This window comes from Populus nigra, chromosome 11, assembly GCF_951802175.1.
Source record: "Populus nigra chromosome 11, ddPopNigr1.1, whole genome shotgun sequence".
Lineage (NCBI taxonomy): Eukaryota > Viridiplantae > Streptophyta > Magnoliopsida > Malpighiales > Salicaceae > Populus > Populus nigra.
The window spans coordinates 14,855,332-14,997,801 of record NC_084862.1 but is presented as its reverse complement, the minus strand read 5'-3'; the positions used below and the strand labels follow the sequence as shown (position 1 = coordinate 14,997,801).

Genomic DNA, 142,470 nt, shown 5'->3' with positions numbered 1-142,470 from the left:
CTTTTCTATTTTAAATCTCGTTTTTAAAAAATTTAATTTTTTTTGGTTAAAATTTAATATATTTTATATATTTTAAATTATTTTAATGTGCTGATATAAAAATAATTTTTTAAAAATAAAAAAATATTATTAACATGCATTTCAGCATGAAAAATTATTTGAAAAGCAACCGCAACCATACTACTAAATATTCTTTTAATGGTAGATAAAATTCATTTCAAAATTATCATATAAATTTATTTTATATCTATTTTTCTTCAAATCAATTATGTTTCTATGTGTTCTTCTTTAATGATACGATACTAATCTAATTAAAAAAAAACTTAAAAGAGCTTGGTGCTTCATTTTGGATGCACACACAAAAAATTATGGATTAAACGTTGTATATTACCATTTTTTTTAAAAGAAATCAATAACTAACTATTTTAGGGTAATTTGATCTTTTTATAAGGTTCATTGATTATTACCATATTGATTAGAAAGAACTTGATCTTTTAATATTTTTAAAGTACAATAAAATAATTAAATTACCCTTTAAAACAAATTTTATTTAACTAACAACTAGGAGATTTTTCAAATTTTCACTTTTCACAATACAATAAAATGATCAAATTACTTTTAAAAGCAAAAACTCTTGAATTGGTGTCCAAGAGGGTTTTTTTTTGTATTTTTATCATGGTCCTTTTAGTTATAAAAAATTTGATTGAGGTGCAATTTGATATTTTAATATATATAAAATATTAATTAAAAACCAAAAGTGGTTGCATGTGCCACCAAGTGTGAGATGCCAACACTCTTCAAGCGACGCGTAAGGCATCTCTAGGCAGCCAAACACCCCTTTTTGCGACAACATTGGAAGAGTCTTGATATACTCTTTCCTATGGTCAGGTGCATATACACAACGACAAAGCTGTTGAGTTTTGATGAAATGTTTTTCTTGTCTTCTATATTTTCTGTCTCACCACCTCACATTCTGCTCATTCTCTCGACATTTAAAGGATTGAGAATTTTGCTTCATGATTTTTTTATATTTGTCTTTTGCGAGGTAATCTTGCTCTCAAAACTTGGATTATGAATTTCAAAATATATTTAAGGTCTTTTTTTAATTTTATTTTTTTTTCAATTTCATCCTTCAACATTAAGTTATTGGACTTTAAACTTAGTGATTTTTTTTTCTTTTCACTGGAGTTATCCAAATCTCATATCCTGAGTCACGGGTTAATCGAGTTAACCTGGGTTGACTCAAGTTTTTTTTTGTTTTTTTAATTGATTTTTTAAAATTTTTTATCTTTCATCATTTAGTTTGCTTGAGAGTTGACCTCCATTTTTTTATTTAATTTCTTTTGTTGGGCCATGAATTTAGCATGGAAAATTGAGTCAGATTTATTTTCTTCTTGTTTTTAAATTTGATTTTTTTTAGCTTATCCTTTAATGTTTGATTTACTAGTAATTGAGCTTTAGATTTTTTTATTTTCCTTTATATAAAGTTATCCAATATTATTCCATTCTTATTTAATTTTTATTTTATTATTAAATAATATCAATAAAATATTTTAAAAATATTTAGAGGGCATCTTATCATAATATTCATAAGTGTTTATTTTCTTTCATTAGTCATTGTTTTTTTTTTAATTGGTGTTGGCTTCTTCACTCATATTAAACTTATTAAACAAATTCGTATCACTGATTTAAGTCCTATATTTTTCTTGCTCCTTTAAAAATCAATCATTAATTGGGCATTTTTTTTAAGTTAGAAAAAAATTTAACCTAACTTATGGCGTGGCGCCGGCCACCTATGTAATGCTAAGGGAGATAATTTGATATGAACTAGATGGATACCAACCCATCTTGGCCTGAGTGGATAATTATTTTTTAGATAATTACTTTATTTTGATTAATAATAATTAAGTAGGGTATCAATATTATCAAACCCGACTCGAAACTCACTTAAACCTAACTCGAAATATATATTTATATTATATAATGATATTTATATTATATCATCTAGATTTTTTTTATATAATTTGATATATAGATATTTTAATATTAACATAAAGCACGAGCACATGCACCTACACAAATATATATAAACTATTTTTTTATTAAATACTAAACAATAGGCAAATAATAAATACTTAAAATCTGATAGATAATTTATAAATATTTAAATTTCTTAGTCAATATGTAATAGATAAATTTTTTTTAATTGAAATCTAATATATCAATTGTAATATATATAAAAGAGTTGACAAACTCTCTTGGATTGCACTACAATGGGTATTCTAGGATTAAATATTTATAAAATAGTTATTATTTTCCTATTATTTATTATTTTAAAAAATAAAATAGTTAATAGTTAATATATATATATATATATATATATATATATTCATGTGAGTTGAAAAATATAAATATTAAAATTTTAATAAAAAATACAACTTATGAACTACAAGACAAATTGCATAGAGTTTGTCAATGACGGCAAACGCGTTGAAAGCCACCAGTAGAACACGCTTCGCAACTAATGAAATTAATGAAGTATGACGTGTGTCACTATTTGATTCCTCAATTTCATAGGCAAATCAAAACAGCACAAAACTTAACGCGACCTAAACAAAGTTTATGGAAAAATTATTTTTTTATTTTTTTATATTTTTTAAATGCTGATATTAAATTTTTTTAAAAATTAATTAAAATATTATTTTAATATATTAAAAAAAACTTAAAAAATAACTATCACTACCATACTAAACACTATCTTAATATCCAACATTCATCGTGTAACAGCTCGGCCCAATATGTATATTGTCTGTTTTGGGCTTTACCATCCTAACAGTTTTGTTTCTGGTGACGCGAGCTCACTTCTAAACCTGATGCCCCAAAACATGTATAATATGTTAGCAACCAGCACTACTAATAAAACTAGCTATTAAACACTCACGCTGATGTGGGATATTGCAATCCATCTCCTTTAAGGAGTCCGATGACCTTGTCGGCATAATTGGACAGCTAGTGAGGTCGACTCTGATACCAAATGTAACAGCTCAACCCAATATGCTGTATGTTGTCCACTTTGGGCCTTACCGCCATCACGGTTTTGTTCCTGGTGACGCGAGTCCTCTTCTGAGCCTAACGCCTCAAAACACGTACAATATGTTGGCAACTAAAACTACTAATAAGATCAGTTACCAAATCCTCATCCGCCTATAAGATATTACACATCGTATCATTAATATTTATTAATATTATTAAATTTAGCTTTACAATAACTCTATTCAAAACTCTAATTGACATAGATTGGTTTAATTAAATCAAAATAATATCATAAAAATAGAAATAGATTGAAAGTAAGTCAAAGTTAACTTCAGGTTAATTCTTTTTTAAATTTGATCTTGTCTAGTAGACAAATTGATTGACTTTTAAATTAAATAAAATATAATGATAATTTCATAAATAATTTTTTTTTATTAAACTCAGAGTGATGATATAAAATGATATAAATGTTATAAATCTATGAACGTTAAGGAATAGAGGGAAATTAAAAAAAACAACCTAAATTATAGGAATGTCTGGTTGATTTTTTATTTTTTTAATAAATCTATCAGAGTACGAAAAAGATATTACTCCAATTGCGATAACTCAAGCCTCTCTCACTGTATAAGTGTCCTTCACATAAACTTTTATGGTCATTAATTTTGTACTTTGTACCATATATCTTTCTTTCACTCAACCCCATAGCTTTCATGTTACAATGACATCATCATTTTCATCTGGGTCTTCGTCTTCGTCTTCATCTTCAAAACCATGGATTTATGATGTATTTTTGAGTTTTAGAGGCGAAGACACAAGCAAAAATTTCACCGATCATCTCTACTTTGCTTTAAAAGATGCTGGAATCAACACATTTAGAGACGACAATGAGCTTCGAAGTGGTGAAGCGATCCAAAAGTCTAGAATTTCAGTCATTCTTTTCTCAAGAAATTATGCAAATTCTAGATGGTGTCTTGAGGGATTAGTGAAGATCATGGAGTGTTGGAGAAGTTGTAGGCAACTTGTTTTTCCTATATTCTATGATGTTGATCCATCTGATGTAAGGAAACAAACTGGAAGTTTTGCAGAGGCCTTTGCTGGACATGAAGAAAGGTTTGTGCTCCAGACAGACAAGGGCAAGGTGGCGACATGGAGGATGGCTTTGACTGAAGCTGCAAATTTGTCTGGATGGGATTTGAGGAATGTTGCGGATGGGTAAGCACTTGACTTAATTATTTAAATTTATAGTAATTTTTGTTTTTTTTTCAATGATATGATGTAAGTGATAAAATTCTCAAATTCAAACCTTTTCTTTATAATAATAATAATAATAATAAGTTTTGAACCATTTAAATTATTGAAATTACTGAAATTTTCACTATTTTGTTTGTATAATTATGCTTGACTTATTCACAATTTTGTTGACAATTATTTGCAGGCATGAAGCAAAATTTATAAAGAAAATTGTTGGGGAGATTTCCAGGGAACTGAGCAGCACATACTTGTTCATAGCCTTCTATCCAGTCGGGATAAACTCTCGTGTGCAACAATTGAACTTTTTATTAAATGCTGGATCAAACGAGGTCTGCATTGTAGGAATATGTGGAATGGGAGGCATAGGGAAAACAACCATTGCCAAGGCCATGTATTATGAGTTGTTTCATAGTTTTGATGGGAAATGTTTTCTTGCCAATGTTCGAGAAATTTCACAGCAGCAAAATGGTCATGTCAAACTGCAAGAACAACTTCTTTTTGATATCCTGAAGACAGACAAGATTAAGATTGGCAATGTTGACAGAGGAATGAATATGATAAAGGAAAGACTTCACAGTAGAAAAGTCCTTCTCATACTGGATGATGTAGATAAATTAGATCAGTTACAAGCGATAGCGGGGAGTCGAGATTGGTTTGGTTCAGGAAGCAAAATCATTGTAACAACAAGAGATAAGCATGTTCTAACAGTTCTTGGAGCTGATCGAGTATACATGGCTAGAGAAATGAATGACATCGAAGCTTTGGAGCTCTTTAGTTGGCATGCCTTCCGAACAAGCCATCCCGTCGAAGATTATAAGGTGTTGTCAGAACAAATTGTTGACTACTGTGGAAGATTGCCACTAGCACTTGAAGTAATAGGCTCTTTTCTATTTGGTAGAAGTATAGTTGAATGGAAAAGTGCATTGGAAAAACTGAGAAGAATTCCTGATGATCAAATTCAGAAAAAGCTCCAAATAAGTTTTGATGGCCTGAATGATGACACACAGAAAGATTTATTCCTCGATATATCATGTTTCTTTGTTGGGATGGACAAGGAATATGTGTTACCAATATTAAATGGTTGTGATTTTTTTGCAGACATCGGACTTGGTGTCCTCACTCAGAGGTGCCTTGTATCTGTTAATGAAAAGAACAAGCTAATAATGCATGATTTGCTTCGAGATATGGGGAGAGAAATTGTTCGTGCGCAATCACCGAACAATCCGGGAAGGCGGAGTAGATTATGGATTCGTGAAGAAGTTGCTGACGTTTTGAGAAGAAACATGGTGAGTGATTCCAACTTATCATCATATAAATTCATGTTTTGAAAAAATATCTGATCCTTTCCTCTTGACGTGGTTTATTGACAGGGAACTGAAGCAACCCAAGGGATGGCCATAAACTTGCTGAAAGGGAATGACATGAAAGTGGATTTAAATGTGTTTTGCAATCTGCAAAACCTAAGGCTGCTCCAGCTCAATCATGTAAAGCTTGCTGGAGGCTGTGAATATCTTTTGAGAAAATTAACCTGGCTCTGCTGGCATGGATTTCCACTCTCGTTCATACCTGATGGCCTCTATGGGGAAAACCTTGTTGCTATAGATATGCGACACAGCAACCTAAGACAGGTTAAGAATTCTAAGGTATGCTAAAACTATCAAATATTTATCTAAACTTTAGTATGCTATCAAACAATAACAATTTCTTTCTAACTCCTGAATCTTGCTTCTTTTCCTCAGTTCCTTTTGAAGTTGAAGTTTCTTAATCTCAGTCATTCTCATTACCTATCTCGGACTCCCGACTTTTCCAGACTTCCACATCTGGAGAGGTTAAAACTCAAAGACTGCAGAAGTTTGGTTGAAGTTCATCATTCTATTGGATACCTTGATAGACTTGTTTTGGTAAATTTAAAAGATTGCAAGCAACTTAGGAGGCTCCCGAGTAGCTTCTGGAAGTCGAAGTCTATCGAGATTCTTTACCTCTCAGGCTGCTCAAAATTTGATGAATTGCCCGAGGACTTGGGAGATTTGGAATCCTTGACAATTCTCAATGCAGAAGACACTGCCATAAGACAAGTACCAAGTACCATAGTCAGATTGAAGAACCTCAAAGATTTATCACTTTGTGGCTGTAAAGGTTCAACTTCTGCAACATTTCCTTCACGTTTGAGGTCATGGTTTCTTCCAAGAAAAATTCTCAATCCAACCAACCTGTTGCCACCCTTTCATGTCACATCATTGTCGCTCAGGGATTGCAATTTATCTGATGATGCGCTTCCTAGAGATCTTGGGAGCTTACCCACACTAACCAATCTGGAATTGGACCGTAACAGTTTTCAAAGTCTACAAAGATCTTTAATTTTAATTTATCTTTAAAATTAACACGTCCTGGTGTTTTCTTGATGCAAAACATGAGGCCAGGGAGGTCAGTCCATCAAACAGAAACTCAATAAGACAAAAGTACCTTTGACCTTAACACTTCAGTCTCCATCAAGGCAACCCATCCCAGTCATCAATAATCAAAGAAGAAACAAAAACAAAACCCAATAAAACATTCACTATGAACAGTAAGAAATTGAAACCTTGAAAGAAGCAAAATAAAGAGAGAGAAAAAGAATACTCCTTCACCATCATCGTAAAATATTCACAAAGTGGTGGAGTAGTACTTTAGTCTATTGCCTCCTCCTTCTTCTTCTACCTCTACAAAATATAAAAAAGACACATTCAAAAACAAAGAAAAACAAGGAAAGAAAAAACTAATCCTTTCTTGATATTTAAGAAGCAATTAGTCCCCACAAACCAAAAGCTATGATCCACTTTATTTTTTGAAATACAGAGCGCTCCAATAATTTGTCAAAATTACGTGAGAAAAAAAGTATTTTCAATGAATTTAGTTATTTTATTATAGCTGTTATTTTTATTTAATTTTTTTGTGTTAAAAACAATGAAAATTTATATAAATAAAATACAAAATTAAATAAAATATATACAAAAAAATAAAAAAAATATAGTTGGGGTTAAAATAGAACTACTAATTTAGCATTACAAGCAAAAATAAAGTTTGGAAATTTTTATATCATAAATAAGGATTTGATTGAAGTGAAATTAAAGAAAAAAAACTTAATCAGACCTTAATTTGGCTAAGATTAGAAAAATTAAAGATCAAAGGCTAAAAAATATTCAATTATATAAAAGGATTCAAAACCAAAAAAATATGCATTTTTTTTTAAAAAAATTATGCCTGGTCAAATATCAAATTACCCCTCATTTGACATGATAATAATATAAAAACTACTGTAAAAATATCAAAGGTGAAAAAAATTCAATTATACAAAAAAATTCATAACAAAAAAAATATGTATTTTTTTTATAAAAAATTTATATCTAGCCAACTATCAAATTACTTCTCATTTGACATGATATATAATTATGTAAAAACTACTGTAAAAATACAAAATTGGCTCTTGACTCTAGCTTTATTTTTTTATTTATTTAAGGATTATTTTGATTGTTTCTATATATAATTAAAATAAAAAATTTATTTGTTTCCAATCAATTTGGCAACATTGTGAATTTTTATTTTATTTTTTTATATTTGATTAAATACTAAATTAGCTCTTATTTGACATGATAATTATATAAAAACCATTACAAAAATATAAAATGGACCATTGACTCTAATTTTATTTTTTTATAACATAATTAAAATAAAAAAATTTACTTGTTTCCAATCAATTTAGTAATCAGCACTGTAAAAAAAAAATTTCAATTCCCCAGTAACGTATTTAAATTTTTTGATTGAGTGATAAAAATATTAAAATAGTATTTTCACTCACATGACTGAAATGTTTTTCAAAAGGATTTGGATTGTGTTATATATATCTCTCTGCAAGTTGCCATCTTTGTGGCCGACATTGACAAAGAATATATCTTGTTTATTAACAAGATAACTCAAGAGGTTTTTTTTCAAACAATAGAAAAAAAAAAAAAAAAAGCATATTTGAGCGATGCCCTCCCAAGCTGCACGCGGCACATGCACCTCCCTTGAAAAAAATAATAAAAATTTTTTATTTATTTTTACGTTTCAAAAGTATTTTTAAAAAAATTAAATTTTTTTATTTTTTCTTTACTTCAAATTAATAATTTTTTATGTTTTCAGTTTTTTTTATGCGATGATATCAAAAATCATTTTTAAAAAATAAAAAAAATTATTTTGATACATTTCCAAGTAAAAAGTACTTTAAAAAGCAACTGCAACCACACTTCCAAACACAATTGGTACCAAATATTTTTTACATGTTTTTTATTACACATAAACCTCAACTATAATTTTTACCAAACACGTATTTAAATCCAATTAATCACACTTTTTTAAAACTTACTTTTTTAAAACCACAACTACAAAAATTACCTCAGAAACAAACACATTCACAGTCAACTCCTTCACAGGTAAAATATAAATAAGTTAACCTGAGGTAGTTTAATTGGTTAGATTTTGAATTTGTTTTCTAATAATCACGAGTTTAAGTCTTCTCAGAGCCATTGAAGGTTTACATAGTCGTTAACTTCAGGACCTATGAGAATAATCGAGGTATATGCAAACTGACTTGGACACGCTAATCTAAAAAAGAAGAAGAAATAAGTTACAAGTAAAATAATTTTTCATCCCTCATTTTTTAACATGATTGTAACTTAGTCCCTTAGTAAGTTCATCCCTGACTTTGGTTAAACATCAACTAATTATAACCGCAGTTTCATTTTAGTACTGAATAAAACTAATTAGATCTGCTTAATTTTATTAGGACTTTTTAATCATTACAATTGTAAATTCAATATTTACCAGTACTATGCTCTAAAAAAAATTACATTTGCTTAATTTCATTTGGGAAATTTTAAGCATTATAATGTTTTTGTTTATAATTTCAGTATTTAATACCAGGTTGTTTATAATAAATTTATTTTTTAAAATTTAATTAAGGTTTTTTTATGGTGAGGATTAATTTCCTGCGCATCTTACATTTACGCGGAGTTATATTTTTATAGTTCTTAAATTTAACTCATGAATTGACTTGAATTAATTTAATTTTTTATTTTATAAAAAATAAAAAAAACATATTTTTTTTAAAGAAAAATCAACATATTTTAACTAGATTTTTTAAAAGTGAATACTTTAGTTTATGTTATGCTATCTGCAAATGATGCCCACACGCACACCACAACAAATAGTGTGCAAATAAAATATACACTCCCAAGTCCCAACAATCCGGCTTTCTTCATGGCCATTTTTTTTTTAAGAGAGGTACACGCGACGCATGCGCCGCGCCTCGTTACATGCAGATGACTTTTGGGTTTTTTAAAAAGTTGGTGTAGTTTTATGAATGTTATAGTTTTTAAAAATATTTTTTTATTTTTAAAAATTTATTTAAAAATGATCTAAGATGTAAAAATTTTAATTTAAAATAAAAAAAATATTTTTTAAAAACACACTTTTAAAATATAAAAATAAACCAGTATTCATGATTAAATTTGATCAAGTAATTAATGCAAAAGAAGGGACGAACTGCTCAATAAAATAATTACTCGAATAATTAATTGATTTAGGGGATCACCATGGTACCTTAACGGTAGCTTCAACCAATCGAATAATGTTGCTCCCTAATTATTATATAAGTAATAATTAGAAAGATAGCCTTTAAAGTGGTAAGAGTTAGCGTATCAGTAAGTAAATTGCATGGTAAGTTGTCATTAGTTACAATTTATGTGAGAAAAATAAAGATTTCATGTATGCATTTTTTGTTATTTTGGTTAAATAATTCTTATGTTCTTTAAATGTGTTCATTTAAAACTTGTATTTTCTAGTTTTCCCAAATAAATTAATAACTAATTTTGATCATGTCTTGATGTTAAATTAAGTTAAAATATTTTTTTAAAAAGAAACATAAGAAAAACTCTATCTAATTCCTACACCAAGATTTGGTAAAACTTATCAATCACTTATTTTATTTTAACTTTGAATTTTTTAATTTGAATAAAAAATAACATATAAGATAATATTTTAATATTTATAAAAATAAAATTAATTTTTGGGATGAAAACAATTAAGAAAAGAAAGGATAAATTAAAAAGAATTGAGATAGGTTGCCCTAGGCCTAGGTAGCGGAACACCTCGTTTAGTGAGTTAGCTCATAAGTATGTATTTGGACCATGGAAGCTTGACCCAAGCACTTACAAAAAACAAAAAAAAAGAGGGTAGATGAGGACAATGCATCGCTCATTCTTTTTAATATATATATATTTTTAATTATTATTCTATCTATTGAAGATATAATTACACGCTTTCACATGCATAAATCTTGCTTCCTGCATTAATATTCTCTGGAAAAAAAAAAAGAGACAACTCGTATATATACGCAACTTTTCATTGGTCATCGCAGTACGAGGGAGAATTAATCCTTCCATAACTTTTGCTATCAACAAGCACAGTGGGCATCACAGTACGAAAAAGACCCTTTTCTTATCGCGATAGCTAGGTCTTTGGCTGTCTCCCTCGGTAATTAAAGTGTCCCTCGCATTAATTTTTGGAGTCATTAATTTTGTACCATTTCTCGTTCTTTCTCTCGCCACCATAGCTTTCATGTTACAATGACATCTGCGTCTTCATCTTCATATTCATCCTCAAAACCGTGGATTTATGACGTGTTTTTGAGTTTTAGAGGCGAGGACACGCGCAAAAATTTCACCGATCATCTCTACTTTGCCTTCAAAGATGCTGGAATCAACACATTTAGAGACGACAATGAGCTCCGAAGGGGTGAAGATATTTCGACGGAGCTATTACATGCGATCCAAAAGTCTAGGATTTCAGTCATTGTGTTCTCAAAAAATTATGCAAATTCAAGATGGTGTCTTGAGGAACTAGTGAAGATCATGGAGTGTAGGAGAAGCTGTAGGCAACTTGTTTTTCCTATATTCTATGATGTTGATCCATCTGATGTAAGGAAACAAACTGGAAGTTTTGCAGAGGCCTTTGCTGGACATGAAGAAAGGTTTGTGCTCCAGACAGACAAGGGCAAGGTGGCGACATGGAGGATGGCTTTGACTGAAGCTGCAAATTTGTCTGGATGGGATTTGAGGAATGTTGCGGATGGGTAAGCACTCATAAAATCAACCATCCTTGCTAATTTAATGGACTTTATAATTTGAATTAATAGTAATTCTTATGTTATCAATGATATGATCCAAGTGATAAAATTCTCGAATTTGAACCATTTAAATTGTTTTTTTTTTCTACTATCCGAAATCGTATGATAAAGCTATTAAGGATGAAGATGTTATTATTAAAAAAACTAAAATAAAGTATAATTTTGGTAGAAGAACTAACAACTTGTATGTAAAAAAATGCTAGAAATTTTAAAAACAATTTCAATTAAACAAAAAAATTGCAAATGGCAATGGTACCAAAGGAGTCCTTAACGGGCGAGTCTCAGGCGGAAACACGAAACCTTCTGCTTGGGAAATTTCAAAACAGAGAGATTGTGATCTGTGATCTTTCACTTAATTAATTAATAACTTGAGATGGGAAGAAAATAATTAATAAACAGTTTTCTTTTGTAGAAATCACAAAATTATAAGAAGTGTGTTGTCTATTAACCATTTGATGATACTACCATCCCGTAGCGGCTAAGAGTTAATTAATAAAAAAAAATTGTTTTCGTAGAAATCACATTATCCTAAGAAGTATGTTGACCATTAACTATTAACCATTTCTTTAAAATAGTTTTGTTTGGTCCCTCGTATTTTTATGTTAATATATAATTGGTTTTTTAGTTGATAGAAATTCAATTTTGATATTAAATTTTATTTTTTTAATCTTTTTCTTATGAGAGGAGAAAGGCTAGTCGAATTTTAATGTATAGAGAAAATCATTATTGACATTGATTTTGATCACAAAAGCCTTATTTTTCTTGTGACCCTCCCGTCGCAAAATTTTAAAAACAACAATTAACTCATTATCTATTTAGTTTTTAAAGAAAAGAGATGGATAACAGGTTGTTCATTCCTTTAAAAATTAAATAAAAACAAGCTCACGTTTGAGGGTTGGGCACTTTTTTTTAAATGGCCCAGGCATGTTGGTCTACCATGCTCACGTTTGAGGGTCGTTCCATTTAGGCCTTTTTTTTTAAAAAAAAATAATTTATATTAGGTAAAAAATAAATTTAATAAAAAAAATTATGAAATCTAGTTGAGATCATGACTTGTGTCATAGGCTTGACAAGTTAATCTTAAAAATTCAAGTTGATATAATATTTTATTGTCTGAATAATTTAGAAAAAAAATTATTCAGATTGAATTTAAAAAAAATCATTTTGTTTATTTTGAATTTGTCTTTGTGATGTATTTTTTTGTGAGATTTATTTGTTAAAATTTGATTTTTACATTATTCTCATAGCGTGGTTAGGCCATGAAATTCGAGTCGATTAAATATGTTGTCTTCTCAATTTTTTTTTAAATAAACGATTCGAAGAATTATTTTTAAGCATTTTGTTGTTTTTAATTGGTTTTCATGATATATTTTGTTTTGATTTTTATATGATTAATTATTTTTTATTTGGTTTTTGTTAGATTTATTGGTTTCAATTTATTTTTTATTCAATTTTTTATCATCTTGATTTTTTTTTTAAAATTCAAACCACATTATTAGGTATGAGCTACTTGTTGTCGAATAGCTACTAAAGAGTTTCTAAAACATCATTGATAGGCTCCATCTTGCATCTTGCCCGATCCAATCACTTTCTTTGTTTTGAAGTCCTGATAAATACAAAATCCCGGAAAGAACACAACGAAATTTGAATCTATGGTAAAAGATTACATATAAAATAATTAAGTGCAGTGGTTATTAGGGATTTTTTCGATATGCAGCATTTGTCAATGTATAAATCACTTCATTGGCTTGTGAGGAGTGATCGATCTTGAAAATCTAAACTGCACTTTTCAATTTTGAAACCGAGCAATTTGGACCATCAATTGGAGAATGTTGGGATCATTTTTTGGAATCTTGGACCAAGATTCATGTGATGCAAATCCAAGTTGATCTTCTCACATGATTCACAGACAACATCAATGATGATGTAGAGGTATTATCTCATGTTTTTACTCATAACCTCATAGTGGGTTTTGTTATAAGAACGTGCCTTTTGAAAAGAGAGCTGGTATCTAGAGCTTTTTAGTTGTTAGGGACTAAACTACTAGTCGATATGGTGTATGGATATCATCACTATCCAATTTATTTTGAAAAAGATTTCAATAAATAAATAATTTTAATAATTTAGGTAACGATATATACTGAGAAGAAGAACATTATCAGTAGATAATCCAGGGTTGAGGAACTAAATGGTGATCTAAGGAATATGAGATGTTTTGCTTGGGGCTGGATTTTCTTCAGGAAAACTACAAATTATAAAATATTTTGGATTATGCTTTACATAATACATTCTAATTGGCTGTTTCATGCTTAAAGTCTCACTATTTTGTTGACAATTATTTGCAGGCATGAAGCAAAATTTATAAAGAAAATTGTTGGGGAGATTTTGAGAGAACTGAGTAGCACATACTTATTCGTAGCCTTCTATCCAGTGGGGATAAATCCTCGTGTGCAACAATTGAACTTTTTGTTAAATGCTGGATCAAGCGAGGTCTGCATTGTAGGAATATATGGAATGGGAGGCATAGGGAAAACAACCATTGCCAAGGCCATGTATAATGAGTTGTTTCATAGTTTTGATGGGAAATGTTTTCTTGCCAATGTTCGAGAAATTTCACAGCAGCCAAATGGTCATGTCAAACTGCAAGAACAACTTCTTTTTGATATCCTGAAGACAGACAAGATTAAGATTGGCAATGTTGACAGAGGAATGAATATGATAAAGGAAAGACTTCACAGTAGAAAAGTTCTTCTCATACTCGATGATATAGATAAATTAGATCAGTTACAAGCGATAGCGGGGAGTCGAGATTGGTTTGGTTCAGGAAGCAGAATCATTGTAACAACAAGAGATAAGCATGTTCTAACAGTTCTTGGAGCTGATCGAGTATACATGGCCAGAGAAATGAATGACATTGAAGCTTTGGAGCTCTTTAGCTGGCATGCCTTTCGAACAAGCCATCCCGTCGAAGATTATAAGGAGTTGTCAGAACAAATTGTTGACTACTGTGGAAGATTGCCACTAGCACTTGAAGTAATAGGCTCTTTTCTATTTGGTAGAAGTATAGTTGAATGGAAAAGTGCATTGGAAAAACTGAGAAGAATTCCTGATGATCAAATTCAGAAAAAGCTCCAAATAAGTTTTGATGGCCTGAATGATGACACACAGAAAGATATATTCCTCGATATATCCTGTTACTTTATTGGGATGTACAAGGAATATGTGTTACCAATATTAAATGGTTGTGATTTTTTCGCAGACATTGGACTTGGTGTCCTCACTCAGAGGTGCCTTGTATCTGTTAATGAAAAGAACAAGCTAATAATGCATGATTTGCTTCGAGATATGGGGAGAGAAATTGTTCGTGCGCACTCACCGAACAATCCAGGAAGGCGGAGTAGATTATGGATTCCTGAAGAAGTTGGTGACATACTGAGAAGAAACATGGTGAATGCATTCAAACTTATCATCGTATAAATTCATGTTTTGAAAAATATCTGATCCTTTCCTCTTGAGGTGGTTTATTGACAGGGAACTGAAGCAATCCAAGGGATGGCCATAAACTTGCTGAAAGTGAATGACATGAAAGTGGATGTAAATGTGTTTTGCAATCTGCAAAACCTAAGGCTGCTCCAGCTCAATCATGTAAAGCTTGGTGGAGGCTGTGAATATCTTTTGAGAAAATTAACCTGGCTCTGCTGGCATGGATTTCCACTCTCGTTCATACCTGATGGCCTCTATGGGGAAAACCTTGTTGCTATAGATATGCGACACAGCAACCTAAGACAGGTTAAGAATTCTAAGGTATGCTAAGACTATCAAATATTTATCTAAGCTTTAGTATGCTATCAAACATTAACAATTTCTTTCTAACTCCTGAATCTTGCTTCTTTTCCTCAGTTCCTTTGGAAGTTGAAGTTTCTTAATCTCAGTCATTCTCATTACCTATATCGGACTCCCGACTTTTCCAGACTTCCACATCTGGAGAAGTTAAAACTCAAAGACTGCAGAAGTTTGGTTGAAGTTCATAATTCTATTGGATACCTTGATAGACTTGTTTTGGTAAATTTCAAAGATTGCAAGCAACTTAGGAGGCTCCCGAGTAGCTTCTGGAAGTTGAAGTCTATCGAGATTCTTTACCTCTCAGGCTGCTCAAAATTTGATGAATTGCCCGAGGACTTGGGAGATTTGGAATCCTTGACAATTCTCCATGCAGATGACACTGCCATAAGACAGGTACCAAGTACCATTGTCAGATTGAAGAACCTCCAAGATTTATCACTTTGTGGTTGTAAAGGTTCAACTTCCGCAACATTGCCTTCACGTTTGATGTCATGGTTTCTGCCAAGAAAAATTCCCAATCCAACCAACCTGTTGCCACCTTCCTTTCATGGCTTAGACAGACTCACATCATTATCGCTCAGGGGTTGCAATTTATCTGATGATGCGCTTCCAAAAGATCTTGGGAGCTTACCCTCACTATCTAATCTGGAATTGGATCGTAACAGTTTTCAAAGTCTACCAGCTGGCTTGAGTAGTCTTTTGAGGCTTACAAGTCTAAGATTGGACGATAACACCAGGCTACAAACAATTCCAGCTTTACCTAGAAATTTGGATACCTTGCGCGCTTCGAACTGCACATCATTGGAAAGATTACCAGACATATCAGTAGCTTCACGTATGCGTTTGCTGTATATTGCTAATTGCCCCAAACTGATTGAGGCTCCAGGATTGGATAAATCAAGGTCCATTTCACACATTGACATGGAAGGGTGCTACGATATCTCAAATACTTTAAGAAATAGCATGCACATGGTATTCTTTCTCTGTCTCTCTTTACTTGTTAAACATATTATACTATGTTGTTGTTAAATATACAAAATAAAAATGGTACTCTTTGTGCAGGGATGTTTTTCTGGTTTGGTACTTCCTGGAAATGAGATTCCTGCCTTGTTCAACTATAAGAATGAGGGTGCTTCAATATCGTTTAAACTACCTGAATTCGACGGCAGGAACTTGAATGGCATGAACGTGTGCATTGTTTGCTCATCTCATTTAGAGAAAGAAGAAACTAAACAAATTAGAATCAAATTGACTAATTATACTAAGGGTTTTACCAAGAAGTTTCGTGCTGTAGCAGTTAACTTGGTAAAATCCTGCGAAGATCACCTTTGGCAAGGCCATATATCAAACAATTTTTTCAAACTTGGTAGTGAAGATGAAGTGGAGCTTATTGTAGACTGTATGAACACAATGACTGTGAAGAAGACTGGAGTATACCTAGTATATGAGCAAGATCAGGCAAGGCTTAAAGCTAAGAGAGGTCTTGATAGTGATGATGAGGCAGGATCAAGCTGTGATAACCTACTTCTAGCAAAAAGATTGAGAATGGAGACTAGTCCGCAGAACATTGAGGAAAACATGGATGTGGCATAGCTTCAGCCTTCAGGTTTTGGCGTTTCAATGTTGTCTCTGTTGAAGCTTTAGTTCAAGATGATATTTTATACATTAAGCCTGTGTAATAAAGGGTTTTTGGGACGCAGGAGATTCTAGAAGTGTTGAGCTACCAAATATGGAGGTGAAGGTGTTGAACTACTTTTAACGGGTACATAGGAAACAGGAGTCCAAGTGTTGAGCTACCAAAATTTATATTTTGGTAAAATTTTCAACCCTATTTTGAACATCCAGTGTTTAATTTAAAATTTTATCTTCAATTATGAGACTGATATAACATCTAGGTTTTTCTCTCAAGTCGTTTAATTCACTTCCTTCATATTTTCTCCTTCCAATCTAATTTTTTTTAGTTCAGGCTGCCAACTTTTATAATATTTTTGTTATTTTTGTCACGTCTATGGAACTTGGTAGTAGTAAAAGAGCTGTTTTTTCCGTACATGATGCTCCTCTTTGCGACCATAAACATTGAAGAATTTCTTGGTGATCTCTGATATTCTTTGCGTTGTATGCATGGTGGTCTATAGGAGGAGATAAATAGTGTTCGCACTCTTTATCTGTTTTGAGTAGTGAATCTTCTATCAAGTTTGGCTCACAGCGAAAAAAGAAAAAAGAAATGCTACATATTCAAAGAAAAGAAGTTTTGCATCAAATACTTTTTTTTGAAAATATTAATTTATCAACACACATCATATATCTGCATGTATTCTACTGATTTTTTTTTATTTTTATTACAAAAAAAATACAATTTATAATTTTTTTAAATTTATTTTTTCAAACTACAGCAATGAAAACTACCGTAATATCAAACACATATTGATATGATGATCTGATTATGCCATGTGTCAATCAGTAGTCTAAGGGTGTGTTTATTTTTATAGTTTAACTCTTTTATATTTGTGGTTCAACTTGATTTTTAAACCACTTTTGGCTAAAAAAATATTAAATTAATATTTTTTATGTGTTTTTAATGATTTTGATATAATAATATAAAAAATAAAAAACATTATTATTTTTTTTTATGTATTTTTAATTAAAAAATATTTTTATAAAAGTATTTTGCATCGCATTAGCAAACACATAGGAAAGTGAGAGTGATTTTTATAAATTAAAAATTAAAAAAAATCTTATGGTGATTTTACAAAATTTTGAGGACTGGAATTTTATAATGAACCCAAAATCATGAAACTCGTAATATAAGACTATCTTATGTTTCTCTCTTCGCACAAAGCATTAAAATCTCCAAATTAATCAAATAAATCATCAAAATGTCAATGTACTGTCATTTATCCACATAGAAAACCTAAAGTAGTGGTATAAATTATAAATTTTTTATTCACAATTAACAGGAAATTGGGATGTTAACTGACTTACAAAGAGTAAATTTTTTTTCAAGTTTGGTACTAACAATACATCATTAAGTGGCATGATTTGATTTTTCTGTTGGATGGAGGAATCTCCAATACCATGTATTGATATAGAAGAATCGTCACCAATAAGAACAAATTCTGAACCATAATGATTGCAAATATTTTTTAACATAACTGGATTACCTGTCATGTGGTTGGAAGCTCCTACATCAGAGATCCATTCCGTTTCAGTGACAGTATTGTCCAAGGTGAGAGCAGCCAAAGCTTGTGGAAGGTCTCCGTGTTGATTTGATCGTTTAGGCACCCACCAATATATCTTTGCAATATGACTTGCTACACCACAGTACTGATAGGTTTCTTCTAGGTATAGCTCACGTTCTGCAGGAGTCATGCGATGCTCTCCAGATGGGGGAGGTCGTTTCTGTTTTGGATTTAAAGTGGGTATGACAATGTAAGTATGAGTTTTCTCTTTAGGTTGTTGTGCATGGAATCCTCTCCCAGTAGATATAAAGCTTTGTCTGCTGACATGGTTTCTTGAAAAATGATGTTGAGGGCGCTGGTGTATTTGCTCATAGAATGCCAGCTGAGGAGTGAATGAATTATTTGTCTGATTGGTGAACCAGTTTCTTCTTTGGTCTAGGCTCTGCAATTGAGAGACCAACTCCGGGTAAGAAGGTCTTGGTGGTTTCAGCATTGTAGTAGTGAATGTTTCATATTGAGGGTCGAGACTTGTGCGGAGGCAAAAGATTTTTTCTTTGTTTGAAATTGGTTTCCCAATAGCTATAAGGTCATCGCATAGTCCTTTGAAGATTCGAATGTGTTCTTCAATGGTTCTGTCATCTTCTTTGCGAAAATAGGTGACTTGTTGTCTAAGGATGAATTTTCGTTCTTGGGAGCCTTCTGCATATTCATTTTTTAGAGCACTCCAGACATTAAAGGTTGTATCTAGGCCTACTGCAAGGCCTAATGTCTGTTCTGAAAGAGTACCAATCAACCAGCCATGAAGAAGTCGATTTGCCTTTCTCCAGACAATGTATTCTTCTATTAGTCTTGGTGAAGAATCTGTGGTGGTAGTAGAATCTGGAACAATATATTTGTTTGGGATTGAGTCTTCATTGATGAGATGATCAACCAAGTCTTGACTTTCTGCAACAGCTAAGCTTGTTCTCTCCATAATGGATAATTTGTGGGGATGAGCTTGAGGATAATGAAATTACCAATATTGAGTGACAGAGTTGACATGTTATGTGGTTCTGCTAAGATGTATATTCACACAGGCTCTGATACCAAGCGAAAATTTAGAAGAAAAAAAGATGTTTCAATGAAAGAAAGGTTTTCTCTGTTTCTTTGAATTTTAACATGAATATAGAACTTACTATTCTATACGAGCTGCTGGTTTTTTTTATAACATTACAAGTTGCTTAATTTGGATACATTGACTTGGCTAATCCTTAGCTGATCTGTTTCCATAACAATTCAACGTCTCTTTCTGTTTCTGATTTCTGTCATAAACTTCATTGCTGCTGCTGTTGATTTATTTCCATAATAAACCAACATCTCTTTCTTATCTGTCTAATTTGTTTACAAGTTGCTGTTTGTGTTTTGTTACAATGAGAGTTGGTTTATTTTCATGTTGCTAGTGATTCTAATCAGCCAACATCTCTTTCTTATCTGTCTAATTTGTTTCCATGTTGCTGGCTTACTGCTGATTCGTTTCGCTGGCTTATAGCTGCAGTTGAATTGTTTCCATGAGCATCTGTCTTATTACCATTAACACATAGGAGATGAAAAATAGCTTCTGTCAACCCAACCGTAGGCTTCAATCCAGTCCAGCAGGAGCTTTTTCTCTGCACCATAGCAACAGCAGGAGACTTGTTTCAGCAGTTTCCATCAGCAGCATCCGGTTGGCAGAGAACTTGAGTCTCTTTCTTTTGATAGCAGCAGCACCTAGAGTCTTTCTTTTCCATTGAAGCAGCGACAGCAGGTGCTCCTCAGCCACACCTTTCCTCAGCTGCAGTGGCAGAACCGGCAGCAACCTTCTCTTCCCAGCAGCGGCAGTACTGGTTTCAACAACACAGTACCAGTCACCACCGAGAAGATCTTCCTCCAGCAAGCAGCTCTGCACCAGCCGTGAACGGCAGCAAGCTGCAAGCTCCAACATGCAAACCTCTCTCCCCACCGTGCTCCTCCGGCCAGTGTCCATCAGCTCCGCAGTCGTGAGAAGCTCTTCTCCACCGGAGTCAGCTTCCTCTCTTCTCCCTGGGACTGCTGCTCTAATTCAACAGCGCCAGGTGAGTGTCTTCCCCACTTTGCAAATTCTGTTCCTTTGATCTAGTGCGAAGGTAATTAATTATAATTACCTTCACACTGTACATTCACACTGTACATAGCATGCAATAATTGACGCATGTATGCAGTTTTGATCGTTTTGACGAGGCCAAGCCAGGTCTAGCCTAGTATAAAAAAAAGAAAAAGTGGGCTGGGTCTGGGTCTCAGCCAAACCAGCCCAAATCACCTGTAGATGAGGGTATGTAAAACATATCGTGTGTCTTTAATTTTCATGTATTTTATTCTCTTTTTATTTTGATATTTAATTAAACAGTCTTTTTTTTATATTAGAAAATTTCAGAAATATTTGAATATTTTCATTAATTTATTTATGAGCCCCGCATTTTGTTTTAGTTTTTTTCTTAGTGTATTGTTTTTTTTTGTTGCATGCTTAATCTACAAACCTTTACAGGTTAAACGCAAACTTGATATACAATGCATCATTTTTTTTTCTTGTCTAAAAGAGCAAAAAAAAAAAAGAGAAAGAGAGAGAGAGAGAGAGAGAGGCATAGAAAAATTGTTTCTTCTTCAGTTAAAAATCTAAATTTTTTGAATTTATTCACTGGTACCAGAGTCAGAAATATCACACCTTTTAGGTTTGTGCAATATTTACCAATACGAGTAGGAAATATTCGTAGGTAAATGTTTATTGACGCCAGATTCAGGAACATTATAAGAAAAAAAGGAGAACAAATTCTTAGCAATTTTAGACAAAACCAATAATGCAGTCTGTCTAAGGTATGACATTTAAGGGGTGATAATATCTTTCCTTTCATGTAACACGTAACCAGTTCCGTACCATAGAATCTTTGTTGACCAGTTAGGGTTTCTACTAACTATAATACTAGGTGACAACTCCTTGAACTAGACTTTTCCCCAAAGAAAAAGATGCCAAATATCTGTTTCTTTTTCATTAAAAAATTTAATTGGTCATCGCGATATCCGTGTGTGACAGGTATATTCGGTTAACCCTCAAGTTCTTGGCGAATACTGCACTCCACTAAATTGTTTGGCTACCAATGAGGGTAAGTAGTTAATATAACCAGCTAAGTCAATTAATGAAACCTATGCTTTATCACCACAACTCATGAGATAAGTCGAGTTGTTTACCCAAGAAGCTTTCCATCTGAAATTACTCTGAGGGAGTGCTTGATATTTCTTTACCCATACCTTTGCATCCATGTCGTTCCATTCTTCATTTAGTACCTAACCCCAAGAGGCCTCATGTTAAACCACTAGAAATTATTAAAGACTTGTTTTGACGTTTCCAAGTGGCTAACTATCCATTTGAATAATAGAGGAACATAACACCGCATTGTCCCTTTTCCGTGCAACCTACAATGGCTGAGAGATAGGACAGTTTCAGTTAAGATAGCTGAAGTGAGGTTATTATTTGTCTGTTCGTACTCAATAAAGGTGTTAGTAGCTTCAATGCTGATAATCCCAATAGTTTTTGAAGGAAACATAACTAGCCCAAAAATAACAAAAGCAATTATCCAATACCTTTCTTCGCCCAACTTTTCTTCTTCTTTATCTATTTTCAGTTTATTCTCAATCATCTTCCACTTAAACCTTCCATTAGACGTATTATACTGATCAACTTGGTCTAGATGCAATAGTTTTGCAACCGTTGTAGTTGTACTATCAAATCTTTGCCTGAGGGTCATTTGGGAAACTCAAGATCTAGGCATACTCTTCAAAGGTAGGGGTCATATCAACATCCTCAAAGTTGAAACATCTAGAGCTCGGATCCTAGAAGTGTATCAAAACTTTAACTGTTGAAATCTAAACGAGAATCCCTATTAAATAAGTAATTCTCCCATACTTTTTCTCAAACAGATTCTCATCTATGTACCCCAGAATTGACGCCAACTTCTTTATGTTGTCTATGGAGTAGTGTACTTTAGTTATGTGCGGTAATTTCTTAACCTTGATTTTTGGCAATCCCCTTCAACTAATTGTATAATCTCAAATCTTTCCCCGTATTCCGAAAAGGTCATGGTTTTAGCTAAAGTCCAAGGTAGATCTTTCTTCGTGAGGAAGTCTCTACCTTATCTATAATATCCCTCATCGGAAGCGAGTGTCCAAAGCTAGGGCTTTATGAGTAATGCTGGTCGTTGACCTGTTGTACGCGTTTTGGGGCGTCGGGCTTAGAAGTGAGTTCACGTCACCAAGAACAAAACCATGAGGGTAAAAGGCCTAAAGTGGACACTATACGACAGGTTGGGCTGAGCTATTACATTTGGTGTTAGAGCCAAGGATGACTCATCTTAAGGTGGAGGGATTGTGATATCCCACATCGCAAGCGAGCATCTAGAGCCAGGGCTTTATAAGTATGTTGGTCGCTGACCTGTTGTACGTGTTTTGAGAAGTCAGGCTCAAAAGTGGGCCCGCGTCACCAAGAACAAAACTGTGAGGGCAGGTTGGGCCAGGCTATTACATTATCAGACTACATCCTAATTATTTTAAAGCCCAAAATTTAGCCCACTTTGTTCACCATTTGTGATCTTCTTTAGTGTTATTGGATTTATCTTGTCAAGATCTTTCCAATAGTACCTATGATGTTATTATCATAGTTTTGATGTGATTTCAACAATGAATTGACTATGAACAATAAAGAATTACAAACTTGAAAGGAGCAAAATATAAAAAAAAACACGTTTAGAAAGAAGGAAAGAAAACACTAATGCTTGGTTGATATTAAGTCCAAATCAAAAATCAAATCTCCAAGAATCAAGTCCTAAAACTCATTTTAGACTGCATTAATTTTAGATTCTCCTTAAAAACTTTAAAAGGATGAAGAATAAGCTTATGTTCCGCAAAAACCAATACCAACACAGAGAGAACAGAGAGAACCAGAAAAGACATTATCAGCCCTCAACCTTCATTCAATATCATAACTACCTTTCCTTACACCACCACCAATCCTTCACCAAAATCAAACTGAAACCTCAAGCCATAAACCATCCCTTCTCCAACCCTTGATTCAATAGCCTTCACTGAAACAACCAGGCTTAACTCGAGATCACTATCACACCCTAATATCGTGACAACCCGTTAAAAATTATCACTCGATTGAAAAAAATAGATATCTGACATCTTGTTCTTTGGGGAAAAAAGGTCTTGTTCAAGGAGTCACCATTTAATATGATGGTCACTAGGAACCTTAACTGATCAATAGAGATTCTATGGTACGAGACTGGTTACATGAAAGGAAAGATATTATCACCCCTTAAGCATTCTATCTAAGGCATACTGCATTGCTGGTTTTGTCTAAAATCACTAAGTGTTTGTGCTTTCCCTTTTTTTTTTAAATTTCCTACCATATTCCTGACTTTGGTGTTAGTGAATAATCACTTAAGAATATTTCCAACTATGACGTTGGTAAATAGTGCACAACCCAAAATATACGGTATTCCTTACTTTGGTGCCAATGAATAAACCCGTAAAATTTAAATTTTAAGAAAAAAAAACTATTTTCACTTTTTTTGGGCTGAATCTAGCAGCCAAACCCAGTTACTAGCCCAACCCAGTAATCGGCTCCCCAGATGTTGCATGCATGCGTGAATAATTCACGCGTGCATGCAACAATGTCAAGGCAATTAAGTTTAAAGGGATGAAAAGGGGGTTCACCTGGTGCAAGGGCTGGCGAGAAGAGTTTGTGCTGGAGGTGTTGCTGTTGCCGGTTGAAAGCTGGTGCTCGGCTGGAGAGGGGAACTTAACCAATGCAACCCGCAGCTGAGAAGTTGATTCTACAGTTGTCTATGGCTGGAGAAGAAGGTGTCGTTTTTTCTGCTGGAAGGAAGATCTTCCACCACTGTTACTGTGTTGCTGAAGACAACACTACTGCTGCTGGGAAGGGAAGATTACTGCTGATTTCGGCTAGGATGATGAAGACTCCACTGCTGCCGTGACTGGAAGTGACCAAGCCCTACTGCTGCTACTGAGGGGGGTTGCTGTCTTGAGCTCAGACTTTGGAGAATGAGAGCTGCTGACAGGGTGGTTTGGTCCCTTTTTTTTCGCTGGTGGTGGTCGGTGAAGGGTCTTGTGGCCGATGGCAGTGGTCCCAGGCCAGAAAGAAGGGAAAGAGGGACGGTAGGGATACCAAGCTTCTTCTCTGTCCAGGTCCCAGGAGGCTGGGGAGCTCAAAGAAGAAGAAAAGGAGAGGGAAACTAAAGAACCGGGGGAGGGGGAGCCGCCTAGTCCAAAAAATAGGTTTTCGGTCCCCCTCCTTTGTTTTGTGTCCTCCTGATTTTTTTTAGGGCTCATTGTAATGGTTTCTCTTAGGGTTTCTTGTAGTGGTTTTTTTTTTTATATATACATTAAGACCAGAGTTTCATTCTTTGTAAAAAAATAAAGTTTCAATTAAACTTGTTTTTTTAAAAAAAATTTAAATTTGATTAAGAATTAAATTTGAAAGTAAATAATTATTATTATTTGAAAGATAAAAATAAAATGTCAAAAACATATTATAATTCATAATTTTCACACAAGGTATTAAATTATATTTTTCATCAAAATAAAACTATCATATTTTAATTTTACATTTTAAATCTTGAAATTAAAGTAAAAGCTAATGGACCAAAATTTGAATTACAACAATCACCATACCCTAGACATCATCCCCAAATCAACTCGGTAGCCTCTCAATCAGCCTGGAGACGAACATCAACCTCTAGAATTCTACAAAAACCAATATCAGCCTTCATCCCGGCCCATCGAAAAACCAGAGCCTTAATATGTTTATATTTTTCTTTTCAATCACCAGAGATTAAATAGACTTCCATGTTCTTTGGAGATTAGTATTCGGCAACTTTTATATCTAGGTTAATTTAGGTTTTTAAATCTGGTCTCTCTCTTTTTTTTTTAATCATGCTTGAAGCATTAGGAGATTAATTAGGTTTTTCTAGCAACCGGAATGTCATGGTGTCACTCTCTCCTCTTCCTTTGGGCTAATTAATTTTAGATGGCCCTTCTTTTGGCATGGAATCATGAATAATTATTGACCATCTTGCTTAATCATTTCTGGATGTGATTAAATTGCATCCGTATGGTCTATGATTGTAATAAAGTAAAGATCTACCATAAATAAACATGTGGTTGGAGGAGCTTTTTCGTATTTATATTGTAATTCTGATCCAAGCTCATGAATCCCATAATTCAAATAATTAATGTCTAGCTTGTGGCTAAGTGGACCTCGTCGGAAAAAAACTTGTTTTTGTCACCAAGATGCTATCATTATTTCCATGAGGCCAGTCTCCATAGTTTCAAAAGCCAACACAAACCATGACAACAACCTTCTCTCCTCTCCATAGTTAACGACTTACCACACAGTCTTTAACCAGATTCAATAAAAAAAGAAAAAAAAAACCATTATCAAAACACCCTTCTCCTTTGACCATTTCGCTTCAATATCCAAAATCCTCCCAGTAATTCAGCTTCAGTTCTCAGACGTTAGCCATCATTTTTAACTTCAACAGCCATCTCCAATAATCACAGAACCAATCCACGACAACAACCTTCTCTCCTCTCCCAGTGACTTCCTATCCATGACCATCACCATATAAACAAACAGAATTCACCATCGAGCACTAAACCCAGAACTCCATCCTCCATCTTCAGCCTCCTCTCAAACTAACAGACTCCATCTCCTCTCAAACAAACAATCCAAAGAAATATAAAAAATAAAAAATAAAGAAGCTAGGGTTATACAGAATAATACAAATTAAATACTTAAGAAAATTTAGTTTATCCAAAATATATAAAAAAAACCTATATATAAAATAAACTAAATAAAATAAAATAAAAATTAATTTACCCTTAATAAATAATAAAACAAAATAATTCCATATTACCCATCATGATATCTTTAAAATTAACACGTCCTGGTGTTTTCTTGATGCAAAACATGAGGCCAGGGAGGTCAGTCCATCAAACAGAAACTCAATAAGACAAAAGTACCTTTGACCTTAACACTTCAGTCTCCATCAAGGCAACCCATCCCAGTCATCAATAATCAAAGAAGAAACAAAAACAAAACCCAATAAAACATTCACTATGAACAGTAAGAAATTGAAACCTTGAAAGAAGCAAAATAAAGAGAGAGAAAAAGAATACTCCTTCACCATCATCGTAAAATATTCACAAAGTGGTGGAGTAGTACTTTAGTCTATTGCCTCCTCCTTCTTCTTCTACCTCTACAAAATATAAAAAAGACACATTCAAAAACAAAGAAAAACAAGGAAAGAAAAAACTAATCCTTTCTTGATATTTAAGAAGCAATTAGTCCCCACAAACCAAAAGCTATGATCCACTTTATTTTTTGAAATACAGAGCGCTCCAATAATTTGTCAAAATTACGTGAGAAAAAAAGTATTTTCAATGAATTTAGTTATTTTATTATAGCTGTTATTTTTATTTAATTTTTTTGTGTTAAAAACAATGAAAATTTATATAAATAAAATACAAAATTAAATAAAATATATACAAAAAAATAAAAAAAATATAGTTGGGGTTAAAATAGAACTACTAATTTAGCATTACAAGCAAAAATAAAGTTTGGAAATTTTTATATCATAAATAAGGATTTGATTGAAGTGAAATTAAAGAAAAAAAACTTAATCAGACCTTAATTTGGCTAAGATTAGAAAAATTAAAGATCAAAGGCTAAAAAATATTCAATTATATAAAAGGATTCAAAACCAAAAAAATATGCATTTTTTTTTAAAAAAATTATGCCTGGTCAAATATCAAATTACCCCTCATTTGACATGATAATAATATAAAAACTACTGTAAAAATATCAAAGGTGAAAAAAATTCAATTATACAAAAAAATTCATAACAAAAAAAATATGTATTTTTTTTATAAAAAATTTATATCTAGCCAACTATCAAATTACTTCTCATTTGACATGATATATAATTATGTAAAAACTACTGTAAAAATACAAAATTGGCTCTTGACTCTAGCTTTATTTTTTTATTTATTTAAGGATTATTTTGATTGTTTCTATATATAATTAAAATAAAAAATTTATTTGTTTCCAATCAATTTGGCAACATTGTGAATTTTTATTTTATTTTTTTATATTTGATTAAATACTAAATTAGCTCTTATTTGACATGATAATTATATAAAAACCATTACAAAAATATAAAATGGACCATTGACTCTAATTTTATTTTTTTATAACATAATTAAAATAAAAAAATTTACTTGTTTCCAATCAATTTAGTAATCAGCACTGTAAAAAAAAAATTTCAATTCCCCAGTAACGTATTTAAATTTTTTGATTGAGTGATAAAAATATTAAAATAGTATTTTCACTCACATGACTGAAATGTTTTTCAAAAGGATTTGGATTGTGTTATATATATCTCTCTGCAAGTTGCCATCTTTGTGGCCGACATTGACAAAGAATATATCTTGTTTATTAACAAGATAACTCAAGAGGTTTTTTTTCAAACAATAGAAAAAAAAAAAAAAAAAGCATATTTGAGCGATGCCCTCCCAAGCTGCACGCGGCACATGCACCTCCCTTGAAAAAAATAATAAAAATTTTTTATTTATTTTTACGTTTCAAAAGTATTTTTAAAAAAATTAAATTTTTTTATTTTTTCTTTACTTCAAATTAATAATTTTTTATGTTTTCAGTTTTTTTTATGCGATGATATCAAAAATCATTTTTAAAAAATAAAAAAAATTATTTTGATACATTTCCAAGTAAAAAGTACTTTAAAAAGCAACTGCAACCACACTTCCAAACACAATTGGTACCAAATATTTTTTACATGTTTTTTATTACACATAAACCTCAACTATAATTTTTACCAAACACGTATTTAAATCCAATTAATCACACTTTTTTAAAACTTACTTTTTTAAAACCACAACTACAAAAATTACCTCAGAAACAAACACATTCACAGTCAACTCCTTCACAGGTAAAATATAAATAAGTTAACCTGAGGTAGTTTAATTGGTTAGATTTTGAATTTGTTTTCTAATAATCACGAGTTTAAGTCTTCTCAGAGCCATTGAAGGTTTACATAGTCGTTAACTTCAGGACCTATGAGAATAATCGAGGTATATGCAAACTGACTTGGACACGCTAATCTAAAAAAGAAGAAGAAATAAGTTACAAGTAAAATAATTTTTCATCCCTCATTTTTTAACATGATTGTAACTTAGTCCCTTAGTAAGTTCATCCCTGACTTTGGTTAAACATCAACTAATTATAACCGCAGTTTCATTTTAGTACTGAATAAAACTAATTAGATCTGCTTAATTTTATTAGGACTTTTTAATCATTACAATTGTAAATTCAATATTTACCAGTACTATGCTCTAAAAAAAATTACATTTGCTTAATTTCATTTGGGAAATTTTAAGCATTATAATGTTTTTGTTTATAATTTCAGTATTTAATACCAGGTTGTTTATAATAAATTTATTTTTTAAAATTTAATTAAGGTTTTTTTATGGTGAGGATTAATTTCCTGCGCATCTTACATTTACGCGGAGTTATATTTTTATAGTTCTTAAATTTAACTCATGAATTGACTTGAATTAATTTAATTTTTTATTTTATAAAAAATAAAAAAAACATATTTTTTTTAAAGAAAAATCAACATATTTTAACTAGATTTTTTAAAAGTGAATACTTTAGTTTATGTTATGCTATCTGCAAATGATGCCCACACGCACACCACAACAAATAGTGTGCAAATAAAATATACACTCCCAAGTCCCAACAATCCGGCTTTCTTCATGGCCATTTTTTTTTTAAGAGAGGTACACGCGACGCATGCGCCGCGCCTCGTTACATGCAGATGACTTTTGGGTTTTTTAAAAAGTTGGTGTAGTTTTATGAATGTTATAGTTTTTAAAAATATTTTTTTATTTTTAAAAATTTATTTAAAAATGATCTAAGATGTAAAAATTTTAATTTAAAATAAAAAAAATATTTTTTAAAAACACACTTTTAAAATATAAAAATAAACCAGTATTCATGATTAAATTTGATCAAGTAATTAATGCAAAAGAAGGGACGAACTGCTCAATAAAATAATTACTCGAATAATTAATTGATTTAGGGGATCACCATGGTACCTTAACGGTAGCTTCAACCAATCGAATAATGTTGCTCCCTAATTATTATATAAGTAATAATTAGAAAGATAGCCTTTAAAGTGGTAAGAGTTAGCGTATCAGTAAGTAAATTGCATGGTAAGTTGTCATTAGTTACAATTTATGTGAGAAAAATAAAGATTTCATGTATGCATTTTTTGTTATTTTGGTTAAATAATTCTTATGTTCTTTAAATGTGTTCATTTAAAACTTGTATTTTCTAGTTTTCCCAAATAAATTAATAACTAATTTTGATCATGTCTTGATGTTAAATTAAGTTAAAATATTTTTTTAAAAAGAAACATAAGAAAAACTCTATCTAATTCCTACACCAAGATTTGGTAAAACTTATCAATCACTTATTTTATTTTAACTTTGAATTTTTTAATTTGAATAAAAAATAACATATAAGATAATATTTTAATATTTATAAAAATAAAATTAATTTTTGGGATGAAAACAATTAAGAAAAGAAAGGATAAATTAAAAAGAATTGAGATAGGTTGCCCTAGGCCTAGGTAGCGGAACACCTCGTTTAGTGAGTTAGCTCATAAGTATGTATTTGGACCATGGAAGCTTGACCCAAGCACTTACAAAAAACAAAAAAAAAGAGGGTAGATGAGGACAATGCATCGCTCATTCTTTTTAATATATATATATTTTTAATTATTATTCTATCTATTGAAGATATAATTACACGCTTTCACATGCATAAATCTTGCTTCCTGCATTAATATTCTCTGGAAAAAAAAAAAGAGACAACTCGTATATATACGCAACTTTTCATTGGTCATCGCAGTACGAGGGAGAATTAATCCTTCCATAACTTTTGCTATCAACAAGCACAGTGGGCATCACAGTACGAAAAAGACCCTTTTCTTATCGCGATAGCTAGGTCTTTGGCTGTCTCCCTCGGTAATTAAAGTGTCCCTCGCATTAATTTTTGGAGTCATTAATTTTGTACCATTTCTCGTTCTTTCTCTCGCCACCATAGCTTTCATGTTACAATGACATCTGCGTCTTCATCTTCATATTCATCCTCAAAACCGTGGATTTATGACGTGTTTTTGAGTTTTAGAGGCGAGGACACGCGCAAAAATTTCACCGATCATCTCTACTTTGCCTTCAAAGATGCTGGAATCAACACATTTAGAGACGACAATGAGCTCCGAAGGGGTGAAGATATTTCGACGGAGCTATTACATGCGATCCAAAAGTCTAGGATTTCAGTCATTGTGTTCTCAAAAAATTATGCAAATTCAAGATGGTGTCTTGAGGAACTAGTGAAGATCATGGAGTGTAGGAGAAGCTGTAGGCAACTTGTTTTTCCTATATTCTATGATGTTGATCCATCTGATGTAAGGAAACAAACTGGAAGTTTTGCAGAGGCCTTTGCTGGACATGAAGAAAGGTTTGTGCTCCAGACAGACAAGGGCAAGGTGGCGACATGGAGGATGGCTTTGACTGAAGCTGCAAATTTGTCTGGATGGGATTTGAGGAATGTTGCGGATGGGTAAGCACTCATAAAATCAACCATCCTTGCTAATTTAATGGACTTTATAATTTGAATTAATAGTAATTCTTATGTTATCAATGATATGATCCAAGTGATAAAATTCTCGAATTTGAACCATTTAAATTGTTTTTTTTTTCTACTATCCGAAATCGTATGATAAAGCTATTAAGGATGAAGATGTTATTATTAAAAAAACTAAAATAAAGTATAATTTTGGTAGAAGAACTAACAACTTGTATGTAAAAAAATGCTAGAAATTTTAAAAACAATTTCAATTAAACAAAAAAATTGCAAATGGCAATGGTACCAAAGGAGTCCTTAACGGGCGAGTCTCAGGCGGAAACACGAAACCTTCTGCTTGGGAAATTTCAAAACAGAGAGATTGTGATCTGTGATCTTTCACTTAATTAATTAATAACTTGAGATGGGAAGAAAATAATTAATAAACAGTTTTCTTTTGTAGAAATCACAAAATTATAAGAAGTGTGTTGTCTATTAACCATTTGATGATACTACCATCCCGTAGCGGCTAAGAGTTAATTAATAAAAAAAAATTGTTTTCGTAGAAATCACATTATCCTAAGAAGTATGTTGACCATTAACTATTAACCATTTCTTTAAAATAGTTTTGTTTGGTCCCTCGTATTTTTATGTTAATATATAATTGGTTTTTTAGTTGATAGAAATTCAATTTTGATATTAAATTTTATTTTTTTAATCTTTTTCTTATGAGAGGAGAAAGGCTAGTCGAATTTTAATGTATAGAGAAAATCATTATTGACATTGATTTTGATCACAAAAGCCTTATTTTTCTTGTGACCCTCCCGTCGCAAAATTTTAAAAACAACAATTAACTCATTATCTATTTAGTTTTTAAAGAAAAGAGATGGATAACAGGTTGTTCATTCCTTTAAAAATTAAATAAAAACAAGCTCACGTTTGAGGGTTGGGCACTTTTTTTTAAATGGCCCAGGCATGTTGGTCTACCATGCTCACGTTTGAGGGTCGTTCCATTTAGGCCTTTTTTTTTAAAAAAAAATAATTTATATTAGGTAAAAAATAAATTTAATAAAAAAAATTATGAAATCTAGTTGAGATCATGACTTGTGTCATAGGCTTGACAAGTTAATCTTAAAAATTCAAGTTGATATAATATTTTATTGTCTGAATAATTTAGAAAAAAAATTATTCAGATTGAATTTAAAAAAAATCATTTTGTTTATTTTGAATTTGTCTTTGTGATGTATTTTTTTGTGAGATTTATTTGTTAAAATTTGATTTTTACATTATTCTCATAGCGTGGTTAGGCCATGAAATTCGAGTCGATTAAATATGTTGTCTTCTCAATTTTTTTTTAAATAAACGATTCGAAGAATTATTTTTAAGCATTTTGTTGTTTTTAATTGGTTTTCATGATATATTTTGTTTTGATTTTTATATGATTAATTATTTTTTATTTGGTTTTTGTTAGATTTATTGGTTTCAATTTATTTTTTATTCAATTTTTTATCATCTTGATTTTTTTTTTAAAATTCAAACCACATTATTAGGTATGAGCTACTTGTTGTCGAATAGCTACTAAAGAGTTTCTAAAACATCATTGATAGGCTCCATCTTGCATCTTGCCCGATCCAATCACTTTCTTTGTTTTGAAGTCCTGATAAATACAAAATCCCGGAAAGAACACAACGAAATTTGAATCTATGGTAAAAGATTACATATAAAATAATTAAGTGCAGTGGTTATTAGGGATTTTTTCGATATGCAGCATTTGTCAATGTATAAATCACTTCATTGGCTTGTGAGGAGTGATCGATCTTGAAAATCTAAACTGCACTTTTCAATTTTGAAACCGAGCAATTTGGACCATCAATTGGAGAATGTTGGGATCATTTTTTGGAATCTTGGACCAAGATTCATGTGATGCAAATCCAAGTTGATCTTCTCACATGATTCACAGACAACATCAATGATGATGTAGAGGTATTATCTCATGTTTTTACTCATAACCTCATAGTGGGTTTTGTTATAAGAACGTGCCTTTTGAAAAGAGAGCTGGTATCTAGAGCTTTTTAGTTGTTAGGGACTAAACTACTAGTCGATATGGTGTATGGATATCATCACTATCCAATTTATTTTGAAAAAGATTTCAATAAATAAATAATTTTAATAATTTAGGTAACGATATATACTGAGAAGAAGAACATTATCAGTAGATAATCCAGGGTTGAGGAACTAAATGGTGATCTAAGGAATATGAGATGTTTTGCTTGGGGCTGGATTTTCTTCAGGAAAACTACAAATTATAAAATATTTTGGATTATGCTTTACATAATACATTCTAATTGGCTGTTTCATGCTTAAAGTCTCACTATTTTGTTGACAATTATTTGCAGGCATGAAGCAAAATTTATAAAGAAAATTGTTGGGGAGATTTTGAGAGAACTGAGTAGCACATACTTATTCGTAGCCTTCTATCCAGTGGGGATAAATCCTCGTGTGCAACAATTGAACTTTTTGTTAAATGCTGGATCAAGCGAGGTCTGCATTGTAGGAATATATGGAATGGGAGGCATAGGGAAAACAACCATTGCCAAGGCCATGTATAATGAGTTGTTTCATAGTTTTGATGGGAAATGTTTTCTTGCCAATGTTCGAGAAATTTCACAGCAGCCAAATGGTCATGTCAAACTGCAAGAACAACTTCTTTTTGATATCCTGAAGACAGACAAGATTAAGATTGGCAATGTTGACAGAGGAATGAATATGATAAAGGAAAGACTTCACAGTAGAAAAGTTCTTCTCATACTCGATGATATAGATAAATTAGATCAGTTACAAGCGATAGCGGGGAGTCGAGATTGGTTTGGTTCAGGAAGCAGAATCATTGTAACAACAAGAGATAAGCATGTTCTAACAGTTCTTGGAGCTGATCGAGTATACATGGCCAGAGAAATGAATGACATTGAAGCTTTGGAGCTCTTTAGCTGGCATGCCTTTCGAACAAGCCATCCCGTCGAAGATTATAAGGAGTTGTCAGAACAAATTGTTGACTACTGTGGAAGATTGCCACTAGCACTTGAAGTAATAGGCTCTTTTCTATTTGGTAGAAGTATAGTTGAATGGAAAAGTGCATTGGAAAAACTGAGAAGAATTCCTGATGATCAAATTCAGAAAAAGCTCCAAATAAGTTTTGATGGCCTGAATGATGACACACAGAAAGATATATTCCTCGATATATCCTGTTACTTTATTGGGATGTACAAGGAATATGTGTTACCAATATTAAATGGTTGTGATTTTTTCGCAGACATTGGACTTGGTGTCCTCACTCAGAGGTGCCTTGTATCTGTTAATGAAAAGAACAAGCTAATAATGCATGATTTGCTTCGAGATATGGGGAGAGAAATTGTTCGTGCGCACTCACCGAACAATCCAGGAAGGCGGAGTAGATTATGGATTCCTGAAGAAGTTGGTGACATACTGAGAAGAAACATGGTGAATGCATTCAAACTTATCATCGTATAAATTCATGTTTTGAAAAATATCTGATCCTTTCCTCTTGAGGTGGTTTATTGACAGGGAACTGAAGCAATCCAAGGGATGGCCATAAACTTGCTGAAAGTGAATGACATGAAAGTGGATGTAAATGTGTTTTGCAATCTGCAAAACCTAAGGCTGCTCCAGCTCAATCATGTAAAGCTTGGTGGAGGCTGTGAATATCTTTTGAGAAAATTAACCTGGCTCTGCTGGCATGGATTTCCACTCTCGTTCATACCTGATGGCCTCTATGGGGAAAACCTTGTTGCTATAGATATGCGACACAGCAACCTAAGACAGGTTAAGAATTCTAAGGTATGCTAAGACTATCAAATATTTATCTAAGCTTTAGTATGCTATCAAACATTAACAATTTCTTTCTAACTCCTGAATCTTGCTTCTTTTCCTCAGTTCCTTTGGAAGTTGAAGTTTCTTAATCTCAGTCATTCTCATTACCTATATCGGACTCCCGACTTTTCCAGACTTCCACATCTGGAGAAGTTAAAACTCAAAGACTGCAGAAGTTTGGTTGAAGTTCATAATTCTATTGGATACCTTGATAGACTTGTTTTGGTAAATTTCAAAGATTGCAAGCAACTTAGGAGGCTCCCGAGTAGCTTCTGGAAGTTGAAGTCTATCGAGATTCTTTACCTCTCAGGCTGCTCAAAATTTGATGAATTGCCCGAGGACTTGGGAGATTTGGAATCCTTGACAATTCTCCATGCAGATGACACTGCCATAAGACAGGTACCAAGTACCATTGTCAGATTGAAGAACCTCCAAGATTTATCACTTTGTGGTTGTAAAGGTTCAACTTCCGCAACATTGCCTTCACGTTTGATGTCATGGTTTCTGCCAAGAAAAATTCCCAATCCAACCAACCTGTTGCCACCTTCCTTTCATGGCTTAGACAGACTCACATCATTATCGCTCAGGGGTTGCAATTTATCTGATGATGCGCTTCCAAAAGATCTTGGGAGCTTACCCTCACTATCTAATCTGGAATTGGATCGTAACAGTTTTCAAAGTCTACCAGCTGGCTTGAGTAGTCTTTTGAGGCTTACAAGTCTAAGATTGGACGATAACACCAGGCTACAAACAATTCCAGCTTTACCTAGAAATTTGGATACCTTGCGCGCTTCGAACTGCACATCATTGGAAAGATTACCAGACATATCAGTAGCTTCACGTATGCGTTTGCTGTATATTGCTAATTGCCCCAAACTGATTGAGGCTCCAGGATTGGATAAATCAAGGTCCATTTCACACATTGACATGGAAGGGTGCTACGATATCTCAAATACTTTAAGAAATAGCATGCACATGGTATTCTTTCTCTGTCTCTCTTTACTTGTTAAACATATTATACTATGTTGTTGTTAAATATACAAAATAAAAATGGTACTCTTTGTGCAGGGATGTTTTTCTGGTTTGGTACTTCCTGGAAATGAGATTCCTGCCTTGTTCAACTATAAGAATGAGGGTGCTTCAATATCGTTTAAACTACCTGAATTCGACGGCAGGAACTTGAATGGCATGAACGTGTGCATTGTTTGCTCATCTCATTTAGAGAAAGAAGAAACTAAACAAATTAGAATCAAATTGACTAATTATACTAAGGGTTTTACCAAGAAGTTTCGTGCTGTAGCAGTTAACTTGGTAAAATCCTGCGAAGATCACCTTTGGCAAGGCCATATATCAAACAATTTTTTCAAACTTGGTAGTGAAGATGAAGTGGAGCTTATTGTAGACTGTATGAACACAATGACTGTGAAGAAGACTGGAGTATACCTAGTATATGAGCAAGATCAGGCAAGGCTTAAAGCTAAGAGAGGTCTTGATAGTGATGATGAGGCAGGATCAAGCTGTGATAACCTACTTCTAGCAAAAAGATTGAGAATGGAGACTAGTCCGCAGAACATTGAGGAAAACATGGATGTGGCATAGCTTCAGCCTTCAGGTTTTGGCGTTTCAATGTTGTCTCTGTTGAAGCTTTAGTTCAAGATGATATTTTATACATTAAGCCTGTGTAATAAAGGGTTTTTGGGACGCAGGAGATTCTAGAAGTGTTGAGCTACCAAATATGGAGGTGAAGGTGTTGAACTACTTTTAACGGGTACATAGGAAACAGGAGTCCAAGTGTTGAGCTACCAAAATTTATATTTTGGTAAAATTTTCAACCCTATTTTGAACATCCAGTGTTTAATTTAAAATTTTATCTTCAATTATGAGACTGATATAACATCTAGGTTTTTCTCTCAAGTCGTTTAATTCACTTCCTTCATATTTTCTCCTTCCAATCTAATTTTTTTTAGTTCAGGCTGCCAACTTTTATAATATTTTTGTTATTTTTGTCACGTCTATGGAACTTGCTAGTAGTAAAAGAGCTGTTTTTTCCGTACATGATGCTCCTCTTTGCGACCATAAACATTGAAGAATTTCTTGGTGATCTCTGATATTCTTTGCGTTGTATGCATGGTGGTCTATAGGAGGAGATAAATAGTGTTCGCACTCTTTATCTGTTTTGAGTAGTGAATCTTCTATCAAGTTTGGCTCACAGTGAAAAAAGAAAAAAGAAATGCTACATATTCAAAGAAAAGAAGTTTTGCACCAAAGACTGTTTTTGAATATATATATATATATATATATATATATGGATTCTACTTATTCTGTTTTAATTTTGGTTAAAAAAACTATAATTTGTAATTTTTGTAAATTTTTTTTTCAAATTACAGCTATAAAAGCTACCATAATATTAAATACATACTGATATAATTATCTGATTATGTCATATGTCAATCACCAATCTAAAAATGTGTTTATTTTTTCAATTTAACTTGTTTATATTTGTGGTTCAACTTGATTTTTAAATATTTTTTTAATTAAAAAGATATTAAATTGATGTTTTTTTATGCATTTTAATGATTGTGATGCAATAATATAAAAAATAAAAAATATAACTATTTTTTATGTATTTTTAATTGAAAATATTTTTATAAAAATATTATGTATGACATTATCAAACATATAATAAGGTGAGAGTGATTTTTATAAACCAAAAATATTAGTTTTACAATCCATAATCAAGATTGGTTGCTATGTGACATTAAGGACTCGTTTAGGAACGCGGTTGCGGCATTATTTTTAAAAAATTTAAATTTATTTTTTAAAAAAAAAAATTAATATGATTTGTATGTTTTGGATCGTTTTGATGTGCTGATATCAAAAATAATTTTTAAAAAATGAAAAAACATCATTGACATATATTTTAACATAAAAAATTATTTAAAAAACACCCGCAACCACACTGTCAAACACACTCTAGTTGTATGCACAACCTACTGTTTCGCTCTGACACAGACTGAGTTGAGGACTTTCAATGCCCCTGCCAAACTGAATGACTTGGGACTTGACTTTAATTTTGTTTGATTACCATACTTTTTTCAGCTGCTTCTCAGTTTCCTTCCCTGAACCTCACTTGATTTCACTGTTTAAGTTCGCATGCATTAAAAAATCGAGTTCTCTGCTTCATTACACTCTTCTCATTCTTATATGCAATCATATTCTTATAATACTGGTTCAAGGCCTTCTAACAATAGATGCTCTCAGGTGGCACGATCGAGCTCCATGCCTCCAAATGGTAAGGACACATTGTACCAGAGCTTGCCACCTGGTGTAAAATCAGCTCTACGTTCCAAACTGCAATCGTTTAATGTCAAAGATGAGGTACTATTTTTTCACCTCAAAGAAGAGGGTAGAAAGTCTTATTTTCTCATCCATGCGGATGCTCTAGTTGTTTACTTCATTGTGATTTGTATGTCCAGCTTACCATCACAGAAATTAAAGAAACGATGGAGAAGACACTGCAGTGGCTGGTTCCACTGTCCACTAACACAGCCAAGTATGTAATGCCATTATTTTCCCTACCCAAAAACAGAAACTTTTCCTGCTTTAAATCCTTAATTTTCAATGTCTCATTGCCTAATTGTTAACATTTTTCTTTGAATTTTAATTGATTCGGAACAGAGTGCATCACGGTTTTGGCTGGGTTGGAGAGTGGGCAAGTTCCGGGTGAGTCCATTGCTTTCTTCCAATTGTTTTTAAGAATTTCATTTTTGCAATTTATTTTGTTAACAACAAGTAAGCTGAATGGCCCGAGTATAAGAAGATTTGGTCGTGGTGTGTACAGGTCTGAGGCCAACAGAAAACCTGCTGCTGGAGCAGCTGATATAATCCAGATTGAAACACTCCACCATGCGGACAAGGAGAAAACAGAAGCCTATATTCTTGAACAACTATTATGGCTTCACCATCTTGTCAGCAAAACCAAGAGTGTTTCTAGTGGTGTTAGCATAAAATCTCATGCCAAGTCTGCAATTGGCACACAGGGTCAGAAGTCGAATCAGAAACAAGAGCAAGAGTCACCCAATGCAGCTGACTTGCCTGACGCTGTAATATCCAATGCACCACCACCAACTACCGAAGACCAAAAAATATTGCAGGACGCAAGCGAGGAAAACCAGATAGAAGAAAATAGTAAGAGCCAGGACATCAACTCAGTGGATACCAAGTTGAGAGAAGATGGTGGGCTGAGTACAACTAACAACAATTCCCCAAGAAGGAAAAGCGAGGACTCAGCTACTGTAAAAAATGTACCTTCTGCGCTTCCCATCAGTGATATTGATATTGACAAGGAGGAAGAATTGGATAAGATTGACGGAGTTGATGTGCTCAGATACAAGGGAAAGCCTGGACTTGTTACTGCCAAAACTTGAAAAACCTTCTTTCTTTGGTTCCACCATTGGCTTATGGGATGACAAGGAGAAACGATCGGATGTTAATAGTAGAGTTGATGTGCTCAGATAACTTATTGAATGATATACATGATATTGAGTGACAAGAAAATTCTAGTAATTTATAGACTGGGAAAGCCATGTTGTCCTTATGCATTTGGGCTAAGCCTGGCTGCATGTACAGGCATTACAGGTTCTGTAATGATGGACAGAATCACAGTTTATACACTACTATATATACTGAAAGCATGCCGTACTTGGACCACAGGTCCTGTGGAACTGAAATTTAAAAAATTTGCCTTGGATTCTGGTGTATAGAGTGCTGTATCATTCTTTTTCTCACCTGGCAGTTTCAATCTTGAGCATTGTTCACTTCTTTTTGGCATAATTACTGGTGATCCGCTGACTCCAGTCTGGCTCAAGAGTTAATCTGATTAACAGCATGCAAAGCCACCAACCGATGCACAATCTATCAATATATGCATAACTTTTAATCCAACTTTATACCTATTATCTATTTTCGGTTTTTTAGCTCCAAACTAGGCATGAAAGCTACTGCTTTGATTTTTTTTTCTTTTTTTTCTTGTTTTTTTTATTCTTATTCCTAGTTAAATTATGACTTTCAATTGAATTTGAATTTTACTAATTAAAACGTTTCAACCATATAGGCTATTTTTCAAAAGAAAATCAATGTAATAAAGACTTCTAAGAATAAATAACAGGTTTCTCTGCAATTCTCTATAGTTAAAGGCTCTAATATTAGGACCTGAAAACTCTCCTTTTCTTCCCTGTAGTTTAGGGCTGGAAAACTTTATAAATTGAGGAACCTTATCCATGCTTTACAAGCTCTATCATGCAGAGAATGCATACTAATGAAGACAAATAAAAGACAAAAAAAATGCCCACTAAATTAACAAAAAAAAGGGGTAATATTTTGGCAAAAGTTAGATATAAAAAATTCAGAATATTGGGTTTGTGTGTGAGCCAAGAACTAAGTTTTAGCCATTGAAGAGGGTGAGTGAATTTTTCAATATAATCACAGGGAAGTTAACACAGAGGTTCAAAAAAGGAGATCTGAAGACGACGGAGAATGTTACCAGAGCTGACTTGAATACACCATGAAATGTTATTCTCCTCTCCATCACTTCTCACTCGTTAAATCAATGCGTTTTTGTAATCTGACCAACTCTTTCTCCGTCATCCACTGAAGCAAATGTTTCTAAATAATAACTAAACAAAAAGGAAAATTCGTAAAATTAACAAGTAAATGGCTACTGTTTTGGAACATAAAAGACATCTTCATGCAGCTTTCTGTTTTAAAGTCAGATAAAATTCATTTCAAAATTGTCATATAGATTTATTTTATATCTATTTTTCTTCAAACCAATTATGTTTCTACCTATTCTGAATGTGTTCTTTTTTAGTTTTAGTGATATTATACTACCCTAATTAAAAAAAAAACTAAAAATAGCTTAGTGTTTCAGCACAAATTTACACACAAAATACTATGGATTCAATTTATTTTTGTCTTCTAAAAAAAATCAATGCCTTAATTATTTATGATACTATAATTTTTACGTAAAGTTTATTAGTCATTATTAGATTGATCAGGAAAAACTCTTCTTTTTATATTTTTAAAATATAATAAAATAATTAAATTATCTTTTAAAATAAAATCTATTTAACTAACAGTTAAGGGTTTTTTCAAATTTTCAATTTTTACAATTTAATAAAATAATTAAATTACTCTTAAAACAAAAATTCTTGAATTGAAGTCCAGGTTTTTTTATATTTTTATCATAGTTTTTTTTAGTAATAATAAAATTGAGAATGATTCAATTTGATATTTTAATAGATATAAAATATTGATTAAAAACCAAAAGCATATATTCGGTCCTTTCTGTTTTAAGGGTTAATAAATTTTCATAAATATTTAAATTTTTTATTCAAAATATAGATAGGAAAAAATCTAATCCTAAGTATACCCTTGTAGTGCAATCTAAGAGAGTTTGTGAACTCTTTTATATATAGTATACCCTTGTAGTGCAATCTAAGAGAGTTTGTGAACTCTTTTATATATATATATATATATATATATATATATATATATATATATATATATATATATATATATATATATATATATTATGAGTGGCTATTTCCAACATCCAAGCAATGGGAAAAAAACCCACAAACTAAATATTTCTAATTAAATTATATACATAGTTGAGAAATAAAAATTAAATTAAAGATATTTTGTCTTTTTAGTTGACTCTCAAGACTTGAATTATTGATTGTTGTCAGGTTAGCTAAATTGCATAGACTTTGTCAATTCTCGGCAAATGCGTTGAAAGCCACCAGTGGAACACGCTTCTCAACTAATGATCACACCAGTGAAATTAATGATGTACGTGTGTCACTATATGATTCCTCAATTTCATAAGCAAATCAAAACTACCTCGTTTCACTAATTAGTAATTATCAATATTATTAAACCGAGTTAACATTCAAGAATTAATCTAGCGTGATTAAATTGAAATGATATTATTTTATTTTTAAAAAATAAAATAATATGATTTTTTATTTTAATTTTTAAATTAAAATAGATTTTGTTAGATTAAGTAGATTAAACTAGGTTAATTTTAGGTTGTTTTTGTTTTTTTAATATAAGACATTGGTTAGTGTACAGGTTGATAGAGTTTTAAATAAAATGAATTATAATAATAATTTTATAAATAATTAATTTGATTTCTTTATAGAATTTAAAGTGAGGATATAAAATGTTTTAAATTTATGAACTTTATATTTTTTTAAATAATAGAGGGGAAAAAAACTAAATTATAGGTAGAAATGTCTGGTTTATTTTTAATTTTTTTAATAAATATATCAAAGTACGAAAAAGATATTACTCCAATTGGGATAAGACTCAGTCTCTCTCACTGAAAAAGATAGTACTTCACATAAACTTTTATGCTCATTAATTTTGTACCGTGTATCTTTCTTTCACTCACCACCATAGCTTTCATGTAACAATGACATCTTCATTTTCATCTGCGTCTTCATCTTCATCTTCAAAACCGTGGATTTATGACGTGTTTTTGAGTATTAGAGGCGAGGACACGCGCAAAAATTTCACCGATCATCTCTACTTCACCTTAAAAGATGCTGGAATCAACACATTTAGAGACGACAATGAGCTCCGAAGGGGTGAAGATATTTCGACGGAGCTATTACAAGCGATCCAAAAGTCTAGGATTTCAGTCATTGTGTTATCAAGAAATTATGCAAATTCAAGATGGTGTCTTGAGGAACTGGTGAAGATCATGGAGTGTAGGAGAAGTTGTAGGCAACTTGTTTTTCCTATATTCTATGATGTTGATCCATCTGATGTAAGGAAACAAACTGGGAGTTTTGCAGAGGCCTTTGCTAGACATGAAGAAAGGTTTGTGCTCCAGAAGGACAAGGGCAAGGTGGCTACATGGAGGATGGCTTTGACTGAAGCTGCCAATTTGTCTGGATGGGATTTGAGGAATGTTGCAGATGGGTAAGCACTTGACTAAGTTATTTAAATTAATCCGTAGGATTGATAGATACAACTAGACAGTGATCAGTGTTCAAGCAGAAATCAACTTGGACAGTGAGAGAGTTCAATTATTGTATTTATACAACTTCATCAAAAATCATGGAGATTAAGTTATTTTTAAATAAAAATATAAAAAAGCATATTTATCAAGTTGTGCTTTCAAGTCCATCTAGCAAACAATAAATTCAAAGCCTAGTCTCACTGGATTTAAATTTAAATAGAATTTAACATTCACCTAGTTGATTGACATAATCTAATCTAATCTAAACATATCACTTACAAAAAATCATTAAAAAAATTAAATAGCATTGTTTTGATTTAAAAAAAAAAATTGATAAAAGTTTACTAAATTACCCATTATTTGGACTCGTGCCCGTGATTTATCAGGTGAGACTACAAGTCTAATTCAAACCAGTGTTTTTAAACCCAGTTCAGGGCTAGCGTCACGGGTTTTGATCAAGTTAATCCTAATATTTTATAGATTAAAAAAACATGATTTTGATTAAAACAAATAAAATAATAGTCAATGGATCACAACCGGGTTTTTGACCGGATCCGTTGGATTTTTAACTATTATTTTTTTATAAACCCGACCTGGTTTCAGCCTTGGATCAGCCGGGTTCTAGGTCGACCCACCAGACGAGACTGGGTTTTAAAATTATAATTCAAACAACTATTACAAAAAACTAAACATGTTATTATAAATATGAAAGAGTTAGTTATAATTAACTGTGTTAAAAACGCAGGGATCAAGGAATTAGTTATTGAATAAAACATGGTTAGCTTTATATAGTTGAGACTGGAAGCACATCTTGGTAGCCTTCTCATAGATAAGCATGCCATTGCCACCAAGGTCTAAACTCATCTGGTCTGGATATCTTAGAAGCAACAATGGACTCTGTGTTCTATGGGAACGGTGTACAACTTGCATTCTAAAAATAAAGAAAAATAAAAAAAAAAACAAAAAACATGCTATTGTTGCTTCAAATTTTTTAATAAGATGAGTTCTACAGCGTTCTCAATCAGTTTTTTAGTGTTTGTTTTTAAAGCTTAACTGTGCTTTTTAAAATGTCTTTTTATTTATTTAATGCATCAACATTATGCGTGAAAGTATATCAACTTTATGCCTCTAGTTATTTCAAGAATAATGTTCATGTTTTACTTCTGTTACTTGATGAAAGCATCTATGAAATCCTTTCATGTGCATATCCTGATGTTATCTAACTTCTTATATCAGCTCAGCACCGTTACACTCAAACCATCTAGGAAAAAATGTATTAGTAGCTTTTCATTATGTACCACTTTTATTATTTTATTGCAATTATATTTAAGATAGGGTAATGGAACATTTTGTTCCAATATATTTGATGAACTCAAGAAGTCAAAATTTCTTCAGTATCACCATATTAGAGACTAGACACATCTTTATAGCTTGTACTAGGTTGTATAAATCTATCCCTTCAATAGCTCTGATTCTGACTTCTAGTGTTGTCATCTTATCTTGATCAATGTCATCAGATGTCTTGGTTTTGTGAGACTCATTGGAGAATGCATCTACAACTACAAGTTTTGGCGCTGGTGTAGTTAACTAAACAGATATTGGATTGTGTTTGGGTCCTGACCATATTCATCCATTCTTTCTTCGAGTTGAGTTGTTATCAGTGTCTAAATAAAAATAACGAGTCAGTTCGAGAGGTTTTCACCAGATGCATTTCTAAGTGGTTGCTCGAGTAAGCTAATGAAACGAGCCACACTTGCCTTTAGAGACTCCAACTCTTATTAAAAATGAGTGTCACGGTGAGTATGCTTTTTATTTTTCATGTTTCTTGCTTGGAGTCATGTAGGTTTGTTAGAGACCTATATTTTAACCTATTGCATATATAATTATTATATACAATGAATGAATTTATGTATATGGATGTAAAGATATGCACATGCATATCAGACATGGATTAAAGAGCTTATCCATGATTTCTTTGTCAAGTAATACTCAACCCTCCAATAATTTGTCAAAATTACATGAGAAAAAAAAGGCTTTTCAATAAATTTAATTATTTTATTATAGCTATTATTTTTATTTAATTTAAACCATGAAAATCATAAAATAAATAAATGAATAAAATAAAAAATTAAATAAATCTATAAAAAAATTATAAAATATAGTTGGGGTGAAATAGGACCACTAATTGAGTATTACAAACAAAAATAAAGTTTGGAAATTTTTAGGTCATAAATGAGGATTTCATTTAACAAAAATTGAAGGAAAAAGATTTAATTTAATCTTAATTTGGTTAAGATTAGAAAAATTAAAGATCAAAGGTCATAAAACACTTTAATTACACAAAAGAAATAAAAAAATACATTTTTTTTTAAATTTTTATGCTTAGTCAAATACCTACTTACCCTTCATTTGACATGATAATTATGTAAAAACCTTTGTAAAAACAAAAAATTGGTTCTTGACTCTAGCTTTAATTTTTTTTAATCCATGAGTATTTTGGTTGTTTCTCTGTATAATTAAAATGAAAATAAAATTTATTTGTTTCAAATTAATTTGGTAACATTGTGATTTGTTTTTTTTTTGTCTACTCAAATACAAAATTCCCTCTCATTTAACATGATATTTATGTAAAAACCAATATAAAAATATAAAATACCTCGACTCTATTTTAAATTTTTTTATTCCAATAATATAATTAAAATAAAAAACAATATTTGTTCCAATCAATTTAATAACCAGCCTTGTAAAAACAAATTTCAATTCCCCCAGTAACATATTTAAATTTTTTGATAGAATGATAAAACTATTAAAGTAGTATTTTCACTTACAAGACTGAAATATTTTTCAAAAGGATTTAGATTGTTGATTGTGTGTGTGTGTGTGTATATATATATATCACCATGGTCCTTAACGGTAGCTTCAACAAGTCGATTAATGTTGCTCCCTAATTATTATATAAGTAATAATTAGAAAGATAGCTTTTGAAGAGGCAAGAGTTAGCGTATCAATAATAAATATTTATGTCAATCATTTATTTCAATTATTTTTTGTTAATTAGGTTAAATAATTCTTATGTTCTTTAAATGTGTTCATTTAAAACTTGTTTTTTCTAGTTTTCCCAAATAAATTAATAACAAGTTTTGTTCTTGGTAAAACTTATCAATCACTTATTTTATTTTAACTTTCAATTTATTAATTTGGCTAAAAAATCACATATAAAATAATATTTTATTATTTATAAAAATAAAAAAGAGACAACTTGTATACATACGCAACTTTTCATTGGACACCGATATTTATTGAAAATGTATGATTATTTTTTAAAATATTTTTTATTTAAAAATATATTAAAATAATATTTTTATATATTTTAAAAATTATTTTTAAAATTAGTACATCAAAATAATATAAAAATATCAAAAAAATATTAATTTAAAATAAAAAAATAAAAAATTTCAAAACTTTTTAAAAATACTTTTGAAACATAAAAATAAAGTAAGCATGATTTGTTTTTATGTTTCAAAAATATTTTTTTAAAAAATTTAAAATTTAAATTTTTTTTTAAATTAATATTATTCTAATATTTTTAAATTATTTTAATATATTAATATTAAAATTAATTTTTTAAAAATAAAAATATTATTATAATATATTTCTAAATAAAAAACAAGTTAAACACGTTTCATAACTTTTCTACCCACCAACACAGTGGGCATAACAGTACGAAAAGACCTTTTTTCGTATCGCGATTGCTAAAGTCTTTGGCTGTCTCTCTCAGTCATTAAACTGTCCCTCGCATTAATTTTGTACCATAGATCTGTCTTTCTCTCGCCACCATAGGTTTCATGTTACAATGACATCTTCATTTTCATCTGCGTCTTCATCTTCATCTTCATATTCATCTTCAAAACCGTGGATTTATGATGTGTTTTTGAGTTTTAGAGGCGAGGACACGCGCAAAAATTTCACCGATCATCTCTACTTTGCCTTCAAAGATGCTGGAATCAACACATTTAGAGACGACAATGAGCTCCGAAGGGGTGAAGATATTTCGACGGAGCTATTACAAGCGATCCAAAAGTCTAGGATTTCAGTCATTGTGTTCTCAAGAAATTATGCAAATTCAAGATGGTGTCTTGAGGAACTGGTGAAGATCATGGAGTGTAGGAGAAGTTGTAGGCAACTTGTTTTTCCTATATTCTATGATGTTGATCCATCTGATGTAAGGAAACAAACTGGAAGTTTTGCAGAGGCCTTTGCTGGACATGAAGAAAGGTTTGTGCTCCAGACAGACAAGGGCAAGGTGGCGACGTGGAGGATGGCTTTGACTGAAGCTGCAAATTTGTCTGGATGGGATTTGAGGAATGTTGCGGATGGGTAAGCACTCATAAAATTAACCATCCTTACTAATTTAATGGACTTTATAATTTGAATTAATAGTAATTCTTATGTTATCTAAGTGATAAAATTCTCGAATTTGAACCATTTAATTTGTTTTTCTATCTGTTTAGTTTTTAAAGAAAAAAGATGGATGACAGTTGTTTATTCCTTACAAAATTAAATAAAAACAAGCTCAGGTTTGAGGGTTGGGCTCTATTTTTTAGATGGTCTAGACATGTTGATCTACCATGCTCACGCATCTAGTTTCATTGAGGTTTTTTTTTTTAAAAATAATTATATTAAATAAAAAATAAATTTAATAAAAAAAATTATGAAATCTAGTTGAGATCATGATTTGTGTTGTAGGCTTGATAAGATAATATCAAATATTCAAGTTGATCTAATATTTTATTGTCTGAATAATTTTTAAAAAAATTATGTCAGATTAAATTTTTTTAAAAAATATTTTGTTTATTTTGAATTTATCTTTGTGATGTATTTTTTTATAAGATTTATTTGTTGAAATTTAACTTTTACATGATTGTCATAGCATGGTTAGGCCATGAAACTCGAGTCGATTAAATATATTGCCATCTTAATTTATTTTAAAAAAAATAAATGATTTGAAGAACTGTTTTTAAGTATTTTGTTGTTTGTAATTGGTTTCCATGTTATATTTTGTTTTGATTTTTATATGATTAATTATTTTTATTTGGTTTTTGTAGGATTTATTGGTTTTAATTTACTTTTTATTTAATTTTTTATAATCTTAATTTTTTTTTTTTTAATTCAAACCACATTATTACAGTGGGTATGAGCTACTTGTTGTCGAATAGCTACTAAAGAGTTTCTAAAACATCATTGATAGGCTCCATCTTGCATCTTAACCAATCCAATCACTTTCTTTGTTTTGAAGTCCTGATAAATACAAAATCCCGGAAAGAACACAACGAAATTTGAATCTTTGGTAAAAGATTACATATAAAATAATGGCTGTGAAAAATTATACGCAATTGGCACCGGTAATTGGTTAATTAAGTGCAGTGGTTATTAGGGATTTTTTTTATATGCAGCATTTGTCAATGTATAAATCACTTCATTGGCTTGTGAGGAGTGATTGATCTTGAAAATCTAACCTGCACTTTTCAATTTTGAAACCGAGCAATTTGGACCATCAATTGGAGAACGTTGGGATCATTTTTTGGAATCTTGGACACAGATTCATGTGATGCAAATCCAAGTTGATCTTCTCACATGATTCACAGACAACATCAATGATGATGTTGGCTCAAATCTGTTATATAATTAACCTCTGAAGAGGTATTATCTCATGTTTTTACTCATAACCTCATAGTGGGTTTTGTTATAAGAACGTGCCTTTTGAAAAGAGAGCTGGTATCTAGAGCTTTTTAGTTTTTAGGGACTAAACTACTAGTCGATTTGGTGTATGGATATCATCACTATCCAATTTATTTTGAAAAAGATTTCAATAAATAAATAATTTTAATAATTTAGGTAACGATATATACTGAGAAGAATTACATTATCAGTAGATAATCCAGGGTTGAGGAAATAAATGGTGATCCAAGGAATATGAGATGTTTTGCTTGGGGCTGGATTTTCTTCAGGAAAACTACAAATTATAAAATATTTTGGATTATGCTTTACATAATATATTCTAATTGGTTGTTTTGTGCTTAAAGTCTCACTATTTTGTAGACAATTATTTGCAGGCATGAAGCAAAATTTATAAAGAAAATTGTTGGGGAAATTTTGAGAGAACTGCGTAGCACATACTTGTTCGTAGCCTCCTATCCAGTTGGGATAAATCCTCGTGTGCAACAATTGAACTTTTTGTTAAATGCTGGATCAAGCGAGGTCTGCATTGTAGGAATATATGGAATGGGAGGCATAGGGAAAACTACCATTGCCAAGGCCATGTATAATGAGTTGTTTCATAGTTTTGATGGGAAATGTTTTCTTGCCAATGTTCGAGAAATTTCACAGCAGCCAAATGGTCATGTCAAACTGCAAGAACAACTTCTTTTTGATATCCTGAAGAAAGACAAGATTAAGATTGGCAGTGTTGACAGAGGAATGACTATGATAAAGGAAAGACTTCACAGTAGAAGAGTTCTTCTCGTACTTGATGATGTAGATAAATTAGATCAGTTACAAGCGATAGCGGGGAGTCGAGATTGGTTTGGTTCAGGAAGCAGAATCATTGTAACAACAAGAGATGAGCATGTTCTAACAGTTCTTGGAGCTGATCGAGTATACATGGCTACAGAAATGAATGACATTGAAGCTTTGGAGCTCTTTAGTTGGCATGCCTTTCGAACAAGCCATCCCGTCGAAGATTATAAGGAGTTGTCAGAACAAATTGTTGACTACTGTGGAAGATTGCCACTAGCACTTGAAGTAATAGGCTCTTTTCTATTTGGTAGAAGAATAGTTGAATGGAAAAGTGCATTGGAGAAACTGAGAAGAATTCCTGATGATCAAATTCAGAAAAAGCTCCAAATAAGTTTTGATGGCCTGAATGATGACACACAGAAAGATATATTCCTCGATATATCCTTTTACTTTATTGGGATGGACAAGGAATATGTGTTACCAATATTAAATGGTTGTGATTTTTTCGCAGACATTGGATTTAGTGTCCTCACTCAGAGGTGCCTTGTATCTTTTAATGAAAAGAACAAGCTAATAATGCATGATTTGCTTCGAGATATGGGGAGAGAAATTGTTCGTGTGCAATCACCGAACAATCCAGGAAGGCGGAGTAGATTATGGATTCGTGAAGAAGTTGCTGACATATTGAGAAGAAACATGGTGAATGCATTCAAACTTATCATCGTATAAATTCATGTTTTGAAAAATATCTGATCCTTTCCTCTTAACGTGGTTTATTGACAGGGAACTGAAGCAATCCAAGGGATGGCCATAAACTTGCTGAAAGGGAATGACATGAAAGTGGATGTAAATGTGTTTTGCAAGCTGCAAAACCTAAGGCTGCTCCAGCTCAATCATGTAAAGCTTGGTGGAGGCTGTGACTATCTTTTGAGAAAATTAACCTGGCTCTGTTGGCATGGATTTCCACTCTCGTTCATACCTGATGGCCTCTATGGGGAAAACCTTGTTGCTATAGACATTCGATACAGCAACCTAAGACAGGTTAAGAATTCTAAGGTATGCTAAGACTATCAAATATTTATCTAAACTTTAGTCTGCTATCAAACAATAACAATTTCTTTCTAACTCCTGAATCTTGTTTCTTTTGCTCAGTTCCTTTTGAAGTTGAAGTTTCTTAATCTCAGTCATTCTCATTACCTATCTCGGACTCCCGACTTTTCCAGACTTCCACATCTGGAGAAGTTAAAACTCAAAGACTGCAGAAGTTTGGTTGAAGTTCATCATTCTATTGGATACCTTGATAGTCTTGTTTTGGTAAATTTCAAAGATTGCAAGCAACTTATGAGGCTCCCGAGTAGCTTCTGGAAGTTGAAGTCTATCGAGACTCTTTACCTCTCAGGCTGCTCAAAATTTGATGAATTGCCTGAGGACTTGGGAGATTTGGAATCCTTGACGGTTCTCCATGCAGATGACACTGCCATACGACAGGTACCAAGTACCATAGTAAAACTGAAGAACCTCAAAGATTTATCACTTTGTGGCTGCAAAGGTTCAACTTCCGCAACATTTCCTTCACGTTTGATGTCATGGTTTCTGCCAAGAAAAAGTCCCAATCCACCCAACCTGTTGCCACCTTCTTTTCATGGCTTAAACAGACTCACATCATTATTGCTCAGTGATTGCAATCTATCTGATGATGCGCTTCCTAGAGATCTCGGGAGCTTACCCTCACTAACCAAACTGGAATTGGACCGTAACAGTTTTCAAAGTCTACCAGCTGGCTTGAGTAGTCTTTTGAGACTTAAAAGTCTAAGATTAGACGATAATACAAGGCTACAAACAATTCCAGCTTTACCTAGAAATTTGGATGTCTTGCACGCTTTGAACTGCACATCATTGGAAAGACTGTCAGACATATCAGTAGCTTCACGTATTCGTTTACTCTACATTGCTAATTGCCCCAAACTGATTGAGGCTCCAGGATTGGATAAATCAACGTCCATTACAAACATTGACATGGAAGGTTGCTTCAGTATCTCAAATACTTTAAAAAATAGCATGCACAAGGTATTCTTATCTGTCTATCTCTACTTCTTGAACATTTTTTTTTTGGATGTTGTTGTTTAACATGTAAAATAAAAATGGTACTCTTTGTGCAGGGATGTATTTCTGGTATGGTACTTCCTGGAAATGAGATTCCTGCCTTGTTCAACTATAAGAATGAGGGTGCTTCATTATTGTTTAAACTACCAAAATTCGACGGCAGGAACTTGAAGGGCATGAATGTGTGCATTGTTTGCTCATCTCATTTAGAGAAAAAACAAACTAAAAGTATTACAATCAAATTGACTAATCATACTAAGGGTTTTACCAAGGATTGTCGGAAAGTAGCTGTTAACTTAGTAAAATCCTGTGAAGATCACCTCTGGCAGGGCCATATATCAAATAAGAGCTTCCAACTTGATGGTGAAGATGAAGTTGAGCTTATTGTAGATTGTGGAAATACAATGACTGTGAAGAAGAATGGAGTATACCTAGTATATGAGCAAGACGAGGCAAGACTTAAAGCTAAGAGAGGTCTTGATACTGATGATGAGGAAGGATCAAGCTGTGATAACCTATCTCAAGCAAAAAGATTGAGGTTTGAGACCAGTCAACAGAGTGTGGAGGAAAACACGGATGTGGCATAGCTTCACCCGTCAGGTCTCGGCGTTTTCCATGTTGTCTTTGTTGAAGCTTTTGTTCAACATAATGATCTATACATTATGCCTGTGTAGTAAAGGGTATTTGTGATGGAGGAGATTTTGGAAGTGCTATACTATTTTGACAGGACAGTCCAGCGCAAGGATAGTAGCAAATAATAGTCGGAGTCTGATTTGTGATCTTTTTACGTCCCTCTCAGTATTTTCGCCATTACTTTTGTTCCGAGTTGCACGTCGCATGCAACCACCAATATTTGTTGGGGTGGTTTTGTGCCCTAAATTGCGTAGGCCTCTTATTAATTATAGACTTCAATTATCTTTTCTAGAAAAATAAAAAATTTTAATTTTTAATTAATTAAATATTGAAAGAAATGTTTTTTTTAAATCAATTATACAAAAAAAATCAAATATCTCATTACCCCTCATTTAACAAGATAATTATATAAAAGTCATTGTAAAAATTGAAAATTGGCCATTGACTCTAGCTTTAATTTTTTTTCAATTCCGCCAGTATTTTGATTTATTCTATGTATAATTAAAATAAAAAAAATTATTTGTTTCTAATCAATTGGGCAACACTATGATTTTTTATTTTATTGATTGAGTGATAAAAATATTAAAAAAGAATAACTAAAATGATTTTCAAAGGGATTTGGATTGTGTTCTATATATCTCTCTCTGCAAGTTGCCATCTTTGTGGCCGACATTGACAAAGAATATATCTTGTTTATTAACAAGTGAACTCAAGAGGTTTTTTTCAAACAATAGAAAAAACATTTAGCATATTTGAGCGAGGCCCTCGCAAGCTGCACGCGGCACACGCGCCTACTGCCGCGCAGTTGACCTTGTATTTTTTGTTTTAAAATATACTTGATATTATTATTAAAAATCAAAATCCTTAAATTTGCTATTATATTATATTTAAAGTATTTTCTAGTTTTCCTAAATAAATTAATAACTAATTTTGATCATGTCTTGATGTTAAATTAAGTTAAAATATTTTCTTAAAGAAACGTAAGAAAAACTCTATCTAATTCCTACACACCAAGATTTGGTCAAACTTATCAACCAGTTATTTTATTTTAGCTTTGAATTTATTAATTTGGCTAAAAAATCACATATAAAATAATATTGTAATATTTATAAAAATAAAAATTAATTTTTGGGATGAAAAAATCAAGAGAAAAAAGGATAAATTAAAGAGAATCGAGATAGGTTGTGCTAGGCGTAGGTGGCGGAACACCTCGATTAGTGAGTTAGCTCATAAGTATGCATCTGGAAAGTTGACCCAAGCACTTAAAAAATAAATAAAAAAAGGGTAGATGAGGGCAATGCATTGCTCATTCTAAGCTGGCGAATTTTTAGGGTTGACAGAATTTTTTTTTTTTTAAAAAAATTATTTAATTTCAAAAGCCTCTTAAAATATAATTTCAACCCCAAAATGCATTTTTAACAATCAAAATAAAAGAAGAAAAATAATCAAATCCAAAAATCTATTGTTACTATTAATCTCTTATCTACTTGAACTGACCTTTTAGGACAAACTTTTCTCTCCAAAACAAATTCAAAGATCAATATCGATGATTTTTATAAAGTTGGATTACCGAGATATGAAGTTTGAGAAATTATAGAATCTAATTGCAAACTAACCTATAAAATCACTGTTCGGAAATCATAAATAGTGAAATCATAGGAGAATCTATTATCATGCATAGTAATTTATCATTATCTTTTATTTTTATTTTCTAATTATTAATAATATTCACTTAGTAAATGTAAATGAAAAGTTGTGTATATGGTTTTTTTTTAAAACGTAGTAATAATTATTTTTACTTGAAGTATATTAAAATAATTTTTTTTATTTTTTAAAAATTATTTTTAATATTAGTATACCAGAATAATTTAAAAAAATTAATTAAAAAAATTAAACTTCTTAGGACCACTTCAAACAAGAAAATAAAGAAAGACTTCTATTTATCCAAAATTTGGGTGAAAAATATAATTTCACGCTTTCACATGCATAAATCTTGCCTCCTGCATTAATATTCTCAGGACAAAAAAAAGAGAACTCGTACATATACGCAACTTTTCAGTGGTCATCGCAGTATGAGGGAGAATTAATCCTTCCATAGCTTTCATGTTACAATGACATCTTCATTTTCATCTGCGTCTGCATCTTCATCTTCATATTCATCTGCGTCTTCATCTTCATTTTCATCTTCAAAACCGTGGATTTATGATGTGTTTTTGAGTTTTAGAGGCGAGGACACGCGCAAAAATTTCACCGATCATCTCTACTTTGCCTTCAAAGATGCTGGAATCAACACATTTAGAGACGACAATGAGCTCCGAAGGGGTGAAGATATTTCGACGGAGCTATTACAATCTATCCAAAAGTCTAGGATTTCAGTCATTGTGTTCTCAAGAAATTATGCAAATTCAAGATGGTGTCTTGAGGAACTGGTGAAGATCATGGAGTGTAGGAGAAGTTGTAGGCAACTTGTTTTTCCTATATTCTATGATGTTGATCCATCTGATGTAAGGAAACAAACTGGAAGTTTTGCAGAGGCCTTTGCTGGACATGAAGAAAGGTTTGTGCTCCAGACAGACAAGGGCAAGGTGGCGACATGGAGGATGGCTTTGACCGAAGCTGCAAATTTGTCTGGATGGGATTTGAGGAATGTTGCGGATGGGTAAGCACTCATAAAATTAACCATCCTTACTAATTTAATGGACTTTATAATTTGAATTAATAGTAATTCTTATGTTATCAATGATATGATCTAAGTGATAAAATTCTCAAATTTGAACCTTTTGCATTTAATAATAATAATAATAACACGAAACCTTCTGCTTCGGAAATTTCAAAACAGAGAGATCGATTGTGATATTCTGTGATCATTCACTTAATTAATTAATAACTTGAGATGGGAAGAAAATAATTAATAAACAATTTTCTTTTGTAGAAATCACAAAATTATAAGAAGTGTGTTTGTCTATTAACCATTTGATGATACTACCATCCGGTAGCGGCTAAGAGTTAATTAATTAAAAAAAAATTGTTTTCGTAGAAATCACATTATCCTAAGAAGTATGTTGACTATCAACTATTAACCATTTCTTTAAAAAAGTTTATTTTGGTCCCTCATATTTTTATGTTAATAGATAATAGGTCCTTTTGATAGAAATTCAATTTAATATGAAACTTTATTTTTCTTATTTTTTGATCCTTTTCTTGTGAGAAGAGAGAGAAGGTAGTCGGATTCCGATATAGATAGAAAAAATCATCACAAATACTTATTTTAACCACAAAATGATCAATTTTGGTGTCAATAATTTCATTTGATAATAAGAGTTTGATCTAAGTGTTTTTCTTCATTCTCCTTTAACGAGGAGATAGATCTGCCTATTGGAAGATTTTTGGATTTGGATTGATTTCGAGTTTTTGAACTGCTTTTGAGTTGTTTGAAACCATAAATAGGTTGATGGTGTTTTTTAAATGTTGTGTAAAAAATAGAGTTTTTTGCAAAAAAAACCTGAAGCCATGTTTTTCTTGTGATCCTCCCATCACAGAATTTTGCAAACAGTAGTTGACGCCTTATTGATTTAAATTAAAAAAAAAACAGATAATAGATTGTTTACCACTTAAAAAATTAAAAAATTAAATAAAACTAAGCACAAATGTGCAGGTTGGGCTCTTTTTTTTAGATGATCCAATCATGTTGGTCTAGCATGCTCACATATTTGGCTACTTTCAGGTTTTTTGTTTAAATTATATTAGGTAAAAAGTAAATTTAATAAAAAATTATTAAATCTAGTTAATACCATGACCTTTTTTATGCTTAAAGTCTCACTATTTTGTTGACAATTATTTGCAGGCATGAAGCAAAATTTATAAAGAAAATTGTGGGGGAAATTTTGAGAGAACTGAGTAGCACATACTTGTTCGTAGCCTTCTATCCAGTTGGGATAAATCCTCGTGTGCAACAATTGAACTTTTTGTTAAATGCTGGATCAAGCGAGGTCTGCATTGTAGGAATATATGGAATGGGAGGCATAGGGAAAACAACCATTGCCAAGGCCATGTATAATGAGTTGTTTCATAGTTTTGATGGGAAATGTTTTCTTGCCAATGTTCGAGAAATTTCACAGCAGCCAAATGGTCATGTCAAACTGCAAGAACAACTTCTTTTTGATATCCTGAAGACAGACAAGATTAAGATTGGCAATGTTGACAGAGGAATGACTATGATAAAGAAAAGACTTCACAGTAGAAGAGTTCTTCTCATACTTGATGATGTAGATAAATTAGATCAGTTACAAGCGATAGCGGGGAGTCGAGATTGGTTTGGTTCCGGAAGCAGAATCATTGTAACAACAAGAGATAAGCATGTTCTAACAGTTCTTGGAGCTGATCGAGTGTACATGGCTAGAGAAATGAATGACATTGAAGCTTTGGAGCTCTTTAGTTGGCATGCCTTTCGAACAAGCCATCCCGTTGAAGATTATAAGGACTTGTCAGAACAAATTGTTGACTACTGTGGAAGATTGCCACTAGCACTTGAAGTAATAGGCTCTTTTCTATTTGGTAGAAGTATAGTTGAATGGAAAAGTGCATTGGAAAAACTGAGAAGAATTCCAGATGATCAAATTCAGAAAAAGCTCCAAATAAGTTTTGATGGCCTGAATGATGACACACAGAAAGATATATTCCTCGATATATCATGTTTCTTTGTTGGGATGGACAAGGAATATGTGTTACCAATATTAAATGGATGTGATTTTTTCGCAGACATTGGATTTAGTGTCCTCACTCAGAGGTGCCTTGTATCTGTTAATGAAAAGAACAAGCTAATAATGCATGATTTGCTTCGAGATATGGGGAGAGAAGTTGTTCGTGTGCAATCACCGAACGATCCAGGAAGGCGGAGTAGATTATGGATTCGTGAAGAAGTTGCTGACATATTGAGAAGAAACATGGTGAATGCATTCAAACTTATCATCGTATAAATTCATGTTTTGAAAAAATGTCTGATCCTTACCACTTAACGTGGTTTATTGACAGGGAACTGAGGCAATCCAAGGGATGGCCATAAACTTGCTGAAAGCGAATGACATGAAAGTGGATGTAAATGTGTTTTGCAAGCTGCAAAACGTAAGGCTGCTCCAGCTCAATCATATAAAGCTTGGTGGAGGCTGTGACTATCTTTTGAGAAAATTAACCTGGCTCTGTTGGCATGGATTTCCACTCTCGTTCATACCTGATGGCCTCTATGGGGAAAACCTTGTTGCTATAGACATTCGATACAGCAACCTAAGACAGGTTAAGAATTCTAAGGTATGCTAAAAATTAACTATCAAATATTTATCTAAACTTTAGTATGCTCTCAAACAATATCAATTTCTTTCTAACTCCTGAATCTTGCTTCTTTTCCTCAGTTCCTTTGGAAGTTGAAGTTTCTTAATCTCAGTCATTCTCATTACCTATCTCGGACTCCCGACTTTTCCAGACTTCCACATCTGGAGAAGTTAAAACTCAAAGACTGCAGAAGTTTGGTTGAAGTTCATCATTCAATTGGATACCTTGATAGACTTGTTGTGGTAAATTTCAAAGATTGCAAGCAACTTATGAGGCTCCCGAGTAGCTTCTGGAAGTCGAAGTCTATCGAGATTCTTTACCTCTCAGGCTGCTCAAAATTTGATGAATTGCCTGAGGACTTGGGAGACTTGGAATCCTTGACAATTCTCCATTCTGATGACACTGCCATAAGACAGGTACCAAGTACCATAGTAAAACTGAAGAACCTCAGAGATTTATCACTTTGTGGCTGTAAAGGTTCAACTTCCGCAACATTTCCTTCACGTTTGATGTCATGGTTTCTGCCAAGAAAAAGTCCCAGTCCAACCAACCTGCTGCCACCTTCTTTTCATGGCTTAAACAGACTCACATCATTATCGCTCAGTGATTGCAATTTATCTGATGACGCGCTTCCTAGAGATCTCGGGAGCTTATCCTCACTAACCAATCTGGAATTGGACCGTAACAGTTTTCAAAGTCTACCAGCTGGCTTGAGCAGTCTTTTGAGGCTTACAGGTCTAACGTTGGACGATAACACAAGGCTACAAACAATTCCAGCTTTACCTAGAAATTTGGATGTCTTGCGAGCTTCGAACTGCACATCATTGGAAAGATTACCAGACATATCATTAGCTTCACGTATGCGTTTGCTGTATATTGCTAATTGCCCCAAACTGATTGAGGCTCCAGGATTGGATAAATCAAGGTCCATTTCACACATTGACATGGAAGGGTGCTACGATATCTCAAATACTTTAAAAAATAGCTTGCACAAGGTATTCTTTCTCTGTCTCTCTTTACTTGTTAAACATATTTTTCTATGTTGTTGTTAAATATATAAAATAAAAATGGTACTCTTTTGTGCAGGGATGTTTTTCTGGTATGGTACTTCCTGGAAATGAGATTCCTGCCTTGTTCAACTATAAGAATGAGGGTGCTTCAATATTATTTAAACTACCTGAATTCGACGGCAGGAACTTGAATGGCATGAACGTGTGCATTGTTTGCTCATCTCATTTAGAGAAAGAAGAAACTAAACACATTAGAATCAAATTGACTAATTATACTAAGGGTTTTACCAAGAATTTTCGTGCTGTAGCAATTAACTTGGTAAAATCCTGCGAAGATCACCTTTGGCAAGGCCATATATCAAACAATTTTTTCAAACTTGGTAGTGAAGATGAAGTGGAGCTTATTGTAGACTGTATGAACACAATGACTGTGAAGAAGACTGGAGTATACCTAGTATATGAGCAAAATCAGGCAAGGCTTAAAGCTAAGAGAGGTCTTGATAGTGATGATGAGGCAGGATCAAGCTGTGATAACCTACTTCTAGCAAAAAGATTGAGAATGGAGACTAGTCCGCAGAACATTGAGGAAAACATGGATGTGGCATAGCTTCAGCCTTCAGGTTTTGGCGTTTTCAATGTTGTCTCTGTTGAAGCTTTAGTTCAAGATGATATTTTATCCATTAAGCCTGTGTAATAAAGGGTTTTTGGGACGCAGGAGATTCTAGAAGTGTTGAGCTACCAAATATGGAGTTGAAGGTGTTGGACTACTTTTAACGGGTACATAGGAAACAGTAGTCCAAGTGTTGAGCTACCAAAATTTATTTTTTGGTAAAATTTTCAACCCTATTTTGTGTTATTTTGTGTTGGGAAAACTAGGGAGAACTAATCGGATCAATTCAGCGGAATACAATTCACAATTCACAAGTCCCAATCCTTTTTCCCTCTTTGTGCAGTAAAAAACAGAATCAAACAATGAACAAATATAATGCAACAATCACACAAATTAACATCAAGATTTTTACGCGGAAAACCCGATGCGGGAAAAACCACGGGACCGGAGTCCACCTAAAAACTTTCACTATCACAAATAATGGGTTCACAATAATTCTTCCTCAGATTCAACTAAGGGCTACAACATATATATCATCAAGAACAACTTATTCTCGGATTACAATAAGATTAAAGAGAGTAATGTTAGAGAAAAGCTCACAACACTGACAACCATGTTTTCTGTCAAAACGGCCAGCTTCCACACCACCAATCTTCAATCCAACCGTTCAGAATGAAGAGTAACGTGTCTAGAAGCTGTTGCTCAAATCTCAGCCCGATCCAACGGTGAACGAACTGAAAATCGAAGAAAGAAGACAGACTGCTCTGCTGCCTCATCTTCTTTCTTTCTCACGTTTTTCTCTGCTCTCTTTTGTTCTTCGCTACTGCCTCTACAGTGGCAGTTTCATTTTAAATCAAAGAGGCAGCCAGCTGCCTCCTTAATTAATATGGTGGTCCCCCCATCACATGGTGTGGGACCACACACAACAAATCTCCCCCTCACGCACCATGTGAGGAATTCACCATACTGGCGATCAACATGTAAGCTTCAATTTAGGAGGCTCTGACAAGCCTGCTTCCCTTCTGCAAAACTCAAACTTCTCTCTCGGTAGAGGTTTGGTCATCATGTCTGACATGTTGTCATCGGTATGGATTTTCTCAACAACAAATGACTTTATCTCCATAGCATCTCGAATCCATTGATATCTAACCTCAATGTGCTTTGACCGAGAGTGAAAAGTAGGATGTTTACTGATGTCGCACCCTCGCGATCGGGTCGCGGCGATCCTCGATTGGTTCCGGGGTCTTTTGTTTTATTGAATAAGGGGAGTCGCCACCTAGTATTATGGTCACTAGGAAACCTAACTGGTCTTTCAGAGATTCTAAAGCAAGGGACTGGTTGCGTAAAGGGAAGGTATTAGCACCCCTAGTACGCCCTACCTAAGGCAAGCTGCTTGGTGTTTGGTTTGCTTTATAATTGCTATAGTGTTGGTGTTTTCTAATCCCATCAGTTTTTCTAGGTTTGATTCAAACTAAATTTATTAAGATAGAAATCCAAGGAAGTTCCATGTGCTTTAAAAGCTCATTTTCCCCTTAGTTTTTCAAGAGTTTGCGACTCGTAAATCGCAAGGAGGAAAGACAAAAAAATTAGAAATCTAAGGAAATTTAGAGCGCTTTAAAAAAACCTATTTTTTTTCTTAGTGTTTTATACTCTCACGGCTCGTAAACCTGGAGTAAAAAATTGAAATGTCCTCGATTATAATCAAGGCTTCTTTCAAGAATATGTGTGGATTTATTATTCCTAGAAAATTATTTTGGATATTTACCACTTCGGGTCTCTTTATCCAAATATTAACAGTGAATAATAACAAATTATTTTCAATAATATTTTGGATATTCGTCCTTTAAGGATTTCTTTATCCAAACATTAAAGGTGAATAATAACAAGTTATTCCCAATAATATTTTGGATATTCATCCCTTTGGGATTTCTTTATCCAAACATTAACGGTGAATAATAGATGAATTCCCCCCAAAATAAGATTTTTTGTATTTTTTGGAATATTGGCCAATACCCTTTGGAGTTTTACAAACATGTTGTAAAATCCAGAAATGCAAGAAAATAATTTTTGTTGTGTTTAAGAAATCCATGCGAAAACACATTTTCAAAACTTCAAGTATTTTTTGTATATAAGAAAAATATTCAAAACATGTTAGGGTATTGGCCGTATGCAACACACAAAAAAACATTTTTTGTATTTGGTCCAAATCACAAGCATCGCAATTTAACGCAAACATTACGATAAAAAATAGCAAGTCATCATATATATTGTAAGATTTACAAAAAAACTTAAAACAACTCATAAAAACCCATTCAAAAGCCAACTAACTTAAAATGCTCAGGGACGCCATGTCCTCAAGAGAGCAGAGTGAGCGGAGACCAGCAGGGCAAAAGGTCTATGTTGATGAGAGGGAGAGGGGACAGTGTCCGGCCAGAGAGAGAGATCTCTGTTTTCTTTTTAAAATCAGGGGGTGGCTGCTTCGTTTTTTTAAAAAGATGAGAAGGGGGGAGGGCTACGGCTTCTTTGTTAGAGAGGATAGGTTTAGGTTTTTCTTTGTGTTTTCTCTCTTTTCTGAAAAATTACCCCATTCTCAATATTTTTTTTTTATTATGGCTGGAGGTTTATTTATATAGAAAATCTCTACACGTGCTATTCAAGGAAATATTACAATAATTATTGCAGAGATTGTTTTCTATAACCAGCACCAACAAATCCTATATATATGGTATTTTATATTGCAGTAATTATTTTCCATAACCAGCACGAATCAAATCATATATCTATGGTATGATTATTTTCCATAACCAAGCACGAATCAAATTATATATATATATATATATATATATATATATATATATATATGGTATTTTATATTGCAGTAATTATATATGATTCATAATTATCTCCTTGACATATTGCTTCCTTGATATTAGCCTTGATTCATTTATATAGAAAATCTCTACATGTGTGTTATTTAAGGAAATACTGCAATAATTATTGCAGAGATTGTCTTCTATAACCATCACCAACAAATCCCATATATAGTATTTTATATTGCATTGATTATTTTCCATAACCAGCACGAATCAAATCATATATCTATGGTATTTTATATTGCAATAATTATATATGATTCAGTAATTATCTCCTTGACATATTGCTTCCTTGATATTAGCCTTGATGCTTTATGTTATCGCCACATGTAAACCCTTATTATTATTTTTTTATTTATTATTTTATTTGAAAATTTATCAAAATATGGGTCAAAATTTGGGTAGCAACAGATGCCCCCTCTTTACAATGCTTACGAAGCAAAATTCCTCAATGTTTTGCATAGTAAGCTTTGTAAAGAAAGAAAAAAAATCTTCCTTGCTTGCTGAGTGATCCACTCATCCAAGGACTTCACTTTTTAAAAGAAAATGGTCTTGTTATCATGGGTGACCTGCCCCCTTTTTTTTAAAAAGAAAATTGGTCTATTTTTACGGGCGACTTGCCCACGCACACTCTAACCTGGTCTATTTTCAGGGGCGACCTGCCCATATACTCACGCTGGTCTATTTTCACGGGCGACCTGCCCTTTTGAGGGGGTTAACCTAAGATCCCATTTGGCGATCTCCTTTACCCCGAAGTAAAGTCGGTGTGTAGCTCGGTCAACCTGAAATCCCATCTGGTGATTCCTTTTAACCAAAGCTAAACTCTGTGTGTGGTTGGGTTAACCTGAGATCCCATCTGGCGATCTCCTTTAACCAAAACCAATACAAAAATGTGTGTGTGGTCTTATTATGACGGGTGACCTACCCAACCGAAAGATGATCTTATTATGACAGGTGACCTACCCAAATACAAGATGGTCTCATTTTAACGGGTGACCTACCCAAATGCAAGATGGTCTCATTGTGATGGGTGACCTACCCAAGTGGAGAGAAGGGAAGAGTGGTCTCATTCTTATGGGTGACCTACCCAGGGGAAGAATGGCCTCATTATAATGGGTGACCTACCCAGGTAAAAAAAAGATGGAGAATGGTCTCATTCTAATGGGTGACCTACCCAAAAAATGGTCTCATTGTGATGGGTGACCTACTCAGGTGGAAAAGAGGAAGAGTGGTCTCATTCTTATGGGTGACCTACCCAGGGGGAAGAATGGCCTCATTATAATGGGTGACCTACCCAGGTAAAAAAAAAAAGATGGAGAATGGTCTCATTCTAATGGGTGACCTACCCAAAAAATGGTCTCATTATGATGGGTGACCTACCCAAGTGGAAAAGGGGAAGAGTGGTCTCATTCTTATGGGTGACCTACCCAGGGGGAAGAATGGCCTCATTATAATGGGTGACCTACCCAAGTAAAAAAAAGATGGAGAATGGTCTCATTCTAATGGGTGACCTACCTAGAAATAATGGTCTCATTGTGATGGGTGACCTACCCAAGTGGAAAATGATGGTCTCATTATGATGGGTGACCTACCCAGATGTAAGAGAAAAGGATTTTAGAAAGGGGTCTCAATATCTGGAGACCTGCCCGTTTTATTTTTTTTTATTATTATTATTTTTTTAAAAAAAAAAAAAAAACTCCACGCTTTTGCTAGGGAATGGTCTCAAAATCGGATGACCTTCCTATTTCAAAAATTTTAGAAAAACTCACGTTGTTTTTTTTTTCAAAAAAATGGTCTCAATATCGGGTGACCTGCCCGTTTTGAACTTCAAAAGAAATCATCTTACCTCGAGGAATGAAGCAGTGCCGCTTCACAATTACTATCCTTTTCCGTAGTTCCGTTGACCTATTTTCGGAAATATAGGTCCCTCATTTCCGTTGTGAACTTCTTCGAGCTCCTGTTTCCATTTGTTTGTTCGACCTATCCTCTTGAACTGGAATATGCTCCACGCGCTATATTTCCTATCCTTTTCATGCTTGATGAAGAGATCTCCAGTTCCTCATGGGGCCCTTTCTTGCTCCATTGAATGTTGCTTTGTGTTATACTTTTACCGATGTTTTAATTGTCTTTTCCATTTTTTCGAGAAATTATTTTTAAAAGGAAAACTCAAAAAAATTGGTTTTGTTCATGAAAACTAAAACTTTCAATGCAATCATCATATTTTGTTTTAAGTAACTCTCATAAAAGGTGTTTCAGAAGTTCTATGATGATACCACTTTGGGCTTTGGTTCACTATAGACCCCTACGTGCACTTTTTGCCCCCAGTGTGGTGTGCAATACCTATCAGGTTTAAATTTGGTTTGGATCCCTCGAATTTGAGAATTGATGGAGTCATCTCCTTAGTCATGTGTAAAAACAGTAAAAGATTTTGAATGCTATGAGATCATGTGTTTTATGAAGAAAAGGTTCCTTACAGAGAGAATTCATGGTCGAACTTTATTTTATGGATCGAGAAGCATAGTATTTCTTTATAGAGTTGGCATTCACAGGTCTAACTAGATCTTCTCCATCCATTCTAGATAACAATAAAACTCCTCCCGAGAACGCTTTCTTTACCATGTAAGGGCCTTTATTGTTTGCTTCCCATTTACTCTGATCTTCTCCTGGTAAAGGCTATATTTTTTGTCAGTACAAGATCTCCTTTATGGAATCCTCGAGGTTAAACCTTCTTATCATATGATTTGGCCACTCGTGATGATGACAAATTGCAGCTATCCTCTTTTCACCGATCAGATTCAACTATTCATATCTAACTTTTACCCATTCCACCTCTTCTAAACTCAAAGTCTACCAATACTCTTAATGAGGGGGTTTCCACTTCTAAAGGCATCACCGCCTCCATTTCATATACCAAAGTGTACGGGGTGGCTCTTGTTGAAGTTTTAATTGTGGTGTGGTACACGTGAAGGGCAAATGGCAACATCTCATGCCAATCCTTGTAGGTGACCACCATCTTCTACATAATCTTGACATTTTCGTTAGCAGCTTCTACTGGACCATTCATCTTTGGCCTATATAGCGAGGAATTGGAATGCTTGATTTTCCATTTAGCGCAGAGTTCTATTATCATCTTGCTATTGAAGTTTTGGACATTATTAGTTATAATATTTTCTAGTGGACCATATCGACAGATCAAATCTCTTTCCATAAATTTCTTTACCACCTTTTGCCTCCACGTCATCCAAACATCTCAACAAAGTTCTGTCAGATGATTTCTATACAAAATTTCCCTATCAAGATAGAAATCCATTGCCAACCTCCTCAAAGTCTTCTTGTTGATTTTGGATGCCCCCAAGGGATATGTTTGGTTTTGGATGAAATTCTTGATATCATAGTACCAAGGGTTTCCATCTATTCCTCTTTCAACTGAGCAACAATGAGCTGAGTTATTTCTGGTATCAATGTGTACCGGCCGCACCTTGTGCCCAAAGTCTATTCTAGTCATAGAAGCTAGCGTGACCAAAGCATCAGCAAAATGGTTTCCTTCCCTTCCTAGATGGGTGAACTTTATTTCCTCAAATTTTCTAGCCAATTCAGACAGGTGTTCTTGGTAAGGTCTCAACTTCTTGTCCTTGGTTTGCCCTTTTCCTTTCACTTGGCAAATAATCAAAATTGAATCTCCATACACATTTATCTTTCTGATATTCAGCTCCAATGCTACCTCTAAAACGAGAATGCAAGCTTCATACTCCTATGTTGTTATTGCACCCAAACTACGACTTAAATGAAACCGGATAATGTTTCTCATCCGGAGAGATTAGCACCACCCCTACTTCGTTACCATAGCACCATCAAAGTATATAATCCACTAATCTGATTTCCCTTCCTCGAATGAAAACACATCTTCATCAGGAAAATCAAAGTTTAACAGCTCATAATATTCCATAGCATAGTCAGCTAGGTGATCGGCGATGACATTCATGGCTTTCCTTGTCATATATACTATGTCGTACTCAGCCAGTAGAACTTGCCATTTAGCTTGATAGATAAGGGTGGATGAAGTAGGTACTGCTTGATTTTCACGAAAGCTTCTTCACACTCTTATTCCAAATTCCAAGATTCTTCTTCCTTAACAATCGAAGATTGGGTCACAAGTCATGGTTAATTGGGATATAAATCGGGCAATGTAATTCAATCTTCCTAAGAACCTTATTACATCCTTCTTAGTCTTGGGAGGTGGCATAGATTGAATAGCCTTTACTTTGTTGGGATCCACTTTTATCCCTTTGTCACTTACCAATTCTAACAACTTCTCAGATTTCACCCTGAATGAACACCTCGTTGGTTTAAGCCTCAAATTATATTTCCTTAGTCTTTCAAACAATTTCTTCAATATTTGGACATGATTCTCTCCCTCTCTAGATTTAGCAATCATGTCATCCACGTATACTTTAACCTCTTTTTTGCATCATGTCATGAAATAGAGCCACCATGGCCCTTTGGTAGGTGGCCCTGACATTCTTTAACCTAAATATCATGACTTTGTAGCAAAAGGTTCCCTATGGTGTTACAAAGGTTGTCTTCTCCTTATCCTCTTATGCAATTTTTAATCTGATTGTAGCCTAAAAATCCGTCCATAAAGGAATATGTGGAGCTATGTGCTGCATTGTCAAACATATCTATGTGTGATAGACAAACTCTGATTTTATCTTCCTTTTCGGGTACTACCACTATATTGGACACGCATTATGGATACTTGACTACTTTTAGAAAATCGACGTTCCACTGCTATTCAATTTTTGCTTTTACTTTGATTAAGACATTCAGATTGGTCATTCTCAACCTTTGCTTAACTGATTTGCACCCTTTTACTAGTGGTACCCTATGCAAACCAAGCATATCCTTGTAAGACCAGGTAAAAACATCTACATAATCTCGGAGTGGTGTAATTAACTCTTTTCTTTCTTTAGGGGTGATCAAAGTTCCTATCTTCAACTCTCTCTTGATTTTTTCATTGCCATCATCTATGGTTTCAAATTTCTCTTTAACGGGTTTCCAAGCTTGTTCATGTTGTTCTTATTAATTTTTGTGAATCCCCTAATGTTATTTTCTTTAAAGTTCGACCATTTATTCTCGGTGTAAAGTGCATGTGTTTGTTATGGAAGATCTGCTTTTAAGGTTTTTAAAAGCAGAAAGTGATGTGTAAATGCATAGTAAAAACATAAAGATGAACTTTTGAAAATGCATGATCTCATTAAAAGGAAAAGTTTGGCTAAAAAAAAAAAGGATAAAATTCCATTGACATTTGGAACCTCGATTTAAAAAAGTGAAAAAGGCAAATAGCACAATATCATGATCAAACAAGCGTTATTGATTAAATTTGAACACCTATGGAGCTTCTTGGGTCTCCCAACTCTGGAACATCTCTCCCTTGGCTAGCTTTTGAATAAAGGTCTTAAGATTCAAGATGCTTTGAGCTTAGGCTTGTTTAGATGCAAAACGATATTATGGAGCATACATCCTAATGATAGGTTCTAGTTCCTTTATGTGAGACATAGGGTAGGTTTACTACTTGGTCTCTAAAAAGGGTCTCTTGCTGTCCTAGTGATCACCCTCGTAAAGGCAATATGGGGGTTCAGCAGATAGTGGGATGGTACATATACCAATCACTATCAGTCTAAACACTCAGCAAAGAGTTGGGGTTTACACAAACTTAAACCTTGACTCAAGTCATAAGGCAAGCTGCTAGTCCCCCACTTAACTTAAAATTTAATGTGTGTGCTCTCCAAAAAGAAAATAATAGCAAAGTGGTGAATGACTACATCATGAATGCCAGAATGCAAAGATGCATGCTAAAGCTTTTAAACAAATTGTCGTTCATAGTAAAAAAAACAACAACACATAGCATAATAACAAAAACAATTACCAAGCTTAGTCCAAGGGTCCCCAGCGGAGTCGCCATCCTGTCGCACCCTCGCGATCGGGTCGCGGCGATCCTCGATTGGTTCCGGGGTCTTTTGTTTTATTGAATAAGGGGAGTCGCCACCTAGTATTATGGTCACTAGGAAACCTAACTGGTCTTTCAGAGATTCTAAAGCAAGGGACTGGTTGCGTAAAGGGAAGGTATTAGCACCCCTAGTACGCCCTACCTAAGGCAAGCTGCTTGGTGTTTGGTTTGCTTTATAATTGCTATAATGTTGGTGTTTTCTAATCCCATCAGTTTTTCTAGGTTTGATTCAAACTAAATTTATTAAGATAGAAATCCAAGGAAGTTCCATGTGCTTTAAAAGCTCATTTTCCCCTTAGTTTTTCAAGAGTTTGCGACTCGTAAATCGCAAGGAGGAAAGACAAAAAAATTAGAAATCTAAGGAAATTTAGAGCGCTTTAAAAAAACCTATTTTTTTTCTTAGTGTTTTATACTCTCACGGCTCGTAAACCTGGAGTAAAAAATTGAAATGTCCTCGATTATAATCAAGGCTTCTTTCAAGAATATGTGTGGATTTATTATTCCTAGAAAATTATTTTGGATATTTACCACTTCGGGTCTCTTTATCCAAATATTAACAGTGAATAATAACAAATTATTTTCAATAATATTTTGGATATTCGTCCTTTAAAGATTTCTTTATCCAAACATTAAAGGTGAATAATAACAAGTTATTCCCAATAATATTTTGGATATTCATCCCTTTGGGATTTCTTTATCCAAACATTAACAGTGAATAATAGATGAATTCCCCCCAAAATAAGATTTTTTGTATTTTTTGGAATATTGGCCAATACCCTTTGGAGTTTTACAAACATGTTGTAAAATCCAGAAATGCAAGAAAATAATTTTTGTTGTGTTTAAGAAATCCATGCGAAAACACATTTTCAAAACTTCAAGTATTTTTTGTATATAAGAAAAATATTCAAAACATGTTAGGGTATTGGCCGTATGCAACACACAAAAAAACATTTTTTGTATTTGGTCCAAATCACAAGCATCGCAATTTAACGCAAACATTACGATAAAAAATAGCAAGCCATCATATATATTGTAAGATTTACAAAAAAACTTAAAACAACTCATAAAAACCCATTCAAAAGCCAACTAACTTAAAATGCTCAGGGACGCCATGTCCTCAAGAGAGCAGAGTGAGTGGAGACCAGCAGGGCAAAAGGTCTATGTTGATGAGAGGGAGAGGGGACAGTGTCCGGCCAGAGAGAGAGATCTCTGTTTTCTTTTTAAAATCAGGGGGTGGCTGCTTCGTTTTTTTAAAAAGATGAGAAGGGGGGAGGGCTACGGCTTCTTTGTTAGAGAGGATAGGTTTAGGTTTTTCTTTGTGTTTTCTCTCTTTTCTGAAAAATTACCCCATTCTCAATATTTTTTTTTTTATTATGGCTGGAGGTTTATTTATATAGAAAATCTCTACACGTGCTATTCAAGGAAATATTACAATAATTATTGCAGAGATTGTTTTCTATAACCAGCACCAACAAATCCTATATATATGGTATTTTATATTGCAGTAATTATTTTCCATAACCAGCACGAATCAAATCATATATCTATGGTATGATTATTTTCCATAACCAAGCACGAATCAAATCATATATATATATATATATATATATATATATATATATATATATATGGTATTTTATATTGCAGTAATTATATATGATTCATAATTATCTCCTTGACATATTGCTTCCTTGATATTAGCCTTGATTCATTTATATAGAAAATCTCTACATGTGTGTTATTTAAGGAAATACTGCAATAATTATTGCAGAGATTGTCTTCTATAACCATCACCAACAAATCCCATATATAGTATTTTATATTGCATTGATTATTTTCCATAACCAGCACGAATCAAATCATATATCTATGGTATTTTATATTGCAATAATTATATATGATTCAGTAATTATCTCCTTGACATATTGCTTCCTTGATATTAGCCTTGATGCTTTATGTTATCGCCACATGTAAACCCTTATTATTATTTTTTTATTTATTATTTTATTTGAAAATTTATCAAAATATGGGTCAAAATTTGGGTAGCAACAACTGAGATGGATTGCACTTTGACTATCACAGTGCAACACAAAGTTCTCTTAAACTAGGCCAAGTTCATGTAAGAACTTCTTCATCCATAACAACTCTTTGCCCCCTTCAGTAAGAGCAATATATTCAGCCTCAGTAGTGGATAATGCCACATATTTTTGCAACCTTGATTGCCATGAGACTGCTCCCCCTGCAAACTTCATCAAGTATCCTGATGTGGACTTTCTAGAATCAACATCACCAGCCATATCTGTATATGTGTATCCATCCAACACAGGTTTATCATTACCAAAATATAAGCTAAAACTAGAAGTACCTTTGAGATACCTGAGTATCCATTTCACTGCTGACCAGTGTTCTTTACCAGGATTGGAGAGGAACCGACTAACCACACCAACTGCATGAGCTATATCCGGCCTTGTGCAAACCATGGCATACATCAAGCTACCAACTGCGGATGCATAAGGAACCTTTTTCATCTCATCTCTTTCTTCATCACTTGAAGGACACTGCTTAAAACTTAGTTTAAAGTGGCTTGCAAGTGGAGAACAAACCGGTTTAGAGTTGCTCATGTTGAATCTCTCAAGTACCTTTTGGACATATCTCTCCTGAGATAGCCAAAGTTTCTCCTTCTTCCTGTCATGTGTGATCTTCATGCCAAGAATCTGTTTTTCCGGTCCTAAGTCTTTCATTGCAAAAGACTTGCTTAACTCTTCCTTCAACATCTGAATCTTCTTAGCATCATGGCCAACAATCAACATATCATCCACATACAATAGGAGAATAATAAAGTTTCCATCTGGAAACCTTTTCATAAATACACAATGATCAGAAGTAGTCCTGTCATAACCATGATCCACCATGAAAGAATCAAACTTCTTATACCATTGTCTTGGAGCTTGTTTTAACCCATATAGGCTCTTTTTCAACTTGCAAACTAACTGCTCTTTACCTTTTGCTTCAAACCCTTCAGGTTGCTCCATGTAGATTTTCTCATCTAAATCACCATGGAGAAAGGCAGTTTTCACATCAAGTTGCTCAACTTCAAGATTCAAACTAGCAGCTAAGCCAAGCACAACTCGGATTGAAGACATCTTGACCACTAGTGAAAAGATTTCTTCAAAATCAATACCCTTCTTCTGACCGAAACCTTTCACAACCAATCTTGCCTTGTACCTTGGTTGTGAGCAATGTTCATCAATTTTCAACCTGAACACCCATTTGTTTTTGAGTGCTCTCTTACCTTTAGGAAGCTTCACTAACTCAAAGGTATGGTTTTCATGCAAGGATTTCACCTCTTCTTGCATTGCTTGCAACCACTCACTTTTTCTTCTCATGTGACATGGCTTCATCAAAGCATTTTGGCTCTCCCCCATCAGTAACTAGCACATACTCATGAGGAGAATATTTGGTGGAAGGTTGGCGAGGTCTGGTTGACCTCCTCAATTGTGGCTCATCTGGAGCTTCCTGTATAACCTGTTCAGGAATAACATCAATATCATCATTAGTTGATTCATGATCACCAACTAATGGCTCAATAAGAAAACCACCATTATCATCATTTTGCAAATCTCCCCTATGATTAGCAGGCATCAAAGGTAACTGTGGAGTAGGTCTTGTATTTGAATTAGATGGAATAAAAGTTGTAGACTTTGTTTTCTCCTTCAGTTCAAAGTCTTCAATGGTTTGATCTTCAAAGAAGATAACATCTCTGCTTCTCACAATTTTCTTCTCCTTTGGATCCCACAACCTATAGCCAAACTCATCATCTTCAGATCCCAAGAAAATAAACTACTTTGTCTTGTTGTCAAGCTTGGACCTTTCATCCCTTGGAACATGTACAAATGCTCTGCATCCAAACACTCTCAAGTGTGCATAAAAAACATTCTTTCCTTTCCAAACTCTATCTGGAACATCAAACTCAAGAGGAACTGATGGAGAAAGGTTGATCATGGCAACTGCAGTCTTCATTGCCTCACCCTAAAAGGACTTAGGCAGCTTTGCATGAGAGAGCATACATCTAATTCTTTCAACAATGGTTCTGTTCATTCTCTCAGCCACTCCATTTTGCTGTGGAGTCTTAGGAAATGTCTTCTCCAACTTGATGTCATGTTCCCTGTAGTACTTCTCAAAAGGACCCCTGTATTCACCACCATTGTCTGCTCGAACACATTTCAGCTTTCTACCAGTTTCTCTTTCAACTTTGGCATGGAAATCCTTAAAGACATCAAGCACCTGATCTTTGGATTTCAAACAAATGGCCAAATCTTCCTGGAGTGATCATCAATAAAACTAACAAAGTACAATGCACCTCCAAGAGACTTATCAATCATAGAGCAAACATCAGTATGAACTAAATCAAGAACATGTGATCTTCTATGTGGAGGTGATCTTTGAAATGCAACTCTATGTTGTTTACCAACTAAACAATGAGTAGATGTGTTCAAGTTCATACCTTTTAAAGGAAGCTAGTTCTTCTTGGCAAGGATGTCAAGGCCTTTCTCACTCAAATATCCAAGCCGTTTATGCCATAGATTAGTAGAGCAATCTTCAATTGCATTCACCTCCCCTTTGATCACCTTGGCTTGTGACATGTAGAGACCCATCTTCTTCCCTTTAGCAACAATTAGGGAATTTCTGGAGAGCTTCCATTTACCATCTCCAAAGTGACTGTGATAGCCTTCTTCATCAAGAGTACCTGTAAAGATCAAATGTAGGTGAATATCAGGCACATGCCTAACATCTTTGAGTAGCAACTTGCACCTAGTATTGGTTTCCAACCAAATATCTCCAATGCCCACAATACTAGCCATCCTTTGATTTCCCATCCTAACTTGACCAAAGTCACCAGCAGTGTAGGATGTGTAAAAATCACGTCGGGGTGTAACATGGTAAGAAGCTGCTGAATCTGCAACCCAGGTGGTATCTTGACATGCAATATTAACATAACCATCATCACAAACAATGACAACATCACCTTCAAACACAACTGAAGTTGTACCATTCTCTTCATTCTTGTCTTCATCTTTACCCTTTTTATCTCTTTTATACTTTCTGCAATCTTTTTGCATATGCCCAGGCTTGTCACAATAATAGCATTTAAAACCCTTCCTTGATTGAGATCTTCCTCTTGGCTTTCATTTGCCTTTTCTATTGCTGGATTCTCTATCTTGCTTGTAGTGAGAGAACCTGCTTTGACTTCTCCATCGACTTTCTGTAACAAGTGAATGAGACTCAGAAATGCTTGTCCCTTTCCTCCTCTTCTCTTCATTGAGGATGCAATCCTTCACTGTTTTCAAAGTGATCTTTCCATTCGGAGTAGAATTGCTAAGTGACACCACCAAAGTCTCCCAACTATCCGGCAATGAACTCAATAGGATTAATGTTTGCATTTCATCGGCTAACTCAAGGTTCATCAATGACAGCTGATTCAAGAACCCTTGGAATACATTTATATGCACTGAAGCATCTTCACCATCTCTATACTTCAAATTTACAAGGTCTCTAATTACAAAAACCTTGTTTTGTGCATTCTCCTTGGCAAAGGTTTCTTCCAATAGCTTCCACACTGTATAGCAGTCATGTTCTTGAGAAATATGATTAATGGACTTAGAAGATACCCATTTTTTAACATTAGCGGTAGCCTTTCTATTAAGTCCATTCCATTTTGCATCATCCATATCATCAGGCTTTATTCCTTTACATTCAATCGACAAAGCCAAATCATTGCAATATAAGTGATCCTCCATCATTGTTTTCCATAGAAAATAATTTGAGGAAGTGAGCTTTATCATGCCCGAATCTTCCTTTTCCATTTTAACTGCACAAGAATTCAATCTACACAACCAGATGCTCTGATACCACTTTGTTGGGAAAACTAGGGACAACTAACCGGATCAATTCAGCGGAATACAATTCACAATTCACAAGTCCCAATCCTTTTTTCCTCTTTGTGCAGTAAAAAACAGAATCAAACAATGAACAAATATAATGCAACAATCACACAAATTAACACCAAGATTTTTACGTGAAAAACCCGATGCGGGAAAAACCACGGGACCGGAGTCCACCTAAAAACTTCCACTATCACAAATAATAGGTTCACAATAGTTCTTTCTCATATTCAACTAAGGGCTACAACATATATATCATCAAGAACAACTCATTCTCGGATTACAACAAGATTTAAGAGAGTAATGTTAGAGAAAAGCTCACAACACTGACAACCCCGTTTTCTATCAAAACGACCAGCTTCCACACCACCAATCTTCAATCCAACCGTTCAGAATGAATAGTAACGTGTCTAGAAGCTGTTGTCCAAATCTCAGCCCGATCCAACGGTGAACAAACTGGAAATCAAAGAAAGAAGACAGACTGCTTTACTGCCTCCTCTTCTTTCTTTCTCATGTTTTTCTCTGCTCTCTTTTGTTCTTCACTACTGCCTCTACAGTGGCAGTTTCATTTTAAATCAAAGAGGCAGCCAGCTGCCTCCTTAATTAATGTGGTGGTCCCCCCATCACATGGTGCGGGACCACACACAACATTTTGAACATCCAGTGTTTAATTTAAAATTTTATCTTCAATTATGAGACTTATATAACATCTAGGGTTTTCTCTCAAGTCGTTGTTTAATTCACTTCCTTCATATTTTCTCCTTCCAATCTAAGTTTTCTTAGTTCAGGCTGCCCACTTTTATAATATTTTTGTTATTTTTGTCACGTCTATGGAACTAGCTAGTAGTAGAAGAGCTGTTTTTTAAGTACACGATGCTCCTCTTTGCGACCATAAACATTGAAGAATTTCTTGGGGATCTCGGATATTCTTTGCGTTTTATGCATGGTGGTCTATAGGAGGAGATACATAGTGTTCGCACTCTTTATCTTTTTTGAGTAGTGAATCTTCTATCAAGTTTGGCTCACAGTGAAGAAAGAAAAAAGAAATGCTACATATTCAAAGAAAAGAAGTTTTGCACCAAATACTCTTTTTTGAAAATATTTAATTTATCAACACATATATCTGCATGTATTCTACTGAATATATAATTTATAATTTTTTAAACTATAGCCATAACTATAGACATAAAAGCTACCATAATATTAAACACATTAGTATGATCATCTGATTATGTCATGGGTCAATCACCAATCTAAGAATGCGTTCATTTTTATAGTTTAACTCGTTTATATTTGTAGTTCAATTTAATTTTTAAATTGTTTTCAACTAAAAAAATATTAAATTGATGTTTTTGTATGTATTTTTAATGATTTTGATGCAATAATATGAAAAAATATATATAATTATTTTTTATATATTTTTAATTGAAAAATATTTTTATAAAAGCATTCTGCATTACATTATCAAACTCATATATAATAAGGCGAGAGTGATTTTTATAAACCAAAAAAAATATCTTATGGTGATTTAACAAATTTTTTAAGATTTAAATTTTATAATAAACCCAAAATCATAAAACTCATAATATAAGACTTTTTTATGTTTTTCTCTTCGCACAAAACATTAAAATCTCCAAATTAATCAAATAAATTATCAAAAAGTCAATGTACTGTCATTTATCCACATAGAAAACCGAAAGTAGTGGTATAAACTATAAAATAAAAATGAAGACCAATCATGTAGATATGTGGACACGAAATGTCCTCTTAACAGCTGAAGTGAAGCCATTACATGTGCATCATATTGTTAAAGCAAGACACCACTCAGATAGATAAATAATATTTAAAGAGATAAAGATAAAATATAAATGTAAATTCATTTCTGAAACATTTGGGATAATTATTCAATGAGTTTTTATTTTTTTTTTAATATAGAGAAAACATGTTTTTGAAAATAATATTTATTATTTTTTCATCCTTAAAAAAAATCCATTAAATTTGATGTATTCACTGGACAGACCAATCATGTTGACATGTGGGCACAAAATGTCCATTTAACAAATAAAGTAAAGCCCCTACATGTGCATCACATTGTTAAAGCAAAGACATCCGTAGGAAGGATAGATAGATTCTTGCTCTGACAAAAGTGTGCACCAAGTGTGCTTCTTGTCTCCGTATAACGGAGCATGAGTAAAATGCTGTCCAGTCCCTGCATTGTAAACAAGATTATAACTTAGTCCTTCATTTATTAAAAATTGTAACATTTACCAGTTTTTTCCCGAACTTATTGCAAGCACAACGTTTGACAATTTAAATTACTGAAGAGGAACTTTGAGAGTTGGACTTTAAGGAGAAATCAACACTTATAAAAATCCAACTTCATCAACAATCAAGATACTGATTAAGTTATTTTTATATAAAAACATAAAAGGTATAGTTATTAAACTTGGTTTGGTCTAGTAAATTGATCTAAAAAACAATATATTCAAAGCTTATTTTAGATCGGGTTTTGATATGAATCAATTTTAATATTAACTTGATCAAAATCAAGTGATCCAATGGGTTAATCTGTGATTAAGTTGACTTGGTTAAATTCAGTCTAAATCCGATCAAGTCAAAACCAAAACTGAAAAAATATAATTATATAATTTTGATTATAAAAAAAATATTGATTTGGATTAATTAAATGACCTGCAGATTAACTCTTAATTGGATCAGGCAACAGGTCAGGTATAATAACTATGATGAAAATAATATTCTAAATATAAAGGACTAAGTTGAAACTGTGTTTAAAACCCAGGGACCAGGTAAATAAGTTATTCAACAAAACATGGTTACCTTCAGGCTGGAAGCTTCTCTAAAAACACATACTTGTAGTCTTCTCATGGATATGCATGCCATTGCAACTATGGGCTAAACCAAAAAGCATCTCATGTGGTCTGGATATCTTAGAAGAAACAACGCCAACAAAAAAAAGTGTTCATCATTATCTTTAATGCAATCCAATTGCAAGCAAAAGCAAAGCAAAGTTCAATTAGTGGGATTCTCATTCTCATCCTCCACCAATAATACCACTAGTCCCTCTCATATTCTATGCTATTGGCCTTTCAAAGAATCCCTTTCTTGCATATCAAAATGCTTTGTGGGTCCAATGCATTAATCATAATTTATTCCTTATGATAATCATAATAATGACTGTGTTCAGCTTCCTCATTTTCTTCTTCTTGTGCCACCACCTTTTTTTATTCATTCATCGTTTGCTGCATTTGTCATGGCTAAAGACAATAGAGGTATGTTTCTTTTCTTTTCTCTGCTTTCTTGATCACACACACACAAGAGTTTCATGCGGGAAAGTCATGGAAGGCATGTTCTTAAATGTGAATTTTATATTACTTGTTACATCAAAAGATTAATTTTGGTATATTTCTTTCTGGGTTGTTGTCAATTTCAAAGCTTCTCTCTTTTGTTTCTTCAGGCTAGTAGTATATATTTCATTTTTGTGTTTGTCTGTGGTGGGGGGTCCCTTGCTGGTTAAATTTGTTAGTGATGCTGAGGGATGGTAGACTCTGTTGATGTTCATTTGGATGAAATGGTTATGAGTTTCAGTAAACAAATCTGCTGTTTTTCACTACTAATGTGAAGTATGAAGATAGAAGACAGAATATTTTCTTGTTCCATTGACCATTAACCATTTATGGTCCTGCAAAGTTTGTGGGGTGGCAGTAGTGGGAGAAGAATTTGCCTTGTCTCATTATGGTGTGTGGAGGGTAATAAATGGTTTCAACCTTGTGGAGAATGAGGATAATGGGAACATTTTTCTGTCAGATAGTTTCTTCATGGAATGTGGATAAGCTTAGATTGAACTTCCCACTGCATGTTTAACTAGGTGATTGAATTTTAGCTTTTCTGTTTCGGTGTGCTCGCCTTTTCCCCTTTTCACAATCTTAGGCAACATTAGGCTAGGTGATTGAGGTAGAACTAGAAGGTCTCCTAGAGGCTTGATGCAAAGGAAAAAGGTAACCTTGCATATAAAAAAGTTAAAAATCAAAAGTGCATGATCTTAAGATAGAAAGTTATATTTTGTTGGAGAAGGCATAATGTATAGTACCATGACTGGGAAATCAGAATTGTGAATGCTTTGGTCTATTACTTTAAATGATTGGAGCATCCTGCTGTGGATAAAAATTCTGAAAAAAGTTATAGTTTAGTAGACCTAAAAGTGATGGAATCACCATGGTTTCACAGCTCTTTCTAGCAGCATGCTAATCATTGACCACACCAGTCACTGATTTTGGAAAGAAAGAAAGAAAAAACAGAAAATCAGTGTGTTTTGGATTTTGAACTCCAGGGAAAGTGAACAGCCTCTGCTTAAACAGTAACGTTAGTTGTATTGTTTGGTGCTTTGAACATACCAAGAAACATCTTTAAGTCTTTAGTTGAAATGGAAGTTGCTAACTGTTCTTGAAAAATGGAGAAGTCAGGCACCAAAATGATGGATGACAGCACTATTACTCGAGACAGAATGTTAATATGCTATAATGATGTAAACATTGGTTTTCTATACTTTATTTGTGCTTCATATGCTTGCCAGAAAAGCTGATATCCTTCTTGCTTCTAACGTATTTGTCATAACACTTTAATCCTAAGCTAATTTTAGTTTGTTTTAAAGCTCTAACATTTTATTGAGAATTTGATGTACATGTTGGGCGAGATAAGGATCAAATTTTGATCTTATGATCTGCTCATGTAAACTCATAAAACTTTTTCTTTATTAGGACATCCAAGCGGCGGCAAGACGTCTTCGACTGAATCTCTCTGCTACACCAAATACAGATACATGTTCGGAGTCTTTTCTCTCTGGAATCCCCTGAAGCTAGTTATCAACTGTCTTATTCTGCTCAATTTTTTGAAAATCACTATTTCAACCAAGGAACCTGACACTGAAGGTACAGTATTTATCTACGATTTTCATTAATACCGTGTTATCTGTTCGCACCAAATGCTGATGTTGGTGGGAAAATGTAAGGCTTTGAGATACAGGCTAAAATTTGAAATGTCAAGATAAAAGAGTATAGGGTGCTGCTGCCCGTCATTAGTTTCTACTGACAAGTTTAATCTTTCTCTAATGTTTAGGTAATGCTTTAAGAGATCTTTTGCTGGCACTCAATGATTCAAATAGACAGATAAATTGGGATACAAATTTAGTGAGTCCTTGCTTTAGTTGGACTCATGTCATTTGCAGAAATGGACATGTTGAATCCCTGTAAGTGCGCCTGTATTTGGAGATAAACTTCAGTTTTGCCTATTTTAGCAACACACTTCTGATATCAAGAGGGATGGCCGCGGGATTTTTACTTGCTGGAGTGCTGCATTTTTATTCGAATAGTGGTTTCGTGGGTTAATTTTGCTGTGCATTTACTCTCTGAATGTTCTAATTTGCAGGAGCCTGAATTCACTTGGATTTTCGGGAACTCTTTCACCTGCAATTACGAAACTGAAGTTTTTGGTTACCCTGTAAGTTTCTGGCTAGCTTGGAAGTCACATGGATTTTCAGTATGTATTTGCATGAGCATTCGTCTATTTATCAATTTAGACAGTTTGCAAACGCAAATCTGAACCAAAGTATTTCTAGTGCGAATTGATATCCTGATCCAATATTCTCATTTCATGTGGAAATACTGATGGCAATAATTTACTCCATTTTTCAGAATATAAGATCCGCCATCAACCAAACCTAGCACTTTCTCTGTTTTAGCATGTATAGAAAGTTTTGGGACTAAAATTGATGCAATTGAAGATAGACGATGAATTTGAAATTGATGCTAATTTGGGAGAACAATCAGTTAAAGAAGAGATGAAGGTAGTTGGGATAGAGGGGAAACGTCTCCTATCCTTTCTATTTTGAAAGAAATAGAAAGGATAATAATTCACTTAAAAATTATCATAAAAACATTTTTATTTTTATTTCTCCTTCCCTATCTCTCTAACCAAACATGTTTTGGTCGCTTTTGTATTGTTTTTTTTTTTTTTTTTGTCTTGAGAGACTAACCAAACGCAACCTTGTAATCTTGTATTCTTTTATGGTTCCATGATGTACGATGGTGCTAAATTATGGCCATGTTCATAAAACTTAAAATTCTCCATGCAGGGAATTGCAGAACAATAGTCTGTCAGGGCCCTTACCTGATTATCTTGGCAACATGGTGCATCTACAAAATCTAAATCTTGCCAGCAATAAATTCAGTGGCTCTATACCTACCACTTGGGGTCAGCTATCCAATTTGAAAAATTTGTAAGGATTCCTTTAACGCCTCCTGAAGAGTCATATTTCCTTGTTTTGTTCTTGTATGCACGAAGCATCAGCGTATTCATTTTTGTTATGAAAGTTTCTTAGAACATGGCTTTGTTTTAAATTTCAGTCATTTTACTGGTTCTACAAGGCTTTTCGGCAGTCTTGCTCTTGCAAAGATCATAATTCTGTTGATGACTATGTTCATATTACTTACGATACCTTTTCTTTGACAGGGATCTCTCATCTAACAATTTAACTGGAAGAATACCAGGGAAACTCTTTTCTGTTGCAATGTTCAAGTAAATTTCATTAGAATTTTCAATTCTTCCAACTTTCGTTTGGTTTTTATCCTCTAACCATATCTTTTCATCTTCTATCTCATCACTTGGTCGAGTGAAATCTCCAAACAGTTTATATCTTGAGTTATTAAATCCTATTATCTGTTTTAATGTTAGGCACATAATTATCAAGCTTGATTTGCTTGTCATTAGCTGTTATTTGTTTTTCAGTTTTACAGCAACTCATCTTGCTTGTGGCCTGAGCTTGGAAGAACCTTGCATCTCGGGGTCTCCTCTTCGAGGTTAGTTTCTTGAAGACACTGCATTTTGTCACTATTCTTTTCTTCGACATTAATCTCCAGATGGAGCTTAAACATGAGAGCTTTGCAGTTTCAACCAGCAAGTCAAGACTCAAAGTAATTGCAACTTCGGCCAGCTGTGGTGCTTTCATTCTTCTGATACTCTTGGCTGTTCTGGCATACCGATATCATCAATTTCACAAAGAGAAAAATGATATCTTTGTTGATGTTGCTGGTAATTTATGTTTTCCTCGTGTAGTTGAATTCGTTTCAATGTTGTTGTTGGTTGAAGGTACCTAAACTCCAGCTTTTACATGACTTTAGGTGAAGACGACCGCAAAATTACATTTGGGCAGCTTCGGAGATTTTCTTGGCGTGAGCTTCAGCTTGCAACAGACAATTTCAGTGAAAGCAACATAATTGGTCAAGGAGGGTGTGGAAAAGTTTACAAAGGTATCCTCTCAGACAACATGAAGGTTGCTGTGAAACGACTTGCAGATTATTACAGTCCTGGTGGAGAGGCTGCATTTCAGAGAGAAGTTCAACTTATCAGTGTTGCTGTTCATAAGAATCTTCTAAAGTTGGTTGGATTCTGTACAACTTCATCTGAGAGAATCCTGGTCTATCCATACATGCAAAATCTTAGCGTTGCATACCGCTTGAGAGGTATTTCTTTGAATACCACCATGTCTCAATCCATCTTTGAGATTTTCATGTTATAAATAGAATTTTTTTTCTTCTTCGAAATCGCTTCATGACAGTGACATATGTTACATTATAGAATTAAAGCCTGGTGAGAAAGGCTTGGACTGGCCAACAAGGAAAAAAATTGCCTTTGGTGCAGCGCACGGATTGGAGTATCTACATGAGCATTGTAATCCTAGGATTATACATCGCGATCTAAAGGCTGCGAACATCCTGTTAGATGACAATTTTGAAGCTGTTCTAGGAGATTTTGGGCTAGCAAAACTAGTTGACACGAAATTCACTCATGTTACTACTCAGGTGCGTGGTACCATGGGTCACATTGCCCCAGAATACCTATCTACTGGAAAATCATCGGAAAAGACAGATGTGTTCGGATATGGCATTACACTTCTTGAACTGGTAACCGGTCAGCGTGCAATAGACCTTTCTCGTCTCGAGGAGGAAGAGGAAGTTCTTCTGCTTGACCATGTAAGACTTCTAAAACTTTCTGGCCCATTACAGAATTTATACTAGATATATTTGTATATCAAAATCCCTGCTCGCAGAATGTTCTTTTTTGCTTGTATGCATCTCATTCTACACATTCCTGCATGCTTCTGTTATGCTTGACTTAAAATGATGGAAATCTGATATGCAGATCAAGAAGTTGTTGAGGGAAAACAGGCTTGATGACATCGTGGATGGAAATTTGAAAACTTACGACCGCAAAGAAGTCGAGACTATAGTCCAGGTTGCATTGCTCTGCACGCATAGCTCACCTGAAGGCCGCCCCAAAATGGAAGAAGTGGTGAAAATGCTGCGAGGCATAGGCCTGGCCGAGAGATGGGCAAAGTGGGAGCAGCTTGAGGATGCTATGAACCAAGACTTGGCAGTACTCATGTCTCAACAATATATCTGGGCCGAAGATTCAAGTATTGACCAAGAAGCTATACAATTGTCCAGGGCAAGATAGAGCTTCTCCAACATGCATGGAATCAATTTTGAGACACACTTATCAAACTAATGCATGGTTACCATATTTTATGCTATAGATTTTTGTACATAAGCAAGAAAATTACTTGAAAAATATACTATACCATGTGGCTGGCATACAGAAAATGCCAGTTCCATCTTCTATGTTTGTACCTGTTACAATTGCCTGAGGATATATGGTATATATGGTTTGGGAATGGTCTGCCTCTGAGATTTCTCTTCAGGGAATTATCTACTTTTTGGGCCTTTCACCTCTTCCATGTCCAAAGAAGAAAGGATTGGAGGCAAGACTCAATTGTTTGAATATTGCTGATTAAATTTCTTTATGTTGATAGGTTTATAAAATAAATAAAAAATGATTTTCCATAATATCAATTAAAAAAACATGATAAAAGTAACATGCAGACGCACTATTTATTTATTTTAATTTGGGTATTAACATCAACCATATCCTCAAATCAACTTTCACATGTCAAAACTAATTTATTAATTAATTTCCTTGTATCCTCTTTTTGGAATTTGTACTCAATCTAATCTAGCAGGTAAACTTAAAGTAGGGGTGAATAAATTTACTGAATTATCTAGAATATTCATAAAGATTTTATCTGAAATTAATTAAATTAAATGATTTTTTTTAATAATTATAGTTAAAAAATTAAAAACAAAATCGGCTTTGTTTCGATTTTCAATTTAAAAAAAATGAATAAACTTAAACAAATAATTTAATTGTTTTATTTAATTTGGTTCAATTCATTTTTCTAAAAAATAGATTTGATTCATTTAAATTGATATTTATCCGGTTTGTGAGTTTAATATTATAGTACATAACACTTTTTAAAAGTATTTTTTAATTAAAAATATATTAAAATAATATTATATATATATATACTTTTTAATATCATTATAACAAAATCACAAAAACAACATCTAAAAAATCAATTCAAATCTTTTTTAAACTAAAATACACTATAATAATATAAAAAAAACACTCAATTTAACCATCATCATACTTATGGTGGTGGTTAGGGGTGATCATTTTTAATGAGATTCAGTTTTTCAGTTTAACTTTGTTTTTTCTGTTTTTTTTTGTTTGAATTCGATTCGGTTCTGTTTTTTTGGTTTTAGACTTATAAAATTGAAACCAAACTGAACCGGTTAGTTTTTTCAAAATTCTAATTAATTTAATCGGTTTTTTTTAACGATTTGATTTTTTTAATTATCTTTTTTTCTAATTTTTTAATTTAATTAATTTTTCAATTATTTTACTCTAGTGGTGGTTTAAGAGTGCCATGTTGGATTCAAAGTCAACGTAACTGCAATTTAAGTTACTTCAAGTTAGAGCAATATATCTTTTCAGTCCCTCAAGTTTGAACCATAACAATATGCTTCATAACAAAAGAGAAAATTAAGATAGGCAAGTGGACTGGACTATTGATAATTTGATACAGCAACTAAAGCCAACTAGGCACAATCAAAAAATTGTCAGTAGATTTCTTACAAAGGCAAGTAAGCTTTATGACCAGTAGAATTACCTTAAGATAGATAGATGGCTAGAAGCATATCTCGCTCGCCGTCGCACCGGCGGAGGCGCTCACCGTCGCCGGCAGACCACCCCCAAAGAAGAAGAAGCAGAAGGGCTGACCGCATCCGGTCTTCTTATTCCAATTCTCACTCCAGGTCACATACTCTTTGCATCAATAGCTATGACGCTTTAGTTCTTTGTTTTCCTGTTCTTAAAAATTCAATCTTGTAATCTGGTTTAGTAAATTATGGAATTGATTTGATAATCCAACTTGTGGATCTTTTTTTACTCTCAAAAGGGTCTCCTGTGATGTTGTAAAGTTGTGATTTTTAGTCAGTTTTATTCAATCTTGTAATGGCTCTGTTTTTTTAATTTTTAGTCCTTAAATGCAACCTTACAGTCCAATTTGGGGCAATATGGAGGTGAAATGATGATCCCATTGGTGGGTTTTTGATTACTTTCAAAAGGATGTGTTGTGATGTTGTAAAGTTGTAAATTTTTTTAGTGCAGGAGGAAAAGTGATTCTGATTCTCCACCCCCTCGGCGCCATCAGAGAAGTCGTTCACCGAGTTACAGGAGGCGTAAAAGTCGGTCTCCGACACCTTCTAGGCGACGTAGAAGACATAGAAGTAGAAGTAGGACTGAATCATTGTCTCCATTGTCTAGGTCAAGAAGTACAAGTATTGCTTCTACCAAAATTGCTGTTGAGAAATTAAAGAAAGAGGAGGAAGAGAAGAAGAGGTAAATACTTTATGCATGTTTCCACCAACGTCTTATTATTATTGCTAGCATAATTTCTTCAATTTTTTTAGCCATGGTGATTTATCTCCATTTGGTTTTTTCCGGTTCTCAACGAGTAGTTCATCTGTAGTTGTGACAAGTGACAGGTTAGCTTCTATGGGGGGTTTTTTGAACTAATGAGCTACCACTTATTCTAACATGCATTGTTTGATGAACAATTATTTCCCTGTTTATTTGTACTTCCACATCAGAGTTCGCTTGTCATCAATATAACCTCGAAGTGGAAATCTGCAGTTTACTTAGGAGAGCTTTTGCATGCTTAATGAAATTACTCTTACTGTGATTGTTATCAGGCGTCAACTAGAGGCTGAACTAAACCTATTAGAGGAAGAGACTACTAGGAGACTGGAGGAATCCATTCGGAAAAATGTGGAAGAGAAATTAAATTCTGAGGAAGTCCAGTCAGAAATAGAGAGGCGGATAGAAGAAGGTCAGAAGAAATTGTTTGATGATGTTGTAGCTCAACTGCTTAAGGAAAAGGAAGCTGCTCTTGTTGAGGAAAGAAGGAAAGAAGTAAGAATCTTGAACTCTCACTAGTTACTGGTCTCTTATTGTGGGGGGCTTGAATATAAAAAATTTAGCTGCGATAAAGTATTGGTTACGAGCTTCCACCTGCCACCTGTCTTTTGGGTACTTCATTCATAGTCATAAAAAATTGGGACCTTAACATGTAAAATAATTAAAGGAAGTGGACCTATTTATATAGTTGTCATTCTTTTTAATGTCTATTTTTAGATTGCAAGGAGTTTTTGAAAGGGGAAAAAATTGTGGCATTGACAATTGTGATTTGAAGCCAGCTTGTTAATACTAAGACTTCTATTCTTCTTGTAGTGGTGGGGATAGATTGTTGAGTCTTGTACATGTATTGCATGCTTTATCACCATGTTTAAAAATCATAATGAGTTTCAAGGCTTTAGTTGGGATTTCCACTTTTAAGATAGCTTGAGAAGTTACTTGAATTACCAGTCATTGTATCTTTCTTCATCAATATTGTGACTGTCAGGAATGTTGATTGTTTCTGTTGACGCTTGTCATTGCCGAAGTAAATATAGTTGTCCCTTATGTGGCATAAGTAATCTTTAGCTGTCTGTGTGAAGCCCCTGGATAATGGAGAACTAACCAAATTCCCAGCATTGAACTGTCGTTTTCAAACATTTATAATCATACCATGCACACACAAACGACTTGGGTTTGCTGTGATATAGATATTGGAATGTAAATCACTTGTGGCAACTGTCCACAGAGCACCTTAGGGCTGGGATGGAACTGAGGCAATGAGTAATAGGGGCTTTGGTCAGTTATACTATTCAAACACAAAAGACTTGGTTTGTTGTGTCATCATACTTTGAGGAAACTAAGGTTGGGTTGGAACTGAGACTTCGAGTAATAGGAGGTTATTACAGTGGGCAAGACTGATCAGAAGGAGGCAGGTGCTCCATTAAATTTTTCTTATTTCCTCACCGAGCATGTAGAGCTTGTAGTTTTCTCTTTTATTCCGTAAATTTAGTATTTCACTTCTTTCTAAAGGAGATAAATGTCAAAGACTATTCAGCAAAATCATGGGTGAGTGAAGTCTCAGCATAAAAGAGCCTCAAAGTACAGCAAAGCCTGGTAGTTTTCAAACATGAAACTAGAGAGGATAGCTGTTAGAGCAAAGACTGTTTGGGTTGGACATCCTTTGGAAAAAGATACATGTCTATATTTACTCGTATCATTACAGGTACAAAGCCAGAAGCCAACATTTTCATCAGTTGAACTGTGCACCTAGATAGGTATTTGAATTGGTCCCTACTAAAAAGTTTCCCCTACCTCTAACTGTGCGGAATCACTTCTTCTCTTCTGCCCTCTTACATGATCCATCTCAGATATGGATTTATCTGCTCTATCTGTCATATTTAAGGGGACTGCATCATAGTTAATTGTTTGAATTCATATCAGTTCCTTTTTCATCTGTGCCCAACAGTGTCCCATCTGATATGGAATTTGCTAACAATTGAAAGTTAATTGCTAAATGCATATTAATAAGCTAGAAGTATCAGATATTTGCCACTCTCTGAAACCAGTTCATTAGATGTTTCTGTGATTTTGGCCTCATGCACATTTTGATGTAAATATGACCACTCAGGCACAAGCTCGAAAAGAAAGAGAAGAGCTGGATAAGATGCTGAAAGAGAATAGTAGGAGGGTGGAAGAGTCACAGAGAAGAGAAGCCTTGGAGCAACAAAGGAAAGATGAGGAACGATTTTGTGAACTAGAGCTGATTAAAAGACAAAAGGAAGAGGTTGCTTGGAGGAAAAAGCTGGAAGTGGAAGAAGATCATACAGACCAGATGAAACTGTCGGGTAAGAATAAATCTCGACAGAGTCGACCTTTTGGAATTGGTTGATGGCATCAATTCAATGCCTGTATGTTGTATCCATGCAAGTAGGAAGTAATGACTGAGCTTTTACAAGAGAATTATAAGTAGCAAGATTGTTGAATTTTTGTCAATCACACTAATATGCATTTGTCAAGGATTCACTTGTTGCTTCCACGCATTTTCGCATGGTGCTGAAAATTACTACTCTCTCCCTAATATTTAACCACAAATTCTCTAGATTATCTCTTGACACTTAAATTATTGTTTTGGTTCATCCGATTGTCTTACATATTTAGGCTAAAATTTCTTTTTTCCCCTTGATTTTTCTATGAATTTTAATGTCTTGACTGAAACTTATCATTCCATAGATAAAAGGATGTTGGAACTGTAGGGCTGTCTTTCTCATCTGAAGATTTGCTTTTGTTGCGTTCGCATCATCATATAAAATGTCATGAGTTCTTTGCACCTTAGACAGCCTTCAAACATCAAATTTCTTCATATTCAAGCTTCTATATTTCTTGACTAAAGTTATGAGATGTTAAAAGCTGGAAGGCATATCCCATGCATGTCTGTCACGTATTAGAAACTTTGTTTCAAAATGTTTCTTTTCCTTCTGGGTCAGCATATCTCTTTAAGGTCCTATGGAGAGTGACTGAATGAGGATCGAGTGTGCGGTATCTTCACTCAAGTTCCTACCTTTGGGCCCCACCTCAAATGTTTCATCCTTTAAGGAATTGGTGAAGGGAGAAAAGCTTAGAACACCTTTTACTGACAGGAAATCCAACTGAGAAAAAACAAAAACTTGCATGGAGTAATAGCAATTCTGCTGAAATTTGAGTCAAGAATACATGAAATCAAGTAATAGCATTATTCATGAAATCAAGAACAGAATGCTATTGATCCTGAAATATCTATAATGAAAGGGTTTTTTGAATCATTCTTACCATTCGATGATTGGAGTATTTTGGGACCAATCAGTGGAGTCCATTCCATCAATGGTTGATATTATTCGAGAAAACTAATTTCGAATATATACTTCTAGATGTATGATGTGCCCATACCCTTTCCATTCAGCACTTGAGTTTGCTTGCTTTCTTCCCACGTAAGCTCCACAGTAGGTTTGGAGATGAGATCAAGAAAGTGGTGTTTTCTCTTCGTTGATGGATAATTTCTTGGGATTTTTTCTCAGATGAATACATTACTAATATTATATAAACACCGTCCATCATCTTGCACAATATTAGATGAAGAGTAATTGGAAATCTTCTTATATCAAGAATAACATGATAGGTTACGTTGTCTCAATTTCCTTAGAATCAAATGCTTAGAATATCTGATAATTAAGAAGAAAACCATGAAATGTTCTATTTTCTTATAAGTATAAAATGGAGGGTATGCATAGATTAATTAACTCAACTAGTTGTATTATTCCGATGATGAGAGGAATCCTAATCCATACATTATAAGTACATCTGTATTATAAAAGAACAAAAAGGGTCATTCACTCCTAATGTCAAAACTAAATATATGTTAATTTATTTTGATTTTTGGATGGACGGGTAGTTCTTTCCGTATTATAAAACCATGGATTTATTTGGAATTGGTTTTTTTTTCTTGACAAAAAAATAAACTCGTTTTTTTATTCTTGTGTGCAAACCGTGTTCTCTAAAAATTCAAAAAATTAATTACTAAAAGTTAATTTTTTTGTATGTTTTGGATTGTTTTGATGCGCTGATTTCAAAAATGATTTTTAAAAAAATAAAAAAAACATCATTTTAATACATTTCGGCACGAAAAACACTTTAAAAATAACCACAATCATACTCTCAAATAGATCCTAAACCTATTAAAAATGATATTATTATTTTTTTTTTCTCTTAAAAATTATAGAATAGATTGACTTCCTAACTCGGGAGTTAAATCTTCTAATTCACGACCTGCCCTTGGCCACCTCCACTTATGAGCTACATCTTGGAGCTATGATTTTTTCTAAACAAGAAGGAGAAAAGAAGAAGAAGACAGATGTAAGAGTACAGAGATGACATATATCTGCTGTAATAGAACCATCAAACCAACTAAATTTGTTCCATCAATACCTAATTACAATTTGTTCACCTGTTAGCTCACCAAACGTCAGCACAATTATTTTAAATCTCTTTAAATGTATTGAATTATACGTTGAAAGAAGCCAAGACAGAGAGAATCAATGAGTTAAAATATGTGGATAAAGGATAAGAGATTGTATGATAAATATCCTTCCATTCTATATATCAAAGGAGAGTTTTTATGAATTTTCTAATTTATGGGGGGAAAAGAAATCCTTACGGTTTGTTTATAATGCAATATGTACATCATTCATCGAGTTGTGGATCTCAAGCAACAAGTAAATGATTTTAGCCTTAACAACAATGATGATCAATTATGCTCGAATTTGGTCAGAGCAAATGAATACAAATGTTATGATTTTAGCATCATCAATATGACAAATTGTAGGGAAGCTCAAAAATACATGGTTATTCAAAGAATAAAAGATATAAAAATAATAAGGGTATGTTTTCTTGTGCTTTATGAGTTATTAGAGTATAAAAATTCAATGATATTTTGATTTTTATTTCTTGAAGCAAACTTTTTTTTTTTTTTTTATCTACAAGCCTTGCAAACTACTTTCTAGGTGTGAGCCCTTCTTTTTCAAAAAGGTTGTAGCAAACCTGTGAGTTTTCAGTCTCATTTTTCCCAACCACCACGCATGACTTGGCCTGTAGTTTCACTCTCATGCCCGATGATATCTCAACCTCCACTACAAGTTGAGATGGCTTGGTTTCCACTTTAAACCCTCTAATCTCCTGTAATCTCTCCAAGTCTTCTCCCTACACGCTCTCTCCATTTTGTTCTCCCATTTTATAGAGACCAAAGTCCATCAGGCAAGACCATTTTCGTCCTTGTCTAACCTACACAACCTTCACTACCCCTCGTCTTTTATCTTCAACGAACTTAGACTTTGTTTTCATCTCAAGGTGACTGCAATACTCATGGCTAATATGTCTTCTTTGTCTTTAGTAGTAGCACTGGCAATTTTCGCCTTTGGTTTTTCTCATGCATTTTCTACATCACGGCGAGTTTTAGAGCATCCAAAGGTGCAAAATGGCTTCCGAGTGAAGCTCAAACATGTTGATTCGGGTAAGAACTTAACGAAATTCGAGCGTATTCAACACGGGGTTAAGCGTGGAAGACACAGGTTGCAAAGATTCAAAGCAATGGCACTGGTAGCATCTTCTAATTCTGAGATTGATGCCCCAGTTCTTCCCGGGAATGGCGAGTTCTTGATGAAGCTAGCTATTGGCACGCCACCGGAGACTTATTCTGCAATAATGGACACAGGTAGCGATTTGATATGGACTCAGTGCAAGCCTTGCACACAGTGTTTTGATCAACCCACTCCTATTTTCGATCCAAAAAAGTCCTCTTCTTTCTCTAAGTTATCATGTTCTAGCAAATTATGTGAAGCATTACCCCAGTCCACTTGCAGCGATGGCTGCGAATATCTGTATGGTTATGGCGATTATTCTTCAACACAAGGAATGCTGGCAAGCGAAACTCTCACGTTTGGCAAGGTTTCAGTTCCTGAAGTTGCATTCGGTTGCGGGGAAGATAACGAGGGAAGTGGATTCAGCCAGGGTTCTGGCCTAGTGGGGCTTGGCCGTGGACCCTTGTCATTGGTTTCTCAACTCAAGGAGCCCAAGTTCTCATATTGCTTAACCTCTGTTGATGACACAAAAGCCAGCACACTATTGATGGGATCTCTAGCAAGTGTGAAAGCATCAGACAGTGAAATCAAGACCACCCCTTTAATCCAGAACTCAGCACAGCCATCATTTTACTATCTTTCCCTTGAAGGAATATCAGTGGGTGACACTAGCTTACCTATCAAGAAATCTACCTTTTCACTCCAAGAAGATGGAAGTGGTGGCCTTATTATTGACTCTGGCACTACAATAACCTATTTAGAACAAAGTGCTTTTGATTTGGTAGCCAAAGAGTTCACCTCTCAGATTAATCTCCCGGTGGACAATTCCGGCTCGACGGGGCTCGAAGTTTGCTTCACATTGCCATCAGGCTCGACCGATATAGAGGTGCCTAAGTTGGTATTCCACTTTGATGGAGCAGACTTGGAATTGCCAGCCGAAAACTATATGATTGCTGATGCAAGCATGGGAGTAGCTTGCTTGGCCATGGGGAGCTCAAGTGGCATGTCTATTTTCGGCAATATTCAGCAACAGAACATGTTAGTGCTCCATGATCTTGAGAAGGAAACCTTGTCATTCCTTCCAACACAGTGTGATGAACTATGAGCTTGTGTTCTAATTAGGTTATTCCTTTGCGTGCTTGCTTGAGTGTGTTTACAGAAATTGCATTGTTTAATTAATTAACCTCCTTGGTTACTTGCACTTAATTAAGATGCAACATTCCTTTCATTCAGCTCAGCTAGCTATAACATAGGGTTAGATTAAAAATACATAAACAAAACAAAACGCAAGGACAGGCTAGCTAACACATGAATTTATTTATTTATTTATTTATTTATGAGAATAGTTGCTCGACTTCCTAGCTACCTACCTGTTAAAAAATAACATTTAAAAAAAAAAAACATTATTGCAAGGTAACTTCACCTTATAGACAACCTTAATTAGCCACGTATTCCTATATATCATGTTACTAAATATTAACCAAAAAAAAAATTATGAGAGCTTAGGTTTTAACCCTAGATAAAATCACAAAACATTAGAACAATAAAATAAAATGACTCATTTGATCTTAAAAAACAAAGCTTTTATAACTTATGTTCAAGGGCCATATCTTTTTGTTTTTTTTTTTAATAATCAAGTTGATGACATGTGATAGTCAAATGTTGATCTTCATTGCTTAATTTTATTGCTATTTAATTTTTTTTATTAATTGTTTTCTTCAATTTACTCCCTTATTATTTGGCTTCATTTAATTTTTGTATCAAATTTGATATTTATTTTTTTAATTGTTATTTATTTATTTTTTATCCTTTTTCTAATTGAATTTTATTTTCAATTTCATCCCTTAACATTTGATTTCTATTTATTTTTATGTCAAATTTGGTCTCTATTTTTTTAATTAATATTTATTTTGTTTTAGATCTTTTTTTTAATGCCTTTTTTATTTCTCAATTTCATCCCTCAATATTTTAGAGTTTAGAATTTTACTTCATTCTTTTTATAGTTTGTCTTTTATGGTGTTAGTCTCGGGCTCATCACAAATATTTTTTATATTACTTTTTTTGAATTAATTCTTTTTTAGTTCCACCCTTCAATATATGATTGTTGATAATTAAACTTTATTGTTTTATTCAACTTGCTTTCAACGAGGTTACCCTAATATTATGACTGGGTCGTAGATTTAATATGCTAACCTAGATAGGCTTAGGTTTTTTTTTCTTTTTTTTTTCATTTCCAATCTTTTTATCAATTTATTTATTGTCATTGTATTTTTATTTATTTGTGTTAACACAATTATGCAAGCTTATTGAACCCAATTAAATTAATAACACAAATTTCATTTTTGTTTTTTGCTTGTTTAGAACACTTTGGTCATCTTAATATTTTTTTAGGTGAAAAAAATTTGACGAGCCACCTAAATCTTAGCTCTTTTTAACTTTCTTGAGCTTCTTTAATATTGGGCTTCAGCATTTCGAGTTGAGTAATGATATTATTGAGCTTGATCCACATCTAAATAGCTACAATTATATGGTGGGTTGACCATGGCCCTTCTTATGTGATGTTTTACTATTGTTTCCTATCGCCTTTCAACTCAACTTTTCTTTTCTTTTTTCTTCCCTATCCTTGGGGATGAGACGAACCAGCTTGAAGATAAAACCATGGAGATTTTTGTCATGTTGACGATCCTATAACCAAACACATGTAGTATACATTTTTTTTCGTCGACCGTCGTTCACTAAACAACAATTTTTAGTTTTTAATATATTAAAAAAAAATAGTGAAATAACAAAGTTGAAAAATAAATTAATGATATAATATAGTTTGTATATGCCATGATTATAAAATATGACTTTTATAGCTTGTAGTTATTTAAAATAGCGACATCCAATAAAACATATTAAATGGGAAGGAGAGAGAAGAGAGGAAAGTGAAAGAAAGAAATAGATAAAAAAAATTTGAAGGCACATTAAAATTTTTATTTCAACATAATCAACATCATTGAAAAGATATCGGCAAAACAAATCAAACGACACTAAAAAATCACACAAACGATGACCTGAGTGATTCACACTTGTTTTCAAAGACAAGTGAGTCATCCTCCACTATGAAAAGGCTAGTGTGGTCTACTTGTGTTACTGTTGTTGAATTTTTATTTTGTTATTGAATTCATTTTTTTAAGATTTTTTCAATGATACTAGTGGTATTATAATCGAATCTTCAGTGTGTCTCCAAGATTATTATTTTTCTTCTTTCTCCTATTTATTTAATAATTTTTATTGGATGTTATTATTCTTTTAAAATAGTGGTAAGATTTATTTACCACTTGGCATAACATATGATAACTATCAACAGCCCAACTTTCAGTATTGACATGAATTGAATAAACGATTTTAATTTAAATGGTAGAAAAACATAAAAAGATTTTATAAAAATAAACATAGAGAAATCATTAAAAATAATTTCTATAAAATTATTTTATACAATACACACCCCTTAATTAATAAAATTCAAGCCGTGATTTTTTCTCATTAAAAAAAACTGTATACGTGGAAATTCAACAGCCTACCATACCCAGCAAAATATCAAATTTCAGTGACGAAATGGACAATTAAACAACACAAATGCTGGACACGTAGTAATTTCAGAAGCAATCAGGCAACCAGAGTCACTAAACTCCTCCTGATGCTTACATGGATCTGAGATCATGATATTTATATCTGCAAATAATTTATGACCAGAGATTATTAGGAATCCAATGGGAAGAAAGTAAACAAAAAAAAGCTATTTCAGATATTTTGATGTGCCTAAGTCCAATTCATGTGGTCCATTGAAAATGGTGGGTGGCCTGTGGTGTCTCAACCATTGCCGAAGTCCTTCGAAGCATTTTCGTGGGAGAGGAATGATCCTGCCCACGGCAGCTTCTAGCTCCGTAGGTACATTGATTTGTAGGGGCCGGGGCTTGATTCCCTTGATTAGACCATTAACACTCATCACCATTTAGCCTCACATCAAACGAACAGCAAGATTTTCACATCATTGAATTTATCTGAAAATGTACAAAAATGTATGCTTCTAGAGGGATAATAGTTTTAAGATTGTTGCAAAATAAAACTTTGTGCTAGGTATTATGGTTTGTGATGTTTTTTAAAAGTATTTTTTTTATTTGAAATGGGATAAAAGAATTTAATTTAATATTTTTTTAAGACAAATAGTTTTAAGATTTTCTTGCTTGTGATTGGGATTTTTTGAATTTCAACAGACTGATTAATTTCCATGTTATGTTTGATTAATAAAATTACCCAGAAAATTAAAAAATGTATTGGCTTGGCTTTGCTTCTAATCAGTGAAGAAAAGGAAATTTCAAAATAATATTGGAATATATTCTATAAGTTCGAAAAACTTTCAAGGATTTAATCCTCACTGAGTTGAATCACCACAAAAAGATATGATGTGCTTAGATATAAAATACAAACTATACTCAATAATTTTTATATTTGATGTAAATAATTTTATAGGTTATATTTAGTTAGTGTCTTAGAATAAAAGAAATATTGATATATTTGGTTGGAGGAATGAAAATAGAGATATAAAAATAAATATATTTATTAAATAATTTTTAATTAAATTTAATTATATTCTTTTGGGAATCTCAACTATTTCTGTTTTTTTAATCATGATACAACAACTAAATGCTATTAAAATTCATATATTCTCTGAATTGTTAATGGGTTGAGATTTTTTCTTGCAAAAAATCCTTGCATATATTCTCAAAATTGTTAATGGGTTGAGATTTTTTTTTCTTGCAAAAAACCCATGCCACTATGCATGACGGACTCCTTGGAACTCCATTAATCGTGTATGGAAGTGTTGCAAGATTGGGATCCTCCGGATGACATGAGTGGAAAAAATAAGAAAATTTTTATTTTTTATTAATATATAAAAAAAAATAGAAATCACTACTCATATTTTGATCATTATAAATATTAATTGGTCTTAGAGTCTGGATAAGAAAAATGATTGTGTAAGAAAAGATATTAGCACCTATAATATATCTTATCTAAGATAAGTTGCATTGTTTATTTGTCTAATATAAACAAAAAAAAATTTGTGTTTTCTAACTATTTATCTGTTTAAGATTTAAGAAAAATCCTTCTTAGTAAAGAGATTTTTATTTTATCAGGTTAAAAACCTAACCGTTATAATACTAATATAAAAAAATTGTTTTTTTATTTAATACCAGGAATATATTTTACGTATAAGTTCATAATTATATATATTAAAATAAACAAAAAAAATTGATATTTTTGAAATGTAGGCCAAAATCTTTTGGAATTTTACAAACTTGTTGTAAAATCCATGCAATATTAAAAAAAACATGTCAAAGTATTTTAGTTTTTTTTAAAAAAAAAAGCGTAAATAATTTAGGATTTTTAGCCATATACAAGAAAAAAGAAAATATTTATTTTTAACTTTTTATGCTTTGTTTGGCAAAATTCCATTTTTCTTTATAATAAAACTACCAAAAATAAGCTTAAGGATGTTTGTTAAACATACCCTTGCTCAATTTGAAGGTCTATAACTTTACATTCATGCGTTTGAAGAAACCAACTAGAACAACCAAAACTATCAACATAGAGATGTAAGCTGAAGAATAACGTGTCATTCACCTTCTCTTGTTTAAGTTTGAATGACATATCGTTTAAGGTTCTTAATTTGAGATTTGACAAATTTCAATTGAGATCCTATTTTTCCAATTGTTTTTAATTATATTTGTAATCGCCTCTAGAATTTTAATTTCATGCAATTTTATTATTTTCAAACTCAATTGTCTACTCCAAAGTTGACCGCTATTTTCATTTTAGTTCTTGGTTTAGAATTTGTGCATTTTGACCCTCAATTGACCAACAAACTTTTGATTTTTTTTTAATTTGATCACTGATTTGGTCAATTTCAACCCTTATATATTAACACGTCTTTTTTAGTTTGGTCATTGGTTTTGGATTTCTTCAATGAAGTCCTTAATTGCCCATCAATTTTTAATATTTATTCAATTAAGCCTCTAATTTGACTAAATTAACTCTTAAAAGTTACAATTCAACCCCCTTTTTTAATTTCTTCCAATTAAAACCTAAATTGACTTCAACAAAATTAATATTTCTTGCAATTAAGCCCTCAATAATTTCAATTTGACATTGAAAAATTTCAATTAAGTCCTTGAACATTTAATTTTGAATTTCCTTCCTCAAAATGAATTTTCCTTCGCTAATAGAACCTTCATCAATTAAAAATACACTGCCAAATTTTTTAATTTTGTATATTATGATTTTTCTTAACCAGTTTTCAATAATTTCCTAGGCGTTCTAGTATATTTTTTTATTAATATATATTTTTAATTTTCTTCCAATATTTTTTTTCAATTTTTTTTGCATTTTTTTTGTTTATATAGGAAGTTTGAAGGAATAGTTGAAGGAATAAAAAAGATAATTATGTTTACTAAAGTCAACTTTGTGAGACTTTCGTCAACGGGCTTTCTTATATATTTTGAGAAAGACCACTGCTACGTACTAGATTCTCCACTGCCAAAACTGCCAAGTGGAGTCTCATATTCAAGCTAGGGAGAAGAGTTCAAGCTCAAGACTCTAGTGGTGAAGAACAAGTAGGAAAAGCTCACTATCACTATTGATGTGATCTTGATCATCATCTATCAATTGCTAACCAATATTTTTGCAGGAAAGTGGTTGGGTCCATGTGCAATGAATTTCAAAACTATATATTAAAAGCTATATGATTTTGAAAATGAGGGAGGATCTTCTTCCCCTTTTGACCTAGATTGTGGCTGGTTCCAACCAATTTTTCCACTAATTTTTTTTTTAAGGATATGATTATGACTACCTCTGCATGTACTTGATAAACACTTCCCAATTCATCTTGTTCTTCCGAGTTGGGCGTGTCAGAATCTACAAATTTTTCATTACTTTTTTCTCATTTTAATGTTAGGAATGAATTCTTTTCTTAATCATAGTTGTTTTGTTCTAATTTTTTCATTTGTTTATGAGACAAAAATGTTGCAAACTACCAAAAACCAGAAAAAGCCCTTAATTTATTGATGGCAGGAATATCATATCAAAACATATTTAATGGGTCAATATATAATTCTTTTTTTTTCTGTAATTGAAAATCATAGAGAAGAAATTTTATGTATGATGATGTAGTAAGAACAATTATATATAGTTTACCATCATAGAAGCTGTGGGTAGGTACTAATTTGATTTTTTGTTCGGTTTGTTGGCCGGAGACCTGAAAATGTATTCAAAAATATCAAGTTTAGATGGGAATTTTCTTAAACTTTCCAGACTTTGCCACCCCCTAATTCTTCCTTCAAGGTAGGTCTACAAGCTCGAACGAAAGACACCACCAATCAAGTCTAGTCACGATAAGCTTTTATCCCCTATGATTGCTAGTATACACTTTGGATTGATTGCTTAAAAATATTAATGGAAAACATCCCGAGACATTGTAGAATTTGTTACCAAAAGCTATACCAAGTTAACACCAACATTAGTTGGTTCAAGTGGTTCGACGATAGGTTTTTTTAAACAAAATCTTAAATTCGAGTCTTGTTAATAAATCATATCATTGTTAGAAGAGTTTTAATTTTTAATGGATCGACTTGACCAGATTAGTCGGGGTTTAATGAAATTTTGATTAAAAAACTAGAGCAGTAGGAATTCGTGGGCACCAACCAGATACTAGAAAGAGTAACAGGCAATCTTTTCATCACAAGATACTATGCTTTTCATCTGAATTCAGTCAGATAGCATAACATTTCAGCAGATAGCGAACAAAGATGGAACGAGCAAAGCACTTCATATCATTAAAAAGAGCGAGCTTTTCTAGGGCAATGTAGCAGTTACATCTGAAGATAATATTGGTAGGCAATATTTGTGTGGTAAAGGTGATGGTGGTGGAAGATAAGCCTGTTAGAGACATGGAGTGTGCGCCACCACCGCCCAATAGCTTGCGAGCTAGAATCAAGTCTTTGATACAAAGGAACAACAATGTAAAGCATAAATAGCTAGAACCAGAGATCGAGAGCATGGTCCCCATAACTCCAATTCTTCTTTTTACCTTTTGAAATCACCCAAATCTTAGGTTTGATAGTGACTCATGATTCGGAGGTGCAAGTTCGATACCTCGAAAAGCTAGTCGGTTTTATTTCGGCAATCTTTGTTTTATTAGTCCTGTTATCTAAGGTAATGTTACTATTTTCTTCCTACTTTGCAAGAGTATTAGTAAACTAAAAACTTGTTGATTAGATTTCAACTCGTTAAGTCATGAGATCATTCTTGTTTTTCATACCATGTGTCGCAATGATTTTTGACTACATATTCAAAAAGAAGAAATTTCAAAAACAAAATTAAAAAATAAAAAATAAGATTGAGGAGCAAAACAACAATTAAGTGAACAAATAGGGACCAAAATAAATAAAAAAAATTTGAGTCCTTTTGAAAAAAGACTTTGAGATAAAAAGATGAGGAGATAGAGGGATAAACAGGAAAAGATCATAGATAAAAAGTTACAAGGATCAAGATGGGTCAAAACATATTTGGTGACGGTATATAAATAGACCCAGATAAAAATTCACAGAGGAATATAGAATCACGAGTGATCAGAGAGGAAAATTCAAGGAAAAAACAAAAAAAAACACACTTAAAGACACTATTCATCTTTTTCCCAAATCTCAAACCAAGCCTAAGTAACCATATCTTCCGATTAGCCACCATAAACCCACTAGCATCTACCAAACTCCACAATCTCTTATCGAAACCAGCCTCTCTCTCTAAGAACTTGATCTGCCGACAACACCTAATCTCTACTGCAACCAACCTTTCTCGGTCTCCCTTCCCTACCGTAATCCTGATCTAGCCATCCCGATGCAGCAAAATACTAGCAGATCGAACTGTCAAATAGCCTTGATCTGCACCTGAGAAAATCCCAATAGCCATAAACATTTGATCTGCACAAAATCACAGCTGAATGAACAAAAAAAAACCCACAAATTCTCACAAAAAAAAAAACATACCTCTACATTTTGTCAAATCAATATATAATTACATAAACCATAACTAAAAGAAGTCATTTATCATATCCAAAATTTTTTGATTGAAGCATCTGAAACTAAATCAGCGTATCAAACATTTTTGAAGAACCTTTCTAAATTAATGAATTAGCAACATTCAACTCTAGCTCAATATATCAAACAATACCATAAATGTCTTAATTTAAGATCAATGATTTATTTTTGAAGTTATAAAAAGACTTAATATTCCTCAATTACAAAAAAAACAAAAAAAAAATATCTACCTAGACAAACTCACGAGTTCCTTTAACAACTTAGAGACATTATAACCTATTGAAAAATAATTATTATTGCTATCAATTAGTATAAATACATAAAATTTTACCAAAATTCTCAACAAAAAAAAAAACAGGAATTTAGATCTATTGCTACTATCCCAGATCTATAGTCTAAAATTAAAACCTTTAAGATTGAATTATAAAATCCCAAATAAGCCCAACAAAAAGACTTAGTTATTTTACAATATCTTCTCATAAAGATAGAAAGCCAGTCTAATTCTAAATTAGAATCAGAAGATCAAACCCTCAAAAATCAAGCATTAGATCATATATTGTCAATTATTGATTATGTTCCTCAAGATTGTCTACATGTTTTAACTCAAGTTACTTCAAAAAAAGTATATCATAAAAATTACATTACTATTTTCAAATGATTTTAAATAGACATTATTGTCTTATTTCATACGGGTGCATATTTGAATTGTATTAAAAAATAAATAATTCCAAAATAATTTGTATCAAATAATACTAAATTAGTTATCAAATACAAAACTCAAGTATCAATTTTTAATGAGTTTTATCTTAAAAATTTCTTTGTTGTTACTAATGATATTAATTATATTATTACTCTTAGCATTCTGTTTATTGACATGATTACTCTTTATAAAACTGATAATGAAAGTATTATTTCAAAAATCAATGGTTTGAAACTTGTTTTTCCTTTCCTAGAAAAGTCCAAGACTAGAAATTTAAATTTAATCAAAGCATATTCTATTCATACTTATAACATCAGTACATTAATTCCATAAAAGCAAGTCTAACTCATGCATCTTAGACATGATATCTTTTTAAAAAACAAATTAGCAACAATTACAAAATCTTATTTTACATAAAAGAATTTCAGAATTAAAAAACAAGATAAAAAATGAGATTTGTTCTGATTTACTAAATGCCTTTTGGAAGAGAAAACAATATGTTGTTAATCTTTCTTATAATAATAATTTTAATGAAAAGCAAATTCCTAGAAAAACAAGACCTATTTAAATGAATGCTGAATTAGAACAATATTGTCGACTTGAAATAAAATATTTAGAGTTTAAAGATCTTATACAAAAGTCAAAATCACCTTGGTCGTATGCATCTTTTAATGTTAGCAAGAATTCTGAGATTAAACGAGGTACATTAAGACTCGTCATAAATTATATACCTTTGAACAACGTTTAGAAATGGATTAGACATCCAATTACATTTTGCTTTCATATTTTCAAAATTTGATATAAGAGCAAGATTTTGGCAAATTCAGATTCATTCAAAAGATTATTACAAAATTGCAATTACAGTTCCATTTAGTCAATATGAGTGGAATGTCATGCCATTTGAACTAAAAAATGTTTTCTCTAAATTTCAAAGAATTATGAATGATATTTTCAATACACATTTAAAATTCTGTGTAATTTACATTAATGATGTTCATATCTTTTGAAATTCAATTGAACAACATTTCAGATATTTTTCTTATGTCACAAAGAAAAATGATTTAGTTGTTTCAAAAACAAATATTTTTCTTTTCCGAACTTATATTTGTTTTATTGGTCATTATACCTCTAAATAAACAATTACACCTATTGAGAGATCTCTTATATTTGCTACTAATTCCCTAGCAAAATTCTAGAAAAAACCCAATTACAAAGAATTTTAGAAAGTCTTAATTATGTTCTAAACTTTTACCCTAATGTTAGCATAATATCAAAACCCTTATATGATAGCTTGAGAAAGAACTTTGCTCTATATATGGTCTGATGAACATACAAGAATTGTTCAACAAATTAAAAAATAGGTCTAAGAAATTCCTTACCTATATATTGTGAATCCCTTAGCTCTCAAAATAGTTGAGACAGGTGATTCTGAATTGGAATACGGAGATATTTTTAAACAAGTACAAAATAACAAGGAATAAATTTTTCAATTTTCATTTGCACATTGCAATGATTGTCAAAAATTTTATTTTACTATAAAAAAGAGATTCTTTCCATTGTGTTATGCATTACAAAATTTCAAAATGATTTATTAAAAAAAAATTCTTTTACGTATTAACTGAAAAGTTTCTTTTATGTATTCCCTGCAAATATGCTAAAAAGATTTTACAAAAAGATCAAAACATTGCTTTAAAATAGATTTTTATCCTAAGACAAGCTATATTAAGTAATTTTAAACCCTCAAAAATAAAGAAACAAATTTTAAGTGACTTAAAAATATTTTGACCAATTTTATCTCTCAGTTAAGATCCTCCAAACCATTGGACCCAAACCTTCAGACCCGCCTTCTCTTGTCGGCATAAGTGACTAAAACAACTAGCTATCACTCCAACTTTTTTAAAAACTGATCCTCCTCTTGCATAAATGACAAATAACTTTCGGTAATAATTGACAGATAACTTTTTTAACTTTTCAAAAAAAAAAATCACTTGTTTTACAAAATTTTCAAAGATGACAACCATGCTCTGGTATATACAAGGAAATTCCTCCCAGCCTTTGAAGATAAAACTATATAGAATAGTTTCTCTGTAGAAGACATTAATTTTTTATCCTCTTGTAACATACTCAAAATTCATTGTAACTTTCTGTATTATTGTTTATTCTGTAAAGAGATTCATACTTCTTGAATTCGAACTTCTACAACTATTATCTCATGTATTAAATTCAATATAAATTTTTATTAAGGTTCCTTTAAATCTTATTTTCACTATATGTCTTATTTAAATTTCAGCAATTTTATTTTTATGTATTTAAATATACTTTGTGTTTGATAAAGAATCCTATATTTTCTTGACTTGCCTCTTCATTCACATTAGAAATTTTTATACTTTCACCTTTTATATATAATCCTCACTTTTTATAATCCTTTATATGTTTGTGTTATTAATAGTTTTTATTAAAGATCACTCAATGGGTCATATCTCAATTGGATATCAAAACTTTGCTATTTTCTTATAAAAAAATATTTTTTTTTTCTTGTGATTTAGGTAGGATGCAACAGTGTAACTTTTAGTTCCATCAATTTCCTACGACACCATGTATACAATTCGAGTTCAACAATTTGTTAAGGGCACGATCTTAAAGGAAGGTGGAATGTGGAATTGAAACCTAACCTTATAATAGCCAGCATTGTCTTCCACCATTCGAGGCAAGGTCTATTTGCTTTACCAATATCGTCTTCCAGAGCTTCTCATGAGAAAAGTCTCTTGAAATGATAGATTTAAATGGTTTCTGAATTTATTTTTTTATGATTAATATTAAAAAAAATACAAATCATGGACATCCAATAATCTAATCTTTGAATTGGGATAATTTCTTCATATAATAGCAGAGCATTTATAATTAAATATTGAATCTCATCATTTTTCTCTTCTCCAACAAAATTAAATATAAAATAATAATTAATTTGTAAAAGCTTTAATCTTAAAATGTTTTAACATATATAAAATATGATCTCAAATAGAAACTTCATCTTTTGGACTTAAACATGTTCTAAATTCAAGATCAAGTACGTTATTACAAAGAATTTTCTCTGAAATGCACTGATTCTTGTATAGATAATTTATCTTAAAGATAAAGGGATTGAATTTTATTAGGTAAGAGAAGAAATTAAGAAAAATATAACCTAGCTGTGTTCCTCGTCGTCACCACCACCAAATGCCATGACTAGATTGACCACTTCTATTTTTCTTGATCTTGATTATATCACCATTCACTAATCAAACTACGGAAAAAAAAACATAATCTCCTCTCTCTCTCTCTCTCTCTCTCTCTCTCTCTCTCTCAAGGTGCAACTTTTTGTGAAATGAATATAAAAAAAAAGAAAAAAAAAAAAGAGGAGCCTGGAAACCGGAAGGACGCACAAGCAAGGACAACCGTACTGATGATGACTATGAATACAACTTCTGGAACCATTTCCTTTGGTGTTTTAGTGCAACTTTTAGTGGAAATTGTTTTTTTTTTTTTATATATCCAACGGTTAAAGATATCGAAATTCCAATCGTGTTGCTGTGTCCCCACCACGATAATGTCCTTAATCATGATTAATCTTAGTTTAACCGTATTACAACACGTCATTAATACATAAGCAATTTGAAAACCTGATAGTAGGGTGTGGTGTTATAGTAGTAGTTTTTTAAAATATTTTTATTTATAAATAGATTAAAATAATATTTTTTAATTTATTTTTAATATCAACATATATATCAAAACAATTAAAACACATAAAAAAATTAAATCTAAATTTTTGTTCAAACGTGTAGTTAGACTGTAATGCCAAATATAAGCAGGATTTAATCTCTTTTACTTCTTTTTTTTTTTTAATCCATGATATCTCAATACTATTTAACCCTAGACGACTACTTTTTTGGCCGAGAACATAAAGATAAAACCTTTTAAATAAATACGCTTTTAGAGGATTAAACATGTATTTTTACTCTGTGGAGGATAGAGGCTGCTGCTACCACCTGTCCCAATAACTGGTTGGTCTCTTTTGTTCTTTTATGAGGAAAGAAGTATAAAGTGCTCGTTGAAGATGGAGACCACAATCATGACCACTTGACTATAAAATGATGAGATAATAAAGAAGCAATTCACAAAGGTTAAGAACAGGTTAAAGGCGTCCCTGTCATTCACAGCCACTTGTGTGGTCGGCCTGCAAACCATAATTCAGAAAGCTTTTCTGATATGGTCACCGGCTGTGGCATGGAGATCTCTAATAAGTGGCAGGACAATTAGTGTTTTTTTTAATTATTAAATCCTCAAATTTGTGTTATAAATTGTCTAGAATCAATTTCTTCTTGCGTTTGGAACAGTGAAAGTAATTGTATATAGAGAAGAAAAACTCCATCTCTATCCTTATAAATATACATTAGCAAAATAGTTATTTGTAAAAAAAAAAAAAAAACGAGTTGTGAATTAGCAGGTTAGCTGGTAAATTAATGAGCTAACTTGAGTTTTAATTAAAAAAATACATGAAATGATATTGTTTTAATTAGAAAATAAATATCAATGCAATGTTATTTTAATAAAAAAAATTAATTTTAATATAAAATATAGTCATTATTAAATTTTGAATCGCGGAATCATCGAGATGATCGGTAAAACTAAAACTAGATTGTGATAATATTTAAGAGTTAATAAATCTTCAATAAACTAAAAAGGGAAAATGAGAAATATGGGAGGAAATTAACAAGACGGGAAATGAACCCATGCCTTTCTTTGTTTGATTGAAACAATCCATGAATCCTTTATCCAAATCTTACCATAATGTTACAGACAACCCACAATTTCTGCACCCATGTTCTGTGCTACAAAAGTTAGGTGAGGTGAGCTTTTTAGACTAGGTTTGGTGTTCGGTAGGTTTTATGGTTGTGGTTTTTTAAAAAAAAAATTTAAAAATTATAAATTATAAAAAAATAAATTCAAATGTGATACATTTTATAAAATTATAATATATATGTTAATTAATTAAATATTTTAAATCATCACAAGGGAAAAAGAAAAGAAAAAAAGAGGCTTGAATTTGAAGCAAAGCAACACGAGTTTCAAGAGAGAAACATGGAGGCTTGGAGCTTCAGTGTCTCCATCGCCGACCACACGCGCTCCCCTCCGAAGTAAAGGGACGGCACATGAAAGTAATTCCATAGGGACCATCTAAATTCTAATATGGTACACACTTCCAAGTTACTTTGATTCCGTATAAAGTACAAGGGACACACGTACACCAACATTTTTACTTTAATTATATTTTATTAATCTTAGTTGCTCAGTCATAATAATAATAATAATAATAATAATCTGACTTGGTCATCACCGATGCCTTTAAACAGTGATGCTGACTGGGCAATTTGGTATGTAGGGCTACATCCATTAGAAGTTTTGTCTAGTTGCTTTATAATCAAATTAAAAAAAATAATCATATCAGCTATTATTTTAAAATAAAGTTAACAAGTTATGATGTTAGCCATCATATTGATATAGTAACTTTATTATAATATTTGTTGTGAATGTAAGAAACTAATTGATCTATTGAAATTGTTGATATTAATAACTTTATGTTTTTTTAATTAACGTGAGTGTCCGGACCAATTTGTACGTACTTTGATTAATCTTACAGGCTCTGAAGTTAACGACCATGTAAGCCTCCAGTGGCTATCATATTAGCAACTACAGGGCTTGAATTTAAGATCACAAGGGGAGAAAACCCCTTGATCTCAAACTCTTACCATGGATCACCTACTATGGTTAACTTTATGCGTGTTTATTGTTGTGGTGAAGGTTATTTTTTAAGAATATTTTTTACTTTAAAATATATTTAAATAGTTTATTTTACTTCAATACATAAAACTGTAAAAAAAACTAAAAAAATTAATACAATACTTTTTAGATGAAAAATATTTTTAAAACACATAAAAAACAAAAAACAAAAACTACCATATTAGATATACATGTTATAATTAATATAGATTACGTTGAGATTTCATGTTAATCTTTTTATATTCTTTGATGATATGTTTAGTCATGCTTTTAAATTTCAATAATTGAATTTGAAATACACGTTCAGACAAAATTTTAGTGTATTAAAAAATAAAAACAACCTAACTCTACTTGTTAGTCAATCTATATCATCAAGAAAACCTTCCTTTCTTTATTTAGATATTAAAAAAAATATATCTTTTAGCTTATTTCTCTCTCTCACTTAATTTATTTAGCAATACAATTTCAAAATAATATTAAAATTTAAAATTCAATTAGTCATGTTCTCTTCAAATTAAGAGAGTATCGAGATTCCATTTGACAGGCTTTTCCAAGCTAAGAATAGGAATTTATTATAAACCCAAAACTGCCCCTCTTCTTTCTTGCAGCTTCGTCCTCCTTTGGATCTATATATAAGCTCCTACTACAAGGATTCCAAGGCAAACCAAGAACAAGAACTTCCTCCCTCTCTTATCCAGTACTTTCGATATATACCAATCTTGCAGCTATTACTTCCATAATTTCTTGCACTCGAAAGATGAGCAATACGCAGGAAGATAAGAAGAAGGTAAAGAAAGGATGGCTTGCGGTTCGAGTTGGTTTAGAGGAAGAAGATGGTGGGTTTCAGAGATTTGTGATTCCAATTTCGTATCTATACCACCCTCTTTTCAAGCGACTTTTAGAGAAAGCTCATGAAGTTTACGGCTACCACACTACAGGTCCACTATGGCTACCGTGTTCCGTTGATGATTTTCTTCATCTCCGGTGGAGGATTGAAAGAGAGTCTAGCCATCACAGCCACCACAGTAACCTTCATCAGCACCTTCCTAGCTCCTTGTCTTTTCACTCTTGTTGATTTTATGTAGAAACCAAGTGACCCCATATACATAGTTTCTACATATTTAATACCGAAGCTAAATTTCTTGTTAAACATAGTTAATGAGGTGATCAAGATGTTTCTGTCAAACACCAACAACACTCTTGTCTTGTGTTTTTGTACTCATAAAAGAAAAACGAGGACAATTAATTGGTGTGTTCTTACACTATTCGGGCTCTCCCTGATTTCTTTTCCTTGCTCTCTTTCTTGTGTTTGAAGCAACAATTTCCTCCCACAAATTAATACGTAGTACACACATAGCTGGATTGTTTCAAGATTTTAGCTTGTCAAGGAGAAGTCTCAAACATAAAAGCTTCTGTGTCTTTCTCCCTTAATTGCATCTAATTTCATCGTGAGAAAGAAATTAACTTTGTTAATTACTTTTCTTCTGTCTTGATTTCATTGTTCACAAGTATATAGGAACGATTAATTAAAATTATTTAAATTTGTTCCAAGTAATTAATTAATTCTCTACTAAACATGTTAATATTAATCCTACAATTAATGTTGCCGAAGCATATATAAGATACCTTTCCAAGAGGAATATGGAATGTTGGGAGTCACCTTCCACGCCAATATTTTGACCACTAATTAAAGAAAACAAATTAATGCAATGTCCATTACTTTTTTGAACATGCTTTCTTCGTCCTCTCATATTCATTTCCTTCGTGGGGCTTCCAATTAAGTGGATGGAGGAAGTGAGATGATGAGATACCTTAAATTTCATATATATTCAATGATGAATTCTACCTTTTTACTTTAAAAGTTCACTAACATATCTTCTACCCATCCTTTTCGTGCAGAGTTAGTGATTTGATATCACGTATTAATGGAGCTTTGCACGGGTTTAATATTTTTTTTTAAAAAAAATATTTGTAGATTTTTTCGATGTGTTTTAGAAGTTTGAAGAATTCTAAGTGAAATAATTTTTTTTGTGTACATATAATTAAATAAATTAAAAATTATTTTAGTTAATAAATGAAAAAAAATCATAAACGATATCTAAAAATAAAACTGGAAAAATCGAGAGATAAATATAGATTAAGATAAAACAAATCACAGATGAACGATATTAATTGAACCATAAATTTAAAATTATCTAAAACAATACACTTTTAAAAAAGTATCAATTGAAAAAAAAATAGCTTGGATATTATAACTTAACTTGTCAAACATATGATCCAAGCAATAAATTCAATCAAGTTAAATATTTTTTCTCTTATATATAAACGAAAGATGGCCAAAAGAGGCGTGTGGGTGGGCCTTCAAGCCCATGCCCACTTGTCTAGTCTTTGTTTTATTTTTTAAAATTTTTTTAATGTGACAGACAACATGTCACTTGCCTCTTTTTTTTAAAATTTTTTTTTTAAAAAAAACATGTGATGATAGATAATGAGTGATCTATGAACCCAATCTCAACCACCATTATGGTGCTTAGAAAATTAAGGCAGTGTTTTTTCAGACCAAAAAATCTTATTTTAAAGTTATTTTAACAAAAAAAAAAAGAACACATCACTAACATCCTTAAAACACTCACAAACCAACCCATCAACTTAAAATACTTAAAAAAATAATTTAAAAACTCATAATCAAATTAGATTAGATTTATCTTTGTCGGCTTAGATTTGTTTTTTAAAGCAATATTAAGGCTTTAAAGAGCTACATTTCTTTTATGTTAGCAAGGTAGCTATAAAGAAACTTCATTCACGCTCCTTTTCTTTTTTTCTTTTTTTCCTTTTATTGTCTCAAGTGAAATCATATTTTCCTACAATGGAGGAGTTATTTCATCGTTTTCCCGCAAGATTGGCGGAATTTTCAACAAAATCATGGTGTGTTGGAAAGGCAGGCCTAGTGTAGAATAAATTAGTTTTAATTTTCAACAAAAAGAACGGTTCCACAAAAAATATAAATATATAAACAAAGCGAGGCTTAATCGTTGTATTTATAGATAAGGTACGTACAGGAGTGATTAGCACATAAGCGGTTGCATGAGAAGTCCTCCCTAATCTAATATCTTACACCTTTTGAGGTTTTTGGATTATGGGCTGCAAAGGAATTTTATCGATTAAATATCCTAAAAAAAATTAATTTTAAAAAGTATAACTTAATTGATCAAGTTCTATATTTACTTTCTAGAATTATCAATTCAAATTTCACAAATCTTAAAATTACTGAAAGTTTACATGGTCATTAACTTCGGTGCACATGGAATTAGTTGAGGTGTATACAAGCAAACCTGAATATCTACATTAATCTAAAAACAATATCTAAAAAAATCACCAGAATTTATTTTATTATTCAAAAACCATTTATTTGCTTAAAATCTAATTAAGATCCATGCAGCTCAGCTTACGCATAGCACAACTTTTTCTAAATCACACATGACACTAATATATATTTTTTAAAAAACTAGCAAACACATCTAAAACAAGATTAAACCTTGTATTTATAAAATCTCTAATTAATAAATAACAAATCCTAAAATATTTAAAAAAAATCAACTTTAACAAGGACAAATAACAAGTCCCATCATGTCAAGTAGGAAATCAACTCCAAATTCAAGATCAAATCCTTAGGCCATGAGGATTAATGAAGATTAATACCAACTTGTTTTTATTCCAGCACCCTCCTTTAAACCAAACCTTAAAAAAATATCATGAACATGAACATGATCATGAACTAGTTTTATAAATTTTAATTGTCTTCGGTTTAATTATCACTAAATTATAATATTGTGTAGCTCTTATAACCGCGGTTTGAAAAAAAAAAGTTATAAATTATAGTGTTTTTATTGGAAAAGAAAAACATTTGGTTGGAGTAACTTTCTTTGCTTGCTATTGATGATCAAGGAAATACTCGATTTTCATCTCCTTACGGCATGATTTTAATTGAAAATTCTCAATTTTAATTTATTTTTCTTCTTTCTGATCTCCCCAAGAAATACTTTATTGTCTCTTAAAATAATTTTTCCAAATAAATTCTTGACAAACTTAAACATCTATGCATTAAGGTTTAGAACACGTACACATATATGATAGTTACACACAATGTTCCATTTCATTGCGTACAGAACTCATGCACAGACATACTCTCTGAGCCGGCCCTACACCTTGGCCTAGTCAACGTTGTAACGTCCCTTCCAAACTTGATCCTCTTTGCATCCTCCCACTGAAATCCTGAAGGCTTTAGCAAGAACCTCTGCCGACAAGCCTCCAATAGCTTAGCTATCGTTATGTGTAAAAGTTGTTGATTTTAATGTGTTTTTTATTTAAAAATATATTAAAATAATATTTTTTATAAATTATTTTTGATATTAACATATTAAAATGATATAAATATACTAAAAAATATTAATTTAAAAATAAAAAAAATTAATTTTTTTAAAAATATTTTGAAAACATAAAAATACCCATCACAATACAAAAGAAAGCGCATGGCTTTCTCATTGGTCCTGAACGCAACCCACTCGAATATTTCCTGCTCAGCTCGTTTCACCACCACAAAAAATTGTGGTGAGGTCAAGTCTTGCCCCTCCCTCATCGTTTCGCCAATCAGACACAGTCCGGCAGCTGTGATCCACCACTTGGGCTCTTGCGTGGTGGCCCATTGTTCCATAGATTTTGCTTTGAGCATTCATATGGTAAAACGGGGCATCATCATGGCTTTCTATAAGCATGCATGATATTACCAAGCCCTATTTCATACAATAATTCAAGAAAAAACAAGAAGAAAGAAACAATATTAATTCAACACCAACGAATGTGGAACATTCCCCATGTTTATTGATAATGATGACTCAAATCCATTACATATTGTCTTACATTTGGACTCACAAATGTATGGAGAGTTTTATCTTTAAAAAGGTCTTTTGAGGAGATAAGCAATACCTAATGTTTATAGGTTGCCTAAGTCCACGACACTTGACCAATCTAGGATTATAGAATCATTATAACATGAGAGATTTTAATCATAGTTTTATATTATGGTAGTTTATATTTTTTTTTATCTAATTGTAGAAGAAAAAAACTATATGGCTAATCAATTAGCTTCTAATTTTTTACAGGATTTTATATATAATTGTGTTTTAAATTTTAGTTTTGTAAGCTAAATTAATATATTTTTTAGTTATAAAGATTTATTTTTTATTTATTTTGTATGCAAAAATCTATGTTATAATAAATAATTGCATTTCAAATCTTGGTTTTATAAAAACTAAAATAACATGTTTTTCATGCATGCAGAACTACATTTTATTTATTTTACATGTAATTATCTATCTTATAACAATTTTAGCTAAATAAATTTTTTAAAACTATTTAAAAATTAAAAAAAACAACTAAAAATATTTTTCTTAAACCTACTTTCTTAAACCACAACCGTAAAAGCTATTATATTTCTAAATACTTTGGCATTGCGATAACTTTTTTTTGTTGCAATTTACAAAAAATAGATTTAAGAAAAGTTACAAACTATAACTTATTTTTAATCATGCTTTTAATATAGTTTTTAGTGGGACTCAATCAAATTTAAAAAATAAAATTGGTTTAATATTTATAATAAAGAATATTACTGAGCTACAAGCTCATACAATTTATTTTGACATTTATAGTTTTATAATATTCCACTATCATATCATATCTATAATTTTCAAACTATTCTAACACATGCTAGTAATTATTTTTTTAAAAAAAAACGAATAAAAGTGTGCTTCATCTTTTCTTTTTCCTTAATTCTTTTCTAAAAAATTGTGAAATAATTCTATCTTAATTAACAGGAAAATTTTGAGTAATTGTACAGCTCATTATCAGATAAAATAAATTAGAGATTACAGCCAACAATTTTCAGGCTGAGATGTTCCTCACCAGGTGCAAAAAATGGCTGTGTCTTCATTCAGTCACAAGTCTACATTGTTTGTAACCTTTCAATTTACTGCCACAATTCTATGTAACTTTATATCTGTGTTTATGTTAATAATTAATTCTCATATTTTCATCAATCCTACTTATATATAATATCAAAATCATGTTAATTCATACGATTAATTACCACTTCAATGGTTTAAAATGATAATAATGTAACAATAAAAAAATAATCTAAATCAAGGTATTTTTTCCTGAAAAAAAATTAAAAAATTTATAATTTTTTTTCCATGTAATTGAAACTGAAAATTTTGTTGATTAACACTGGAAAAATTTACACATTAAGCTCTCTTTGTTTATCTAATGACACAATCTGAATGGCCAACATTTCCTACTAATTTTCACAATCATAAACTGTTTGGTTACTAAGAAAAACATCCCAAGAAAACAATTCCATCCATTTTATCAGTATCCAAACAGGCCCTAATTACAAAGAAAGAAAAGAAAAGAAAAGAAAAGAAAATATGCTCTGTTTGGCTATTCACAAGAACATTCAAAAGAAAAATCGATCATTCCCTCAACATCCAAACAGATCCTTAAAAAAAAAAACAATTGAGAACTAAAGTCGATGGTTATACATTGCAAATGCACCAGGAGTAACACCATCACCACGAGTGCCGCCGCTGACATTTCTACCACCACGATGATGACGGCCACCGTTAATTCTCCGCCCTCGGTGATTATTCCTTCTAATGCCACCGTTCCTCCCGTTCTGCCTATGGTTCCTTCCTTTCCTCCTCCTCGCTGGAAACCTGCCAGCCAGCGGAGAATTCCGCTCCGCAGACCCAATCGCGTTCGCAGGAGACCACGTCGCAGCCTCAAACGACGTGTCTTCGACTTTGTCCTCGAATCCAGCAACAAGAATCCCGTCCAGTCCATGAACAGCAATGTCAGACCCCAGAAAAAGATCCGGAACTGAAACCCGAACCCGATTGACCAATATGGACCCATCAACGGTAGCGTTTAGCTGAGCCAGAGAGTTAGCAATCAAGAGACGGTGGTTCGGCACCAATGAATCAATGTAGGTACCACCAGAGGCGGCGGTTAGGTTTCTCAAGCCTGACATGGAGAGGCGAGAGGGAGACACGTGGAGGAAGAGGGATTTCGTATAGTGAGGAGCAGTGGAGGCGAGGTCAACAGAGAAGAGAAGGGAGTCAGGCGGACAGAAGAGAGTGAAGGTTGAAGTTGACGTGGCATTACTTGATTGGTTGAGGAGTTGGAGGCGGAGATCGGATGTGGAGATGGCGTTGGGGAAAAGCGTGTAGCCGTATGATCGGAGTGATGAGAGGGCAAAGTCAAGTTCTTGGTCGGTGAGTGTAGCGGTGGTAATTTGGTGGAGGAGATGGAGGAGGAGGAGATGGAGGAGAATCTTGGCCGTTGATTTGTTGATCATCAAGTTCTGGGGTCCCATTGTCTAGAGAGAGAGAGGGAATTCTTTGAGAGAGAATTCTGTTAAGGTAGTTGGGATCTTCAGTTAGTTTTGGCGGGGAGTTTGAGTTCTTTAATGAGAAAGGTGAGAGAGATAGGGTGTGGAGGGGTTTATATTGGGGGTGGGAGTAGATTTCTAGCCGTTAGATTATGGATGGAAGATTTCAGATGTGTGGTTGAGATCCGATGAGAAGAATCAGGAGATGGGCCAAGATTGGGCCTTCAGGATCTGAAAGTAAAGAGGCTTGCATCCTTCCAATAGTGTGTGGGAGATTGGGCTTATACTTCATTTGAAAAAGATCATAAAATATTAACCAAAAAATTATAACGGTCATAAGATATTAATCAAAAAAAAAATTTAAAAAGGTTTTCAAAAAATATATGTTTTGGTTTGGTGTTTTTTTCTAGTTCGAACCAAATTGACTGATAATCAATCATAATCTTTGTTTTAAAACCTAATTTAACAAGTTGATAAGTGATTAGGATCTAGAATTAGTTGAGTTTCAATAAAAATAAAAAGAAAATTGATCTAATATGACCCGATCAAAAATTCAAGTTGATCAAAGATATAACTAGTTTGAGAAGATAGTCAAAACACAATGACCTGTTTTCATGTTTTTTTTTTAAATGATATTATTTTTATTTTTTTATAATAAAAAATATTGGTTAACCTGAGTCAACCCACTTATCTCGTGACATGAGATTGCCCCAAATTTAGTTTAAAAATTATTTTCCAAACATGCATGTTATCTTTCCCCTTCATTTCCAAATTTCCAACCTCAATTATTCTCATTAATTATCAATAGCTTCCAACCATGATAAATATTGGTTTGTTTTTGAGATTATGATATATGATACTTTTCAAATAGTTTTTTACTTGAAAATGTTTTAAAATAATTTTGCTAGACCTATCTCATTGGTCCATAAAAATATCTGTTAGACTATTCACATAATTTATTTGAGGCAAATCACCATATAACTATTTAAAACATTAAATATCTACCAACTCAGCTACATCAAATTATTATCACATGTTGTTGATCATTTCTAGACCTCTATCCATCATGCAATCAACTTAGATAAAGTAGGTAAAAATTAATTTTCAAAAACACCACCTCTAATTAATCTTGAAAGCACCACTAGTAATAGTTAATGACTTGTTCAAAACCAATCCTTTACTACCCTTTTCTGGACTCTTCACCTACTCCTCCTCCTCCTCCTTCCTCTTCTCAAATCTGGATAAATATAACTTATTCTTACCCTTACTTTCAACAATTTCCTCCTCTCTTCCATAATTATTTTTATATTATCAGGATGAACACAAATAATACTGTTAATTATTATAATGTCATAGATATAACTATAAATTGATAATGGCTGATGGGCTAGCAGTAGAAGCTCTAGTTAAGAGACTCTGAACACATTCAATGGCTGTAAGTTTCAGCAGTTTTATGTCATTCTCTTAATAGCTGCTGCAATTTGTTTATAAATATCTCGACCACAATAAAACAAAATAATATAACTAAGTCAATTGGAATAATCAAAATTGCCGGTTCGAGTACATATATATGCTGATCAAAGATTAATTTAATTATGTCTATTATAGAGACAAAGATTAAAATCCTTGAAAGGAGGAGAGCAAATAATATTTAATGCGAAGTAGTTGAAATGTCTTCAATAATTCATGTTCCATTTATGATGATTAAACTATAACGAAGGTAAGAATTGGCCTTAAATTACTTAAACTAGTTGTAATTTGGTATTAATTAATCTTAAATTACTTTGAAAATTCACCAGAACAAAAATTTAGTATCATATTGCTCTTCCAATTGTTGATAATTAGGCTATACGTGTACATATGAAAATCGAGCCACAAATATATAATTTCTGGCCGGCAAGATGAACATACTGCCTTTTATTTCTATATTTCTCAACATGAGAAATCAAGGATACATAATAATCAATCACATTTTTTCAATACTTTGATCCCCTTCCAACGAGACTCCATGTAATAGGAATCATTATTTTGGGCATAAACACCACATTTGAAGGCATGAGATGTGCCCCCACGGCCATCGGCCTCTATTTTAAGGATGCCATTGATGTAAACCTTTACCTTCGCAGAGTCAACATCATGAACAACATTTAGACGAAACCATTGGTCATAGATGTTTGGAACCAAGACTGGACCTTTATAGTACATGAGCGAGCCATTGTAAACCCTAACCATTAGGGTTGTAGCATGAGGAGCACTAGCTCCAAAAACTTGCATAATGCACACGCCTGATGTTCCACTGGGCACGTAGCCGTATCCTTCAAATTGCCAAACCCCGGATGAATAGTTATATCCCTACAAGAAGAACAATGATTAAGCAATCTTGGTTAGTTTAGTTTAGTTTAGGTTTTTTTATAACTAGTGAAATGTATTAAACCGCCAAAAGATGGCGGGAAGGAGGAGTTACAAATCTGCAAAAACACACAGATGTAGCAACAGAACCAAACGAAGAAGAAGAGGCCAAAAAACCACAAGAACAGAGCAACAGCCCTAGTATGCAGGTTTGCCTCTACACAAAACAGAGCTGCCAAGCTAAACTAGTTTAGTTCAACTACTATGTTGTCGGTATGGAAGAAAACAAGGGCCTCATGCAGGTTAAAATTAAACTTCAAGTTCTGTTCAATATGGAGGTTCTAGCTATTAGTTAAATAATCTAATAAAACAATTACACACCAACCCTTTAGAAAGAGGTTAAAACCAACATAGCAAAGAATAATCCAAATCCAAGTCAAGAAATAATTAAATACAAAATTAACTTAGAAAAAATTTAAAATAAAAAAACAATATTTTCAGAACTTAATTTGAGAGTCTTGGACCTCCAATAGTTATAGCCACCTAGTCTATCTAAAAAATTGAACCTGTAAAATTTTTTAATAAAATTTGAGTTATATCCAACAATCAAACTTAAAATTATAATTATTTTTATCTAACTATACATTTAAATTATTTAGACTTTTTCATAGGTTTATGTGCCTTGTTCTAGTTCATCTTGTAACAAGTTTCATATTAAAACTATATTGCCTTGTTCTAGTTCATCTTGTAACAAGTTTCATATTAAAACTATATTTGCGCGCGTACACACACACACATATAAATATATATATATATATATATATATATATATATATATATATATATATATATATATGATGATATTTGATATATTTAACCTGAGATAAAATTGAAATGTTCAATGGGATTATAACTTGAAACCTATCTTTTATAATAGAAAATAAAATAAATTAAAATTAACAAGCCTTGCAATGAGCTTTGTGGCTCGACAGCACCCATGTTTCTCTTTTGATGAGGTATTGCGTTTGAATCTCTCCCTTGTAGCAAGAAAAACATGATCAAATAAACCTTCCAATAAAAAAAAATTGTATTTTTATTAATCTCAATCGCCTAGGCGACTTGGGTGTACTGGGTTTATGTTCCAAGAAAGGAATTAAAGAAATGACTATCTCCATTATTTTACCCGATTTAAAATTATATTTGTGTGTAGTGTGTAGATAGTGTTTAATATTTCCTACAGCTAGTCTTACCTGTATAGCTATCTCAGTACGAGGTTTTGTTTGACTAGTGAGAGTATGAGGCTTGTCCGTGGAGTAAACCCAGCATTTATGAACTCCATCGACAAAGCTATAACGCTGGTCTTCAGGAACATCGTACGGCTTCTGAATATGGTAGTATGATAGATTCAGTGGGAGAGAAATGAAACCATTTGTAGGGTCAACAGGTCCCCATGCCACGGCTCTGTTTAAAATCGGATGAATTACAAAACCTAAGAAGAAGAAGAACGCTGAAGCATCAAAGGAAAAATAAGCCATTCTTCCTTGAAACCTAAATAGCTAGGCTGGTTATAGGACAGTGCGGGCTTGTAAATTGTGAGAGGACTAATTAATATATAGCGGGCTGGGAATTGGGATATTAAGGGGAACGGTAGGGCCCAAAAAGTACCACTTGTAGGGCATTATTTGAGACAATTGTTTTCTTTTTGTATATTTAATATTATTTTCTTTTTTATTTATTTTTTGAGATAAATTGTTAGAGAATAATATAAATTATATCATGAGACCTCACCTAACAGCTTAAGTTTTTGAGTTGAGATGGTTCTTTGACATTATATCAGAGCCTTGATGACCAAGCGGTCATGAGTTCGAATATCTCACCATTCCTATTTATTTGATAAAAATTAAGTACAAGGTAAAGTGGGTCTATACAAGTTTCAAGTCTAAAGGGCTTTCACTTGAGGGGGTGTGTATTAGAGAATAATATAAATCATATCCTAAGACCTCACATAACAGCTTAAATTTTTGAATTAAGATGATTTTTTGACACAAATTATTTCCATACAAAAGGGTGTTTTTATGTTTCCAAGTACATTTAAATTGAAATTATAAGGCGCGCGCACACACACTCATATCATCTTGTCATATCTAATATCATTGACTTTAGCTAACATTTGCGTTCACTTGAAAGCACTCTAAGGCACGCGCGCCCACACTCTCATATCATCTTGTCATATCTAATATCGTTGGCTTTAGCTAACATTTACGTTCACTTGAAAGCACTCTAAGCAATTTCTATAATCTCCAAACAAATTATAACTTTGCAGGAAAAAAAGTCTCCTTCAACCCAATGATAATATATATTTATTCTCTAAAATTCATACTAATCCAAATCCCTGTCAAAGAACCATCTTAACCCAATAACTTAAACTATTAGGTGAGGTCTCAGGATATGATTTATATTATTCTCTAACACACCCCCTCAAGTGAAAACCCTTTGAGTTTGAAACTTGCACAGACCCACATTACCTTATGCTTAATTTTTTATCAAATAAATAGGGATTATGAGATTCGAACTCGAGACCACTTGGTCATCAAGGCTCTGATACCATGTCAAAGAACCATCTTAACCCAATAACTTAAGCTCTTAGGTAAGGTCCCAGAATATAATTTATATTATTCTCTAACAATCCCAAATATACAAATTAAATTAGTGATGCAGACAAATTAAAACATAAAAGGCAGTAAACAATCACAAAAAAAGAGATAAAATTAATAGCAAAAAAATTGCAAAAGATAAATCATAAATTTGCAGTTTTATTCTCTAAAATAAAAACTAATAAAGTATATCTCTTTAAGAGATTTACAATTCTTTTGAAAAGGCTAGAAAATCAATATCTATTATCTAATAATATTAAAATCCTAAAATATGAAGGAAAATAAAATTCAAAATAAAATTAGTCTGTCAATCTAGACTTAAATAAAAGGCCTCTTCCAATAGTTTAGATAGTTTCATCACCAACCTCATCCATCAAGGAATTAAAAAACATATGCAAATAATAAAAATAAAGCCACTATCTATAATTAAATAGAAAAAAATACTAAAAATAGAGAGAGCATCTTTTAGGTCTTATTTGAACACTTTCTCGACCGTCGCTGGTTACATGGATTCTCTTAGAAATATCTAAAGTTAAATAGAAAGTGATGCAGGAGGAAGTGCACCAAGGACAATAGCAAGCATCGAAAAGTCAAATTAAAAAGGTTGAAATATGGTTTAAACACCAAAAATACCTTTAAATTTTTATTTTATTTTTATAATAGCTCAGCCTAACATGTTGTATATTGTCCGCTTTGAATTTTATTGTCCTTATAGTTTTGTTTTTGGTAATGCGAGTCCACTTCTAAGTTCAATCTCTCAAAACGCATATAATATATTAGCAACCAACACCACTAATAAAATCCTGATTCTGAACAATTATTTCCGATATAAAATATCACATTATATGTCTTTATATAAGCTTAAAAGTTACCTTACCAAGGTAGAAAAAATCAAAATCATAAAAATCATAAAATTTTAAAAAATAACAAAATATTCAGAAGCTAACTGATGGATTAACAAAGTAGTCCCCCCTGTAAAAATGGTTATCAATAATATTCTATAAATATTTTGAACTCGATCAAAGGGAGAGCTAAAAATTTATGATCTTTTTTTTAACTATTATACTAGTTTTAGCACATCTTAGCGATGCCAAGTGGGGTCCTTGACAGAAAAGTTTGGAGTCAAACTGGTCCCTGGAGCTTGCATCATGTTCTTGCATGACTTCACTTGTCCATCGAATTTCGTTTTATTACTAAAATAACATGGCATTATCTGCCACAAAAGAAACAATTTATAAGGGCAAGTTTGGTAGAGATTCTTCTAAATTTCGGTCCATGCATATAATGCTTATAGAACATTACGTACGGCCAGCCTTTGCTAACTCATTATTTGTTTTGCTTATCTACATCACATCTTTTGGAAGTTTTATTTACATAACATCTTTTGGAAGTTTACGGGGAGATCATGAATCATTATCTATTACATATATATTTTTAAAATATTATTGTATTTTCTCCATATAAAAATACCAATTTAAATATAAAAAACTTCTTAAATCTATCAAATGAAACCTTTTACATATATCAGTTACTAACCATCTTGACTTATTAGCTACCAATTATCTTGGTTAGGAAAAATAAATCAGATTTTTAAAGTAAAAAGATTAATTGATTATCCAATATATAAGCTTTGTTTCTAAATTACTTGGATATTTTAGAAACATCATCATTGTTATTGTCTGTGAAACCTAACAACATAGTCATTAATTGTTTTTTTAAAATTAATTTATTGACATCCCTAATCACTATTAATGACAAATTAATCATAATACTCCTGAAATAGTATATATAATAGACCTTCCTGTCATAATGAATATTTCTTTCCAATCAAACTTTTAATAACTCATCAACCAAATACAATTCCTTACTGTATTATCTGATATCTGCCTGATGAATGATGATTAAAGCTCATTAAATTTATGTCTAAAGCTGGCCATTAAGGAAACAAAAATCAGAATTCATAAAGAGATACGAGAAATAAAAACAAAATCCAAAATCCCAATTGAAAATCATTAATTAAACAAGAAAATAACAAATCTAACAAAAATAATATCTTCTAGAAATAATTTTAAGGTCTTTCCAACCTTATGTGATGCTAGCCGCTTAACCCGATCTTCACAAAATAAAATCTGTGGAATCTCCTAACAAAATTTAAATGGATTCAATGATTAAATAAAAAAATTATAATTATTTTTGTTACATAAATAATTTGATATGACCAAACTTTTTCTTGGAATTTGACTTGTCTACCGGTTATACTTCAACTTTTCAAGAAAAGAAACTCAATAGTATTTATATTAAACCTGACCAGCGGGAGCACAGGGGCCTGCTACCAGTAACAAATGCAAGTCGATGGTAAAGTTTCGGGTTTCTGCCTAAATGCACCATTTTCAGCCTAAAAGACATTGAGGCCTAATTACACGCTCTTACCATCTCAAAAAGGAGTAGCTGTGCAGTACCATGAAATGGGGATAGTAGTCGAGTGCCCATGAAAAGACTAGAACCCATTTGTAGATGAACCTGGGAAAAGCCAGTAATTTACAGAACAGAGAAAACTTCCTCCATCAAGAGTCAAAACAGAGGAAAGTAGCTGCTCGAAAGCAGGTGATCGCGAGGTTCATAGAGATGCGACAATAGGGACCAAAGTGGACTATTGATGCCTACAAACACATTGTAAACTAAGATTAGGTGGGAAAAGTCGTTAACGGTGTTTTTGTTTCCTTTTTTTTTTCCCGCGTTGCAGCTTCTCAGCCCTCATCAAGACTAATCAATGACGACGGCATGCGCAAGAAGGTTTAGATGCGACAATAGGGACCAAAGTGGACTATTGATGCCTACAAACATATTGCAAAGTAAGATTAGGTGGGAAAAGTCGTTAACGGTGTTTTTGTTTCTTTTTTTTTTCCCGCGTTGCAGCTTCTCAGCCCTCATCAAGACTAATCAATGTTGGCATGCGCAAGAAGGTTTATAAATTGTTCGACGAAATTTCTAGCAGAGTAATGGGCTGCAACTTGGCATGGTTTGATGACACAAATTAATTGATGAGTTTCACATCTTCCTGCCATTGTTGGGTAACTAATTACTCTTCAAAACGTTAGTTATGTCAAAATCACAAGATTCATAATTATGAGATGAGTTTAAAATTCTTATTGATAGTAACTTTAAATTAAATTATAGATAACTTCTTGCCAATCATTGTGTAATGACTTCACATTAAGAAGAATCCTAACTAGAGTAGTAATATATACTTCACACTAAATCTTTTTTCGAAGTGATTTACAAAATTGCCTTTTAATTTTGTTTTTTTTTTCATATTTTTTATTTAATTTTAGTGTATGTATATTATAATCATTGAAAATTACACTAAGAAACATCAATATGATGTTTTTTTTTAAATAAAAAAGAGTTTGAAAAACTTATTAAAAAACTAAAAGAAACTTTAAAATTATTTTTTCAAAATTTATTGAGTAAGACCTCTAGGTATAATTTATTTTAATATATTTTTAAATAAAATACATTTTAAAATATAAAGACTACTGTACTATCGGACACCATTTGTAAACCATCTCTAAACTATGTGCCCGTTTGTATCTTGGTCAAGATTGCCTGCAAACCATGCCGCGAGATTCCTAGGAAGATAATGGGTATGTTCTCTAATTCTTCCCAGAAAAGGGAGACACATAGCACTAATTATTATATCGTAACTTTTACTTGCTTTCCCTGATTCATCAAGGAGAGACGTAGGAGCAGACAAATAATTTGTCTACCAGGCGTGAAGGAAAAGCTTCGAGGAGAGACGATTTTCACAGAAGTAGAGATTTATTGGCATCAAAATTCAGGTATGCTTCTCCAAAATACCTTTATTTCTTTATCAATTTATTAATATTCAGGCTTGCTTGTATCTGCTCCTAGAATTCTTTCTAAACAGTAGTTCTTTTACGCTAAAAAAAATAATAAATTGCCCTGTAGTGAATGGTTGCCAAGAAACTAGAACTTAGAGCTTCTATCATGAAATTATTAACCAACCAAAAAGATTTTAATTATGAGCATTATAGGAATACAACATAATGCAAATATTTTTCTCTTCACAAGTTTTAGAAGCTATTCTTGTAGAGGTTTAGCTGGTGTCCACTAGGTTAGAAGACGAGGATTCTTGAACATTACTATGGCCGGAACGTCGGATTTGAACATGCTTTTGGGTGAGTGATTATCCCACACCTCGACCAATGAGCCACAGTGGCGTGTTAATTTATGCTTTAACTGTCGGAATCAGACAGTAAACTGTCCATTATATTGCAGTTGTAGGCTTTTGATTAATATATTTTCCATAGGCCTGTCGCTCAAAGTTTTCCCTCAGAAGGAGCATGCTATGCAACTAGCGAAGAAAGGAAAACGGTGAGAAAGTTGCATTAAGAAATCGAGTTCTTGACTGAATCTCTAACAGCTGCCGGCCTTAAAATTTTGTAATCCAATATGGCTTCTTCCTCTAACAGCACAAATTGTTGGAAGTACAGTGTCTTCTTGAGTTTCAGGGGCCAAGACACCCGCAATACTTTTACTGCCCATCTATATCATGCTCTGTGCAACAAAGGAATTAATGCTTTCATTGATGACAAGCTTGAGAGGGGAGAACACATTACTTCTCAACTCAACCAAATTATTGAAGACTCGAGAATCTCCCTTGTCATATTCTCTGAAAACTATGCAAGGTCTATTTATTGTCTGGATGAGCTGGTGAAGATACTTGAATGTAAAGAATCAAAGGGGCAAGTTGTTTTGCCTGTGTTTTATAATGTGGATCCTTCAGATGTGGAAGAACAAAAGGGTAGTTTTGGAGAATCCCTGGATTTCCATGAAACTTTTTTGGGGATTAATGCAGAGCAGCTCAAGCAATGGAGAGAAGCTCTAACAAAAGCAGCTCAATTGTCAGGGTGGCATTTAGACAGGGGGTAATACTCCTATCAGATACCTGGCTTGTTAACCTTTTCAAACCCGTAAAATCTTATTAGTTCTTTCTTATTTATGGCTGTCTAAATATACTAAATCTTCTTCTGCTAATTAAAACTTTGCAGGAATGAGGCTGTTTTTATTCGGAAAATTGTTGAAGAAGTATGGGCACAATTGAACCACACATCCTTACATGTTGCGGCATACCAAGTTGGATTGGATCAACGTATTGAAGAACTCATTCATATGCTAAATATTGGGTCAAGTAATGTGTGTATGGTAGGAATCTGTGGACTTGGTGGAAGTGGTAAGACAACTGTTGCCAAAGCTGTTTACAACCTAATTACTAATCAATTTGAAGCTTGTTGCTTTCTTTCAAATGTTAGAGAATTCTCAAAGCGATATGGTCTTGTTCATTTGCAAGAGAAACTTCTTTTTGAGATTCTAGGGGATAAAACTTTAGTACTTGGAAGTGTTGATAGAGGAATTAATGTTATAAAGGATAGGCTTCGCCATAAAAAGGTGCTTATAGTCATTGATGATGTTGATCATTTGGACCAACTCAAACAACTAGCTGGAGAGCGATATTGGTTTGGCTTGGGAAGCAAAATTATCATAACAACTAGAGATGAACGTTTGCTACTTGTTCACGGGGTGGAACGCTTACTTAGGGTGAAGGAATTATGTTGTGATGATGCTCTTATGCTTTTCTGTTGGCATGCCTTCAGAAATTCTCATCCTCCTATAGATTATTTGGAGATCTCAGATCAAGTAGTGAAATATGCCAAAGGCCTACCATTGGCTCTAGTTGTACTGGGTTCTTTTTTGTATGGAAGAAGCATACCTGAATGGGAAAGCGAATTGGATAAACTAAGAAGGATTCCTAATAAACAAATTTACGAAGTACTCAAAATAAGCTTTGATGGACTGGAGCATCATGAGAGGGCTATTTTTCTTGATATTGCCTGCTTCTTCAAAGGACAAGAAAAAGATTATGTCATAAAAATATTAGACGCGTGCGATTTCGACCCTGTTATTGGCATACAGGTTCTCATGGAGAAGTCTCTTGTATATATTGAAAACAATAAGCTGCAGATGCATGACTTGCTACAATGGATGGGCAGACAAGTTGTTCACCAAGAATCTCCCAAAGTACCTGGAAGACGGAGCAGACTGTGGTTTCATGAGGATATTCTTCATGTGCTGACTGAAAATATGGTAAAAACCTTGTGTGTATGATTTTTCTTCTGTCTTCTGACCTCGAAATTGCCTACGAATTAGAACCTCGCTTCCTTTTAACAGTAAGAAGTTGTTATTGTTCGATTTGAGTAAGTCCAATATATACAATTTTGCTATCAGGGATCATATGAAGTTGAAGGCCTTATGCTGGACTTGCCTGAAGCAGAAGAGGTACACTTGAGTGCTAAAGCTTTCAAAAAGATGAAAAGGCTCAGGATACTTATTGTCCACAATGCAAAAGTTATTGGAGGTCCAGAAAATCTACCCAACGCATTAAGATGGCTTGAATGGCCTGGTTGCCCCTTGGAGTCGATGCCATCCACATTTCATGCAAGGAAACTTGTAGTTCTTAACATGCATCACAGTTGCATCAAACAGTTAGGGGAGGGATTCAAGGTATACTAACAAATAAGAATCTCTCCTTAAATTACACCATGCATGAAGTCTTGTAAGCTAATCTTTTTTTCATCTATCACTGTATTTTGCAGAATTACACAACCTTAAAGTACATAGATTTCAGAGATTGTGAATTTTTGACAGAAACACCTGACTTCTCAACCATCCCTAATCTTGAGAGGTTGAATCTTGAAGGTTGTACAAGTTTAGTTAAGATTCACAATTCGGTTGGATATCTTGCGAAACTTGTATTTTTGAGCGTTGAGTTCTGCTCCAACCTTAAGAGTATTTCAAGCCACTTCCGATTAAGATCCCTTCAGACTCTCCTTCTCACTGGTTGCTCAAAACTTGAGAAATTCCCAGACATTGAGGACAAAATGGCTTGTATAGAGAGAGTTTCTTTGAATAGTACTGCTATAAAAGAGCTCCCTTTATCGATTGAAAATCTTGTTGGGCTTAAAGTCATGACTTTATCATTTTGCAGAAATCTATCGAGAATTCCAAGTAGCATTTATAAGTTGCAGCATCTTAAGCGTCTGCTTCTTGATGGGTGCTCAGAACTTACCACGTTTCCAGAGAATATGCCGGAAGAAACACAGCCATTCTGCTCCAACATTTCCATGATAGCAAACAATGACATAATGTGGTTTCCCATGTTAACCTGTTTGGATCTACAAAATTGCAAGTTATCAGAAGTTGATTTCCTCATGAATCTTGTTTGCTTTTCCACGTTGAAGGATCTAGATCTATCAGGGAACAATTTTGTTAACCTTCCTACGTGCATCAACAGATTTACTAAATTGAGGCGCCTTGAATTGGCAAACTGCATATGGCTTGAAGGGATTCCGGAGCTCCCACGAAGTATTAAGCGTATTGGAGCCCGGAATTGCACATCATTGGAAAGTTATTCAGAATTAGTAAGGGTATTTATGTTTAATACAGAAGATAGATCAACAAAGCTTCGTGATCTTGACTTTTCTAACTGCCATAAACTGGCAGATCAGAATCCATTACAGAGTTTTGCAGATACATCATCAAGATGCATATCAGTGGACGAGGTTGGTCTCCCCCATTGCTTCCTCAAATCTCTCTTTGTTTGTATTTGTTTATATGTGTACTCTGAAACTTTGCAAGCTTAACTTCTTTTCTCACAGTCGATGTTTTTTAAATTACTAACAATTGATTAAAAGAGTGTTTTAACATAGCAGGGGTTCCGTGAGGACTTCAGAATTGAAGTTGTTCTTCCAGGAAATGAGATTCCAAGGTGGTTCAGCATTTACAGTGATGACGGGTACATGTCATTCAAAGTGCCTTCGCCTATGTTCAGGAGAACAAAAGCCTTGGTTCTCTGTGCCATTTTAAGATTACAGTTTGCAGTGGATGTGAATATTTCCCGAGAAATTTTCATTAATGGTCGGAGCGTGAATTCCTTTTCTAGACAGTTCTTTTCTTTGAAGTCAGATCACATGTGGCTTTACTACCTTCCATGTCGTAAGATTCGGAGCTTATATTCATTGCTGCAGGACGACTGGATTCACATTGAGGTTTCTTTCAGAATCCTTGGAGCACCAAGAAATGCAACCCTTAAAGGGTGTGGGGTTTATCTCATAAATGCAAGTCATCCAAGCTCTATTGTAGGTGATGAAGACGACGACACATGTCTGAGTGCTCGCAACGACGGAATCAACTTCTGTGGATCGGAGACTTGTACTTCACTATCACTTGATCTAATGAGAAGCTGCAGTGTCAGTGATGCTGGGGAATTCGAGAGGCACCCATGGCAGCCATCGCCTCAATGGAAACTCCCACCTACTCAACCAGGCTTGATTGTGATCCCACCTGGGAGCATTTACTCTCCAATAGCTCAGCTAATTCACCAGAACTCTTTTAGCCGATCTAGGGATCCTATTAGCAAGAAAAGGGATCGGGAGCTCGGTGAAGATCATGATTCCTCTATTCCTGAAACAAGTACCAAAAGGTTCCAAAACTCTTCGTGCTTTCCACTACGTAATAATAACGTTCCTCGGGGATCAAGCCAGCAATGAGATAGATAGCAAGCTATCAACATATCATGCAAATGCTTTAAACTCAAACACTGTTTTCCTCTTGTAAATTAAAGATTTAAATGAAGTACATGTCAGTATGTCACCACTATCACGCATCTGCAATGAACTTGTACCATGTTCTTGTCTTAGAAATTAAAGATTTCAATAAAGAACATGTCGCCCTCACTGTCACTGCTACATACTTCCATAATCTACTTGACACAAAATCACTCCATTTACATATCAGCAAAGGAACATGTTCATGTTCATGTAAAGATTTCTGCTAAATTGGCGAATTCAGAGCTTATCAGTTTGGCATGCATAATTTTGTCTCTTCCTGAGCTAGTTTGAGCTCTGCGGACCATTCTGCTGCAGAAGAAGATTGTGAAAGTGAAGCCAGTTAATTTCCTACCACCAGATGCAATCACCTTGAATGCCTCCTGTGGACATCTACAAGTTATACACAGATTTGTCATCCAGATTAGGGTCTTTTTGTTTTTCTAATCTTTCATATATATGGTCTACATAAGATTGCAAGATGGACATTTGTTAGTTTTTAAAATTAATAGTATATTTTAAAAACCCTCAAATAGTAAAAATAAAAGTAATATATTTAAATAAAATATTAATAGTGGATATAATCAATTCTAAATAACGTTAATTTGATGACCATTACATAATGATTTCATAGGGAAGTTTTTGTACTGTTTAGGATCTAATTGACAAAATTTATTAGTATGCTGTCTAGGGTTGAATTGAGAACGAGTGTACAAGTTTCTGTACTAAATTAAGATTCTTCCCTTAATGAAAAGATATATAAAGAACCATTTAGGATTACATTTAAGGGTCGGTCAAATTTATAAAAAAAAAAATTAATTATTTTATATTTTTTATTATTTTAATGTATTGATATTAAAAATAATTTTTAAAAAATAAAAAAAATATTATTTTAATATATTTTAAAATAAACTTGTTCTTTTAGGGAAAACAAATCTTGTTTACGAAATCGCCACCTAATATTATGATTACTAGAAATCCTAACTGATTAACAGAGATTCTATGACACATGCTGATTACGCAAAAGAAAAGATACTATCACCCCTTAAATATCCTCTCTAAGGCAAACTGTATTGCTTGTTTTGTCTAAATTGTTAATAATTTGTTTTTTTTCTTTTTTTTCTTTTCATGTTCCTGACTATAGCGTCAATGAACAATTCCTACGAATATTTACAACTCTGGTATTGGTAATTATCACACAAATCAAAAAAATACGATATTTCTGACTCTAGCGTCGCAAAAAATGAATTTGAAGAAAAAATTTTTTATGTTTTTTCTTTATCCTTTATTGCTATTTGCTATTTTTAGATGGAAATAAAAAAACATTGCAAGATAGATTTATATTTAATAGTAATAATCTATATATTGAGGACATAGTTGAAAAAAAATACAAAACATAAAGAGAAAAAATAAATCAACATATGAGGAGCTCATAAATAAATCAATGAAGAACTTCAAATATTTTTAAAATTTTCTAATATTAAAAGGAACCTGTTCGGTCAAGAAAGACATAAGAAAACATGACCTAGATATAAAAATACTTTTGCCAAATACACTTTTAATAATCATAATTTAGATTAGGTTTAAAGCCCAAATCCTGTTCACTCTCATTTCTTTTTGTCTGAGGGCTAGGTCCAGCCCAGTCAACATGAGCCGGACTGGACCCAGCCGGCCCAGCTGTATAACTGTTCTCGCGTGCCATGAAGGTAATTAATTTACCTTCGCACTGTTTTTAACAACATTTTAAGGAATCGAATTTGCGGAGCTTGGGGAAGAGAGCTTACCTGGGTGAAGTAAGCGATGGGGAAGCAGACGGGGTGATGATTCTAGCTCCGGCCGAAGAACATCCTTCTCCTCCCTTTTATTTTCAAACCCACTCCCTCTGTTTTCTTGTTCTTTTTAGTTTGCCTATTCTGCTTGAATCCGGGGACAAAGACAAAGCTGGGTTTTGCTTTCTGTATTTTTTGCCTTCCACTCTTTTGCTCTGTTCGTCTCACTTCATGTTTCACTCTGCTTTTTTTCAATCGTTTTTTTTTTCTGCTCTGTTTTTATTTTCTCTCTGTTTTCTGCGTTTTATTTTTCTTGATTTTCTCTGTATTCTCGCTTTCTTTTTTGTGTACACTGATATAGTGTTATATAGTGTCAGATTACCTGGATATGTGAGAAACCAATTAAACTTATTTTTTTTAATTTAAATTTAATTAAAAATTAGATTTATCATTTAAGATAAAAACAAGAATTATATCGAATATAAAAATAAAATAATAAAAAAATTGTAGTTTTTTAAATTTTTTATAGGTTGATAAATCATATTTTTTTTATTGAAATACATTTTTAATTTTTTAATTTTATATTTTAAATCCTATAAAATTAAAATAAATAATTAATAAAATAAAATTGAATTACAGCAATAATCATCGTAAAATGCACGTTTGTGATAAGATTGGGAATTGGGTGTTGCTGTCTTGTCAATGCCAAGTGTAAGAACCGTCCCATGGTCCCATTCACACAGTTACCAAGATTCCAGGATGCTTTAAAGCCTGCTTAGGAATTATTTAGCGTTTGTTTATTATTATTTTTTTTGAAAATGCTTATTTTTAGTTTTTTAAAATTTATTTTTAATATTAATATATTATAAAAATTTCAAATTATATAAAAAAATAATTTCAAATAAAAATTAAACAATTTTAAAAACATTTTTTAATAAGCAAAAACATACACACTCTTGGTATTTATTTAGTATTTTTTATTGAAAATATAATTAAAATAATTTTTAAATTTTTTTTTATAAAAATACTAAAAAAATATATTAAGATGAACATATTTTTAAAAAATATCTAAAAACAGTGCTACTGTATCACTAAATGGATTCTTAATACAGTAATATGCCAACCCAAGATCTAACCTAGTCTTGAACAGTGAAAAAATCAGGGTTTTTTTTTAAAAAAATTATATTGTTGAAAGCATGTAACGTAGGCGAGGAATTCTTCAAAGTCTTTTGGTCATTGCTGTTACTATCGGTCTCAATCATTGATCATCTAACAGCATTTGGTCAACATTACTTGCAAACTGACTGCTAGTATGAAAATGGGTTCCATTTTCAATATTTTCTTTCTTCTTGTTGCTTTCTTATTTAGTTTTCCGACTTTTTCACATTTATGTTCACATTATTTATGTTCACCTCATGCTCTGGGCACCCGAAGGCCTAAAGTGTTTTCTATATTTCACCTCCAGTTTCTGGCTATCAGAAAGTTTTGAACCAATGGCTTCTTCCTCTTCCACTAATTGTTGGAAGCATGATGTATTCTTGAATTTCAGAGGCCAAGACACCCGCAACACTTTTACTAGCCATCTACACCAAGCTTTGTGCAACAAAGGAGTTCATGTGTACATTGATGATCACGAGCTTGAGAGGGGAAAAGCGATTGCTCCTGCACTCCTCCAAGCTGTCGAGCAATCAAGGATCTCCATTGTTGTTTTCTCTGAAACCTATGCATGCTCTTCCTATTGTTTGGATGAGCTGGTGAAGATGCTTGACTGCAAGGAATCGAAAGGGCAAGTGGTTCTGCCCGTGTTCTACAACGTGGATCCATCAGATGTAGAAGCGCAGAACGACAGCTTTGGAGAACCTGTGCTTCGTGCAGCTTCATGTGCTGCTGCAAGTATGGACAAGTTGCTGGAGTGGAAGGAAGCTCTAACAAAAGCAGCTAGATTGTCTGGGTGGCATTTGGACAACGGGTAAATTCTACTTGCTCCTCCACCTACCATTGATCTACTTCTATTTTAACAGAAGAAGTCGGATACTAATTGGTGACTAATAAATCTGTAATGTTGGCTCGTGGAGAAATCGTTTAATTTATCTGTTGACCTTTTCTTTCTTTGAAAATATATATTTTTTTCTTTCCCAAACTTACTATTTAGCTATTTTATTTGTCCCTAATTTCATGAGGTTGATCTATAGCTTGTTAATAATACAGTAAAAATTGCTTTTTATTTTAAAATAGATTAAAATATTTTTTTATTTTAAAAAAATTATTTTTGATATTAAAACGATTTGAAAATGTTAACAAAATAATTTAAAACAAAAAAAATAAAAATTATTTTCTTAAAAAAATTCTTTTAAAACGTAAAAGTAAATAGGTATAGAGATAAAACTATTAACAATAAACTATTAAGGTTAGGCTAAAAGTATATTTACTTTTAATGAGGTTATAGAGAGGTTTGACTTATCAATTTGATCCATTATGTCTTTGAACTTTTATTTTCTAGATAATAAATTACGTTCTTTCTTTAGATAAAACTATTAAATATAACAGTAAAACTTCAACCTGTTGACGTTATATATTTAGATATTGAATAGAGCATTTTAATAGACAATCAAACTTTGACCCCAATGTAATAATTAAATGAATTAATTTCAGTAGAAGACAATAAATTAAATTGATAATTCAAACGTTAGGATAAAATATGATTTCAAACCATGAATTAATATATGGTGTGATGCTCATAAACTCTTTAAGAGGCAACCCAGAGAAGTTAGAAACAAACAGTTGAGCTACTGAATTAATCACGCCAGCATTTAAACTAGTAATTAAAAAATCGATTTTAGTCTTCTTTGATTGTGATAGTAGGCCACAATTACAAAGATGGGTATCTAAGAACACAGAAAGATAGAATTTACCAAAATTAAAGGGCCAATTAAGAACCCTTAGTTATTAGTAAGGAAAAGGCACTAGCATGCCTTAATGTATCAAAAATAGCCTGCAGGTGCTCCAAATCACCACGACTATGCCTATAAATGGTTTCAACACCTGGTGCATGAACCAAATATAAAGGTGCTAGGTGCCTTGAACAATCCAAATGGCATCATCATCCACTCATACGACTCATCTTGTATCTTAAACGCCATCTTCCAGTCTTTTTCTTTTTTAATAAAGTCGTTGAATCAGTCTGCTAAGACAATATGTTATCCAAACATGATTTGGGATGCATGTACTTCCTAGTGATTTGGTTTAAGGTCATGTCCAATGTACCATCTTTCTTAGAGATCAAGGGTTGGGACTAGATACACAGGGACTCACACACTATAATATACTCTTTCTCCAACAACTCTACCACCTAGCATTGCAGCTCGTTAGACTTCTTGAGATTAGGTTTGTATTCTAGTCTATTTTGTACGCAGCCTGCTTTTGAAAATCCTCAATTATAAGTTCTTGAATGATTTCTTCCTGAGACAATAACGCCTCTTCAAGAAAATGTTTCCTTCCGTATTAACCATGTACTACTCTACAACCTCCTCCGGTAATAGTTATTCAACAAATCCTCCTGTTTTAGAGAATAGTTTGAAATCCATTCACAACATATTTAAAATTGGATAAACAAACGATGTTGCGGTGGGCGAAAATGATGGATTTGTTTCATGATATTATTAACTTAAATTTAAGTTTGATCAGGTATTGAATCTCTTTCCGGTTAGCTTTGGCCATGCTCATTACATGATTCTCACAATCTAAATATCCAGGAATGAGGCTAAAACTATCCAGAGCATTGTTGAAAAGGTCTTGGCTATATTGAACCGCGCATTCTTACATGTTGCTGATTACCCTGTTGGACTTGATTCCCATATCCAATATTTGAATTGTCAGTTACGCCTTGCATCAAATGATGTTTGCATGGTAGGGATTTTGGGAATTGGTGGAATAGGCAAGACAACTGTTGCCAAAGCTATTTACAACGAAATCGCTAATCAGTTTGAAGGTAGCAGCTTTCTTGCAAACGTTAGAGAAATGGCAAAGCAAAACAAGGTTGTTGAACTACAACAAACACTTCTTTCACAGATACTTGGAGATAAAAATTGGTCAGTTGGAAATATAGATTTTGGAATCAGTGTGATAAAGGACAGGTTGTGTAGTAAAAAGGTTCTTATTGTTGTTGATGATGTGGATAATGTGGACCAGTTAAAAAGACTAGCCGGAGAGCCAGATTGGTTTGGTGCAGGGAGTAGGATCATTATTACGAGTAGAGATGAACATGTGCTTGTTTCCCATGGAGTGAAATTTGTGCATAAAGTGCAGGAACTATGTCAAGGTGATGCTTCTCAACTTTTCAGCTGGCATGCATTCAGAAATTCCCAACCCAAGGAGGACTTCATGATGCATTCAAGCGAGGCAGTAACTTATGCCCAAGGCTTGCCATTAGCTCTTGTTGTGTTGGGTTCTTTTCTGTATGGTAGGAGTGTACATGAATGGGAAAGTCAATTAGATAAATTGAAGCAAATTCCTGATAAAAAGATATATGAAATACTCAAAATAAGTTATGATGGCTTGGAGGATGGCACTCAAAAGGCCATTTTCCTTGATATTGCGTGTTTCTTTAGAGGAATGGACAAAGACTATGTGATGAAAGTGTTCCATGCATGCGATTTCAAGCCAATTATAGGAGTCCAAGTTCTTATTGAGAAGTCTTTGATAAGTATAGAGAATAATAAGCTGCAGATGCATGATTTAATACAAGCAATGGGCAGACAAATTGTTCAGCAAGAATCTCCCAATATACCAGGCAGGCGCAGCAGATTGTGGTTTCATGAGGATATTGTTCATGTATTGACCGAAAATATGGTGAGTGTCGCGTATACTTGCGAGCATGATCTTATGAACTATACTTTGAAGGCAACCCATTTTTCCTCTCCTTGGTAAAAATGTGAATGCTTTGACTAATTTCTGATATATTGTATGCGTATCCTTTTAATTTTCAGGGAACAGATGAGATTGAAGCAATAATGCTAGACTTCCATGAACCAGAAGAGATGCACTTGAGTGCTAAAGCATTTAAGAAGATGAAAAGACTTAGAATACTTATAATCCGCAATGCTTTGTTAAGTGTGGCTCCTGTATATCTCTCAAATGAGTTGAGATGGCTTGAATGGCCTGGGTGTCCATTATTGTCACTGCCATCTACTTTTCATGCAAGAAAACTTGTTGTTCTCAACATGCAGCATAGCTTCATCAGCCACTTTGAGGGATTCAAGGTTTTGAACTATTAGAGGTTTCTTTCTACAAATTATATCATCAACTTATCAGAAACTAATACCTTTTCTGTTTCACAGAATTACAGTTGCTTGAAGTTTATGAATTTCAGTGGTTGCGGGTTCCTAAAAGAAACACCCGACTTCTCAACCATCAGGAATCTTGAGAGGTTGAATCTTGAAGGGTGCGCAAATTTGGTTGAGGTTCATCAGTCTGTTGGATATCTTGATAAACTTGAATTCTTGAATGTTGAATTCTGCTCTAACCTCAGAAGTCTTCCCCGAAGAATCAAATTGAAATCTCTTAACACCCTTCTTCTTTCAGGCTGTCAAAAGCTTGAGGCGTTTCCTGACGTTGTTGAAAAGATGCCATGTTTGGAGAAACTTTGTTTGAGTGGAACTGCAATCAAAGTGCTTCCTTCATCCATCAAAAATATATCCGGGCTTAAAGTCCTGACCCTGACATTTTGCAAAAACCTTGCCGATCTTCCTAGTAGCATTTATAAACTTACACATCTTGAGTGTCTGCTTCTTGAAGGTTGCTCAAAACTTGACAAGTTTCCAGTGAATGGGGAGAATGAGGTACCATCAAATTTCCTTACATCTTCAAATTGTTATGAAAATTCCTCAGGATCAGACTTCCTTCCGGCTCAAGCGAATTCTCTTGAAGGCTCTTCCTCATTGGGATTTCCTTCGTTAAGATGGCTAGATCTACGAAACTGCTGTCTAAGAAATGTCAATTTCTTGAAGATGCATGATTGCTTTCCCATGTTGAAGGAATTAGATTTATCAGGAAACAGTTTTGCTATCTTTCCAGAAACACTCTCGCTATTTACTCACTTGAAGAGTCTCAGATTACATAAATGCAAGAAGCTTCAAGAAATTCCAGAGCTTTCACGGAATATTAAGAGACTAGAAGCAAGAGATTGTGAATTGTTGGAAAGATATTCACCATTAGAGAAGGAAGGTGAATGGCCAGCCAAACTTCGCGTTGTTGACTTCTCAAACTGCCACAAACTAGCTAGAAACCAGGGAAAGAATTTGGAGGATGCATTCTTTAGTAAGGTTGGCTTGCCTGCAAACTCAAAATGTTGATATCTTCTGTCCTCTTTCATCCGTTTCCATCTCTTTCTGCAAAAATGTGTTTGTGACTATGTATGCTTGCTATTTGAATTTGTTGATAAATGGTCAAGTTGAACCAAATTTACCTTCTCAGATTTCATTGTTGCATTCACCTTATATCATGAACAGCATTAACCACTAAAATGTAACTTTATTTTTTTTGTAACAGGCATTTCATAAGCAATTTCAAGTTGAAATGTTCCTTCCTGGAAATAAAATTCCAGAATGGTTCGCGTTTACTAGCGAACAGGGCTCCTTGACTTACCTTGTACCTTCCTCTGTTTTCGAGAAAATCCAAGGACTGGTTATCTGCTCCATTTTATGTTTAGAGGATGAAGTGACAGCAAATATATCGTGTGAAATGTTTGTTGATGGGAAAAGCATGATTTTGTGCTCAAGACATTTCTTTCCATTGGAGACGGATCATTTGTGGTTATACTACCAGCCATATTTCTATACTAGAGCCTTGGGTACAGCAAGAAGTGATTTAGTTCGCTTTGAGATTTCATTTGAAGTCCTCGGAGCACCAAGGGGTTCGGCGTTGAAAATGTGTGGGATCTATTTTATATACAAGCAAGATAAGACAGTGAGTGATCCAAGTTCCACTCAATCCACGAGTTATCACACAGACCACTCTGTTTCATTTGATCTCATGACAAGTTGCTACGTAGATGACCCCGACTTCGCTTTGAGTCCTAGTATGAACAGGAAGCGGCCAGAATCATCAGATCTAACTGAAGGATGCTACAATGATGACTTGGAACTCAGTTTGAATCCAAAGGTGAGCAGAAGAAAAACTGCTGATGATCAGCGTGGGGAGCAGTTCTCTTTTTCTCTGCAGCCAATGGATCAGAAGCCGGGTAACCCTTTGATAGCATCCAAATCTGGAGAGCATCAACTGGAGCATTGGCTTTCTTTATCTTTGCAGCCAATGGATGTGAGTAATTGGCATCCAATGTGCATCAAGAAATTAGAGGGAAAAGTTCAACTTCAACCAAAGAGTAAGGAAAAAATGAATTTCTTTAATGAGCTTGGCAGGACTCCCATCAGGGAACATGCTGCAGTAGAAGAATATGAAACTGAAAAAGATGAGACATATATTTCTGATGTTGAATCTCTGGCTTGAGTGATACAAATATATACCTTCATGAGAAACCGAGATGGTAAAGGATCTACGAGAGAATGAAGCAGAAAGGGAGTTTCTTCTAATATCTCAAGCACTGAAGATGTTGTTAGGTTGGTTGCCATTAATGTGCAACAACCATTGACTATTGGCAGCCACCTTTGTTGAAGAAGAGTAGGAGTTGGCAGCCATCAATGTTGACAACAAAGCAAGAAGGTTGCCATGAAATGCCTATAAAAGAGGCATGATTTTAGAGAGAGTTGTGAGAGTTGTAAGAAATGTAGAGAAGAAGAGAGAAAGTGAGGGGCTGCAATGGCAGCAATCTTGCTGCCATTGCAGCAGCTGCAAATGCAGCAAGAGAGTTGATGAGTTGAGTAGAGTGGATGTAATCCTCCTCCTCTACATGTATTTATTGTATCCTTTCTCTATCTCTAATAAAATGAACCTCTCCCGTGGATGTAGGCGGTTTTGCCGAACCACGTAAAATATTGTGTCAGTGTGCTTAAGCCTCCGATGAGCAACTATCAGAACATCACCGGTCGGAATTCCCAACAATTGGTATCAGAGCACATGGTTTAAAGTGGTGTTTGATTTTGCTCAAAAATGAAAGTTGTCCAAATTGTGTTTTGACCATACCACTGTGTAGAGGAGGCCGAGACGAAGCCACTGGTGAAAACGGCGTCAAAATCGGACGTCGAAAAACGGCCGCACGGGCCGGCGAAGAGACTGCCCAGTCAACGTGCCACGTCAGCGCCAGTCAACAGACATGTCAGCGAAAGTCAGCAGACACTTCAGCGACGGTCAACAGACACATCATCGACCAGTCAGCAGACATGTCAGCAAAGTGGGACCCACCTGCCACATCATCAGTCGCGAGCCGAGCCGAGCCGAATTGGAGCCGAGCCGAGCCGCGAGCCGAGGGACAGGATTCAGTGTAGCTGATCCTATGTGCAACCGGATTTGAGATTGAATCTGAGCCGTTGATCAGGCCAGAATTGTTTTGATCAAATCTTAGCCGTCTGAAGTGCGATTTGGACGATTTCAGACTTGTTTCCAGCTAATTTGATCGTTCCGGATGCAATGGTACGGTCCGATCATTGAGATTGGAGACCAAAAGTGGTGGTGGTGAATTATTAAAGAGAGATTGTCCGATCAGGAGGCATCTGAAGGTCATCATGGTGGTCGTTGAAAAGAAGAAGAAGAAGGTGCACATGTTTACCCAATTACATGTATTGAATTGCTAAGTGGGGAGAATTTTAACTGCCTTGAAGGAAGGCAAAATTGGGACACTCTAGACACCCGGTTATGTGGACAATTTGAGGTGTAGAGTGGAAATTGACGAAGACCAATCTTGACGAATCTAAGAACTGGTAGTCTCGCCAGATGTTGAGAAATCATGTATTAAACCAGTATATTCTAGATCACTTGTAAAGGAAAGCCGGGACAAAGCTAGCAAATGGTTGTATATACGGAAAGACAGTACGATGGATAGATATGGCCTGAGAAGTTCTGTCTAGGAGATTGGGTTTTAAGTGGGACCAGTGTGACCCCTCCAATCTTTCCTGGGAACTTGCTTGGTGGAAGGATTATCCATACGGTACTATTTTCGTATATATAGCAGTTTGTAATGAAACGGTTGAAGACTAGCAAGATAACGGCACAAGAGAACAGTTGGGTTCCGAAGGTTCAAGGATCTGATGAAGTGGTGATTTCTCCAAAGAAGTTAGATTCGGTGACTGTGATTTCTCGAGGGGAGAATTGAAGACCCTGATAATGGAAGAGGAATACAGCAAGGGGATAAAGATTGGCACCCTATTTTGACTTGGACAGGTGTTGTGACAGGATGAGCTACTGTCAAACATAAGCAAGGAATATGGAGAAATCTGGAGAACAGAAATTGCACGAGAGCACGCAGAGATTGTGCACGAGTACCCGTAGGATCCAACGAGGTACTATTTTTGAGACAACAGGTGCAAGGAGAAGAAGTGTTCCCAGATGAAGCTCAGAGCAGAGACTGTTAAAGTTTGTACAACAGGAAGTCTCTTATGCTCTTGATGAAGACAACATGCGAAGACCTTTCCAATGCATGCAAGGATGGAAAGAGAGCTGTTGCAGAGGCACCTAATTGAGGGGGTGCAAACGCCTGTGATAAAAGGCGACCGCCTATGACGAAAGGCGAAGACACCAAAGAGAGTTGGTGTAGGTGGAGCTGTCAAGCAGAAAGGCATAGAAGCTCCAAACATAGAAATCGAGGTGAAGGATTGCGAGGAGTATACCGCAAGTTTCTCTTTCTATGTGATTAGTGGCAGCTATCTCTCCCATAGTGCACATGGTGGTAGAGAATTCTGGAGCCACTTTGAAGCATCTCAGCTGAAGGAGGATGCGACCACCTATGAAAGGTGAAGACACCTTAGATGGAAGGTGTGTGAGGGCCGTGATAGAAGCCCCAGTTTAGACCGCCGCATGACGACGAGCGGAGACACCTAAGGAGAAGGTGTGTGGGCCACGATGTAGGCCCAGTTCAGAACAACCCCAGAGCCAATGTGATGGCTAGATATGAGTGGACAGGTGTATAGCCAATGAAGTGGTTATGATGAGTATGGAGACAAATGCAGGATTGACTTTCATGGATATTGCCCCCATGCTAAAGATCAATGAGCTAGAAGACATTTGTCTTGGACAATAAGTGTGTGACTTGTGGAGCACTAAGACGCGGTTGCTATGAAGAAGCAGAAGGGCATGCGTAGGTTCCGGGAACGAGTTGACTCTTGTCAAAGTGGTGAGCTCGGTAATGGCATTGTAATACTCAGAGTATGAAGACAAATATGGATCAACCTTTAATGAGCTGCCCCCATAGGTGAAGGTGGAGAGCTACCTGGACTCTTACGACTAAGAGCGAGAGACTCACGGAGAAGTAAGGAATGGTTCCTAGGGTGGAACAGAGGGCAGGCACAACTCCTGGATGAGTAGACTCTTGGAAGAGTGGTGAGCTCGTGATCATATTGAGATACTTAGATAATGACTGTCGCACTTGGAAAAAGAAATTTCCGTTTGAGGGGGTGTTGTAAGCCTTGGTGTAAGGCTTGATGAATCATTCCGGACCGAGCATGGTTGATACGCTCGAAGGGGAATGTTGTGTTCCAGAGACAAGCGTTAACACTCTTCAGATGTGATGTGGGAGACTATCTGGTTGTAGTGATCCTTTTGTGTGAGAAAAGGTGTGCTTTGGTAACTCTGATGATTGAAAGGTTTGGCGAGTACCTGTAAACTCGGCCACAGACGCTCGCAGAATGGTAAGCTTGGAAGAGAATGGTAAGCTTGGAAGAGCTGCAAGATGCAAGCCTGTGCTGAAGAAGCAAGAGGACAGTTGCCCCACATGAATGGCAAAGGGGGTGATTGTTAGGTTGGTTGCCATTAATGTGCAACAACCATTGACTATTGGCAGCCACCTTTGTTGAAGAAGAAGAGGAGTTGGCAGCCACCTTTGTTGAAGAAGAGTAGGAGTTGGCAGCCATCAATGTTGACAACAAAGCAAGAAGGTTGCCATGAAATGCCTATAAAAGAGGCATGATTTTAGAGAGAGTTGTGAGAGTTGTAAGAAATGTAGAGAAGAAGAGAGAAAGTGAGGGGCTGCAATGGCAGCAACCTTGCTGCCATTGCAGCAGCTGCAAATGCAGCAAGAGAGTTGATGAGTTGAGTAGAGTGGATGTAATCCTCCTCTTCTACATGTATTTATTGTATCCTTTCTCTATCTCTAATAAAATGAACCTCTCCCGTGGATGTAGGCGGTTTTGCCGAACCACGTAAAATATTGTGTCAGTGTGCTTAAGCCTCCGATGAGCAACTATCAGAACATCACCGGTCGGAATTCCCAACAGATGTTGCTAGTCGAAGCTCAGAGATGGCAGTCCCTTGGTCAAAAAGATCAATGAATGATGAAGAGGTGTTAATTTATGGAACACAAAGCATGAGTGATGCTGAGAAAAGAAAGAAGGTCGCCAGAAGGAGAAGAACCTTGCTACCTTGGCTATTGATGAATTTGGTGATGGAGAGTCCCATTCTGATGCAGTTGTTGTCACAAATATCATATTTCAATGTAAAATTGTTCTTTTTATTTTATTTCTGAAGGAAAAATTTAGTCCTCTAAATACATGTAATAATCCCTAATTTTTTGTCTCTAATCGCTGATTTGTAGTCTATAATAAATACAATAAATACAAGATATTCTGTTACAATTTGGTTGCCATATATTGTTGATATTCTTGTCATAATATACACAGACATGCCCCCTCAAATTGATGCTGGCCGATCAAGAAGCATCAATTTGTCAATCATGAGTTGATGTCGAGGCCGAGATAAGGCCTTCGTAAAGACATCAGTTGTCTGATGCTCGGTGGAAATATGAGGTAGTGTAAGAATATTATGATCAAGAGCTTCACGAATGTAGTGACAATCAACTTCAATATGTTTGGTGCGTTCATGAAACACAAGATTAGTAGCAATCTGAATAGCACTTGTGTTATCAGCATGAAGAGGTGTAGGAGTGTGCTGAGGAAAACCAAGTTCACGTAGCAAACCCTGGAGCCACATAATTTCAGAACATGCGGAGGACATAGCTCGATACTCAGATTCTGTGGAAGATTTCGAGATTCGATCTTGCTTTTTGCTTTTCCATGAAATTAAAGCATTTCCAAGAAACATACACCACCCAATAACAGATCGACGTGTATCCATGCACCCTGCCCAATCTGCATCACTATAACCTGTTAATTGTAATGAATTATTAGCAGGAAAAAATAATCCTCGCCCAGATGTGCCTTTAAGATAGCGAAGAATTCTTCGGACAGCAGCTAAATGAGGTTGACGAGGAGCGTGTAAAAACTGACTGACTTGTTGTACTGCAAAAGAAATATCTGGCCGAGTAATGGTTAGATAATTCAAACTGCCCACCAATTGCCTGTATATGGAGGGATCAGGTAACAGGTCACCATCATTCTGACAAAGTTTTAAGTTAATCTCGAGAGGTGTAAGAACACTATTCCCTGATTCAAGACCGCCCAAGAGAAGAATCTCTTGCGTGTATTTGTGCTGATGTAGAAAAATTCCATTGGACATAGAGTGCACCTGTAGACCAAGGAAATAGTGAAGGTGTCACATATCCTTCATATGAAATTCACTGTTAAGAGAACGTTGTAAATCCTCAATGAGTGGAATGTCAGATCCTGTAATGATAATATCATCCACATATACCAGAAGAGCAACAATACCAGTAGTAGTTTGCTGAAGGAACAGAGAGGAATCATATTGGCTCTGAATAAATTTAAGTTTCAGAAGAGTAGTGCAAAATTTTTCAAACCATGCTCGTGGTGCCTGTTTTAGACCATACAGGGACCGTTTCAACCAGCAGACTTTATCAGATGGGTGAGTAAACATACCAGGAGGAGGAGTCGTATAAATATTCTCTTTCAGGTCTCCATGTAAAAATGCATTTTTTACATCCATTTGACGAAGTGGCCATCTCTTGGAAGCAGCAATTGCCATAATGGTTCGTATGGTAGTCATTTTAGCCACAGGTGCAAATGTCTTCTCATAATTAATACCATATGCCTGACAATTTCCAAGAGCCACCAACCATGCTTTATATCGTTCCACAGATCCATCAGGTTGGAATTTAATAGTGTATACCCGTTTGCAGCCAATAGGTTTAATTCCGGTAGGACAAGAAACAA

At 33.4% G+C, this 142,470-nt stretch overlaps 14 protein-coding genes and 1 long non-coding RNA gene across 17 annotated transcripts; 12 read left to right on the top strand and 3 right to left on the bottom strand.

Annotated features, from left to right (window-relative positions):
• The first annotated feature begins 3,682 nt into the window (after positions 1 to 3,682).
• Positions 3,683 to 6,674, top strand: LOC133667988 (disease resistance protein RUN1-like). Its single transcript, XM_062087714.1, has 4 exons — positions 3,683 to 4,245; positions 4,469 to 5,570; positions 5,655 to 5,927; positions 6,024 to 6,674. The coding sequence occupies exons 1-4, from the start codon at positions 3,683 to 3,685 to the stop codon at positions 6,657 to 6,659; spliced, it is 2,574 nt and encodes an 857-aa protein (XP_061943698.1). The 3' UTR covers positions 6,660 to 6,674.
• A 4,180-nt stretch (positions 6,675 to 10,854) lies between these two features.
• On the top strand, positions 10,855 to 17,236 carry LOC133667987 (disease resistance protein RPV1-like). Its single transcript, XM_062087712.1, has 5 exons — positions 10,855 to 11,431; positions 13,831 to 14,932; positions 15,017 to 15,289; positions 15,386 to 16,300; positions 16,391 to 17,236. Exons 1-5 carry the CDS (start codon positions 10,926 to 10,928, stop codon positions 16,919 to 16,921), a joined length of 3,327 nt encoding a protein of 1,108 aa, XP_061943696.1. The 5' UTR covers positions 10,855 to 10,925; the 3' UTR covers positions 16,922 to 17,236.
• Positions 17,237 to 30,702: 13,466 nt separating this feature from the next.
• Positions 30,703 to 37,084, top strand: LOC133668283 (disease resistance protein RPV1-like). The gene is made up of 5 exons (XM_062088057.1): positions 30,703 to 31,279; positions 33,679 to 34,780; positions 34,865 to 35,137; positions 35,234 to 36,148; positions 36,239 to 37,084. The coding sequence occupies exons 1-5, from the start codon at positions 30,774 to 30,776 to the stop codon at positions 36,767 to 36,769; spliced, it is 3,327 nt and encodes a 1,108-aa protein (XP_061944041.1). The 5' UTR covers positions 30,703 to 30,773; the 3' UTR covers positions 36,770 to 37,084.
• Positions 36,881 to 39,930, top strand: LOC133668284 (protein PSK SIMULATOR 1-like). The gene is made up of 5 exons (XM_062088058.1): positions 36,881 to 36,989; positions 38,432 to 38,548; positions 38,647 to 38,723; positions 38,849 to 38,893; positions 39,012 to 39,930. Exons 2-5 carry the CDS (start codon positions 38,450 to 38,452, stop codon positions 39,595 to 39,597), a joined length of 807 nt encoding a protein of 268 aa, XP_061944042.1. The 5' UTR covers positions 36,881 to 36,989; positions 38,432 to 38,449; the 3' UTR covers positions 39,598 to 39,930.
• Positions 39,931 to 42,504: 2,574 nt separating this feature from the next.
• On the top strand, positions 42,505 to 43,297 carry LOC133667847 (disease resistance protein RPV1-like). Its single transcript, XM_062087527.1, has one exon. The coding sequence runs from the start codon at positions 42,648 to 42,650 to the stop codon at positions 43,161 to 43,163; it is 516 nt and encodes a 171-aa protein (XP_061943511.1). The 5' UTR covers positions 42,505 to 42,647; the 3' UTR covers positions 43,164 to 43,297.
• Positions 43,298 to 46,971: 3,674 nt separating this feature from the next.
• On the top strand, positions 46,972 to 52,597 carry LOC133668171 (disease resistance protein RPV1-like). 2 transcript variants are annotated; one of them, XM_062087913.1, is made up of 5 exons: positions 46,972 to 47,576; positions 49,313 to 50,414; positions 50,499 to 50,771; positions 50,868 to 51,782; positions 51,875 to 52,597. In XM_062087913.1, the coding sequence occupies exons 1-5, from the start codon at positions 47,053 to 47,055 to the stop codon at positions 52,403 to 52,405; spliced, it is 3,345 nt and encodes a 1,114-aa protein (XP_061943897.1). In that variant the 5' UTR covers positions 46,972 to 47,052; the 3' UTR covers positions 52,406 to 52,597. The 2 variants fall into 2 exon arrangements, with proteins under 2 accessions (XP_061943897.1, XP_061943898.1); XM_062087914.1 differs by having other exon boundaries at positions 47,408 to 47,576; positions 49,299 to 50,414.
• A 1,873-nt stretch (positions 52,598 to 54,470) lies between these two features.
• Positions 54,471 to 59,550, top strand: LOC133668217 (disease resistance protein RPV1-like). Its single transcript, XM_062087986.1, has 5 exons — positions 54,471 to 55,110; positions 56,296 to 57,397; positions 57,483 to 57,755; positions 57,857 to 58,771; positions 58,863 to 59,550. The coding sequence occupies exons 1-5, from the start codon at positions 54,563 to 54,565 to the stop codon at positions 59,391 to 59,393; spliced, it is 3,369 nt and encodes a 1,122-aa protein (XP_061943970.1). The 5' UTR covers positions 54,471 to 54,562; the 3' UTR covers positions 59,394 to 59,550.
• A 17,778-nt stretch (positions 59,551 to 77,328) lies between these two features.
• LOC133667986 (probable LRR receptor-like serine/threonine-protein kinase At5g63710) lies at positions 77,329 to 82,964 on the top strand. The gene is made up of 11 exons (XM_062087711.1): positions 77,329 to 77,508; positions 78,994 to 79,164; positions 79,352 to 79,481; positions 79,661 to 79,732; positions 80,367 to 80,510; positions 80,744 to 80,809; positions 81,020 to 81,090; positions 81,179 to 81,322; positions 81,412 to 81,753; positions 81,869 to 82,263; positions 82,433 to 82,964. Exons 1-11 carry the CDS (start codon positions 77,490 to 77,492, stop codon positions 82,745 to 82,747), a joined length of 1,869 nt encoding a protein of 622 aa, XP_061943695.1. The 5' UTR covers positions 77,329 to 77,489; the 3' UTR covers positions 82,748 to 82,964.
• A 1,222-nt stretch (positions 82,965 to 84,186) lies between these two features.
• LOC133667923 (uncharacterized protein At1g10890-like) lies at positions 84,187 to 87,686 on the top strand. Its single transcript, XM_062087635.1, has 4 exons — positions 84,187 to 84,444; positions 84,800 to 85,030; positions 85,384 to 85,603; positions 87,216 to 87,686. Exons 1-4 carry the CDS (start codon positions 84,314 to 84,316, stop codon positions 87,474 to 87,476), a joined length of 843 nt encoding a protein of 280 aa, XP_061943619.1. The 5' UTR covers positions 84,187 to 84,313; the 3' UTR covers positions 87,477 to 87,686.
• A 2,595-nt stretch (positions 87,687 to 90,281) lies between these two features.
• LOC133668836 (aspartic proteinase nepenthesin-1-like) lies at positions 90,282 to 91,921 on the top strand. The gene has a single exon (XM_062088852.1). It carries the CDS (start codon positions 90,479 to 90,481, stop codon positions 91,796 to 91,798), a length of 1,320 nt encoding a protein of 439 aa, XP_061944836.1. The 5' UTR covers positions 90,282 to 90,478; the 3' UTR covers positions 91,799 to 91,921.
• Positions 91,922 to 112,918: 20,997 nt separating this feature from the next.
• Positions 112,919 to 113,770, bottom strand: LOC133668135 (fasciclin-like arabinogalactan protein 19). Its single transcript, XM_062087872.1, has one exon. It carries the CDS (start codon positions 113,768 to 113,770, stop codon positions 112,919 to 112,921), a length of 852 nt encoding a protein of 283 aa, XP_061943856.1.
• A 1,977-nt stretch (positions 113,771 to 115,747) lies between these two features.
• Positions 115,748 to 117,669, bottom strand: LOC133668133 (citrate-binding protein-like). Its single transcript, XM_062087871.1, has 2 exons — positions 117,385 to 117,669; positions 115,748 to 116,137 (listed from the first exon to the last, which is right to left on the bottom strand). Exons 1-2 carry the CDS (start codon positions 117,667 to 117,669, stop codon positions 115,748 to 115,750), a joined length of 675 nt encoding a protein of 224 aa, XP_061943855.1.
• A 3,453-nt stretch (positions 117,670 to 121,122) lies between these two features.
• Positions 121,123 to 127,521, top strand: LOC133667947 (disease resistance protein RUN1-like). Of its 2 annotated transcripts, XM_062087661.1 has the most exons (9): positions 121,123 to 121,859; positions 122,390 to 122,432; positions 122,522 to 122,627; positions 123,120 to 123,183; positions 123,282 to 123,737; positions 123,861 to 124,953; positions 125,095 to 125,370; positions 125,463 to 126,428; positions 126,579 to 127,521. In XM_062087661.1, the coding sequence occupies exons 4-9, from the start codon at positions 123,158 to 123,160 to the stop codon at positions 127,413 to 127,415; spliced, it is 3,654 nt and encodes a 1,217-aa protein (XP_061943645.1). In that variant the 5' UTR covers positions 121,123 to 121,859; positions 122,390 to 122,432; positions 122,522 to 122,627; positions 123,120 to 123,157; the 3' UTR covers positions 127,416 to 127,521. The 2 variants fall into 2 exon arrangements, with proteins under 2 accessions (XP_061943645.1, XP_061943646.1); XM_062087662.1 differs by lacking the exon at positions 121,123 to 121,859 and having other exon boundaries at positions 122,246 to 122,432.
• LOC133667948 (uncharacterized) lies at positions 127,452 to 129,623 on the bottom strand. The gene is made up of 2 exons (XR_009833597.1): positions 129,257 to 129,623; positions 127,452 to 127,865 (listed from the first exon to the last, which is right to left on the bottom strand). It is a non-coding gene; the product is annotated as an uncharacterized LOC133667948 (long non-coding RNA).
• A 905-nt stretch (positions 129,624 to 130,528) lies between these two features.
• On the top strand, positions 130,529 to 137,227 carry LOC133667946 (disease resistance protein RUN1-like). Its single transcript, XM_062087660.1, has 5 exons — positions 130,529 to 131,210; positions 132,994 to 134,089; positions 134,227 to 134,499; positions 134,578 to 135,561; positions 135,788 to 137,227. The coding sequence occupies exons 1-5, from the start codon at positions 130,657 to 130,659 to the stop codon at positions 136,742 to 136,744; spliced, it is 3,864 nt and encodes a 1,287-aa protein (XP_061943644.1). The 5' UTR covers positions 130,529 to 130,656; the 3' UTR covers positions 136,745 to 137,227.
• The last annotated feature ends 5,243 nt before the right edge of the window (positions 137,228 to 142,470 follow it).

What these genes read in the sequence shown, in the direction of transcription:
- LOC133668284 (XM_062088058.1), top strand. Translation starts at nt 38,450, where the DNA reads ATGCCTCCAAATGGTAAGGACACATTGTACCAGAGCTTGCCACCTGGT. An exon ending in CGTTTAATGTCAAAGATGAG is followed by an intron (nt 38,549 to 38,646) that starts GTACTATTTTTT and finishes TTGTATGTCCAG; the next exon opens with CTTACCATCACAGAAATTAA. An exon ending in GGAGAGTGGGCAAGTTCCGG is followed by an intron (nt 38,894 to 39,011) that starts GTGAGTCCATTG and finishes TGGTGTGTACAG; the next exon opens with GTCTGAGGCCAACAGAAAAC.
- LOC133667946 (XM_062087660.1), top strand. Translation starts at nt 130,657, where the DNA reads ATGCTCTGGGCACCCGAAGGCCTAAAGTGTTTTCTATATTTCACCTCC. An exon ending in GGGTGGCATTTGGACAACGG is followed by an intron (nt 131,211 to 132,993) that starts GTAAATTCTACT and finishes CTAAATATCCAG; the next exon opens with GAATGAGGCTAAAACTATCC. An exon ending in AGGATGCATTCTTTAGTAAG is followed by an intron (nt 135,562 to 135,787) that starts GTTGGCTTGCCT and finishes TTTTTGTAACAG; the next exon opens with GCATTTCATAAGCAATTTCA.
- LOC133667923 (XM_062087635.1), top strand. Translation starts at nt 84,314, where the DNA reads ATGGCTAGAAGCATATCTCGCTCGCCGTCGCACCGGCGGAGGCGCTCA. An exon ending in TATTCCAATTCTCACTCCAG is followed by an intron (nt 84,445 to 84,799) that starts GTCACATACTCT and finishes TTTTTAGTGCAG; the next exon opens with GAGGAAAAGTGATTCTGATT. An exon ending in GAGGAGGAAGAGAAGAAGAG is followed by an intron (nt 85,031 to 85,383) that starts GTAAATACTTTA and finishes GATTGTTATCAG; the next exon opens with GCGTCAACTAGAGGCTGAAC.
- LOC133667987 (XM_062087712.1), top strand. Translation starts at nt 10,926, where the DNA reads ATGACATCTGCGTCTTCATCTTCATATTCATCCTCAAAACCGTGGATT. An exon ending in ACATACTGAGAAGAAACATG is followed by an intron (nt 14,933 to 15,016) that starts GTGAATGCATTC and finishes GTTTATTGACAG; the next exon opens with GGAACTGAAGCAATCCAAGG. An exon ending in GACAGGTTAAGAATTCTAAG is followed by an intron (nt 15,290 to 15,385) that starts GTATGCTAAGAC and finishes TCTTTTCCTCAG; the next exon opens with TTCCTTTGGAAGTTGAAGTT.
- LOC133668133 (XM_062087871.1), bottom strand. Translation starts at nt 117,669, where the DNA reads ATGGCTTATTTTTCCTTTGATGCTTCAGCGTTCTTCTTCTTCTTAGGT. An exon ending in GTACTGAGATAGCTATACAG is followed by an intron (nt 116,138 to 117,384) that starts GTAAGACTAGCT and finishes TTCTTCTTGTAG; the next exon opens with GGATATAACTATTCATCCGG.
- LOC133668171 (XM_062087913.1), top strand. Translation starts at nt 47,053, where the DNA reads ATGACATCTTCATTTTCATCTGCGTCTTCATCTTCATCTTCATATTCA. An exon ending in TTGAGGAATGTTGCGGATGG is followed by an intron (nt 47,577 to 49,312) that starts GTAAGCACTCAT and finishes AATTATTTGCAG; the next exon opens with GCATGAAGCAAAATTTATAA. An exon ending in ACATATTGAGAAGAAACATG is followed by an intron (nt 50,415 to 50,498) that starts GTGAATGCATTC and finishes GTTTATTGACAG; the next exon opens with GGAACTGAAGCAATCCAAGG.
- LOC133668283 (XM_062088057.1), top strand. Translation starts at nt 30,774, where the DNA reads ATGACATCTGCGTCTTCATCTTCATATTCATCCTCAAAACCGTGGATT. An exon ending in TTGAGGAATGTTGCGGATGG is followed by an intron (nt 31,280 to 33,678) that starts GTAAGCACTCAT and finishes AATTATTTGCAG; the next exon opens with GCATGAAGCAAAATTTATAA. An exon ending in ACATACTGAGAAGAAACATG is followed by an intron (nt 34,781 to 34,864) that starts GTGAATGCATTC and finishes GTTTATTGACAG; the next exon opens with GGAACTGAAGCAATCCAAGG.
- LOC133667986 (XM_062087711.1), top strand. An exon ending in CTATCCAATTTGAAAAATTT is followed by an intron (nt 80,511 to 80,743) that starts GTAAGGATTCCT and finishes TTTCTTTGACAG; the next exon opens with GGATCTCTCATCTAACAATT. An exon ending in CGTTGCATACCGCTTGAGAG is followed by an intron (nt 81,754 to 81,868) that starts GTATTTCTTTGA and finishes GTTACATTATAG; the next exon opens with AATTAAAGCCTGGTGAGAAA.
- LOC133668836 (XM_062088852.1), top strand. Translation starts at nt 90,479, where the DNA reads ATGGCTAATATGTCTTCTTTGTCTTTAGTAGTAGCACTGGCAATTTTC.
- LOC133668217 (XM_062087986.1), top strand. Translation starts at nt 54,563, where the DNA reads ATGACATCTTCATTTTCATCTGCGTCTGCATCTTCATCTTCATATTCA. An exon ending in ACATATTGAGAAGAAACATG is followed by an intron (nt 57,398 to 57,482) that starts GTGAATGCATTC and finishes GTTTATTGACAG; the next exon opens with GGAACTGAGGCAATCCAAGG. An exon ending in TAAAAAATAGCTTGCACAAG is followed by an intron (nt 58,772 to 58,862) that starts GTATTCTTTCTC and finishes TCTTTTGTGCAG; the next exon opens with GGATGTTTTTCTGGTATGGT.
- LOC133667947 (XM_062087661.1), top strand. Translation starts at nt 123,158, where the DNA reads ATGCAACTAGCGAAGAAAGGAAAACG. An exon ending in CTAGCGAAGAAAGGAAAACG is followed by an intron (nt 123,184 to 123,281) that starts GTGAGAAAGTTG and finishes TTCCTCTAACAG; the next exon opens with CACAAATTGTTGGAAGTACA. An exon ending in AGTTAGGGGAGGGATTCAAG is followed by an intron (nt 125,371 to 125,462) that starts GTATACTAACAA and finishes TGTATTTTGCAG; the next exon opens with AATTACACAACCTTAAAGTA.
- LOC133667847 (XM_062087527.1), top strand. Translation starts at nt 42,648, where the DNA reads ATGACATCTTCATTTTCATCTGCGTCTTCATCTTCATCTTCAAAACCG.
- LOC133668135 (XM_062087872.1), bottom strand. Translation starts at nt 113,770, where the DNA reads ATGGGACCCCAGAACTTGATGATCAACAAATCAACGGCCAAGATTCTC.
- LOC133667988 (XM_062087714.1), top strand. Translation starts at nt 3,683, where the DNA reads ATGGTCATTAATTTTGTACTTTGTACCATATATCTTTCTTTCACTCAA. An exon ending in ACGTTTTGAGAAGAAACATG is followed by an intron (nt 5,571 to 5,654) that starts GTGAGTGATTCC and finishes GTTTATTGACAG; the next exon opens with GGAACTGAAGCAACCCAAGG. An exon ending in GACAGGTTAAGAATTCTAAG is followed by an intron (nt 5,928 to 6,023) that starts GTATGCTAAAAC and finishes TCTTTTCCTCAG; the next exon opens with TTCCTTTTGAAGTTGAAGTT.